Source organism: Arachis stenosperma, chromosome 9 (genome assembly GCF_014773155.1).
Source record: "Arachis stenosperma cultivar V10309 chromosome 9, arast.V10309.gnm1.PFL2, whole genome shotgun sequence".
In the NCBI taxonomy this organism is placed as follows: domain Eukaryota; kingdom Viridiplantae; phylum Streptophyta; class Magnoliopsida; order Fabales; family Fabaceae; genus Arachis; species Arachis stenosperma.
The window spans coordinates 205099-333626 of NC_080385.1; the positions used below are offsets into that span (position 1 = coordinate 205099).

Sequence of the window (128528 nt, forward strand, 5' to 3'; positions counted from 1 at the left end):
AATTTGAGAGTAAATTTAGATTTCCATGCCAGGAGAATAGTTTTAGTGATATTGATGGGTTTTCTGTTGGAGGTGTTACAAAGAGAAACAAAAAAAAAAAAAAACCTTTTTAATGGTAGCTAATGTAAGAATTCGATTTTTGGTATATAGACTTTTTTTTATTATTTTAAATTTTATCTTTTAAAATTTTAAATCACGACCCAATAAGAAATAGTGACGCTGGCCCAATGGTAAAAAAAATAAAAATTAAAGAAAAAATAAAAAATTAAATAGAAACAGATCATTAATAAGGTCAAAATTGACTTTATGAAGGTAATTAATCCCTCTAAGTCAAGTTTGACTTAGTAAATAATAAATATTAGTTTACCATTGATTTATTTTTCTCACTAGAAACTTTTTAGAAAATTCACTTTAGTGACGGTTTTGCATGTGCCGAAAAAAATCTTGTAACCGAAAACTTCGAAACCAGTGATAAAAATAATTTCTACCTTGGTAATTATATCCCAAGATTAATATTAGTCATCCATTCATGATTTATTTCTCTAAAAATAAATTTTAACCATTAATTATTTTACCACACGGTAAAATTTACTTCGAACCGAATTTCTGACTAGTATTCCACAAACAACTCTTAAAGATCCCAAAACTTCTTACTTGCTACCCAAGTAACTTGTCTCTCCTTCTCAGCTTTTGGGTCGAGACTATCTCATCCTTTCACCCCTCTTTGCTGTGTTTTTAACCTCGAGTAACTAACTACGGTTAATTGCGGATAAGCTCGACATGCAAGCGCTGACCAAGCTTCTTCGTTTTCACGTCCTTTATTCATTAAAGGCCAGACCTTGACCACGAAAAATTCAGCCATTTTTACCATCATAAGTTCATCAAGACTTGATTTTTTATTTAAAGAAGCATTAGCCACAAAATTCACAAAACACTTTACACATTTTTACACTCTTTGGACAGAATTCTTGAGAGAAAAAGAGAGAAAATTCTTGCACTTGTTTTCTATGTCCCAACCCTATTTCAACTCTTCTTCCATTGTTCTTCATGTGTTCTTCAAGAACTCAAATCATACAAGCACAAAATCTTGTCCGTTTTCGCTAATTCTTGCATTTATATCAAAATTTTGGCTAGGTAAACTCTTTTTCTTTCTCCTTTCATTTTTTATTTTTTTAAAACAGTATCCATGATGAATTTTTACTATCTTCCGTATATAGAAAACTCCTCTTGAAATACCCATGGAGCACGCCTAAAGAGTTAGAGAGATTTGAGTTCAAAGTGATTGAATTTCGACGTTTTGCGACATTTTAGGCAAAAAACGAAAGGTTTAATAAGTAAATTACATAAAAGGTAAGGATTAGGATTAATTAGAGTGTGTTTGTGTTTGTTTTTGGTGTTCAGATGAGCCACTTTGTGGTGATTTTGTACTTGATTCTTAATTCTGAAAATTCAGTGATGCTTCTCTATTTTTCGACTATTATTTGAGTGATATATAAAGCTTATTTGTCTCTAGAAATTGTTTGAAACCACTTAAATTATTTGGAGCACTTGGGGTTTAAGTTTCAAGCTATAAAAGTCACTAAAAATGGATAAAAATAAAAAGCTGCACCCCTGAAAATTCAGCCACTAAATGATCATGTAAGTCACGTGTATAGAAGTTAAAAAAATGTATAAAATTTATTTTAATCCTATAAAAAAAGGTGTAAAAGTAAAAAGGGTGTTATAGTCACTTTTGGATAAAAAAGAGGGTTAAAAATGTAATTTAATTGAAAGATAAGTAAAACTTTGAACTTAGTGTTATCAAGGATAAATTAGTAATTACATAAATTAACTGAGTCAAAATTATAATTACAATAAAGTTTCGAACCTAAATAAAAATATTAGTAAAAAAATAAAACGGTAAAAACAGTAACTAGAATAAGTAAATAAATTAATAAAGGATAAAATGATCTTTTAGGTCCCTAAAAGTAGAATTGGCATTAACTAAAATTATTATGGATAATTTGCTCATAGAAAAAGATTATGATTAATCCGGTAATATTTTGACGCTAAATCAAGTTAAACGGTAAAAGTAGAGTACTTAGAGGCATATTAGTAATTTTAGGCATAAAGTCAATTTAAAAATTATTAATTAACTTAATGAAGGTTAAGAAGGTTTTTTAGAAAAATGTATAAGGGTAAAATGGTGAAATACGAGTGGTAAAAGCGTCACTAAAAGCCTAAAGCAAATTAGAAACACGAAGTTATGTATAAAGAGGGTAAAATTGAAAATGTACAAAAATACCAAGAAAAAAATGGTAAAATATTTGACAAGGTTGAGATATTTTAAGAAGGGAACGGACACAAATTTTCAAAAAGAAGGACAGAAAAGTCCCTTAGAGATAGATTGAGATGTACTGCGGAAAAAGAACTATAAACCCCAAGGTGCTTGAGGTTGTTTGGAGGCGATTATTATCCACTGATTGCTAAAACTCCGTTTCCCCTTTGTGGGTATATTATGGCATCAAGCCTTGTGACGATTGTCTGTTGTCACGGACTGGTGGTATTCTTAACCACATCGACACGTATGCATAGACAGACACAAATCAGAAAATCGTATCTAGGACTAGTTCCTAGGTAACGTCGGGTTGCGGGTAATCAAGTGACGCATGAGCTCATTGTCTGCATAGGACCAGGCATGCATCATGTAAGACTCCAAATTTAAAAAAAATAAATAATGAATTATTTATGTTTATATATATGATTTTATTTTTAGAAAAGTCGCCTTTATTAAAAAGTAAATAAACCAAAGTTATGATATGAATTCGGTTTGTTAAGAAAAAGAAATAATGAGAAAAGAGAACATGGCACGTGTGATTATAAAATGTTTATAAGATCACGAGAGGGTGACGAAAAGTAAATGGTTATGGTACCGATGGAAAAATGTTAAGCCGTGGGCTTTATATGTGAATGATTGTGCGGGGACGCCCGTGTGTATGGAATGGCTTACAGGAGAAAGGGAAACATGCTTCAGCTGGAGAATCAGCGCCTGCAAGAAGTAAAAACTTGCAGAGGTTATGCCGCTGGAAGGCCTTATCTGACTTGCGAGTCGGATTGCGTCGGGTGCGGGTCGAAATCGACAAATGAGCTCATTACTTGCGCTAGGGATAGACATGCATCATATTGTTTGCGCATTTGTTTTGGTTGTGTTTGTTTGTTGTATTTTTCTGTGATTGTGTATGTGTTGTGTTTGTTTCTCTTTATGTGCTTTAGTTAGTATGTTTGTTGCGGGTTTCGGTTGCTACTGCTGATTGGGATTTTCTTAAATGATTTAACTTATTGAGAACTAATCAAAGTCTTTAAAGTGAGTTTTAAAGAATTCTAAAAGTAATTTTTTAAAGTTGAAAAGCGATTATTTGCAACTTAATTCTTTACTCTCATGCCATTCTCTGTCCCTACTGAGAACCTGCGAGGACGAAGTTCTCACCCCCCTACAGATTTCTTTTGTTCAGTGACAGGTTCAGGAATTCTCGACGCGAGGCCGCGACCAAACTATGAAGCTTAACATATACATGTATTCCTACTTTCTGTATTTAGTTTAGTCATAGATTTTATTTTTCCCTCGCCGTTAGTTGTTTTGAATTTTAGAGGGGTAGGACTTGTATTTGACAATTTTTGAATATATCTATATATATAAAGCTTATAGCTATGTGAATATTTATACTTCTGTGGTTAAGTGAATTAAAATAAAGTTTTATTTCGATTTCTTGTTTAAAACTTCGGTTCGTATTTGCGAAAGCTCAATATTAAATAAAGATAATATAAAATATAAAGATTTAGAGGTAAGTGACGCTTAAACTTTTAGTACGATCATGAGGTGCTAAAAGTTAGTTTAAATTAAAATATCTTTTAAATTATTTATCACTATGTGAAAAATATATTAGTTATTTTAGTAACACATTGTAATAAGCAAAAATAAAATATCTTTCAAATCTTTAGTTATATATTTTTGAATATATTAATTTTTAATTTTAGTTATATATTTTTAATTTTTAATTTTTAATTTTTGAAAAAAATGTTAAAACAATTAAAACAACATAACTTCTAGATATCAAAACTCAAAATATTTTCACAATTATTTTAACTCACTATAACTCATTAAGTTCTAGTATAAAAATTTAGATTTTTTAATTAAAAATCCTATTACATCTAAAAAAGAATTAAATTTTATTTTTATAAAACTCATCAAAATATATTTAAATTAATTAGTTTAAATAGCTCTTACCTAACATAACAGGTGTTACTTGGTTGATCTGTTATCTCTTGGAATATATGTATTAATTTGGTATTGGAAAAAAAATGTTAGAAAACCAATTTTTTTTTAATTAAGTCCAACTAAGTCAAATCTCATACGCACATTTTTTCTTTACATTTTTCTTCCTTCTCTTTATCCTCTTTTATTATCATCATATCTTCTTTTTCTTCCTTCTCTACCTTTTTCTACATCTTTTTCTCTTCTTTCTTCTTCTTTATTATTTTTTCTTTTTTTTTTCTTTCTCTCTAAAAAAAAACAAGAACAAGAGAAGAATAAACAAAAGAAAATACATGAAAAAAAAAGAAAAAAGAAATAAGAGTAACAAAAAAGAAGAATAAGAAGTAAAACAAACTTTAACATTCTATTTTGTGCGTTATGGTTAACAAAATTTTGGTATAAAAATTAAAAAATTTATGTGTTGTGGTTAAAAAATTTCGATACTATTTTTCTGTTTCGTATTTTTTCTAAATACTTCCTGCTCCTCTTCCACTTTTTTCTTGGTGTTATAATTCTTTTTGTTTCACACTCATTTTTTTTATTTCACCTTCTACAAAGAATAAAACAAATAAAAAAACAAAAAAAAACGAAATAATTATGCAATTTTATATTTTATTTTTTAGTTTATCCTTTTTGACAATAAAAGCACTTATGTACGAAGAAGAATAAGAAACATAAAAAAAACTACAGTATCAAGTTTAGAGCTTTAAAAACTTTCAATGTTAAAGTTAAGAAATTCTTGTTTCACGATAAAGAAATTCTTTTGCTATTTTTTACGGAAAGAAGAAGCATATAATTTAGACACATTTATGTTAAATTTAGACCAACTTAGTTAAATTTAATTGACATAAACGCTTAGATGTGTATCGAGGCTGAAGCGATAAATAGTTGTACCGTGGTTTATAAGTTGTAACTACAGTGTTTCTGTTTATTGCATGCTGATGTGAATAAAGGTGAATATGTAAGTACACTCCTAACAAAATCATTACATTTTGAATTTCAAATAAACAACTAATGTAACTACTTGTATTCATTTTTCAACCAGAATAATCAATGTCTATAAAGTACAAACTACCTTGAATCTGAATAAGGATATAAATACATTGCTATGATCGCACTGGCAGTCACTTCTCAATAAAGTTATCTTACCTCTGACACCATGCAATTCTCTTAACAAGCTATACACTCTGTTCCATCTCTAACTAAAACAGCAAATATTGGATGCAAGCTGTATAACAAATAATTCATTCAATGATCTCACAATGATCTATAATCCTTCACCATTAAAATTTCGCTGCATAATTTCCGTGGCACTTGCTCTATCTTTGTTCCCTCTTGCCATGCTTGACCTATACAAACCCCTGGACCTATATGACGGATATATATAACAAGTTGATCGTTGAAAGGGTAAGGATGTTTAACTGAAAATACCAGAGATAACTGAAATTAAATAAATTCGGCACGTGCCAGCACCTTAAGCGATGCATAGCCACCGTGTTTGTTATATGTTGTATAATCACATAACAGAATAAGAAACCTATGAAGTGGTAAAAGGGTCACCAAGAAAACAATGATACAGTAGTAGACCATGCTGAAATCTATCATAGAGATGTTTAGAGTAAAAATATGGCAAGTTTAGAATTCAGTTAATGGTATGAAGATGCAATATGAACGTACAGTCATAAACACATTGTATGAAAGAAACAAATGGTGCTTACCAGGTTTTGGAAAGCATTGTGGGAATTCTTTCACATCAAAAAGTCCATCCCCAAATTCATATGCTAAATCACAAGGCTGCTCAGTTGACATAACTTCCTTAATGTCTCTCGGTGCAAAATACAAAGGAGCGAAAGAGTCAGCAAATGGGGCCAAAATTGATCCACCTGGGTTGTTGTGAAATTCAGAAAAAGATGTTAATCAAGTATAACATTGTAACCATGATGCACCCACAACCCATAAGGGCACCCCCAAAGAACAAAATAATAAAAAAGGTCGATCAACTCAAATACATTCCTCAAAGATCAGCATATTTAAAGGAAGACTAACATTTGAAACCTTCAATCTCCAACTATAGTTCTATAGCCTTTAAAAGTAGCAGAGGAATCAACCAGAGCCTTCAAATAAATTTTACAAGAGCAAAGAGCAAAAAGGAATTGTGAGTTTACCTTTCTGTAGGAATTTATCCAGGAAAGTGGCATCGGTCCTATGACACAAATGTTCAAAATTGATAACCTTAGCTTTTAAAGATTAAGAGGGGCTAAATATGGAAGGAGAATTACACACACAAACACTCTCTCTCTCTTTCACGCACACACACAAATTTTTTTTTCTTTTCTTTTCAACCAAAAAAGATACATTCAAGTACAATAGTAGAAGAACTTTTGCAAGCCGAAGCTATTAAAAAGCAGAGAAAGAAACAGTTCCTAATTCAACTAGGAAAAAGAAAAAAGTCCATAGGCCTTTTCATGGGGACTGTATATTATAATTCATTTCCATTTTGCTCCTCTCCAAGAACAGCATGGAGTAATGGGGAACAGAATGCATTCGTTGCTCCTCTTCAAGCATCACATTATCTTTGTTGGAATTGGATGCACTTTTCTTTACAAGCTTGGAATCCTCATATCGCGAACCTGCTATCTGCCAAGCTATTGATACAAGTCTGCAAAAATCTCCCAAAGATGTACACTCTCATACTTAGTAAAGATCAATTTGGAATACAATTTTAAGTTACTGAATATAAGTATTTCCATAAAGGAGAGAGTCTTTTTCCTGAAAATGAAGGTGACATTATTGAACCAAAAATCTAGTTGCAATGTATTGCCTCACACCAGCACACTGACATTACATAATCAACTGTGATACAATAGAGTGATAAAGGTTCAGTACAGAAATTTCTATTATAATGCATAGTCTACATGAGTAACACCAAACAACATCAATCTCACATATGCATAAACTCCTAATTTTCACTTATTTCCATATATCACTATCATATGCATAAACTTCCTCTGCAGTAGTAGTCTCATTAATTTCGCACCAATTAAGCACTTGGAATCCGCTAAAAAGTGTCACACAAGGAATCCTCCCAGCTTCAGGGAATTGCCTTGTAAAATCGGGATCTTCCGATACATTCATAGCAAGAAACTGAACTTGACCGATCAGCTTCCTTGTTTCTGTCATGAGGGAGTAATCCCTGGCCTCAAGAGGAGTCCTTTTGAGTAACAAAAAGAAGCGAGCATGGTTCGTCATTTGGTTTGCAACATCAGGATTGCAACCTAATTCTCCAACTTATCCTTTTCTTCTTCTGAGGAGTCACCGGAAGACTTCCTTTTGGTGCCGCTCAGAGCCTTATTTCCCAGACCTAAGACATCGTCACCAGCCATCCTAGAACAAAAGGAGAGTAAAAATGTTATTAGAAGGATTTGAACTAGAGTTTTTTATATTATAATAATACCTTTATCTACTCAGTCATTTGTCTCTTTAATTATATATATGTATTTGTATCAATATTATTCATAAATTTATTATTTTATGTTTTATAATTTTAAAAATTAAATTATATCTTAAATTTAATTATTATTAAAAAAAACAGACCTATTGACAGGCTTCAGACCAGGCCAAATTTAACAACAGGCCAGTCTCAGTACTCATTAAAAAGCCTATACCAGACTACAGGCTAGGCTAAGGTCAATATACTCTATTACAGACCTGGCCTGTTAAGAGTAAAGCCTGGCCTGGCCTGGCCTGTTTCCACCCCTACTTAAAAACAAGGCACACATAATACTAAACTGTAACTAGTGTGAAACCCTAGCATAGAACGTGAAACCGAATTTTCCAAAACTAGAACAACACAATAGAAAAAAATGAATTAGAATTCAGGATTGAGCTGTTGCAATTGTAAATAATGTGATAATGATTTGAAGGAGAACTTAAATCGCGAAGAAAATCCAAATTCAGAGCACTAACAATAGAAAAAAACGAATTAGCATTCAGGATTGAGCTGTTGCAATTGTAAATAATGTGATAATGATTTGAAGGAAAACCTAAATCGCGAAGAAAATCCAAATTCAGAGCACTAAAAAGGAAGAGAAGAAGAGAAACTTACAAAGAAACAGAGATGGAGAAGAATTTCGCGCAAGTCTCTGCGATTTCAAATTTGAGTGTAATCCTTTAAGAGTGTTTAAATTTAAGTGTGGAAGAAACGAAATAAAAGCCCAATATATTACATAAAGGTCCAATAAATTCTATATGGGACAATGCTTTTCACTTTTTATGTTAAATCGTATAATATAAAGTTATATTTGTGTACTATTATTTTTCAATATTTATAATTTCTACTAATAAATAATGGATGCAACACAAAAATATTAAACATAATAAACTCAGATTTACCGTGAACCCTATCATTCTTTTGTTTAATTAAGTAGTATTACTATAGGAGTTAACAAATTTTTGGGCCTATGTGCTAAATTAAGTTTAAGCTTTATAATTTATACCACCTCTTTTTTATATAGTTAAACTTTTGGAAACCTAAACTTTATTACTTTATACCACTAGCTAGCTAGTAATTATTTGTACTTTGTAGGCTGTTAAACTAGGAAAAAAAAGTATACAGAAAAAGAACACTAACAAGTGTTTTTTAAACAAAAAATAAGAAAATAAAAAAATTATGAGAATAATAGTTTCAGTAATCATTTTAAGAGTTAATCTATATCATATTATGAGAGTAAAATAATAAGATGTTTAAGGCTAAAAAATAATTATAGAAATATTTGTAAATAAGTGCTTAAAAATAATAAAAAAAATTGCTATTTTTAAATGTGTGGCTATGGATATTGGAAATTGGAAATTTGGGATGAATGATTTATTTTTATCAACAGCTCTTATTCTCACCATGTTATCTAATTCTTTTTTATACAAAGACATGTTATCTAACCACCTTTTTTTATCTAGATACAGTAAAATTCGTTGTATTTTATAATAATTTAATGTATATAATATAAGAATAATAAAGTTAAGGCAATCTAAATAAAAACGTATAATACTTTTTCGGTCCGAAATAAAGTTTATTTGAACTAATTCATGCACTAAAATAATTAATATATTTATACATTTTAGTAACATATTATAACAGCAAAAATAAAATATCTTTCAAATTTTTCGTTATATATTTTTGAATATATTAATTTTTTATTTTTCAATAAGAAAGGTAAAACCATTAAAAATAACATAACTCATAGATATCTAAACTAAAAATATTTTCATAATTATTTTAACTCACTATAACTCATTAAGTTCTAGTATGAAAATTTTTTAATTTTTTAAATAAAAATCCTATTACATCTACAAAAAATTAAATTTTATTTTTATAAAACTTATCAAAATATATTTAAATTAATTAGTTTAAATAACTCTTACTTAACATAATAGGTGTTATTTGGTCGATCTGTTATCTCTTGGAGTATATGTATTTGATACGTAACCCTTATCCTCGGTTGCACAAAAAGCTCGGCACGTGAGCCAATAAACTCGGTCCCATACCAATCGTCTGATATACTCGGTAAATAAGCACGTAAGGTCGGCGCCACGTCAGAAGCCCGATAAGCTCGGAATGTGAGCATACGACCTCGACCTCACTCATCCGAAAAATAAGACACGTGCTCAACAAACTGAATCACATAAAAACAGAATATCATAACCAACCTACAAACTAGGACTTATCCACATGAAAACGGTAAAATAATCCCTATAAAGTCGAACTAATACTCTCGGCTAAGACCAGGTTCCACTATCAGTTTTCATATTCACTTATCTCACTCTCACTTAATTATTCTCTCTCTCTCTTTTCTGAGATCATTACTAACTTGAGCGTCGGAGTATCTTTTGCAAGTATTCCCGCCGCGGTGTTTGACCTTGGCCGACGTAAAGCTCTTCCTCTCGGTTGACGACTTGCTCGGAAGTGCTTAAGCTCGGCCTACACAGTGTTCGGACGAATCACTTGGCGCCCACCGTGGGGCCGGAGTACATCTAACCCCACTTTTTCCTTCGTTTAGTCTTCTACCCTATTTTGCAGGATTCCCGATCCTCGAACATGGCTGACAAGGAAAGTCCGCAACTCTCACAGGATGACCTCCTAGCTCGAATCGCCGAGCTTCAGGCGGAAGTACGAAGAATAGCTGAGCTGTCCACACAGAACAATGGAGAAAGCTCCAAAAGCTCGGCTCAAGGTGCTGTAGACCCTCTAAACATCGTCCCGCCAAAGGAGAAGCTCACCCTCGACAACCCCTTTTCTGAAGAGATCACAAATTACCAGATGCCAAAAAATTTTACTCTGCCCACCGCACTAGAGCCGTACAAGGGGTTCGGCGACCCCCGAGCCCACGTAAAGAAGTTTCAGTCAATGATGTTTTTCAACGGCCCTAAGAATGAGCCCGTTCTCTGCCGAGCATTCCCCACCTACCTCGACGGTGCTGCATTACTCTGGTTTTCTAAACTCCCTGAAGGTTCAATTTCCTTCTTTGAAGATCTCGCCAGATCGTTCATTGATTACTTTGCCGCATCAAGAATCTACGTACATGGATCGGACTACCTCGGCACCATTAAGCAAGGTCAGCACGAGAGCCTGAAGGACTACATGACCAGATTCGCTGACGCAACTATGGAGATCCAGGATTTAGATCCGGCCGTTCACCTGCACGCCCTCAAGGCCGGCCTTAGGCCCGGCAAATTCCGGGAGACCATTGCCATAACAAAGCCAAAGACGCTAGAGGAATTCCGAGAAAGGGCGGCAGGTCAAATGGAGATCGAAGAACTCCGAGAAGCCCAGAAATCGGACAAACAACCTCATCGGAGAGATGAAGAAAAAACTTTCAGATCCCCAGGTAGCAGAGACATTAAGAAGCCTTCCAACTCCGCATCAAAATACAATACGTACACCAGATTCAATACCAGAAGAGAAAACATCATCAGAGAAATCCTCAACGCCAAAATCATAAGGCCACCAGTTCGAGCAGGAAATTACCAGGATCAAAGGTTTGTAGATAGGACAAAGCATTGTGCTTTCCATCGGAAGTTCGGTCACACCACGGACGACTGCATAGTCGCGAATGACCTCCTGGAAAGGCTGGCACGCCAAGGGCTCTTGGACAAATATATCGAGAACCGGAGAGGCAAAGGAGGAAACTCGGACAAGATAGAGCACAAGCAAGCAACAACCAATGATAACAAAAAAGAGAGGACGACTCCCGATCTACCTTCTAAGACCTCGGCAAGGCTATTTTGACCTTGCCCTCTCTTCCACTTTTGCTTTTGCCCCAGGCCATGATGAATCAAAACAGCAGGACCTTTCCCAACATTAGATGAAACCTCCTTCTCTCCTTTCTTGCGCTGATTAAAGAAGAGCTTCAAACCTGCCGTGGTAATGGCAGGAGCTTTCTCACATGCAAATCAGAAAACAACCAAGATAAGGAACAACATATCAAAACATCAACACAGAACAAATGCAATAAAATAGATTACCTATGTGATCATACACAGCCTGCCTATCAGTATCCAATTTCAACATCTCGGCAATAGATAACAAACCTTTCGGACCCAAGGATTTAAACAGAAAATCCATCACAATATCATCATCAGGCAGCCTATCGTCTACGTCCAAAGCTTGATACGGCTCGGAACACCAAAACAACGGAAACCTCTCAATTAAATACTCATTTAAATAAAACGGGAAGTCTTTAGGAACACTCCTAACCTTAACAAACATGGATTTAAAATCCTTAAACGAGGACTTATACAGGCCAAACACAGCACGGCGAGGATAACTGCTAAGATTAACCCACAACCCCCTATTCACCCCCTTTGCCTGGAATAAAGAGAAAAACAGCCTCAAAGACGGCGGACACTCCAACAGTTCCATCAAGACCTCGAATGCACGAACAAAACCCCATGAATTAGGGTGAAGCTGGGTTGGAGCACAGTTAAACCAATACAACACCCCACACTCAAAATCGGTAAAGGGAAGCCTCACACCCAACTCAGTAAATAAACAACTGTACATAAAAAAGAAAGACCAATCGTCACGTCGGTGGCATACTCGATCATCTCTTTCACAAGGTAATAACTCTATTTTAATACCACTACCCACCCTGACCCAAGAATCCGAGCCCAACAGCCTCACTGACTCTTCATCATCAAACTGGGAAACATACCTCTTCACTCTAGGATCCACCCAACCGTACAGATCACCCACATTACAGTCCTCCATCACAAGAAACAAAGCAAGAAAGAGAGAAGAGCAAAGAGAAAGGAAAATAGAGGAGTAGTTAACACTGACCTTTTTTACTCATTCCCAGTCAAGCAAAAAACACAAACTTTTTTCCTTTCTCGAGACAGAGAGGTGTGAAGAAACGAAGCAATGAAAACTACGAATGACTCAAGGCACAAAACGGTTACAAACCCAGAGCATTTAAGTCAATGTTGTTAGAAATGAGAAGCATTAAACCCACTACAAAAACCAATGGACAGGGGTGCCTAGAAAAACAGAGCAGTTTCACATCAATTGTGTCACAATGGCGCGTAACACGAGGAAGCCAGAAACGTTTTACATTCTGAAGCAGAACCAAGCCGAGCTTGGGGGCTACAAGGGCCATAAGTGACAAACAAATTCGGCAACTGAGGATTACGGTCCTCTTTGTCCGAAAGCTCGCCTTAGTCCTGCCCACACCAAGGCAAGCTTGGGGGCTATGATACGTAACCCTTATCCTCGGTTGCACAAAAAGCTCGGCACGTGAGCCAATAAGCTCGGTCCCGTACCAATCGCCCGATATACTCGATAAGTAAGCACGTAAGGTCGGCGCCACGTCAGAAGCCCGATAAGCTCGGAATGTGAGCATACGACCTCGACCTCACTCATCCGAAAAATAAGACACGTGCTCAACAAACTGAATCACATAAAAACAGAATATCATAACCAACCTACAAACTAGGACTTATCCACATGAAAACGGTAAAATAATCCCTATAAAGTCGAACTAATACTCTCGGCTAAGACCAGGTTCCACTATCAGTTTTCATATTCACTTATCTCACTCTCACTTAATTATTCTCTCTCTCTTTTCTGAGATCATTACTAACTTGAGCGTCGGAGTATCTTTTGCAGGTATTCCCGCCGCGGTGTTTGACCTTGGCCGACGTAAAGCTCTTCCTCTCGGTTGACGACTTGCTCGGAAGTGCTTAAACTCGGCCTACACAGTGTTCGGACGAATCACTATGTATTCATTTGGTATTGGAAAAGAAATGCTAGATAATTAAATTTTCTTTTAACTAAGTTAAACCAAATCAAATTTACGTTAAGCACATTTTTTCTTTGCATTCTTCTTCTTTTTCCTCATATTTTTTCGTTATCATCATCATAGTATCTTTTTCTTCCTTCTCTTCCTTTTTTCTGCATCTTTTTTCTCTTTTTTCTTTTTCTTTTTTTAGAAAACAAAAAGAGAATAAAGAAAAGAAAATACATGACAAAAAACAAGAGTAACGAAAAAAAGAAAGAAGAATAAGCATTCTATTTTATGTGTTACGGTTAACAAAATTTTAGTGTAAAAATTAAAAAATTTTAGTGTTACAAAAAAAATTTTGTTGATATTTTTTTGTTTCGTATTTTTTCCAAACTCTTTTTCCTCTTCTCCTACCTTCTTTTTGGTATTATAATTTTTTTGTTTCACACTCATAATTTTTTTTATTTCACCTTTTAAAAAGAATAAAACAAATAAAAAAGAGAGAAAAATATCAAACAAAAAAAAGAATAAATAAAAAAAGTAATTATGCAAAATTTTATTTTATCATTTAGTTTACAATAAAAAACATAAATTATGTACGAAGAAGATTGAAAAAGAAAAAAAAACATTAAAAAACTGTAACATCAAATCCAAAAACCTTGAAAATTTTTGGTGTTAGAGTTAAGAAATTTATGTCTCACAGTTAAAAAATTTTTATACTATTTTTATGCGAAGAAAAAGCGTGTAATTCAGACTGTAGTTTATAAATTGTAACTACAGTAATTCTGTTTATTACATGCTAATATGAATTTATTATATATCTATTATATATTTCTAATTTTACAACCAAAATATGTCACATGTTATTTTCTCATTGTAATTGGAATTAAATCTTTTCCTCCAAAATTAAGAAATTCTTGTCTCCTCCAAACTAATTTTATAACCAAAATATGCCACATGTCACTCCCTCATTACAATTGAAATTAAATATTTTCTTCTAAAATTAAAGAGTTCTCCCCTTATCTATACTAATTTTACAACAAAAAATATGCTACATGTCACTCCCTCATTGCAATTGAAATCAAATCTTTCCCTCCAAAATTAAAGAGTTCTCCTCTGTTCTCTCTTCCTTTCTCTATATCTCTTATTCCTTCAACCACTCTATCTATTTTATATATTATTATTAATATCAATGATTAATTACTAATTTAACAATCAAAATATACAACATGACATTCTTTAATTGCATTAAAATTAAAATTAAAATTAAAATATTAAAATTAAAATTGAAATATACATATATTATATATCATATATTACTATCTAATTAAATAATCAAATATATCACATGACACTCTCTTATTAAAATTGAGCGAAAGTATTTTTTTTCGAAATCAATAAACTCCCTTCCTAAATTCTCTCATCTACCTCTCTCCATTTTTCTATTTTTCTTTACCATTTTTACTCTATATATAATTTATATTTTATATTAGTAATTTTGACAAATCAAAATATGTAATCCGATATTTTTTTATTACAATTAAAATAAATTTTTTTTTCAAAAATTAACAAACTCTCACTCTCACTCTCATTCTTCATCTTTATCTTTCTCTCTCTTTTATTTCGTTCTCTATTTTTTCTACCTTTCTGTTCTACAGAAAATAAAATTAACAAAATAATATAATTCAAATAAAAATTATTATTGTTATTATATAATTTTTTTTTAGTTTTAAATATTCACCACTTATCTTTCTAATCTATATTTTCATTTCTCTTCTTTCAAATATTTATTATATATAATATAATTTAAAGAGAATACTAATGTTATAATTAAAAATTAGAATCAAAATTCAATTGTTTTAAGAAAATTAATTTTGAATTAATTTTATAACGATCAATATAATTTTTTTATGCTAATATTATTTTTAAATAACAAGTATACAAATTAATTATTTCTATTTGTACAACAGACTTAACACCTAATTAAATATAAAAGTATACATGTTAAATTGTTTCAAATTTTAGATAACGAATATTAAAATTTATTTTACAAAATATCTTTTTTAGAATTATATTACAATTAGTATTTAATGAATAATGTATAATTATACTAATTTAAAAAATATTTTAATTATAATTATATAAAAAATTAAGCATAAATTTATAATTTCTAATTGCTATAAATATAATACTAACGTTCATAATGGTAAATTGATATTGCAATAATCAATTTATATAATTATTTTTGTACTACTAAAGACTATATATTGTTTCTTTGTGGTTAGTGAGTCTAAATCTAAGAATTAAAGTATTTTTTTTTAATCTGTTGTTCTTCTTTGATTGGACAATTATTTCTAAGGAGCTTTGTAGGTCAAGTTCAAGTCACATCCCCTCAACGTTTTCTATGTTTGTCTAAAAATATTTGAAGTGGAGCATATAATGAGATTGAATTTCTTCAATTTAGATTCAATTTTAAAAAATTCGTGCCAACCTTGAAGATGCAATTCAAATATTGGTACTATATTTAAATTTTATTCTCTTAAATTTTTTGTATTAAAATTAATTTTATAACATATTGTGATTTTCTTTTAGAAACTACTGGCCTTTTGGTGCATTAATGCAATGTCATTGAGGAGAATAAAAGTAAATTTAATTTGACAATTTTAATAAGAAAATAGTCTGAATTGTACGGATTCTAAGTGTTCGATCTTATGATGTTATTTCGGTTGGTTGTTACGAGAATGACTCTAATTTATACGTATCTAAGGATTAGAATAGATTAAATATTATTTAAATAATTTAGTTCTAATATTAGTAATTGATTAAATTAGTTTTAGAGAAATTTAAATTGTTGTCTCAATTTAAAATCCTTGTATTTTCAGTTTTTTTTTATTATGTTTAGTATTTGTGCTTTTAAGTATTTTGAAAAAAAAAAAGCTGTGAAGTACTAGTAGTTATGTAGTTAATTGGCCTGAGTCTAGTCTGTATCTTGCTATAGATTTTTTTTAAAGTACTAACTCTGACATGTTATTTAACCTGGCCTAGCCTTGAAACTTGTTAAAAGACCTGATAATTTTCTTTTACAAAAATAAAAATATTATTTAAAAAAATTATTTTTTAATAAAAATATTTATATGTAATATGTCATATTTAATATTTATAAAAAATTTAAAATTTTAAAGTATTTAAAATATACAAAATTATTTATGATAAAATATAATATATTTAATATAATTTTATTAATAATAAAAAAATTATTTATATATTTAATTATGTGTTAACAGGTTTAAGCAAGCCTGACAAGTTAATAAAGTTAATTAGTGAGTCTAGACTTGACCTGTTAACATGTTAAGACTTTTACAAAAACTTGAGTTTATATCTATTTTATAACAGAAGCCAGGCTAAATAAAGACCAGACTACAAATCTCTGACAGACTATCTACTATTTTTCCACCCCTAAACATATATACGTTTTTCATTTAGCAAAAAATTATTTGTATTCTCGACTATTTTTTGTAGAATTAAGTGTTTTCCGAGCAAAAATCAATTGCCTTCCAAACAGCAAAATTTTTCATTTTAATTTTAAAAATAATTAATACAAAGTAAAACTAAATAAAAAAAATCTTTCATAAAAAATATTACACGTTTAAATTCTTTTGTTAATTAAATTTAATTAAATTAGTTTAATTTAACAAAAATAGTTTATACTAATATTCTAAATTTTGTTGTTCAACTTGAATAGATTTGATTTATACAAAAATTTGGATGTATAATATTATTTTTACAGAAAAACTTTGTTTGAATGAGGTTTGAATGAAAGAAAAGAAGTAAAGAGAAGGGGAAGAGGGGGGAGAGGGAGATGGAAGTTGGATGAATTTTTAATTTCAGTATGAATGCAAGGAAAATAAGAGAGAAGGAAATAATAATGAATTAACGATGCTATCAAAAATAATTTTAAGATTTTTTTTAATGTATATTTAAATATTTAAATTAAATCAATTTAAATTTTAAAATACACCTTCTAGTTTCTAGTTCGGTGTTGTTGCACACTGTAAATTGTAACTTGTAACATTTGCAAATTGCAAGCTTGCGTCATTGACACGTGCCGCGAGCTCATTTGCTTTAATTTTGTACAGGTGCACGTGCTTCAATCCACACACTTAGATTTCATTGATGTCTAACAACAAGCGTCCGCCGGACCCCACTCCTCTCCCCGGCAGCGCCACCGCCAAGCGCCGCCATTTTCCGCCGGAAACTGTCTTCCGTGTCGTGTGTCCGCCCTCAAGGATTGCGGATCTGACGGCCCACACCGGCGACGGAGTTAAGATTCTTGTTGATGACTCTGCTCCTCCAATCTCCGATCACGAATGCATCCTAGTTGTCGTAACCGCTCCATCTGAGCAACCACCAGTTACTGCCGGTGAATGGGAGGGTGGAGTTGAGGCTTCACCGCCTCAGCAATCTCTTGTTAGGGTTTTGGAACGAATCGTGGAGCGTGAAGAACACGGTAGTAATCAGAACGCGAATTCGACGGTTTCGTTTAGACTGGTTGCTCCGAGCTACCAGGTTGGGTGCGTGGTTGGAAGAGGAGGGAAAATTGTGGAGAGGATTAGGCAAGAGAGTGGCGCCAGTGTTAGGGTTTTAGCAAAGGACCAAGTTCCCCTTCCTCCTCCTGGAGATGAGTTCATTCAGGTTTGAGCTCACTTTAATAAAAGATTAACATCTAAGGTTCTGATTAATACCTATTCTTCATGCACATACATAAAATTTTACAGATATGACTTATAAGGTATAAACTTTTGATCCAATCACAGGTTTTGAGAAAAATTACCCCGATACTTAATGGTGTGACAATTATTTTACAAATTAAGTAATTTTCACTTCTGTAACATGATCTTAATCTTATACTATATATGTGGCCTGTAATGCTTTTTTGAATGATTGAAAAAAATGATAACTATCTATAACTTGTGTATGTGTGATTTTGATTGTGACTCTCTCGCACAACATAGATGTATTGATTTATCGATAGAATAATGCTAATTTCTGTATTACAATTGCAAATTTGATGTTAATCAAGTCACATTACTTGTTCCAATATTTATTTGAGAAGGCTTGGTTATCGTTGTTGTGATGTATGTAGATAACAGGAAACTTTGGTGCAGTGAAGAAGGCGCTTCTCTCTGTTTCAGCTTGTATTTTGGAGAAGGAGGCATCCAATTCTGGCGCTTTTAAATCTTCTGGGCCTGGGGGACACCATGGAGCAGCACCACCTCACCATGTTGAACCTCATCGTGAAAGATATGGTCCTGATAGTCACACCAGGGGTTATGCTCCTTTTCCTGGGCCTGAAAATGCTGGGCATGGTCATAGGCCGTTTATTGAAGAGGATGTTATCTTCAAGCTATTGTGTCAGCACGATAAAGTTGGTAGTCTTATTGGGAAAGGGGGTTCTGTAGTTCGGGCCTTGCAAAATGATACTGGTGCATCCATACAAATTGTTGACACCGGACCTGATTCAGAGGAACGTGTGGTTGTGATAGCTGCACGAGAGGTTCGACAGCTTAACTGTCTTTCGTGCATAATACACTTGGTTATTGTCTCTGCTAAATTCACTATGTCTGTTTGTAAAGAAAATCTTTCGATTGCTCATACACTTATGATATATTGTTTTTGGTTTGCACACGCTCCAATACTGTTTTAGGTGAATTGTGGCAGAGAATTATAGAGCTGCAATTTCTATGATATTTGTCAAGGTTAACAGAACAAAGTTGATATAACCTTCTGCAGAATTCAGATTTAAAGCATTCTCCTGCGCAAGAAGCTGTTATCCGTGTTCATAATCGACTTACAGAGATTGGATTTGAACCTAGTGCTGCAGTTGTTGCTAGGCTGCTTGTGCGTTCCCCACAGGTAGGCTGCCTTTTGGGCAAAGGCGGTCTTGTTATATCTGAAATGCGAAGAGCCACGGGTGCCAGTATACGCATTTTTTCAAAAGAACAAATTAAATTCATATCCCAAAATGAAGAAGTTGTACAGGTAACGGAGTTTAGACATTAGCATGAGTTATATATACATCTTTAGTCTTGCATGAAATGGCAAAAGGAAGCTGTATATTTTTCCATGCTTAAAATAATTTATTAGAGAATCACATATTTATATCTTTCCATTGGGTTTTATTCCAAAAAAGAAAGGTAAAAGTCCCTTGGATCTTATATATATAATATAATTTGTATTTTGGTCACTTCCCTTGATGCATGTCATAAAGATTTGAGTAAGTTTAATTTGGCTTTTGATTGCTAATACCAAACCCCGCTTTTATTGATGCATGATTTCTTCAAATCTTGAACGGTAAAATGATGACTTTTAGATCATTTATGACTTGTGATGTTGAATAATGAGTTCTATTTCAGGTTATTGGGAACTTACAATCCGTACAAGATGCTTTGTTTCACATAACCAGTAGGATTAGGGAGACGATTTTCCCAATGAGGGCTCCTCCAAATTTTAGCGCACCGCCACACATGCCTCCGTTCCCAGACATGCCACCTTCATTTAGACCAAGAAATCACTTGATGTCCTCTGGCCACCCCGCTCATCCTGTTGGCCCTCCTCATGGAATTGACCATTCAGTTGTTCCACCACCGCCACCTGATCAACATGGATTTTCACATGGTATGGGTTGTGGTCCACCTAACATGGACCGAGCTCCATATCCTCGTGGTTATGAAGGACCTAATTCTCCAAGGTTGTGGAATCCTATGGTGAGTTTCACTTTCACGGATTAACACCTAGAGGCTTCCCTCTCCAACAAGAATGATCATATGATACCTTCGTCTTTCAGGCAGTTAACAGAGGAAATCCAGGTGGACCAGCTGATCCATCAAGTTTGGTTCCAAGAAATGGGACCCCTGGAAGGTGAGTGAGTTTTGATTCCGTTATTGGCTTTATATCACATTAGTTCATAACTGTGTGTGCTGTATGTACCTAAGATTCTATATTGCTGTGTTATTTGCAGGAATGGGAACTCATTACATAGTCCAAATAGCTCAAACGTTGAGGTCACCATCCCTCACATGTATTTAACCCATGTCTATGGGGAGAACAACAGCAACCTAGTCCAGATTCAACAGGTCTGTTTTAGCATCTTCGTTATTAATTCCTTCCTTATTGAATAGTGATAGCCTCAAGTGAGTATACTAATATGATGTTAGAAATTCGTGTTAGACTGTTACTATTGTTCTGACCTTTGGTTCGTTTCTCAGATCTCGGGGGCAAATGTGGTCGTTCATGATTCAAAACCTGGGGGAACTGAAGGCATTGTGACTCTGTCTGGAGCAGCAGATCAAACACAATTTGCTCAGAGTCTAATTCAAGCTTTCATTTTATGTGGGCAGACTGCAGCTTGAGACGACAAAGATAACATGAAATCTAGGAGGCTCTTTATTGTTTAGTAGTGTGTATACCAAGTTTTATATACAAATTTAGCATATTCTTCGTGAAGGGTTAGGAAAATATGATTGATTTCATATTCAACTAAAATTGCAAGAGGGTAATGCAATTGTGTTATTTTTTGCATCATTGCAAATCTTATTGAGTTTGCATTTTGCAAAATCAAAACTTGCTAGAGAAGGGATGATTTTTTCCCTTCCAAATTTGTATTCTTTTTTTTTTGAATTTGGAGTAAAGAACTAAACTTGTTCACCAATTAAAAAAAAAAACTTTACACGGTTTACCCAACAAAGAATTTTCTGTTCAAGTGTCTAGCTTATTTGATGGATAAATATCTAAATGCACTAATTAAAACAAAACGCAATCACATTTCTCATTCCTTTTTAACTTTGTTATCTCTGTATATTTGTTCGTTGTTTTTTTTTTTAATCTTTTGACCCTTTTCTTCACTCTTCTATTATATATATTTTCTTCTTATATCTTTCTCGCAACCTCTGATTTGTTATTATGTCAAAATTCACACATTTTGCAATTTGCACTATTCTTGGATTTTGAGGTGAATCTGAAAGAATCATATTTCCCCGCCCACCCGAAGAATTACTATTAGGTGGTCCGAGAGTAAAATAAAATGATTTACTCTTTTCAATCAATTTATACAACATATGCTAAAATAATTGTCATAAAAATTTATTAAGGACTTATTATTCAATTAATATATTAATGTAAGTTATAATTTAATCCAAAGTGCCTAATAATTTTTCTTATGCGAAATATGCTTAATTTGGCAAAAATATGTTTTACTCATTTCACAATAACAACGTTTAAAATATGTTTCATTTCAAACACATTCATGCAAAATACTATTTAATCACCAAGGCACTAAGACATTAGGAAATTGTACCACTTGCGTATTCAAGCAAGTATTTCCACTTTTGCCTAATATTAGAAATAATAAAAAATTTTATTTATTTAAATAAAAAAAAACATAAAACAAAAATTGCAAAACAGAACGCACGTCTAACAAAACACAATTACTACTCGTTAGTACAACACAGCATAAAGGGAGTGCATTGGTATTTGGTAATTGTTCAGCCCCCGGAATAAATCAAAATCCTAATCCTAAAATAAAAGGCCAAGAATACATGACAATTTAGCAATACATTGATAGAAAAACCACAAAAAAAAAAAAATACATGATGCTCCTATGAGCATTTTCCAACCAAAATAAAAAGGACTAATAATTCTCATCTTCTCATCTTAAAGCAAACACTCTTCTCACCCTTATTCCATGAAAATGGGACCAAAATATAGAAGGCCTGTCATGAAGAATCCTCAACATCAGCTGCCACTGTTTGTACCATCTGATTGGCCTCAAAATCTTTATTCTGAAAAAAATGTTTAAATAAAGGGAAAAGATTAAGTTTATGTAAGAAGAAGAGTATGAATCATTATAGTAAATATAGTGAGTGCATGGGTTCCACGTTCCAACCTCATTCTTGTTTAACTGAGAATTATGTCCAGCCATGGACGCGGCTCTCGATAGGTCCCTAAGAGTTCCCTATGGTTCAGAAAATGCATATCAACATATCAACAATGAAATCAAAATTAGTATATTGCAAAGAATATAATTGAAGGAAATCAACCACAGTTGTTTAACTTTCTAGTTTTAAGATATTAATGTTCACTTGTAGAATAGAATTGAGAAAATAAAAAGAAAGAAACAAACTTAAGGTATAAATATGAATGTCATTCACCTTATTTGCCCACATAAGTCCACAAGCATTGCAGAGTGTTCTTGGCCCTTCAGGTCCACGTCGCATCATCGGTGTGCACTTCTCACTAATACCGCAGTGCCGACAACTGACATATTTTCGAAAAATATGGAAAGATGGACTTAAAACTTCTCAAATGGACTGAACTCATGATTTTCATTTTGAGCCATAAAATCCACACCATATAATCATTATCATTACAACAAGAAAGCCATTTTCCACATGGTGGGGTTGGCAACATCTAGAATAGAAATTCAATTTCTTTTTTACCCTCTTGTTCTCAAATATACCGGTGGACTTACACGATATCTTGTTGAGATCCATTGTTATCTGATGACCAGCTTTCATTTGCCCCCCAGTTTGCTGCACCTGATGCAGATTCATCATGATTGGGCTTAGAAGATGTAAACTGACCTTTATTTCTTTGCATCCTACAAAAGCCACTTGTCTTGTAAGCTAACCACTGGTGCAAACATAACAAAATAATATTGCCAGTAGGGACATGGATTCGAGTATATGTTTAATTATATGATCAAGTAAGTAGACAGAAGGATATACAGAATCTTATATCCTATATTTACTATAATATTACATTTCACTAAGAAAGCTAGAGTTTTGGGTGAGTGTACATATCTATCAAGCTCCCATAAATGAGAAAATACTGAAAACAACAAAATAAAGCAAGCAGAATGGAATGTCGATTTGGGACAATTTAGAAACTCACTCGGAAAATAAAAATATAAGAGATCCTGCAAATGTATGATAATGATGACAAAGTTATTACATGAAATTTGAGATGAATGCAGGCTCTTGAAGGAACTTACCAATGTGTTCTGTTTCCACAGTTTAATGTTATTAACAACATAAAGCATGTAGAAACATAAATTGAGTATAATAATTATCAAGCTACATCTTGGTACAAATATTCCAAGCAAGGTTTATGATAGTAAGCATCATACCTTAATGCTACTTCTTTACGAACAGTATAGCGAATTTTTTTGTCAAAATTTCTCTCTTTCCTTTTTTCACGAAATCTTAGCAATGAGGCTAATCTTTGAGGGACGTTGAACTTTTGTGGAGTACCAGTAAATCCCTGCTGAAATACTTCATAAGCCATATATTTGACAACCAAAAGACTATCGATCAAAATTAACGACATAAAGGTAGTACCTGATTACTTTGGTGGGGCAATATTGGCATGGCAGGCATAGTTGGAGGTACTTCACGGCCTCCCAATAGTAGTAGTACAGCTTGAACCTAAGAATGCATCCTAAGATTATCAGAATTGTTTTCTTCTATGGATCAAACTACATACAGGCAGTAGTCCACAATTTTACCGAAAATAGATCACTATTTGCCATGGACAGAAAAGAAAGGAAAAACCAAAGTACAAAAACCTAGGCAAATATAATAAATTTGTACATATAGTGACCCAAAAAACTAAAAATTCTGTACACTGTGCTGCCCCTACTGAACTTCCTTAGAGCAATATTAGCCAAATAAACAGCTCAGGATCCACAAAGTAGGCACAAATTTTTCTACTTGATCATGACAAGAATTATACACCATGTATCTTAGGAACTAGTATTTGGTATTTACTAACAAAGAAAGCATGTCAAACAAAGCTCAAATCATGCATCCTAGACTAAACATTAGGAGTAGTGCCATGTCAATGCAGAATGTAAAAAGCAACTCGGATAAGTTCATGCACCTTTTCCGGCGACACAGAGTCAAATACATAAACTTGGCCCTGAAAAGACAATGTAAGTTGATCCCCAACATCACCCCCTTGATCGATCATCGCCGTGTGATTCTCAGGCAGGTTTCCATGATTAGAAGGGATTTCACCTTCAACACTCTCACTTCCACCGCAGTTAGTATCATCACCATTATTCTGATCATCTTCCATCCCATTCCCGTTACTCATATGATGCAATCCATGATGCTCGTGTTCTTGCACGTATGGCACATGCATAGGATGCTGTCCCTCACTCATGTGTATCCGAGAATCACCCCCATGAATACCATCCATGGCACAAAAAGCTAAAACCACCTTCAAAAATTGCAAAAGGATTACTTAGGCATAAAGGCAGGCAAAGAAAACAAAACCAATGGTAACAAAAAAGGGAACCAAAGTATGGACCATGGAGAGCTTGAAATTAGTCCTGCAAACCAAGCTACTCATACATACAATCAGGAAATTGTATTGACATAACTACAAAAGCATCATCATCATAGTGAAGGAAATTGTGTAAATCATAATATTTCTACCCAGTTAAAGTCAATTAAACTGTTGTAACTTCAGCTGAGTTTTTAGCTAAAAGTACAATCTTTTAACACCAAACAATAATCAGATAAACACCAAACACTATTTGACCACCTCACAAATTCAATCAAACAATCCATAAGAGATTTCCTTGAATTGAACAAAAGGGTATTATAAAAAACAAAACTTTTTCGGTATTAGGGGAAGGGACCAACAGTTGAGGCAGTTGGTAGAGAGTGAGTTGATCCGCACAAGAGCCCAGAATCAAAACAGAAACCTTCTTCAAGCTTCGAAATTTGAAGTAATGGAAAAAAAGGGGTCGGATTTGAGGTTCGGGACAAGGAAGGAAGTGAAGAAAGAAGATGATGATGATGAAGAGAGAGCAACTCTTGTATTATGAATTGGAAAGGTTATGTTTTGATGCTTTGGTTTGTGTGGGTTTGGAAGAGATGATGAGATCAGGAGAGGGACAAGGAGACAGTGCCTTGTTGCAAGTCAAAAAAATTTCACAAACCCAAAAAAAATTTCATCATTAATGTTATGTGAATGAGTGAATCTGTAACTTCATGTCCCCACACCACCCTGCTAATAATGCTCATTTTTTATTTTTAATTTAATTCACCTTTTCTTTGTGTATTTTTCAATTTAATCTTAACGTATGCTATGTATTTATCCTTGGTACCTTTTTTTCCTTGTTCTCACGTGGATCAGGCACTTATTTTCATGTATGGTACCATGTACGTGGTAAAATTAAAATTAAAATTTTAAATTATTTTTTATAATTAATTTGAATTAAGAAATTAAGAATTCCATTCACTAAAAATAATTACATTTGTTAGGTTAAGGATTCTTGCAAACTATAATTTTGAATTAAGAGTATATTTGAACCTGAGTTTAGGAATATAGAGCAAGAAATATGAAGCTGTTCATCCTCGTATTTTAGAGTAATTATTTTTGTTGGTGAAAGTGTAATTACATGAATTCCATGCTTAATTAATTTTGGATCTAAGGAAGGAGTTTAAAAAAGTTTTATACGATTATCTAATTATATTATCTTATACTGTGTTTAAAAATTAGTTATTTTTAGTGTGACTAATTATTTATATAAAATTATTTTATAAAAAAATCAAGGATCAGTATTTTTATTAAAATTTAATCAGTATTTAATTATTAGAAAAAGAACGTGTAATTTTACACTATTAAATATAATCTTATATAATTAAAATTATTATTAATATAATTAATAACTATAAATCATAAAATATATTGACTTTTTAACACTACTATTATTTTATATTAATAATGTATAAAAATTAAATTTAAAAAATAAATAACTTACATATATGTATGTATTATAAGTAGAATTTAGAGAGATATTTGAATTTGAATAAAATTAGAATTTATACACTTTGTAGAATGTAAATGTAATCATTTTAACAGATAAAAATGGTATATGAACTTGTTTAGAGTGAAAAAAATTGCTTACATATGTTGAGGGATTGCTTATGTCAAAAACTTCAATTTTGCTTTCTCTCTCTGAGTTTCATTCATCTGTCAAGGTTTTGTGAAGACCAAAAAAATTGTTTTCTTAACAAAAACTTTGGATATCTTACATCTTCAATTTCCTCCTATGTAGCAGAGACCCACTCTTTCTAAGTTAACTCCAAAACTGCCAACTAACTTAACGAAATTTCTTTATTTAGAAATTAGAAATCCTCTAGGAGCTTTAAGTTGGATCTTTTTTACTTGTTATTTCTAACAAATGTATGGCAACCCAACAAAATTATTCATTGTATGGTGTAGAAGTAAATTTAATTAATTCATTCCTTATGTACATAATTATTTATTTTCATTTTATGTTTTAATGTTATATGAAAATTAAGATGATTAGCTATATTTACATAATTCATATTAAATATGAACATTATAAGATTGATTTAAGTTAGTCGAATGATTAATTCACTTGATCAATAATAAACCTGCTTTAAATAAATTAATTTTTAATTTGTCAAGTTAAAAAATGCTTTAAAAAAATGAAAGCATTAAAAAGATCTTTTATGATTCAATGTTTTTTTACTAAATATTAGTAAATTACTCTTTGGATACTATTCCTGATGAGCAAGAAGTGTTTTGGTTATTTTTGTTTTAGAATAATAATCTACACTTATATTTACAGAAATTTATATATAAAATGTATAAAATTTGTATTTATATTTATCATAGCTTACACGAATTAATATAATTTACATTTATAATTTTTAGAATTTGTATACATAAATTAATAAAATATATTTGATAAAAATAATTTAATATTTATAATGTACTATTAGTAAAATAATGACCAAAATTGTTGGCATTTAAAAATTTTTCTTTATTAAAATAAGAATAAATTTTATGAATAGTTTAAAGGACAACCAAATGTTTGGTCCTTAAAAACGAATTTAGATTTTTTAAATTTTAAATTTTATTTTAAAAAATAAAATATAATTTTTTATCATTTATTTTATAAATAAGATAAAAAAATATAAAAAAAATATTTTATAATGAGAGAATACATTTTATTCTCCAAAAAATAAAAACTCAAAATTTAAATTTAAAGAAAAAACAGTTGTGAATGGTGAAAGTAGAATAGGGTTTTTGTGGGAAGAAAAATTGACTTGGAAGTTGGAAGAGAGTTTGATGGGACCCATATCCATATGGTTGATCAGCTTGACCAATGCCCCCATTCAATTCGAGTCTTCCCCTTTCCCCTCTTGACCTCTTCTCATCAGATTCTTCACACTTCACTTTGCAATTCCATTTTTTAGCTCAATTTTCGTTTTTTATTAATTAAATAAATTTGGGTAGCAGGCAGCGTCATCATCATCTTTGTTCTTATTCTTAGCTTCACCAATTACATTTTCAGTTACTGTATTTTATTATTAATTAATATATTATTACAAAGAAGAAGAAGAAGAATAGATAAACCCTTAAAGCTCCTTTCTTTTTTCTCTGCGATTCGCACTTCACAACCGCAAAGGACAACAACAAAAGCGTGAATTTCAAGGAAGAAAAGCTTTTGGAGTTAAAGACCAAAACTTTGTTTAGATCTTTGGTTGTTCGGGGTGGTTGGGAATGGCGAGAGCTAGCAGATCAGTTACGAGTAGCGGAAAGTGGAAGTATTGCAACCCTGCCTATTACCTGAAGCGACCAAAGCGTTTGGCTGTGCTCTTCATCGTTTTTGTTTGTGCCTCTTTGATTGTTTGGGATCGTCAAACTCTAGTCAGAGAGCACGAGGTACTCTACTTTTTTGGATTAGAAACATCCCTTATTTCCTTAATTTTGGCAACTAACTTGTTTTCGGATGAATGGATCTGATATGGATTATTTTTGGTAGCAGTTAGTTGTGGAAATTCAGTAGACTTCATTTATGACTTTATGCTATAATCCATGTTGGCTGAAAGGTTGGTGCCATAAAGGCTTGTTTGTTTGTTAATAATGGTGGTGTGGGATTCAGTAGACATGATTTAGGATCTGATGCTATGGGATTGTTTGATTCATGTATCCTATCTCAGACCCACTTTGTGGAAGTTGACTTGTTATTGTTTGGTGTGTTGGAATTCTGTGGAAGTTGACTAGTGTGAATGTTGATTGATTTATGAAGATAGGCAGTATAGTTGGGGCATTTCATATTTGGAAAAGTGGAAGGGTAGGTCTGTTATGGCAAAGTTCAGACATGGGTGAGAGAATAAGGCTTTTATTAGGTTATATATTCTCTTTCATTTATGTGGAACTACTGTTTTTCATTCCCGCTAAACAACCAAGTTTGCTACTAGGTTGAGACTCGAGAATGCTGTAATTAGAGGTGGGCACAACTAGGATGGTTCATTCATGTAGATGATTTTGAAGTGGAACTTTGTTTTCATTTCCTATTCAAATTTCTTTTTAAGGGAAGCTGAAATCCTTTTGGTTTTTGCATAAGTTCATTTTGCAGCCATTATTAATTGTTCTGTGAAATGCAGGTAGAAGTTGAGGAGTTACGGAAAGAAATTACTGATATGCAAAATCGGGTAAGAAGATGTAAAGTGCCTAACTTTTTGTACATTTGTTTTAGTCTTTAGTTCACTAAAAAGACTCATTGTATGTTGCAATTCACAAGAAACAAACACAAATAACAAAATGACCAGATATGTTTCGTGTTGTCCGCATCAATCCTGCATCAAACTGATTGAATCCATAGTTTAAATTCTCATTCTACATTCAATCTCATATAAAGCTAAATCTTCATCTTTTGATATTAATTACACTTTTTTTGGGTCTGTTTGTATACAGCACAGGTTTCTTATTCGGTTAATATATTATTTTGTCATGAGAAATATTTTTCAATTCTAATAATATGCTATTTCGAGGAGTAAGCAATTGGTCTTGTTTCAGTTGGAAGTGCTAAGTAATGCCCATGGTGGTAAAGTTGGGGAAGTTGCCTTAAGGAGGAAAACTACCAAGTCTAGTAAAGAGGTCGTAGATGATCCAGTTGACATGGAGAGAAGAGAAAAAGTAAAAGAAGCTATGCTTCATGCTTGGGGATCTTATGAGAAGTATGCATGGGGCCAAGATGAACTTCAGGTATTTTTTTTCCCAGATTAGAAGTATGTTAATTATGTATGAACAATCAACTTTAAAGCTTTTGGTCTAAAGTTAGTAGTTCAGCTTCTTTCTTTTGAATATGACACTATTTTGGTGTTTTTTGCAGTGCCTGATTTTGTTTACTATGTTTTACTGCAATGCAAAAAAGTTATTTTTTCTTTAAATTTGAATATTTTATAACTATTTCCCCCCTTGGTGATGCCAGCCTCAGTCAAAGAGTGGTATCAACAGTTTTGGAGGTCTTGGGGCAACTTTAATAGATTCACTTGATACACTATACATCATGGGTCTTGATCAACAGTTTCAAAAAGCCCGAGAGTGAGTGTAGCTTTACTCTGTACATGAGCATGTTATAGTTACCATAGCAATTCTTTTTTCCCTTGCTTTAATCACATCTCTATATTTGTTTGGAATTAATAGGGGCTAACTTGTATAACAAGTTATATATGGGGGAAAAAAAATAATCTGCATCTAGGGTAGAAATTTCTTTTATTTTATTTTCTGTTTTCCTCTCTTCAATTTGTTGCTCTCCTAGAGGCACATTCCATGGTGATGGTGTCTTAACTAGTAGTTTTTTATGTCGGTATATATATATATATATATATATATATATATATACATATAGTTCTTTTTAACTTTGCGCCGTAGTCCCCGTCAAAATAAAAAATTGTTCTTTTTAACTATATTCCTGAAATCTTCCTGAATTTATATGTGGAATTTCTTAGATTTGTTTCAATTGTTTGCTATGCTACTCTGTTTTATTTTTTATTTTTATGGTTTTGGTTATGCTTTATTGTATTCGTTGTCATATTAACTTATTCAGACATTATTCCGATAGTTGGGTTGCAAACACTTTGGACTTCAACAAGGACTATGAAGCAAGCGTTTTTGAGACAACCATAAGGTAGTTTCATATGTTTGGTTTACTTTGCAATTAAAAGTTCATTCCCCATTTCAAAAAACTCAGTTTCTGTAACTAAAAATTGTGTTCATTTTTTCCGGGGGGACTATTTCCACTAAAATCCAGAGTAGTAGGAGGCCTTCTTAGTGCATATGATCTTTCGGGGGACAAAGTTTTCCTCGACAAGGCTAAAGATATAGCTGACAGATTGCTTCCTGCTTGGGATACAGCTACCGGAATTCCTTATAACATCATCAACTTATCACACGGACGTGCACACAATCCTAGTTGGACCGGCGTAAGTACCACAATTCTACGTATGTCATTCTTAACGATATACAATTGGGGTATTACATTTGTGGATTGTATTCCTTCATTATAACTACCTTCCATTGTTTTAAATTTTATTACTAGATGGCTTCATGGGTCTATAGTCCTTGATCTTAACTTCTAAGGTTGGGTACTGAGGTTAAAAGCCATTTTCGAAGTTTCATAGTCATTTTTGGTGTTAAATTGACTGCTAGCCTGATGAAATTGGATATGCTATTTAGGATTAGGATCGTGTTAGATTAGGTTTCAACTTAAGCGAAGGCTTATTTATTTATTTATTTATTTATTTTGATATCCTTATGTAATTCTTCATAAAAAAAAAAGAAAAGAAAAAGACAAGTAAAATGTTTTAGACGCAATAAGGATTTGTAAACAAGTGCTCTAGTGCACTATTTGACTTTCGGGCCTGTGTTAGTTTTTAATTCCTAGCTGTTTTTTTACAAGTCAATATTATTAGTGTCTCCAATTGCCTTTTGTCTTCATTTTTCGCAGGGTGACAGTATTTTGGCAGATTCTGGCACCGAACAACTAGAATTCATTGCTCTATCTCAAAGGACTGGGGACTCAAAGTATCAGCAGAAGGTTTTTAACTGATTCTATGTTTCTTCATTTCCTTAATGTGAAACAAAAGGGTGGGTGTATCAACATTTTTGTTGGTAAAAATCAGATATATTCACCTACGTGATATTTGAGCATGGATAAAGGCCTCAGTAATATACTTAAGGCTGTGATTTGTATGTTACCTATTCTTCTGGCAATGCACTGATTGGTCGGCACCCTACTTTTTCAGGTTGAGAACGTAATAACACTACTTAATAAAACTTTTCCTGATGATGGGTTACTTCCTATCTACATCAATCCTCACAGTGGAAGGGCTGGATACTCTCCCGTCACGTTTGGTGCCATGGGTGATAGGTATTAACACTCTTTTGCATGAGATGAGCACAGAAAAATTCTGTGTATAGTTAACTTTTTTGACTCGTCTTGCTGTATATTTATTTATTTGGTGTGCATCATATCTCATTGCAGTTTTTATGAATACCTCCTCAAAGTTTGGATACAGGGGAATAAAACTTCAGCTGTAAAACTTTATAGGTGAGAATAATGCCCCTACTTTATTACATATTTTCATGTTTGGGCTGAACTGTTAATTGATATGGGTTCAGGCTGAAATCCATTTGTTATTGCAATGGTTGTTGAGATGGAATTTTGTTTGGATTTTTAATTCCTTGATTTATGAAAGAATCTTTCAGATGCCAATCTTTAAAGTTATATAGTTGAAGACATTTCAGATTTCATGTTTATATTAAGTTGGATTTTTTAGGGTTTAATGATTTAGAAGTTTAAATGTTTCGTAACTGATTATTTTTCCTCTCGAATTGGTAAAACAGAGAAATGTGGGAGAAATCAATGAAAGGTCTGTTAAGTTTGGTTAGGAGATCAACACCGTCTTCTTTTACTTATCTATGTGAGAAGAATGGAGGATATCTCTCAGACAAAGTATGATATTGAATCAAAATACTGGGATTGTCGCACTTAGTATTTTTTATAACATGATTTCATTCGCCCGAGTATATCTGCAGATGGATGAACTAGCATGCTTTGCTCCAGGGATGGTTGCTTTGGGATCATTTGGTTATGGCGCTGAAGACTCTCAGAAGTTCCTGTCCCTAGCAGAAGAGGTATATTTTATTTGCAACTTTTTAGTTTTTGGTTCTTTGCAAATGGATTTGTGATTTCCAGTGGGGTCTGATTACATCTTATTTTCTTTGCAGCTTGCTTGGACATGCTATAACTTCTATCAATCGACCCCAACAAAATTGGCTGGAGAGAACTATTTCTTTCATGATGGCCAGGTTAGTTGTTAATTATTCGTGCACTTATGACGTGCGATTTGAAAATTCGGAGTGATCTGAAATTTATGTTTGAATTTAAGGACATGAATGTGGGTACGTCATGGAATATACTGAGGCCGGAGACAGTCGAGTCACTGTTTTACCTCTGGCGTCTAACTGGCAATAAGACATACCAGGAATGGGGTTGGAATATATTTCAAGCTTTTGAGAAGAACTCGCGCATAGAGTCGGGCTACGTTGGACTGAAGGATGTAAGCACACCTCAAGTTCATGTTTGATCAAGTGTTTTGCATTCGCATTTTAGTGTTTGGTAATGCATATATCCATGGCAGCTACTCATATTCTACAGTTGTCACTTCTCAGGTGAATAGCGGCGTGAAAGACAACATGATGCAAAGCTTCTTCCTTGCGGAGACACTGAAGTATCTTTATCTTCTGTTTTCGCCTCCGACAGTGATCCCATTAGATCAATGGGTGTTCAATACGGAGGCGCACCCTCTGCGGATTGTGCAAAGGAACGAAGGGGGGTCTGTTGGGAACTCAAATGAGAAGCAAAAGTCTTCTTTTAGAATAGGTGGCAGGAAAGAAGGAAGGTCAGATTAGATCTCTCCATATTTGTCTCTACCATTGCCGGAGACCCCATTTTGCCGGGATTCGAGAAACGCAGTTTGATCCCTTTATAGAGAGAGCTTAGAAGATGCTGCTGGCATTTCCTCAATTGAGTCGGAAGGGGTTCATTCTGCTTAGCAGGTGGGATGTTATATTATATATAGGAAATCAAAACGTTTTATTCTTGAAAATTTATGAAGGAATAGGTTGTACCTTCATTTGTGTGGAGCCAAAAATATTCACAAGCATAAATTGCTGAGTTTTATGTATTTGAGGCATAACTTTTATACTCACATTTGCTAGTGTTAGACAGTTCCTTTCGCAGTTTTGCCAAATGCCAATGTCTTCTTCTTTGGTTGGACAGTGTTAAGACAATGAAATATTTTTAACATTTTACTTTCAAATCAGATAATTAAGTGAAATAATTATACAGTCAATGGAGGCTCAGAGTTACGGTAACAATAGCATGATCAAATTAACTTGAGGTTCAGAGTTTCAAACAAAAAAAAATATATATTTAAATTTTCTTGAATTGAAAAATTGAAAGCTGCCTTAGTGCTTGTTTGGACGTTATTATTTTGATAAAAAAAGATCTTTTTTCAATGAAAAAAGATCTTTTTTTATTTTTTAGCGTGTTTGGCAAATTTCTAGTAATAAAAGTAAAATTACTAGAAAAATCAAAAATTTTTTTTTTTGAGAAGTTGTAATTTACATCTTTTTTTAAAATATCTATTTTTCTTAAAAAAAATGTTTTTCATGTAATAAATAAATAAAAAAATATTTTTATATTATTATACCCAAATATAATTAATAAATAAAAAAATCTTTTCGTATGAGATATCTAAATATAAAATTACTTTTATTTTTTCATAAGATTTTTTAAAAAAATATAACTAAAAATTTTTTTTTTTTAAAAAAACTCATCCAAACGAGTCCTTAATAATGGGCTCGAATTGTCTTAGTTGACTTTTACTGAACATTATATAAATTTAGTTTAGCTTGACCGAAAAATAAAAAAATAATTTAGATAAAAGAAAATCATGTTGAGTGTATGATAATAGTGGAGAGTATATTCTCTTAATTCAATAAATCTATAAGCTTGAGAGTGTGAGCTGAGAAAACTGAAAAGTGGGATTGGTGCAAGTTGCAACAGTAACATTTTTCTCCGAATAATGGAGGAATATTCATTCATTTCGCACCATTCTTCGTAATCTTCTTCTTCACTCTTCACTTTCAGTCTTCAAACTTGTTCACCAGAAATCAAATCCCTAATATTCATCAATTGTATTGTATTAATGCGAATATCATATTACTACCTTGCTCGCTCTCGTCTTCTTCTTCGCCACTCTTCCATTCTCAACCAACAACCTCCTTCACTTCCTTCTTCGCACCCTCCAAACACCAAATCCTATTCTTCTAAGAACCTTCTAGAAGGCTTCTCTCCCGCACCACCTCTCACCTCCCGCCGCTTCTTCTTGCTCCTCTTCGATCCTCAACGCCACAACCGCCACTCCAATTATAACTATACCTCACACTGCAGTACGTTCCTTTTTCTCCCCCCTTCAATTCTCACTCTTTACTATTATTTCGTAAATATTGCTTCTTTTTTTTTTGAAGGTGTCTTCACAAGGGCAAAGCAAGCTAAGAATATTGAAATCAACGATCGACACAGGTTTTTTTTTTTTTCCTCTTTAATCGGAAATTTTGGTATTTTTGCTTTTGCTTTAGTTAGCAACTTAGCATTGTCATTATTGTTATTAATATTGTTTTTTCCTAAGTATATATATATCAGACCAATTTGGAAACTGACTTAGCATGGTGGAGTGTTGTGTGTGTTATCATGGATATCATTTCTCTCTGTTGCTACTTAATTTGATATCTCAAGATAGTGCTGCCATGACTTGTCCCATTTACCTTCACCTGATTCCTTTTTTTTTTTCCTCTTTATTATTCTAGTGTACGAGCTGTGACAACTGCACTGTGGTGTAACTTTCTTGTTTTCTCTCTCAAGTTTGGAGTGTATTTTGCTACCTCTAGCCATGTTATGTTGGCTGAAGTTGTGCATTCAGTCGCCGATTTTGCAAACCAGGTATATACATGTTTATGTTTGTCATTGATAGAGAAACTCTTGACTGCAGAGAACTAATAGAATTATTTTGTAGGCGCTGCTTGCTTATGGTCTATCTAGCTCAAGGCGAGCGCCAGATGCTATCCATCCGTGAGTTGAATACTATTGATTGCATTTATCAACCATCCTCTTACCTTTTTCTTGTCTACACTATAAGAAATGAATCCATGTGATTTATGATTTAATGACTATTATACATGTAATGGATGAAAGCATGGATAGCTATTGAATTGGACATCAATGAACTGTGCTCTATTACTAACTGCAAAATTTAAAACGACTCAGTATATCAAAATTAATTATCCTATCAATTTCGATTTTTGGGATGAATTGTGGCATGGCTCTTGTGATTGCTTGAGTTTGGAATTTTATCGTGTGAATGTGATAATGCTGTTCAATTCTGCAGTTATGGCTATTCCAAGGAAAGATTTGTTTGGTCTTTGATATCTGCTGTTGGTATCTTTTGTCTTGGTTCTGGTGCCACAGTTGTTCATGGTGTTCAGAACTTGTGGACTTCACAGGTATTTAACCAAAAAAGACTTTTGAAGTGACAATTTTTTACATCTGACGATCACAAATTGTTAATTTTTTTTTCCTATGTGAATTTTTCTCTTCATTTGCTTTATTAATTTAGCTGGCCCCACTTAGTGGAATAAGGCTTTTTTGTTGTATTTAATTTATTGACTATCGAGAGTTTCCTTTTCAGCCCCCTGAGAATATGCAATATGCAGTTTTGGTCATATGTGGTTCATTTATCATTGAAGGTATTGCTACCTCATTTTAATCTGGTGCTGTCTGTTATCCGTCATATATTCATCGCTTCCCTTCTTTTGATGGGCTTTTTATGTTAGGTGCCTCACTTATTGTTGCCATACAAGCTGTAAAGAAAGGTGCAGCCGCCGAGGGAATGAGACTAAGAGATTATGTGTGGCGTGGCCATGATCCTACATCTGTTGCAGTAATGACCGAGGTAGCTTATTGCACTAACTTATTTATTCCTGAAGCATGTTTTTTACTGGGTTTAAACAAGAATTGCTTATACATAAGTGAGTGAATCTAAAAAATTTACAAATAAGGGCTTTGAATAACATGTACTACTTATCACTCATTATGATTTTGGCTATGTTTTTCTTCAGCAACAGTTTTTCAAAGCTTTCCACATTCTTTTGCTATTTAAAGCTATGCACATTATTCAGTTGAATGGAACTTCAACATGTATGCTACTGTTGGTAAAAAAGATGTGTTGTAGTCGTTTTTAAGCATTACAACAAGAATGTAGAAAGATGAAAAGAAAACTTTTGTTAAGATTGTTTTAGCTATTCTTCCCTCCGGTAGGCTATGCAACTTGAATATATTCCTTAGTTCCTAAAACTCCTTTAGTAGTGAATTTATAAACGGTAGCAAAATATGCAGGATGGTGCTGCTGTGACAGGCCTTCTTATTGCTGGGGCATCATTGATTGCAGTGAATGTCACTGGAAATGCTATTTATGATCCCATAGGCTCAATCGTAGTTGGCAACTTACTTGGCATGGTAAAGAGGCTCAGTAGGCAGTAATTTCTCTGCCATCTGATGTAAGAGACACAGATCTGAAATCTATTTTCACATGATTTTATGCTGAATTGACCATGCAGGTAGCCATATTTCTTATCCAGAGAAATCGACATGCTTTAATTGGCAGAGCTATGGATGACCATGATATGGAGAAAGTGCTTCGATTTTTGAAAAATGATCCGGTACAAGCATTCTAGATTCTACTCAAATTGCATAATAAAAGCCTTTGTACAAATCATTTGACTTAGGTGGCTTTTGTGCATTAGGTTGTAGATGCTCTCTATGATTGCAAAAGCGAAGTTATTGGGCCAGGATTCTTCAGATTTAAGGCAGAAATAGGTTGCCCATCATATCATTGTTGTTCTTGGTTTCCATTCAGTTTATGAGTGCTGTTGGAACAATTAATCCTGATGATGGTTTTGAAACAGATTTTAATGGAGTTATGGTGGTGCAAAATTATCTGACAAGGACAGGACGTGAAGAGTGGGCTAAACAGGTTGATTCTCATCTACATAAAATGCTCATACAAATCTGATAATATGCTGTATTTTGTATTGTACTTCATATTATTATTATCATCATCTACAAGAAATCATGTGGTATGGCAGGGACCCATAAAGAAAAAAAAAAGTTACCTTACTCTGTTTCTATGACAGCTCAGAACCTTAGCTAACTTTCATAATGACCAAATTTATTTAATACTGCTTGCTGGTTTCAAGTTATCAACAACTATACTATATTTACAGTTTCGCGAAGCTGCAAAAAAGGCTGATGATGCCGCCCTAATGAAGATTATGTCAAATTATGGTATGCAGTAGTTAACTTGATCATTACAGATATATAAATGCTGATTGAGAAATAATAATTATCTTATATACTTATAAGTGAGAGTTGTGGCAGGTGAGGAAGTAGTTACAGCATTAGGAAGTGAAGTGGATAGGTTGGAGAAGGAGATCCAAAATCTTGTCCCCGGTATTCGGCATGTTGATATTGAGGCACACAATCCAACAGATGCGACCTTGTAGACTAAATATTCTCAGTAACACATAATTTTTTGTCACCATCCACTTCACATTCTTTTTATGTAATTGAAGCTTTTTTTATGAATGATTAGATTTGTCATTTTTCAGTATATGATTCATGAGCCCTTTCAGGCATTGTTTGCCAAATGAAATACCAAATATGCCCCAAGTTGAGCCGAGTTCTCTTTGTAGATTGATTAATGAAGCAACAGATACCTATGTTTTCGCATGTCCTTTCACTTATATAAAGATGTTTTTACATAAAGATAATAATTAAATAGTTTAATTAGATATATAAAAATATTTAATAATTTTTAATTATCATTTTTATATGAAGACATTTCCGCGTGATTCATTCTCTTTTAATATCAAATGAACATCTCATTAATATATATCCAACTTCCATTTTGTGCCCCACCAGTGTTCAACCCACGCATGCTGGATTCTCTGAAGTCTCAACTTTATTCTTTTTAATTAAAATGTCTCGTATAAAAGTTAAGTTGAATATACACTAATTAAATATATATGAAGTCAGTGAGACACCAATGGTCCCGAGTCAATGTTAAAACAAAGCATTAGGGATCAACACGTAGCTGGATACTTTTCATGTCCAGACAAAAAGCTTTTTGGTGAGACAAACGAAAGGCTAATCAGTGACTTTAACTGGAAAATTATGGATCACAAAGAAATGAGAGTGAAATGTTAAGGATCACTGAACTGATTTGGCTCATTCAAATGGTCAAAATCTATTCTATATATGGAAACTCACGTCAAGGGACCACATCACTAACTCAATAAATAGCACTATATTGCACCGTCCACGCACGTTTTATAACTCACTTGATTTTTTATCCAAAAGAAAAACACACAAGAACACCGTTTTTATAATCATTTTCTTTTAAGCATACTTTTTAACAACGAGAAACTCGAGGGCCACCCAATTCCGGTTGTTAGATTTCATAACGTGTGCCTATTTTGAACAGAAGTGACATATAATACAGGAAGAATTTCAAATGTATCGGAATATCGATATTTCAGTTGTTTTAATCGTTGATCTAAATTATAAAAAATTATATAATATATATTAATTAAAATTAACAGTTAAAATAATTAGAATACTGGTATTCTCAGTACACTTAAAATTTTTTTTATAATATAATACAAAATAAAACGGATGAAGTAATTAAATTATCCTGTTCTTATATCTATGCAAACAATAGTTTATAGACTTTGTAATTTGTATTGTTTGTCTTATTTGGAAGTTTTTTAAGAAACATGGGTTTATTGATTTTAAATACTAATTAATGATATTTATAAATTGTTATCTTGTATTGTATCTTTACAAATGTGGCCTAAAATAATATAAATAAAGTAGCAATTACATGGAAGACAATGTTTTTTGTAATTTCCATGAGGAAGTTTAGATAGAGCACGCTTTATGTAAGCTACGTAGAAAGATAGAATTGGTCGGTTGATAATGTACATTAACATGTGAAGCAAACTTGATCTTGTTTTCATTACTTCGGAAGATAAAATTATTCAATTCATAATAATTTTTATATATCTCATCAAACTTGATCTTGTTTATTTTCATTATATTTTGTTTTCACTTGAGCCTTAATTTATCTGGTTCGAGAGAAGCGATGAAAAGAAAATAGAGGCGAGAGAAGAATTTACTTCCCTCTAACAAAACAAAATTTTAAAGACAATGGTTTAATATAATATACTTTCTGTAATACCATAAAATTTAAATTATGTTCTTAATCTTTTGATTAAAATATTATATGATGAACCATCATTCCACATCCTTGATATATATTCATTATTCATGTTCGAATCACATTTTAAAGTCATAGCTAAATAAATTTTACACGTGGCCACTGATATAGTGCGATGTTTATGACTTGAAAAAGAAACTTAGTCACTATAAATAATAAAATCATCTATTAGGTGTATATTAAAATTCACCATCAAAATAAAATATATATTAGTATATAAAATATATATTAAAAATAAATTAAATTATATATATATATATATATATATTTGTGCGGTGATTAATTTTAGTAACTAATTTTAGCGTACAAATAAAATCTTTGTAAAACCATTATTTGTGTTTTTTATTTATCAGCCAAAATATGCGCCACTGATTGTTTGAGGGAAAAAGCTATTCAAAGTTCAAACCATTATAAAGTCCAATAGCTCTTTTTAAAATAATTATGGCTTATTTGTTTATACTTTTAAGACTAAATCTTTTTTTTATAAAAAAATTATTATATATTTTTTAAGGTATTTGCTTTTTTTTTTTTTTTTAAAAATAAGAAGTAGAAAATAAACAATGACGTTTTTTGAAAATAGGTAAGAACATGCTTTTGCAAAAACAACTCAACAGAAAGAAAATCTACAAAAATATTAAGACTATAAATTTATCTCATATTTTTTAAAAAGTTAAATATATAAATTTAGAAAATATAAATCCCAACTATTATACAAATTCTTGTGAGATTTTTCTATTGCACATTATTTGCACTATCCTAAAAATGAGATTAAATTATAGTGTGATTATTATTTATTAGATCTAAAAGTTTAATTTATTTTACAATAAAAATTTCACTAGTCATATACACACATGCATGTATCACGTATATATATATAACATACTATCATTAAAATATCATTAAAAATAATATAATTGTTATATTCTATTACAAATTTATATTTACAATTTTTAAATATTTTATTTTGTATTCTTAGCAGTTTTTTATTTAATCAATAAAACCTTTGTGTAAATAATTGTGCCTTAATAATGCCCCATTTTCTTGGTCATTGCAACGTGTTTTGGGTCGAAATGTCAGCAATGTCTGAAAACAATTAGACATAGAGAGATTCTTCAGTGTCTATAAAATTTTTGTTTAAATTATTTAAAAATAGAGATAGAGAATAATAAAATTTATTTTTTTAATTTTTAAATTATATATCTAAAATTTAAGTAATACAGAAAACACCTTAGACTTATTAGTCAATTATGTGACTATATACAGGAGCATTTCATAAAAATAAAATATATATACAAAGTAGGAATATTTATGGGTATAGATGGATAATTCAATCTGTTTAAAAACTGAATTGATCTGATTTGATCATATTAGTTTTAAATCTGATTGGTAATTAAGTATAATCAAATCAGATCTGACCAAATTTAATTTTAATTGGTTCGGGTATTGTTCTGTAATCGAAAAATCTAAACGAACTTGATTACTCAATTAATTTAATATTATATATATATATATATATATATATATATATATATAAATTTATCTCCTAACTCTTAAAATATTTTAAATTATGATGGTTATTTAAGTTTAAATCGATCATATTAATATTATTATTATTATTTAGATTATTTTTTATTTTTTAAAATTTTTAAAATTTTATTTTTAATTGAATATTTAATTATCTGAAGTGATCCAATATGAATTTCATTGATTTAAAATTGGTTTAAGTTCACTCACTAAAACCACAAATTCAAATCAATTAAAATTTATGTCTAATTCACATTGTTTTTTTAAACCAAATTAACTCGATCCGTAAACACTCATAATTAAAAAAAAATGACTAAAGTCTAAAAGCATACTTTTGAAATTACATGTAAATATGTAAATATCAACGGAACAAAAAAAGACTACATGTAATATCAACGTAAAAAATAGCATGTACAATGCAAGTATAACCTTTTTGGGTGACGATAAATAAGATAAGATAGAATTTGAATTCAATTCTAATTCTGTACGTGGTCAGTTGAGATTTTTATATAAATTTAATTTTATTTTATTTGCGATTTGAAAATATCTTAACTCTAATTCTACTTAATTTTTTGACCTTATTTACGAATTATAAAAAAATATAATATTATTATATAATTTGATGATAATCTAAAATAAAATTGATTTTTATATAAAAAATATATTAAATTATTAATTAATAATTTTTTTAATAACTAAAGATTTTTTATATTTAAGGAAAAGTCTTTGAATGTCTAATCTAATAATAGTCTAATCTTAATAATAAATAAACATTGAACTTAAATTATTAAAAAAAAATACTTATTTGCCGTAACAAAATATATACGTTTAATCAATTTAATAAAAAATTACTAAACAATTGACATACATAATTAAGTGAATTTTCCAACTAAAAAATTCCATCTACTTTATTTAGAGCAGTACGACAGTGAAAAACTAACTGCATGGGCACCTGCCAAAAGTCCAAATCAACAAAATAAAATATATATATATGGAAACTTTTAAAATAAATATACCAATATTTTAATAATTTTTAATTATTAATTTTAATTATAAAAAATATATAATATATATAATTAAAATCAATAATTAAAAATTATTGAAATATCGATGTATCGATATACTTAAAATTTTATAAATATATATATACATACATGCTTTGTTGGAATCACGACATGGGAAGTGGGAAATTTCCACGAAGTTTCCCATATTGTAATAGTAGGTGCGTACCCTTGGATTTCCATTGACACACACCAAGTTAAGGTCGTTGAAGTCAATCTTCTATAATCTCTATTACCTACATACAAAACCCAGAAAGTAAAAATAGGTTTTTCTCTTCCCACACACTTAAGAAAGAAGTAGTAAGAAGCTGCTAATAAGTGGTATTTGCAATGGGATCAGAGTCTCTTTCACTCAACACTCATCCACTTCTATTTCCAACTCCACACATCTTTTTCATACGGTATGTCGTATTATTATCATTATTTGGTTTTCTTATTTTAATTAGTTCCATTGCACATAAAATGATGATATTGATGAATATTAAAATGTATAGGAAGATGTGTCTTCTTCAATAATGTAAAGCTCCTTCAGATGATAGTTACACTACTTAGCATGGAAGTGGCAACTCGTCGATTTCATAGATATATTTTCTCATCATCTCATGCATCTTCAGGTAATCATTTTATATAAACTTTCTGAAATAATACAGGATCTGATCATAACATCGAAAATAGTAAGATTAAATCTATTTGTTCTTAAATAATTTAATATAAAAAGTTATTTTAAAAACAATATTTTTTTATTGTATAAATGAGTTAGAAAAAGTCTAGGACCAGTATTTTTATTAAAATTTGGCCAATACTTAACTTGTAAAAGACAAGTGAGTAATTTTACACCATTAAAAACACCAATACAAATCACAAAATTTGCAAGTTCCTAACACTTTTCAATGAGTTATATATATTTGTCACTGACTAGTACTCTTTTTTGTTATCCATATACAACATTGTCACTTTTTATGCAAATTTTATTATATTTTTAATAATTAAGAGTTTGATAATAATATACTATTATTTTCAAAATTAAACGTTAAATAACATTTCTTAAGGACCTTCTCTCCCTCCAAAAAATACTTACATTATTTACATTTTTTATATATCTTTTAAACATATATCAATTGAATGATAAATTGATAGATGAGTAGGTATCAGATGACTCTTTAGATAAATACGCAAGTAGTTAGCATAACAACTGTGTCTGCATTGATCTTAATTATTAATGGTTGGAATTATTGTATGCTTTATTTGTACTTGCACAAAGATCTCTACATTTAGAAGAGTTGAATTAATTAGATAATTTGTTTCCGATATAAACAGGCTAGTAATTAGTTATCAGTTATGAGTACTGGCACTTACCATAGTATATGTTGTATAATTCTATGTTTAGAAAGGAACGAGAGAAAAAGAATAGTAAAGCGATAATGAAAGTTTGTTGAGCGTCGACCAAAATATAACGTAACGCAGCGCCACTCTAGCATTGCCACCCAATAACAACTCATTTTCAGTCCTCATTTAATTATTAAATAATTGAAAATTTTATTACTAATTTTGCTGGTGAATTTTAATTTGTGAGCTCTGTGGTTTAGTGTTTGTTGCTAATAATAAAAATTAATTTATAATATTATTATTACAGTGTAATTGGCGTGTGTGCGTTTTGTGCGCGTGGGCCTTTTTTGTTTCCCACGCACGCGCAGTAATAAGCAGCATTTGAAAATTGAAAGAAAGCGTTGTTGCGGTTGTTGATGTTATCGGCTGGTTTTGGCATTCGCATTCGCATTCGCATTGGGATTTGCAAATATGACCAACGGCCACATAACCGTAACCGTCGACACCAGGCATTCTGACGCCACCGAACAGCGACGCATTCCTCCTCCTCCTCCTCCTGCTGCTGCTGCTTCCGCTGCCGTCAATCTCGACTATGACGACGACGACCACAACGACGACGACGATGTTGCAGATCCAAATGATCCTTTCGATATTCAACACACCAAGCATGCGCCCATCGAGACCCTCCGCCGTTGGAGAGTAAGCATCCTTTTCTCTTCTTCTCTTTTATTTTCTCTATTTTCTGTATATATTACGTAGCTCGTTAGTTCTGCAATGCGGCGTCCTTCTTGTTGTTGTGAGAGATCCATGCAATGCTCGAGATGTTTTGAGCTGAATGAGAGTTTCGTTCCGTTATTTTGCTGTTTGATTTGATATCTCTGTCATTTCGTTATAGCGATATGCAAAGCTGATGATGTATCGAAAGGGTTGAATAAAATAGTAACGAGATATTGTTTTTCTTGCTTCTAAGGAGAGGTTATAAATTAAGTGATTCCTAAAAGGTGAAGAAAAGCAATGTCTGACGTATCAGCTTTTTTATGTTGAAAAATTAAGATACAAATAAGGGAACGAAATAGATAATGATGCACGAACTTGAAGTATTATGTATTATATATATGTGCGAAGCAATATATGTACGGTGAAACTTATTTCGCATTTATTTCGATGAAGATGCGTTTTTCTTTTAGGAAAAGTCTAGGGGCCAGCAACTTTTGTATTTTCTGGCCAGCACTTAACCATCAAAACAAAAGTGATAGATTTCCCACCATTAGATATCATTAGATGTAATCTCACACCATTAAAAACACTATTGATGGCCAATTAATGGTTATAAAACACAAAAAATTGTTGGCCCCCTAGCATTCCTCTTTTCTTTTTCCCTTTTTTTTCCTCCCTTTAATATTTGATAAAAAGGATATATGAATGAATTATAATTGAATTTCTGGTTGGCAAGCAGCACTTAATACTCTAATGCAGTAGATTAAGTCATGGATTATTCACCAATTGAAGCCAGTTTAGACATTATTTTAATCACCGGATTGTGTTCAACTACTGTAATTTTATTAGAAATATTATTATAGTATAATGCTGTCTTTTGAGGAAGCTAATCTTGAGTTTCTCTCGTGCAGCAAGCAGCACTCGTGCTCAATGCATCAAGGCGCTTTAGATATACCTTGGACCTAAAAAAGGAAGAGGAGAGACAGCAAAAGAAAAGCTTGATTAGAGCCCATGCACAAGTCATAAGAGTAATGTTTTGAAATGGCAAAGATGTTTTCTATTGTTTCTAACCATATTTCACTTTTTTTAATCAATGGTTAATTGTTATATTAGGCAGCATTGCTTTTCAGATTGGCTGGTGAACGTGAATTAGGTATATTTTCTTTCAAACTTATGTACAGTTTCTTTTACTCTTTCACTCTTCAAAATTTAAAGATTTTGGTGACCATCTTTTGTTCCTCTATTAAGAAAGCAGTAATATGTTAACTGGCCACCATTGTACAGATTCAATTATTATCTGTTACAACCTTAAATACACATAACTGCATGTGATTTTTCCATCAGCTGTTTGAGTTACTTATTAGTTGTGACTAACCTTCAATTTATATTTTGAATTATCCAGTGGTAACAGCACCGACACCTGCACATCCAGTTGGTGACTTTGGAATTGGGCTCGAACAACTTTCTTCAGTTTCTAAGGAGCAGAACACTGCTGCTTTAGAAGAATATGGAGGGGCAAGTCTACAATATATTCTTTTGGCTATTTAAGTAATATCCTTTGCTAATATTATCCAGTGATATCTTGTTCAGGTCAAGGGCTTATCAAATTTATTAAGGTCAAATCTCGATAAAGGAATTAGTGGAGATGATGCTGATTTACTAAAAAGGAAAAATGCTTATGGAACTAACACATATCCTCGGAAAAAAGGAAGAAGCTTCTGGGTATAGTCTTTATGATTTTATCCTTCCTTTTTTTTTTTTTTTCCAAAGAAATTTCAGTTGATGAATTAATTGTGAATTTGATTGATTTACAGAGGTTTTTATGGGAAGCATGGCAAGATCTAACTCTTATAATATTGATTATAGCAGCAGTTGTCTCATTGGTGCTTGGAATAAAAACAGAGGTGTGATTAAACTCTCATATTTTCAGATCATAGTAGTAAATTGAGCATTGGTGACGAATGGTCTGTGCCTCTGTAGAAGGAAATGAAACTTAATTATGAGTCAGGAATTCCATATATCTTCTACACGAAGAAACTGATTCATCACCCTATGTTTTTGTCGAATGTGATGCAAAAATTGGGTTTATTAACGCATACAATTAATGCAACTTAAAAAGACGTGATGTTTCAATCAAATTAAAAAAATTAATAAAAGATGCGATTCTAGTTGTCTTTATGAAATCTATGTTCTGACATATTCTTGTCCTCAATCATTGAAGTATGCCACTAACCTGCCATACATTATAAAGTGAAGTGAATAATCTCTAGTTGATATTCGCTATATAAAAACAGTTTACTACATCCAGTTATCGTTCTTGTTGTATATAATGTTTCTTCCATTCCGTTGAAAGCATTATGACATTATCAGTATCTGAGGTTTATTCTTGCTTTCATTTATAACTGCTAGGGTTTGAGTGAAGGATGGTATGATGGGGGAAGCATTGCTTTTGCGGTTTTTCTGGTCATTGTAGTTACAGGTATTGTGTACAATCCTTATTTTCTTTTACAAGGTTGTTTTATTTTGTATTGGATGGAAAATCAAGAAAGCAATGAATTAAATCCAATCTAGAGTATGTCCACAAGAGAGTCACTTTGAGATTTGGATAAACTTTTGCTTTATGCTCTCTTTTCTTCCTTTCTTTTTGGTTTTTTGCCGATAGTAAAACAGGCTGTATATCGATTCAGTTCATTGCTGAATTTATGTGGTTGTATTTTCCTTTTTATCTGTCAGCTGTCAGTGATTATCGGCAATCTCTGCAGTTTAAGAATTTGAATGCAGAGAAACAAAATATACAGTTGGAGGTGTGTAACATTGTATTATTGTAACATAACTTCATTTGAAACCTTATCTATGATCACGTACTAATGAACTTGTTACAGGTCATGAGAGGTGGCAGAACAGTTAAATTGTCGATATTTGACATTGTTGTTGGTGATGTAGTACCGCTTAAAATAGGAGATCAGGTGAATTTGCATTCTATTTGAGTTTGTTGGGAAATTGAAGAGTTTCCTTTCTGCATTTCTTACTGTACTACTTTGCTCAGGTTCCTGCTGATGGAGTATTAATCACGGGTCATTCACTTGCCGTTGATGAATCCAGTATGACGGGTGAAAGCAAAATTGTATGTTTCTTGTACCTTCTAATCACGTAAATTATTGGTTTTTAGTTTATGACTTTTAAACAAATAGTGCTATGCAGGTTCACAAGGATCACAAATCACCCTTTTTGATGTCTGGTTGCAAAGTGGCTGATGGAGTTGGAGTTATGCTGGTATAATATATTATATCCTCTGATTGCTGGCATAAAAATAATTGAATTTTGGTGCAAAAAGTATCCGTCTTATTAAAATGTTTTTAATTGAATAACCCCCCCCCCCCCCCCCCCCCCCCCCCCCCCCCCCCCCCCGGGGGAAAGGTGTAACTTTGATTTTTCATTTGTTAAAAATCTCTCCTTTAAAATTTAACTTTAGTTACCGGTTGTTTAGATAAGTTTGGGTGTCATTCTAATTCAATGAATTAAATTTTTGTTTCGTGTAAGAATTATTATCTTTTTATTAAATTAAATTATGTCTCTGTTGTTTTTGGTTGTTCTATCTCTGTTAAAAAGTATGTAGTATAATAACTGCAGTGGATTCACATTTTATACTGCCATCTGTAGGTAACTGGTGTTGGTATAAATACAGAGTGGGGATTGTTGATGGCAAGTATCTCAGAGGATAATGGAGAAGAGACTCCATTGCAGGTTCCACTCTGCTCCACCATCCCATTAGATAGAAAGAGAGAAAAGCTGTTACTTTAGCAAAACCTTAAAGAAATACTTGTTGATGTGTCAAAACTTAAACTACATCTGTTTTGTTGGCATGCAATAGGTACGTTTGAATGGAGTAGCAACTTTTATTGGTGTAGTTGGGCTTTCTGTGGCTGTTTTAGTGCTAGCAGTCCTCTTGGGCAGGTAATCTTGATTATTATTTGTTTTATTATTATTTTTAAACATTTAATACTGATAGCTCACTAAATAGGCTCAATGCCATCCCTGACTTACAATGTCATGGCTTGAATTCTAGATACTTTTCTGGCCATTCTACTGATGATGATGGAAACGTGGAATTTGTTGCTGGAAAAACTAAAGCAAGTACTGCAGTTGATGGCGTCATCAAAATTTTCACCATTGCAGTAAGTGCGAGTTTGAACTATTTCGTCCATCTTCTTCTTCAAACTTTTAGTAGTTTGAAACTAAATACGGAGCCATGCATGCAGGTTACCATTGTGGTTGTCGCAGTGCCTGAAGGTCTACCTTTGGCTGTTACCTTAACGTAAGCACATGTTGGTAGGTTATTTCTACGACATAGGTGTGATATTATTGTCTTATTTTAATCGTAGTTTTCTTTGTTGCTTTCTATTATAGCCTGGCATACTCAATGCGGAAAATGATGAGAGACAAAGCCCTGGTTAGTATTGTCTAATACCGCCACTATGATATCTTACTGTGCCAATATTTGATGTTTTTTAGAACATCTTTATTCTTTTCTAACCACTAAAGGTTTGCAGGTTCGGAGGCTGTCAGCCTGCGAAACTATGGGATCTGCGACAACAATATGCAGTGATAAGACAGGAACATTGACCTTAAATCAGGCAAGATCCATATATAAATCCCTGAGTAAATTAAAAATTACATATTGCAAATGAATCAAATCTTCAGAAAAGTTATTTAATATATACAACCAATCTTCTATTTAGTTGAGGCGGTTTTGGTTTCAAAACACTTTTGTCATTACAGCTCTACCAAAATTTTCAGTCCACTTGTGGTGTCTGTACTGCTTTCCATCTTTCCATGCTTAATTTGATTTCATACTCTGATTTCCATTGTCCTTTACAAATTGCTGGCTGTTATATTTAAAAGGGAAGGATTTATTTATTAAGGATAATATGGAGAAATAGAAGAGAACTCATAACATATCAGTAATTCTACTAGTAGCTTCATCTGTCCTGTTGTTGTCTTGTTGAGATGTGTTCATGTTTTTGTAATAGACATTGTCTATCAAAGGTTTTACAATTTTCCCGTCGACAGGAAAAAAAAGGTTTAAACATATTTGTAACATGTCTACTATTTCATTCCTCCTAATTCCTATGTGTGTGTGTGTGTGTTAAAATCCATCAGTTATCCTTCTCAAAGAATAAAATAAATAGAAGAATCCTTGAGTTATTGTGGTTTGATAATAACTTATTTTGTTTCGTTACAGATGACTGTAGTTGAGGCATATGTTGGAAGGAACAAATTAAATCCACCAGATGACTCATCAAAGTTAAATCCGGAAGTTTTATCCTTGATAAACGAGGGCATTGCCCAGAATACTACTGGAAATGTTTTTGTGCCTAAGGTTTGCCTTCGAACATAATTTAATAAGTGTTTCTAGGATTCCATTTTATGTTGTATAGTTTGGTGCTAATTTATGTGCTCTGCTAATAACAGTATCTTGTGATTCTTCAAGTTGAAAACTTCTTACAGCTTAGACATAATTGTTGATGTCGAGTCATTTAATATTTATTAACCATTACATTTGTGACTGAATTTGGTTTGGTAGGAAGGAGGAGAGGCAGAGATTTCAGGATCTCCTACAGAGAAGGCAATTCTTTCATGGGCAGTAAAGGTACCTTTGCTGTTTTTCCTCTATTATTATTATTGCTCTTCCACGCCTTCCCTCTATTGATTGAAGCTCAACTCGTACATATTGCAGTTGGGTATGAATTTTAGTCTTCTCAGATCAAATACGACAGTTCTCCATGTCTTCCCCTTTAATTCCGAGAAAAAAAGAGGCGGTGTTGCTGTGAAGCTGGTGAGAATTTGATATATTTGTTTGCCATTCATTGTACTTTTGAACTAGTATCAGAGTATGCATCCCTTTAGCTTTTGATGATTAACTTTGCTCGTGAATGAAATGAAGTTATAAAAGTGAAAGTGTTTTCTTTGTTATTATGGTCATATCACGTGCCCGGGATACTTAATTCTTTTATTGATTCATTATATTAATTTTCATCCATCATTTCTTTGGTAATATCTTGATAGGAGGGCTCTGGAGTACATATACATTGGAAAGGAGCTGCAGAAATACTTCTTGGAGCATGTACGCAATATCTTGATTCAGATGGTCATTTGCAATCCATTGAGGGAGAGCAGGTTAGCAGCAATTTCAAGTACTGAGATGAAAATAACTGAAATGAACATTGGAGATAAGGAAAAAAAAAAAATCTTTTGATGGATCGGTATCAATATTTAAGAAACATGGAACGTGATTACCACTAAAATCACCTTATTCTTATCAATTCGATTAGAATGTTGTTTGAAGCAACTTACTCTATGCCAAAGTTTGCAAAATCAGCTAACGTAACAACTGATAATATTTCACAAAGTATAGCAATTGAAAGCAGTTGATAATTTTTCTTTTTCAGCATCTTCCAAGTTGATTAATTATTGTAAAACTTCTTTCAGGTAGCTTTCAAGGAGGCGATTGATAACATGGCTGCTCGCAGCTTGCGTTGTGTTGCCATTGCTTACAGATCATATGAATTAGACAAAGTTCCATCTAATGAAGATGATTTGGAGCAATGGTCGTTACCAGAAAATGATCTTGTTTTGCTTGCTATTGTTGGAATAAAGGTAAAATTCAAGGATAAGTTTTCCTGTCAGTGTTAAATACTTAAACTTGATTGTGTCCGATAAATTTAATATTCATAAGTATTGTTTTAAAAGCTCAAGGCTCTGGGGATGTGTATCTCGTAAATGTATTACGAGATTTGATTTATTTATTTATATTTTTCTGGATGCACTTCGAAATATTTTTTATTATTTGAATGTTGTACTTGGTCCTTATGATATCAAATTAACTCGGTCTATCCTTCATCTAAGCTAAAACTATTCTGTATCTTTAGGATCCTTGTCGCCCTGGTGTCAAAGAAGCAGTGGAACTATGCACTAAAGCTGGTGTCAAGGTAATATATCATTTTGAAGTTTGATGCGTATAGTTTTCATATTGATTAATCAAGGCTCAATTTAATATCTTCATGTTTAGATAGTAGCTAACATGAGAAATTAATTAGTGAGTCTGTTGGGACATGGTTTCAGACTTTATCCCAGCATTAGTGTTAGTTTTACTCCAAAATGTAATAAAAGGAAACACACATCTTACACAATGAAGTATGAATTCACAGGTACGCATGGTTACCGGAGACAACCTTCAAACAGCAAGGGCAATAGCTTTGGAGTGTGGGATACTTACTTCAAATGAGGAAGCTGTTGAACCAGTTATAATTGAAGGGAAGAAATTCCGTGCACTAAGCGAAAAAGAAAGGGAACAGATTGCTAAGAAAATAGCGGTATTCTTTGATACTTTATTCCTTTTCTCTTTTAAAAAATCGTGTACATTAGAGACAAATATTCAAGAAAGGAATTTCCACCACCAGCAACAACAATTAAAGTCTTATTCCACTAAATGAAATCGGTTACAAAGATCAGACAAAATCATAGTACTCTATCCTATTGTATGAAAGAATTTTATTCTTCCATTAATATTCTTAAATGAAGGAATGCTGTCCAAGTTCGTTATATATTTTCTGATTGTGATTATCATAATATATATACAGGTCATGGGGAGGTCTTCTCCTAATGACAAGCTTTTGCTTGTGCAAGCTCTACGTAAAGGAGGTGAAGTTGTTGCCGTCACAGGAGATGGAACCAATGATGCCCCTGCACTTCACGAGGTCTGTCTTATTCCTTAGTTTCATCCATATAACATTCTAGGATATAGATTCTTGCAATTATTATAGGTGTTCTGGCTAGTTGGTGTTCAAGTTTAACTTCTGTCTTTGGGCCATCATTATTTGATTACACAGTCATGGTCCATTTTCCATGAATTTAAATTAGTTTCCTTATAAATTTGTATAGTTGATCTTGTTTTTTATTATTTTGTATTTTAGGCAGATATTGGTCTTTCTATGGGCATCCAAGGAACTGAAGTTGCAAAAGAAAGCTCAGATATTATAATCCTGGATGATAACTTTGCGTCAGTAGTAAAGGTAAGTGTTTTATTTATTGGATTGAACATCTATTATATATAACATGTCCATTAGTATTGGTTTACCACAGTTTGCTTTTGGCCCTTTAGGCATAAATATAATTCACCATAAAGTTTTGCTTACCATGGCTAAGAAACATGGCAATTTTGCTGATGCACTGGGACAATTAGAATTTGACTTAACGGGAAATTTATTCCACTAAGACAGTAGGTGGATTGGTCCAATGCTAAGAACTCCTTTTCACTCTGTGTAGGTTGTCCGGTGGGGACGTTCTGTTTATGCAAATATTCAGAAATTCATCCAGTTCCAGCTTACTGTTAATGTTGCTGCTCTTGTAATTAATGTTGTTGCAGCAATATCCTCTGGTGATGTTCCTTTGAATGCAGTACAGGTAACCTACTCTATCTCTCTTATCTCTCTATGACTCTATCTCTCTTCTGTCGGGCGTAATATTATTTTGACTCAACAATTCAACATCTACTTTAGACTCTAAAGCAAGATAAACAGATGAATAATTGTTTGCGCATGCTGATGGGATAACTTCCTGAATCTTGAGTGTTGTGACATACATAAAAATATCAAATCATGTAAGACACTAGTTGCCAGTGTATGGGAGAAGATGCTGTCTAATTTGTTTACGCTAAAAAGCCACCAAAAGCAAAACTCTACATGATTTACGATCGTAGTTCAGATTTTTCTTTTGGTTGGCTACTTTTCTGGCTTCAACTTAAAAATTCACGTGTCAGCGTTTAGCATTAAAACCCACGAGCTGGTCAACTGGCTGTATTACATATACTGCATGCATCACGGCTGAATTAAAGATGTATGTGTTGGTTTTTGATGTACATTCTTTTTGGTACATACAGCTTCTGTGGGTCAACCTTATCATGGACACACTTGGGGCGCTTGCACTGGCCACTGAACCACCAACGGACAGCCTTATGCGCAGAGCACCTGTTGGGCGAAGGTTTGTATATGTTTTGATTGGTTGGTTTTCTCATGAAGAGTAGTCTAATACTCCATTTTATGTTTTTCACTTTTTTTGGCTTTTTTGCTACAATATTCAGATACATCATTTAAAAAATTGTACCAAAAAGTAATGCCAGATAAAAGGATATGAAGAGTATTTGTTTAACGTATTCTTGCGGCATAAGTAATGCACTGAGCGGGCGCTTAAGTGCATACATACATGTATATGCGCCTTCTATTTATTTTATTTTAGTTGTAATATATATCATGACGAATTCAAGGATGCTTTAGGGGGACAAAAAGAAAATCAATCTAGTGTTCTATATTATTTTATCATGGCCTTATGTTGTCTTTCAGGGAACCTCTTATAACGAATGTCATGTGGAGAAACTTGGTTGTACAGGTAATTGTTTTTCTCAATTTTTAATTTTTATTTATTTTTTGTTTGGTGTTGTAAGAGACTTCTTGTAGTTCCTAATCATATATCCTCTAATGGCATTACTTGTCATCACAGGCTGTCTATCAAGTTACTGTTCTTCTTGTTCTGAACTTCGCTGGTGAAAGTTTCATACCTAAGCAAGAAACTAAATCCCTTGACAGTCAAACCAAGAACACTTTAATATTCAATGCATTCGTCCTGTGCCAAGTAAGTAGATTTTAAAAGTGAGAATGGTGTGTATAACTTAATTTTGATGTACTCATTTAGTATCTAACTCCATTCGATAATAATGAGATCCAAATTAAATACACCAAATTCTATCACTATTTTTATAAAATCTAAATATAAAAATTTGTGTTGTTTCTTTTGTCAATGTGAAGGTTCAATTTTTTTAAATTTACTTATATGTTAAAATATATAATTGTTAATTGATCATAATAAATGTTGGTAAATATAACATAATATAAAATATAAGGAATTATTAAATCTTTTAACAAGCATAATAATTATAAGTCTCAACTATCTACTCTACTAGAAAGAAACATTAATTTAAAAACTTGAAGAAACCATATACTCCACTAGAAAAAGTCTACATAAGTGTCGTGTGCAGTATTTATCAAGTGTAAATAATTTCTAAAACCTTTTAGAAAGAAAAAAAAAAAAAGTAAAAGAAACTATGCTGGTGGTCGGTTAAAAATGACCGCACTGCATATAATGTAGACATAAGCATCCTTGCTGGTGACAAATTAAATGTTTTTCAACTTACAGATATTCAACGAGTTCAATGCTCGGAAACCAGAAGGAATGAATGTATTCCAAGGGGTGACTAAGAACCGTCTATTCATGGGAATTGTTGGAATGACCTTTATCCTTCAGGTTAACAGCCATCATTTTGTTATTTTAATGATTAATTTGTCAACACTTGCATGTTTTTCTCACATTATCGTACTTAAAACCGTAGATAATTATCATCGAGTTCCTTGGAAAGTTCACCAAAACAGTGAAACTTGATTGGAAGCTGTGGATTGCTTCTCTTGTTATTGGCATTGTCAGGTTAGTTTACTCATCCTGCAGTAATTTCTGATTATAATAGTTATGGAAACTTTGCAACACATTTTAGGACTCTTATGGAGACTGTTCATGACCCAGATTAGCCGAAAACTCGGTCTGGTCTAAAATTTTTGGAATCAATTATATTTAAGTAAACAATTTTTGCATGCAATATTTTGGTCGCGTCTGGGTTATAGTAATAGTTGGTTTAATCCTACCTCTGAAAACATTCAAGCTCAAAAAATTATGCATGTGCTAAAAAATATTAAAGTGGAGAATTCCCTTTGTGGGACAAAGTCATAACGAGTGCTTTTGCCAATCACACAGCTGGCCTCTTGCTGTTGCCGGAAAACTCATTCCGGTTCCCAAAACACCGTTGTCACGCTGCTTAGCCAAGCCACTTAGAAGATGGAGAAGGTCTCGCGCACAAAGTCAACTGAACACCCCCAGCACTAATTTTTCACGTTAAGCTAACTCCTGACAAGAAAAGCAACTATACTTCAGCATTACTACTAATTAATCCCTCCTTGTATTTTCAATGTGTTTAACTGTATATTAAATGTATCATTAGCCATCATCATTTCACAATGTCCCGAAGAGATTGAAACGCAAGTATGGCAACGATTTAAAGTGTTGTGCCTTTTCCTTTTCTAATACTTATGGGTGAAGATGTACATTATAACATTTCTAGATAATGTTAGAATTACTAGCTGCTAGTTCATGAATATTTTGTGCCGTCATGTCCATGAAGCGATCCGTTAGCCCAAGAAAGAAAAAGAAAACGGGTATTTGTACATCAGCCATTCACATTCATCCATCGTGCCCTCAATCGGTATTATAAAATTGAGATGTATAAAATTAAATTAAACCCAACTACAAAGTCTCTTTTTTGGTTTTTAGCATCACAATTCCTATAATTGCCTACCGAAATACAATCGCTTTAAAATACATGTAACTTAAACTTGCAAATATGAAATACAAACGCCGGGATGGAATTAATAAACCTATCGAATATTTATTGATAAATCCATCCAATTTACCGAATAAAACTACCTATTTCCTTATGGCGGGTTACTCACTTGCAAGTCCAAAAAATATTGGGATATTTGCCCAATAAGAAAGGAAAGGAAATTCTCATAACGTGCTGTTCATTTGTTCAATTCTGTTGGGCGAGGGAAGAAAAGAAAAATATGCTGCGACGCAGGTTTATTGAGGCAATGCGTCGAGCACCTTCTGCCCACCTCCGTTTCAGATTCCTTTGCACCCAATCACCGCGAGAGTTCTCCGAAAGCGATTCCGAGAGCCCTCAGAACTCAGAGAGCTTGTCTAGAAGGATCGAGAAGCTTCGGAAAGGGGAGGCTGTTGGGTCTGCCTTCCGCACTTGGATGGGCGATGGATTCCCCGTTCACAGAGGCCATGTCTTCCACGCCATCAACCGTCTTCGCAAGCTCAACATGAACAAACGCGCACTCGAGGTAACAACCAATCATTATTACTTCCAAAAACCTTCCCTTAAGTTGAACTCATGTTACAATTATTGTAGGTGATGGAATGGGTGATCCGAGAGAGGCCCTATAGGCCTAGGGAACTTGATTACTCTTATCTTGTGGAATTCACAATTAAGCTTCATGGGATTGAACATGGTGAGAAGCTCTTCCCTCGAATTCCACCTGAGTTTCAGAATGAGTTGCTATACAACAATCTGGTCATTGCAATGCTGGATAAAGGTGTCATAAGGCTTTCACTTGACTACATGAAGAAAATGAGGGAGCTGGCTTATCCCATCTCACATTTGGTCTTCAACCGCCTCATAATCCTGCATTCCTCTCCCTCCAGGAAGAAGTTGATACCCAAATTGCTCACGCAGATGAAGGCAGATAAGGTCACCCCCCACGTGTCCACCTACAATATTCTGATGAAAATAGAAGCCAATGAACATGATCTTGAAGCCTTGGTAAAGGTCTTTGCTCAGATGAAGAAGGCACAGGTTGAACCCAACGAGATCTCTTACTGCATTTTAGCTATTGCTCATGCAGTGGCAAGGTTGTATACTGCAACTGAAGCATATGTTCAAGCTCTGGAAAAGTCTATTACAGGGAACAATTGGTCAACATTCGATGTTCTTCTTATATTGTATGGATATTTGGGGAGCCCAAAGGAGCTAGAAAGAGTTTGGGGAATCATTCAGGAACTCCCCTTGGTTAGATCGAAAAGTTACATGTTAGCTATTGAAGCATTTGGTAGAATTGGACATCTGAACCGTGCTGAAGAACTTTGGTTAGAAATGGAAACTAGAAAAGGGTTGAAATCCGTAGAGCAATTCAATTCGATGATGTCTGTATATTGCAAGCATGGATTGGTTGATAAAGCAACTAGGTTGTATAGAAACATGAAGGCAAATGGGTGCAAACCAAATGCAATAACTTATCGTCAACTTGCTCTGGGTTGCTTGAAATCTGGTTTGACAGAGCAAGGCTTAAAGACATTAGACTTGGGCATGGGGATGAAAATTAGTAAGAGGGTTAGAAATTCAACCCCATGGTTGGAGACCACCCTTTCAATTGTTGAGATTTTTGCAGAGAAAGGTAATGTTGAAAATGCTGAGAGATTGTTTGAAGAATTTCACAAGGCTAAGTATTGTAGGTATACTTTTGTATATAATACCCTTATTAAGGCTTATGTAAAAGCCAAGATTTATGATCCAAATTTTTTAAGAAGGATGATCCTCGGAGGAGCTAGGCCAGATGCTGAAACTTATAGTCTCTTGAAAGTTGCTGAGCAGTTTAGGACCTGATTTTGATTATTAATTCTTGAAAAAGTAGAGTGTATCTTTTTGTTGTAATTGTTTATAAGTTACAAGTATATTGTATTGAGTACGGCACAAAAGTTAATAAGATGGAAGAGATATTATTAGAGAACATCTAGCATTGTTTGAGGAAGCTCCTTTTGTTTAATTCTCTAATTCTCTCTTTGTTATATATTTGATAAGTCATTTTCTTTTTAATATATTAACAAATGAATGTATCTAATTGTAACTTATATTCACATCCATTGATTTACAACTATACTGAAATTATCCATAAAAAATAGAGAATATAAGATAATCATGGTTTGATTGATTTGATATGTGCTAATATATAGGTAATAACCCGAAACAAAAATGTAAGAAAATATATCATACATATGCACTAAGATATCCATCCAAAAACATATTATCAACTTCGTCTCTATTTTGTAAACAAAAATTATTGCTTCAGTTTCACCAATTATGAAAAATAACTTATGAGGCAAGCATTATTTTACAGATACCATGAACTGAAAGCCCTGTGTACACATTAAATAAAAATAACTCCAGTCTTGTGAACACCTCTCTCCCATTTTTTGGTGAAAGCTCAAAACAATTTAGAAGCAAAAAAGAAAAGAAAAAGGAAAAAAAGAACCTTAAGCCCTTAACACTTAATACTCCCTAATGAGTAGTTTTGGAAAGCAACAAGACCTTTTGAAGGTTTCTGATATAACATTTTTGTTACCAGCTTCTTCAAATGTCTTCACTGGAAAACTAGCAGTAACAAGAATAGGCAAAATGGTTCTTCTTGGATACATATGGAGACAGGAAATTGGAGGCAGAAGCAGATGAATCTTGAATATCAGCTGGAACCAATATCTGAGTTTTACCAGCACCAATTCTCTTACCAGCTACATTTGCATACAATAGACCCGAGATCGCCGGTACGAAAACATCACTTTGAGAACTTATGTAGAAGTCGATCACCTTCTCCAATTCAGAATCTTGAGAATCTAAGAACTTTGTCTTCTTATCCGCGGGCATTATGGCTTCCTGCAACAGTTCAGAGAGAGCTTTTTAAATTACAAGTAAAAAATTCGAGCACTTCCGCAATTCAATCAAAGAAGAATTGTGTTTAGAGGAGTTTAAGGAAGAATGATAGTCACACCTTTGTATATGTTTTAGGAAACAAATCCTTCAGAGAATCAAGGCTGCTATCCCACCTTGATTCAGTCACATAAATTGTGGTATCCTTGTTGAAACCAATTTTCCTCAAGAACACCGCGATTTCTTGTGCATTGTAGCAGCTCTTTTCTCCATCATTATCAGGTCGGCAACCCTTCTTATCCAACATCTCAACCCTCAAATCTACAGCAATAAATTGGCCGTCTGTCTTCCGGCTTAAAGTTTTAAGTCTTTCAACCATTGAGTCAACAAGGTCACGAATTTCCGGCTGCAACTCTAAACTTCCAAACATTGCTAAGCAAGCAACAGAATCAGTGTCACCTTTTTTCCCTGCCTTTCTCATGTTTATTGAAGGGAAATAAGTTGCAAGCCTTATGTTTCCCTTTGACCTGTAAATTGGTTCAACATGTGTAGCTATATAGTCTTCTGTAACCCGGTTAGGGACCTTTACCACAGCAATGTTCTTTGTTGATATTTGATCAGGAAGATTCTTTACCACGGCGACAACTCCCTCCATGCTTCTCATGAATACATCAAGATCATAAATGTCCTCAAAGTTCCTGTGCCATATATTATATTAGCCTTGAATGAAAATCAGAAAATTGCAGCTCATTTAATCGATCATTTCTCAAATTTTAAACCATAAACTTGGCCAGCATGACTCAGAAAATTGGTAAACAATTTCCTCCCTGCTCATTTCTTATATCCTAATCTCTTAGAAAATGGAAGTCAGCACTAACTAACCTCTTGTCACCCGGTTGGCTTCCTCGGATGTCAGGGATCACTAGGGTTGCCCCAAGACTTCTGGCAACAATCACTGCATCTGCTATCTGAACAATGCAATACCACAAAATTACCAAATCATAATAACAGAACAGCAAAACCATCATTCATAGTATATGGTGTAATATTGTACATTATTTTACCATTTAATTGCTAAAATCATACACAAAAATGTCAATCTTTGTTTTGGTAGGGAAGAGAGTTCATTATAAAAGGGATAATATTGCTGACATTTAACAAATTCATGCACATGTTTACACATTACTGATACAAAATCGCCTCCTCAACAAGTTAAACAAAATGCTTGAACGATTGAAATGGTACCTGAGATATATGGTACTCCGGCCCATTTGTTAATGAAAAAGTAACATACCCCTCACTCTGCACCCCCATATCTGCCAACCATTTTCAAAACATGAATCAACAAGGACATAAAGATTGAGGCCATGTTTACATGCTAATTAATACTCATTTTGCTCCAGCTAAAATCGATTTACTAATATACAAAATCTCCAAAGTAACATATATTTTGCAGTAGAGCGAACCGAATACATGATAACTGATACAAGTTCCTAAATAATTTGCTAGTCTTTAGAATCAAACCTTACCAGACGGTTTAACCCAACATGCTTTTAGCTCATCGGCATCTCCCTTATAAAGACCTAAATTCTTTCTTACATGAGTTCCATCGAACTTTCCACTTTCGAAGCTGACTTCATCCGTTACTCCGGGAAGTTTGTCCTTGCAAATCAAATATAACATCAACAATAAATGAATAAATAGATTGTAGTTATGATTAAATCATTGTGTGCTACTTAACTTCAGAATCCAATAAATGATTAATCCACATCCCAAAAGCTACTTAGCTTTAAGTTCAGCTGATGTGAATTCAATTCACAATTTTATTGGAAACATTATCTCCCTTAATAGTCAAACATTGTCTCCTAGTTTTAAAACTAAGGATCTACCTTATCCACAAGCTAAGCAATGTTGTATATATACACAAATGTGTTCAAATTTCACTTAATCCCTTTTTCAGCTCAGATCCTCAGCTATTCATTTCACAGTAACTTAGTAGCAGATGGATTAGTATATATGGATTGCTAGCTCTACAATACAACCATAAAATCTGTGAATTCTTTGAGTAAAGATGAAAAGCGGAAAAGCAAAAAGATAAAGAGAAAACAAGTTCCCTTCAACTTCATGTTTCAGAATGAGTGTGCACATTAGATAAAAGGATAAAAAAGATGATAGCTTTAGCACACAAAGACCCCACACCCCCCCCCCCCCCCAAAAAAAAACAGAAAAAAAAAAGTTTTTTTTTTAACAATTTTTGGCAAAAGGTGAGAGATAAGAGATATTCTTACTTGAACAGCATCAAAATGGTCTCTTTTGATCATATGAATGAGCATAACAAACATAGCAAGGGTGAGAATACCAGCCACCACTTGCCTCAAATCCACACCAAACATGTCTGTGTTTTGGATCTTTGCAGTGGAAGATTTAGTTCAGAAGAGGAATGTGAGAATGAAGAAGATATTTGGCAGCAAAAATTGAAGCTTTAACAAGAAAGAGGAGTGAGAGAGAAACAGAAAGAAACCCACCCCCCAAGTTGGTGTGATTTGCAGTGCTGTCTTCTTACAACTTACACACCACCGACACTTCTCACAACATTATGTGCTTCCTAGATTTAACTAACATAATAAAAGTACAAAACCAAATTGTTTAGTTGGGTTTGAACTCATTTGTCCGCTTAACCAGTTACAAAATTTTAAATCAATTTTAAATCTTATATTTTATACGTAATAATTTATTGGTAAATAATAAATTTTTGAATTAAAAATGTTGATAAATTTAATTTTTCAATTTAACAGGCAGTTACAAAAATTTACAGGTTAACTTTTGAACTATACAAACAATTACTTCTTTTATATCTTCATTTTCTTTCTATTTAAAAACTAATTATATATCTTACAAAAATGTCTAAATACATTAATGATTTTAGTTCATGAATTTGTTCAAATGAACTTTATTTTGGACGGAAGGAAGCATTATACATTTTATTTTTCGCCCTTTAATTTAGATTGTCTTAATTTTATTATCTTTATAGAAAAAATGTTAAGTGTATCGAGAATACTAGTATTTTAGTTATTTTAACCGTTGATTTTAATTAATATATATTATATATATCTTTTATAATTTAGATCAACGATTAAAACAAACACTAGTATTTTCGGTACACTTAAAACTCTTTCTATATTATATACATTAGAATTTTACTGGATCTAGAAAAAGAAAAAGAAAAAGGTGGTTAGATAACATGTCTTTGTATAAAGAATAAAAAATTAAAAAAAAATTGGATAACATGTTGAGAATAAGAGCCGTTAATAAAAACAAATGGACAATTCTGGACAGTTATCATTCATCCCAATTTTCAAGCTCCAGATCCTAAACACGTAGCCACAAATTCAAAAACATCATTTTTTTTAATTGATTGAAAAATGGCATTTGAAATCTACAATTCATAATAAAAATCTTACTAACAAAAAATTACAGTAATACTCCTATGCTTCAATAATTCAAACATTGATACATATACGACCAAACATATAAAAAGGGAATAATATTCTTTCTTTTCCTTTTTGTTTATATTATTGTCATTTGTTGATATTACATTGTTATGTAGCATGTGGGTGTATAATTCCAATTTTAGATTGATTCATATTTTACTTATGATTCATAATTTATAATTTTTATGTAACATAATTCGAATTATACTATTAGTAATTTGAAATTAGCCAATTTAAATTACTGTAGATTACGTGTGTAATTCGAATCAACTTGATTCGAATTAGTGTTTGTGTGTAATTTGAATTAGCGTGATTCAAATTACATTAAATGTATAATTTGAATTACATAAAAATGTGTATCTGATTCATTTATGAATCATTTTTTTTGTTGATTTGTGAAATTTTGATGTTTTATTGGCTTATATGAAACATTTATCCTTTTTTTTGTATATTTTTTTTACTATTTTAACAGCCTACAAAGTACAAATAATTACTAGCTAGTTAGTGGTATAAAGTAGGGGTGTTCATGATCCAGACCGATTCGACCCGGCTCCAAATCTTTTAGGGACTAATTTAGTGTGATTTTATCGGGTTTAGGGTCGGATAAGGGTCTCAAAAATAGACCCGGTCATTATTTCGAGTCAGGTCCGGGCCATAGCTCAGGTCACTCGAACTCGACCCGGTGGCTCGGTTATCATACACAATTAATATTTTATGTTATTAGTGATGGATTATGGCTATTCTTATGTGAAATTTAAGTATTGTAAACCTTAATATTTTATGTTATTAGTCATTATAAGATTATAAGTTAATGTTTTATATTTAAAATGCATAAGACTTTAGACTAATGCATAATATTGTATTATTTGTATTGATTTAAATATTTGGTGCTATTAGACAATATTAGTATTGATTGTTGTTATGCTTTAATTTTAGAGAAGGGTTGGTTCTTATTATATTTTTCTAAGTGAATTTTACCATGTCAAATAATAGTTGGAGTCTTGAAAATTTAGATATTTTCACATGCTGGCTTACAAGGAGGTAATGTTAACGACCCGGTTTTCACCCGATTTTTTATTCGGTATAATCGTGGCTCGAAAGTGTGTAAGTTTCATCGAATCTACAGTCGAATTCGAGTCTAACAAATAGACCTGATATATATTTCGAATTTATGTCACATCAAATCCGATTTCACTCTGTCATAAACACCCCTAGTAAAAAGTAATAAAGTTTAAGTTTCCTAAACTTTAACTATACAAAAAAAAAGTGGTATAAAAGTTTAAACTTAATTAGCACATAGACTGAAAATTTTGTTAACTCCTATAGTAATACTACTTAATTAAACAAAAGAATGATAGGGTTCACGGTAAACCTGAGTTTATAGATAGTAACATTAAATTTGATTTTGGTAGAGGTGTGAGGGGTCAAGCAAAGTGATGATAAAAAATGTATCCATCAACAAAGACATCACAACCTTTTGTATAGTAGTCATAAAAAATGTCTTGTGTATATCTAGTTTTCAAGAAGATGAATAATTAGATATCCATCTAATCCGCCACAAAGAATGGCTTTTAAGTTTTAAGTCTACCGCTAAATCCTCGCTCTCAATTCTAATTTGTTTGTAGAAAATTATTTTGGTGTTATTATTCATAGGAAAATGTGATGTTGTTAATAATTTATTACTACTTGATACATGATTATTCTATAGTTGAAACTTGAAAGAAAACAAAGTAAACAATCCTTAATAGTAATTTAATTTGTGGCAGTTACGTGATTCGTTTTTATTTATTCATTTATCCTTATTAATATTAGACTATTAGTTTGTTTTATGCTACCATTATCAATACTTCTTAAATATATTTTTTTAAATAAACTCACATTTATATATACTAGTGTATCAATAGGCATTAATATGTCTAATGACAAGTAATTTATAATTTAATTAAAAAATTTTGGTTCAAATTTTAAAATAAAGCAGTATTTTTTAGGAATTGATTTAATATAATAAGTATATATAGATATATTATTTTTGAGAGATAGTATCTTCATATTATAATTTTTATTTAGATGTTTGATGAAATAGATATAATAAACTTAATTTTTTTTTTTCAATGGAGACAAATAGAAAAGCTATCACATTAAATAAAAAAAGTAAAAATAAATAACTATTTTAATTTCCACTTTATCGATAAATTAATGGGTGAAGTTATTGCATACACATGATCCATGATATTGATATTTATATCTTAAATAATTAATTTCTTAATATAAATAATATATAGTTGGGAATATGCATAAAGAGCTAAGTCTATAATTGAGAGCGGCCGTCAAATCCAAGCTAAGAGAGGAGCACATGAAAAATGTAAGTTTAGGGCCACAAAAATGTCCTATTGTCTCTTTTTTAATTTGGAAAAATATGGGGAGTCAATATAATCAATGTATAGTGAGAATATTTTTATAATTAAAATTAAATGATAATTAAATTAATTAATTAATATTTATTTTTAATTTTAAATTCAATCCAAATAAATAATTTATTATATATATTGTATAAATATTCTATTAGTTTTTTGGCAAAATTCTTTTAATTTTTATATCGGAGATAGACTGAAGTTTTTACTGAAATTGGAGCTAGATATGTTATTTTTGGACGTGAAAGGCAATAATAAATAAATCGAAAGGTCGTATTTAAAAATTGTAAATTAAATTTTTAGATTTGAATTTTAAATTTTTTTTTTACAAAATCTATTCACTGATTTGTTTTTTCTTTAAATAAAAGAATTTATCCTACATAAATTGAAGGCTCAGTTTTATTTTTTTCTAAATTTGAATTTACTTCCTCACAAATCAAATGCTCAATTTTTTTATGCCAACTAATTTGAGCTTCTGATTTATAATTTGAAATTAAAAAAATATATCAATATTAATAAAAAATACACTACTAATTTATAACTGAGCACAATACATGCTCATTCTCTATTACTAAAAAAATGAATTCCCATTGTCCATTTGTTCCTTCTTTTGCTTAAGGTTGCTATTTTTATTATTTGCCTTGTTTTGTTCATAGGAGGCCCCAAAACTTTTCTTTTAATTTCATATAATTAATGAGTCAATATTTGGCTATATATATATATTCAATTGTATAATTAGAACGTAGATATGGTTTATTTTAACAATGTGGAAATAATTTTGCACTTTGCGGATGTAGTTAAAAATGACAGTAGAAATTATTAGGTTAAAAATGATGTAAAAACTAAGATGCATTAATTAACTTGATGTGAAATTGATAGTTGTCGTTAAATAATTTGATTAAATTGTCATCTAATAACTTTTAACGGTTAATTTTATATAAAATTAACTGTACTGAATTTTTACCTAAAAATATTATAAATATGTGTTACAGATATTTTTTAGAGATAAATAGGAGGACAATTATATTAGTCATTATTTATCTTGCTCTGAACTATGATAGATTACACACGTGGTTATTGGTAATGATCATTATTATTAGAATATAATAATTATAATGACAATTTAGGACAATATATACGACATTACTGCATCATTTTTCCTAGAGCATGATATTATGAATTTATGATTGTTATTATGAAAATTATATTGGTCCATCTTTCATTCTTTCTATCTTATCTGCATCGTTCCTTTTGGATTTTCCAAAAATAAAAAGAAAGAAAGAAAGAAAAGAAACCGAATACTTTTGAAATACAATAATATAGTCATACCTAACGCAATAATGGAGTTTTCGAATTTCTTTAACATAATCGATGTATGTATATTATTGTCTCATACTTTAATTTATAACGGAGAATAGTGGATCTAGATTGAGATCTACATTTTTATTTTAGATACAAGTTTGAGATCTACTGTATTTTATATAATTCTATGGATAGTAACAAACAACATGTGTAGTTGCTAATTAGTTTTAGCGAAAAAAATCAAAATTATATAAAATAATATTTGAAAAAAAGAAGAGGTTGTAACCAATCAGTGAAGACAAGGATTTGGTCATGCCGTGGACTGCGGGTGAAGTGTCATATGCCGCTCATTTCATTAATTAATCAACTAATTAGTAAACATTAAACAAAGATTAACAAACATGATGTTAGGGTTAGTGTATGTATATATACTCCCAAAAATTAATGAAGGTTTGGTAGGGCAGGTACTCAGATTAGGACTTGCTACCTGAATCCTTCAACTGTGATTACTTTTATTATTATTTTTATGACGTGTGCTTTAAGAAAACCTATTCATATTCCCAATGCCACTCATTTCTCATTCATTACCTCCTTTTTTTTCTTCATTAGAAAATAATTCATGCTGATTAAGATTGCCAAGTTTCATGATCCGGTCAACTATATGTATAAAACAAGGAATTAAGTGCCGATACATAGTTTTCATGAAAACACTACTATAAAAGGAGTATTATATATCTTACCAAAATATGCAATTTTTGTGTCATCTTAATGTTATGATTCTATATTTATATATATAAGATAAGATATATACTTTATCGTCACTTAGACTAAATGTTGAGTGAAAGTTCGATTCTCTTTTAAAATGCGGATAAACTTTAAAGTTATGAATTAGTTATCATACTTGCAATTTTCAGAATTTTAAAACATATATGGATGCATGCTCTGTTGGATATTCTGACGTGGAAAATATATATAACATATATATTAACCTGATGGAGTAAAGATAAAGCAGCTGAAGTTATGTATCTGGTAGTGTAATCGATCTATGTCCCTATTTGTGGCTTACTCTACAAGAAAAAATGTAGTGCATGTATGAAAAAGTATGCATTTTAATCCAAAAGCTGTTAGGACCAAACTCAGAAGTAGCTTTTTAACTTTATCAAAAAGACAAAATAATTAACCAATTTGAGGTGGTTGAGTAGTTAGCTCACTCGTCCATTTAAGCAAGTGTTAGATGTTCGAATTCCGCCGTGTGCATGCAACAACTCATTGGTCAGTAGGAGACTTTTAAATGAACCAGACTTGCGACTATTGGTTTTTGGTGGCTTGTCAGATTAGGGGATACTATGGGGAAAAAAAAAAGGACAAAATAATTTATTATATGTTGTTTTATTGTTTTTATTATATCTAAATTTACCATACAAACTTATGATGTTTTCTTAATCAAAATAAGTACCTTTGTTTTTGGTACTTTTTTTGGTGACCGAAGGGGCCCTAAGGCCTTTTTGGTATTAACTCATTTTTTGGATCTGAATTAATTAGGCCCAAATAAGATACATAGAGGCCCAATAACGATGTGTGATGCAGAATGAATAATCGGCCCAATAAAGCTTCCACTTTAAGAGACCCAATGAGGCCCAAAATGGAACACTATGGGTACCCGAATGGCGTGTTTTTTGTTTCCTCTTTAGCTCACAGTTCCAAGCTCAAATCACACACTCAGATCTGCATCTGCTCCTCTTTCTCTTCTCTTGTCTCTCTTCTCTCTCTCTCTCTCTGATCCAAAATTCCATTTCCATTGTATCAGAATTGCAGCGTAGTAGTAATAGGAGTAGCACCACCGACCAGCATTGCTAACTTCCTCTGAATCTCAGATCTGAAAATCTGAGAGATCCGAATTGCGATCCCAAAGAGAGAAATCGAGAAATGGAGAAGTCATGCAGCTTATTGGTGCACTTCGACAAGGGAACGCCGGCGCTGGCCAACGAGATTAAGGAGGCTCTCGAAGGAAACGACGCCGGTGCCAAGATCGAGGCTCTCAAGAAAGCCATCATGCTCCTCCTCAACGGTGAAACCATTCCACAGCTCTTCATCACAATCATTCGCTACGTGCTTCCCTCCGAGGATCACACAGTTCAGAAGCTTCTATTGCTCTACCTCGAGATCATTGACAAGACCGATTCGCGCGGCAAGGTGCTCCCTGAGATGATCCTCATCTGCCAGAACCTCCGCAACAACCTTCAGCACCCTAACGAGTACATTCGTGGTGTTACGCTCCGATTCCTCTGCCGTCTCAACGAATCCGAGATAATTGAGCCATTGATCCCTTCGATCTTGTCCAATCTCGAGCACCGCCACCCTTTCGTTCGCCGCAATGCGGTTCTTGCTGTTATGTCCGTGTATAAGCTTCCTCAGGGGGAGCAGTTACTCGATTCGGCGCCGGAGATCGTGGAGAAGTTCCTCTCGTCGGAGCAGGATCCTTCTAGTAAGCGAAATGCTTTCCTTATGCTGTTTTCTTGTGCCCAGGATCGCGCAATTAATTACTTGTTTACCAACATCGATAGGATTAATGACTGGGGGGAACAGTTACAGATGATAGTTTTGGAGTTGATTAGGAAGGTTTGTAGGACTAACAAGGGGGAGAAGGGGAAGTACATCAAGATTATTATATCTCTGTTGACTGCGCCTTCAACGGCTGTTATTTATGAGTGTGCTAGTACCCTTGTGTCACTCTCGTCTGCGCCCACTGCCATCAGGGCCGCAGCGAGCACTTATTGTCAGTTGTTGCTCTCCCAGAGCGATAACAATGTGAAGCTTATTGTCTTGGATAGGCTCAACGAGCTCAAGAGTTCTAATAGGGAGATCATGGTGGAGATGGTCATGGATGTCCTCAGGGCACTTTCGAGCCCCAATCTTGACATCAGGAGGAAGACTATTGATATTGCTTTGGAGCTGATTACTCCTAGGAACATTGATGAGGTTGTTCTGATGCTTAAGAAGGAGGTCGTGAAGACTCAAAATGGGGAGCAAGAGAAGAATGGTGAGTATAGGCAGATGCTTGTACAGGCTATCCATTCCTGTGCTGTTAAGTTCCCAGAGGTGGCAAGCACTGTTGTGCACCTGTTGATGGACTTCTTGGGGGATACCAATGTGGCTTCCGCCATGGATGTGGTAATATTTGTGCGCGAGATCATCGAGACCAACCCAAAGTTGCGCATTTCTATAATCACCAGGCTTTTAGATACATTTTACCAGATCCGTGCTGCTAGGGTGTGCTCGTGTGCGCTGTGGATAATTGGTGAGTATTGCTTGTCACTCTCAGAGGTTGAGAGTGGGATTGCTACCATCAAGCAGTGTCTTGGTGATCTCCCGTTTTACACAGTTTCAGAGGAAGGAGAGGGTGGCCAGGACGCATCAAGAACCACTCAGCAGGTAAACTCAACGACTGTTTCATCTAGGAGGCCTGCAATTCTTGCTGACGGGACTTATGCCACGCAAAGTGCTGCTCTTGAAACTGCCATGTCACCACCTACCCTTGTTCAGGGTCCACTTTCTTCTGTTGGCAACTTGAGATCACTGATCCTTTCAGGTGATTTCTTCCTTGGTGCTGTAGTTGCTTGTACACTCACAAAACTTGTGTTGAGGTTGGAAGAGGTTCAGACTTCAAAAGTCGAAGTTAACAAAGCAACTTCACAGGCATTGTTGATCATGGTCTCGATGCTCCAGCTGGGTCAATCTTCAGTTCTCCCACATCCAATTGATAATGATTCTCATGACAGGATTGTCCTTTGCATTAGATTGCTGTGCAATACAGGTGATGAGATAAGGAAGATATGGCTGCAATCTTGCAGACAGAGCTTTGTGAAGATGCTTGCAGATAAGCAGCGCCGTGAGACTGAGGAAATTAAAGCAAAGGCTCAAATATCCAATGCACAACCTGATGATCTTATTGATTTTTACCATTTGAAGAGCAGGAAGGTACAATGGCAGTATTCATTTAGTCTCTTTCTGAGATGTTTATGTATACATAACTAGATTACTATTTGGTTATATTCCTGTAGATTTTCTATTTGCATGTTTTTAACCATTACTAATGATTGATGTTTGATGAATTTGTCTTTTGAACTGATATCAAACTGTTTTATGTTATGCATTGCTAGAATTCTTTAGTCACTATTCAATTGATTATGTAACAGCTTTGTTGTGTTCACCATACACTTTCTGTTCCATTATCTCATCAAATATTTGTTGTGTATCTCTTGTTCTACATTTTTCAGGGCATGAGTCAACTTGAACTGGAAGATGAGGTGCAAGATGATCTCAAACGTGCTACTGGAGAGTTTACAAAGGATGCAGATGATGCTAATAAGCTCAATCGTATTCTCCAGCTCACTGGATTTAGTGATCCTGTTTATGCTGAAGCGTATGTAACAGTGCATCACTATGATATTGTCCTTGATGTTACCGTCATCAACCGAACCAAGGAGACTCTTCAGAATTTGTGTTTGGAGTTAGCAACCATGGGTGATCTCAAACTTGTTGAGCGTCCACAAAACTATACCCTGGCTCCAGAATCAAGCAAACAGATTAAGGCAAATATTAAGGTTTCTTCAACTGAAACAGGAGTTATATTTGGTAACATAGTCTACGAGACATCATCAAATGTTCTAGAGAGAACTGTTATTGTTCTAAATGATATCCATATTGATATCATGGACTACATCTCTCCTGCATCTTGTGCTGATGTGGCCTTCAGAACTATGTGGGCTGAATTTGAATGGGAAAACAAGGTATATCTCTCTCATCTTTCTCTCATTTGGTATTACACTATTACTTTGTATAAAAAAGAATTACCTTTACCCACAACATTAACAACCACTAAAACTATCATTGCGGGAAAAAGCTAGATACTTTAGAGTGAGTGATGGTCTGTGCTTTTAATATGTCCTTGCTGTTTTATTATGTACTCTCAAAAGACAAAATTTGCAAATTTTTTTCTGGACATCATTCTGTCCATGATAATTACATTCATATGGCTATGTTTTGATGGTTTGGAAAAAGAAATTGCTATGTTGGCAGTGAGGTTAGTATTTAAATTCTTTTATACCGGTCATAATTAGTGACTCAGTTCTGTTATAGTTGTTTGAAGTTTGGTATTACTGTTTTCTATGCTGGTTTATGGCTTGGTAAAAAATTGAGGTATTTCCTGATTGTGAGCCGAATATATTGTATTTTATTTGATTTAGGCACTATATAGAAATCTTCTATTAGTTTGTTAGTTTTATATAACAGTTTTAACCTATGATGTCTACTGTTTGAGTTATCATCTCTGTTGAGTAGGTACATGTATGAGTAACGTGTCCCTATTAAGAGATATATTAGTTTCTATACTTAATTATGAATCATGTATAATATACCATTATGATGCAAACAAATTTGCTCTGATGTTATTATACCAAAAGTAATATTATAAAAAGTTATATCTGAAATGAACATAACATTACAAGAAAGTACTAAATAACCAAAATAGCTAAAAGAAGACAATAATACACATTAGCAAACTGCTCAGTTGTATTCTTTTAATCTGATTTTTTCTGTAAATAAATTTCTTTTACTGATTCTGTCAAAAAATGTAAAGTCTGTTGAGTTGCTGACTTTAGTGCAAGTACCAAACTAGTGGAGATGGAGAATATGAGAATAAGGAGAGAATTCACCTGCATAGGCTAGTACTAGCTATGTCTATGCAGGGCACTGGTTGAGACATACCCAAGAAAAAAGAACCAGAAGAAAAACACATAGGGACACACTGATGTAATACATGTTCCTCTTGTTGATAGGGATATGGGAATTCAGAGCAATGCATTTCCAGACTACCTGAAATATGCTTTCTGATTCTAGTTTATCTTGATGAATTCTTGTTTCTTAGGTTGCTGTAAATACAGTAATACAAGATGAGAGGGATTTCCTGAACCACATTATCAAGTCAACAAATATGAAGTGCCTGACACCACCGTAAGTTCTTTTCCTGGTGTCTTATTGTCAACTCTATCTTTTACACGAAGGAATATTTTAACACACCTAAGCATTCAAACACTGCTCGACATGTTCTTGAGTTAAAGGCAATTGTGGCAATCGGTTGTCCAACCAAATGCCTGAATAACCAATATCTGGAATTTTTTAACCCCCAAATGCTTTTAAGAAATCTATGTTCTCCTGATTGGTTTCTTATTTGCCAATCCATATCATACGGAAAACATTGATTTGTCACATATATGATCAGCTCACTGATGCATGGGCAATGTTATATATCTTTTGATTATTTGATGACCCATGCCTTGCCATTAACTGATCTTCCTTTATGCTGGTTTTGATCTACTGTTGCTTTGTTTAGATCTGCATTGGAAGGGGATTGTGGTTTCCTGGCAGCAAACCTCTATGCTAAGAGTGTTTTTGGGGAAGATGCTTTGGTGAATGTGAGCATCGAGAAGCAATCAGACGGTAAATTGAGTGGATATATCAGAATAAGAAGTAAAACTCAGGGAATTGCACTAAGTCTTGGGGATAAGATAACTTTGAAACAGAAGGGAGCAGCTTGATTTGTAGCAGATGCCGTTTCTTCTTCTCTTCCGCTTGTATGTCTAAAATGTCAACATATGTAGCTTTTGGTGGCAGCTGACTCCAAGCTTGGTTTTACCTGGTTCAAATTCTCGTGGCTTTTGGTAGCAGCCGACTCGTTAGTATTAAATTTTTACCCTTTTGGAGTTCGAAATTTTTGTCTGTAATTCTTTCCTTGGATGTTATTACTTGAGAGAAATCTTTATTACCCATCTTTCATTTTTCAACATATGGGGGTGGACATCATATATTTGATAATGAGAATCGATCAAATAACTATTTGTACTGGCTGGTTTTACATATTTGCTTTGCCTTTGGATATTGATATTGTAGTTATACTATATTAATGATTAATGATTAGTGATTTCGTCCCTGAGTCGCATCTATTTTAAAGCTTTGTTATCATGCTAGCCTAGATATCTTTGGTTATTTAATCAAACCATTACTCTGAAGTGGTTCTTTCTTTCTCTAGGTTCTATTGTCGGTGAATGTTGGTCTAGATGGAGCTCAATGCTTATCGCTTATCGTGGAACATGTTTACAGTGGCTAATCCTTGTACTATTCGTCCTCTTTATGTTTTGTTTCATTTATTGAGAGCAAAGGGAAAGAAAATAGGATACATGAAAGCTAGCTGTTCATTAATTTGGGACTTGAGGTATGATTAAATCAAAAGGAACAAAAGTGGGAAGAAAGAGATACTTTTGTAGTTTAGAAACAACGAAAAAAATAAGATTACAATTAATGGAGGAAGTTACAAATAAACAATAAAAGTACCTAAATGGACCCCATTAGTCAAATGAGTGGGTGTGAAATAAAAAGTTAAACTAACCAATTTTCTTCCCAAAATCACTTATTGTATTTTGTGATTTTTTATTTTCCTCGTATCGCTCCCAGAAGCACCCATTCTAACATAATAATTGTTTGCATGACATTTATTACTCGGTAAAGGATAATATCAATGCATTTGGTTGAGAACGTGTTGACGTAGTTGAAACAAGAGTTGCATGTTTTGGTCTTCAAACTCAACAAGAAAGAAAGTTAGTTGTGCTAATATTACCCGAATTCAAGGAAGTTCTACCGCCTGGTTGGTGAGGTTTCCGGGAATGTTTTAATTGCTTTGCAAGTGAAGTTTTGTTGCTTTTCACTTTCTTTGTTGAGTTTGGTGAAAGAAAGTGAATGGGGCAATTCAGAAGAAACCAACAAAGATCATCTTTTTCCAGAGACCAAACTTCATTTGCAAAACGTTAAATCATTAATGCAATCTAAATAGCCAAAGTTAGCAATCATTTTGAGATTAAAACACTTGATTGCCAACATCTTTTTGAGATGGAAGAAAAGCAGAACCTTGATGCTGCAAGAAAGTGCTTGCTAGCTAGCTTGGAAACATCAAGTGCTATTGGTTCTGCATTAGATGAATCTGGATCAAGATTGCAGCTTCTTCGCCAGCGATGTCAATCCCTGCAAACTTCATTCAGACCAATCTCCATGCAGAAATGCTCGTTCATCGACGTTGGCAATGGTATAGATAGTGTTCTATGTTCTGCTGCTGCTGTCCTCAAGGTGTTTGAATTTGTGCAGCATTTGGAGAATTCTCTATTGACAGACGCTGGTTCCGATCTATGCTCTTACGTCTCAGACGCCAAGAAGCTTGAAGAAGCCTTGAAGCTTCTCACTGATAATTGTACGTTAGCAATTGGCTGGTTGCAGGGTGTTCTTGACTTCTTACAAGACAAAGCGATCACCAATGAGTTTTACCTCTTTCAGGTGAAGAAATCCTTGAGGATACTGCGAGAATTGCAAGCCGTGGAAGAGGGAGCTCGCGTCAATGGAGGTTTTCTCAGCGCAGCCTTAGACAATCTAGAGACTGAGTTCCAAAGACTTCTGATGGCAAACTCAATGCCCATTCCTTTGGTTTCGTTAGGATCACACATCACAACACAAGCATTGCCAGGTTCTGTTATGGGGAAGTTGCAGGCCATCATTGAGAGGTTAAATGCAAACAGAAGGCTAGACAAGTGTAAGTCTATATATGTTGAAGTTCGAGGGACGAATGCTCAAAGAACTTTGAACACTTTAGACTTGAGCTACCTTGAGATTCCAACAGCTAAATTTGAGGATGTCAGGGAAATAGCGAGTTACATAGACCAATGGGGCATTGATTTGGAGTTGGTTGTCAAGAACGTGCTTGATACTGAGTACATGCTATCTTGCCGTGTCTTTGAGAAGATTGGTCGAGAAGCATCGACCGAGTGTTTTGCCAGGATCGCCATCAGATCAGGAATTCTTTCTTTCATTCTATTTGGAAGGAATGTTTCGGAGAGTAGAAACGATCCCTACAAGTTGTTGAACCTGCTGGACATATTCAGTGTGTTAGATGATCTTAGACTAAAATTCAACCAACTTTTTGGGGGGAAGGCCTGTGAAGAAATTAGAATCGCGACAAAGGATCTTGTCAACAAAGTTGTTAATGGTGCCTGTGAGATATTCTGGCAACTTCCGGCGCAAGTGAAGCTGCAAAGGCCAAGTTCTCCTCCTCGAGATGGCGGTGTCCCTAGGCTGGTAAGCTTTGTAACTGATTACTGCAATCAGCTGCTTAATGATACATATCTACCACATTTGAAAAAGGTCCTAGAAATTCATCTTAGTTGGAGAAATGAAACATATGAAGAGGGTATTGTTTTCACACAAATATATGACACAATCAAGGAAGTTGCAGTTAATCTTGATTCTTGGTCAAAGGCCTATGAAGATATCACATTGTCCTACATTTTCATGATGAATAATCATTGTCATTTCTACAATTTGAGGGGTACCATGCTTGGGGATATGATGGGAGATACTTGGTTAGGAGCACATGAACAATACAAGGACTATTATGCAGCACTTTATTTGAGGAATAGCTGGGGAAAGCTTCTATCAATTATTGTTCAAAAAGACTTACTTTCATCCTCATTGAGTAGCCAAGATTTGGGAAAGAGATTGCATGCTTTCAATGTAGCTTTTGATGAGAGGTACAAGAAGGAATCTAGTTGGACAATTTGTGATGAAGCCTTGAGGAAAAACATTTGCAAGCATTTGGTGGAATGTATTGTACCAATCTATAAGGCCTATGTGAAGAATTACAACTTGTCAATCGAGAATGAAGGTATGGTTGCAAAGCATATCAAATATACAGCAGAGAGTTTGGAGAATAAGATTTGGTCTATGTTTCAGCCAAAGCTGAAGAAGAATGGGAGTGTCAAGCATGCAGATTGGACTAGTAAAATAAAACAAGTTAGCAAAAGTTTTCGCTTCACTCTAGCTGCTAAGTAGTTAATGTATGTCATTTCCTTGTTATTTTGGCAAAAATCAAGGTAAATGAATGTACTCTAAATCTACATATTATGTTTGGAAATAAACAGGTAGAAGCATTTGAAAACAGAATGAAGTATAATGTATATTATAGTATGTATCATAGTTGCAATAGTCAAGTTTTATTTAAATTTGTCAATATAATTTATTGCCAAGTAGTAAATCTATACTAAAAGTATAATAATTTCATTGTTTTATTATATATATATATATATATATATATATATATATATATATATATATATATATATTCATTATATATATATATAGTTTTGGTTCCTTTTTGCATGTTAGGTCTTATAATGCACACTCTTAATATCTTGCGTTCTAGTACATTACTGATTGTAGTGTTATAACGACTATTTTACTTATAACCAAGTGAAATATGGAAACAAAATAAAAAATTTGTATCATGTATATAATTTTCCTTTTAAGAAAAATCGTATTATTAATCCTCTTATGTTACACTATTCTTATGCTCCTTATACATAATATATGCTACACGCATTGGATGATTTCTGATCTTTCCACAAACCAAACCTCAAATACTGCTCCAATAGGCTTCATTAAACTCAAAACTACGTCAAAATCCCAACAAGAATCCTCACAAATCATGAATTAAATAAAAAGAATTACATAGCTTCACCGATGATTAGTATTTGTTGACAAACCAGTAAGTGGTTACACCAACTACAACTCAAGACTTTATGTGCTTCAATTGTTTAACCTTCTCAAAGTCTAGAGGCTGGAAATTTCTTTCAACCTCCCAAGCTAGTTGTGACATACAATTAAATGTTGACTTGGCACCCTTTTCGTCCGTGACTTCTCGAGGGAAAGGAATGCGGACCTCGAATATGCCTTTTTGAGTCGACAATAAGCGCATATCAAACCCCAAGCGATCAACCCATATCATCTTTGCTTCTAAGACCTTCAATGAGAAATCCAAGTCATTGCATAAGGTTTGAACTAACTTAGTTAAGCAATGTTCTATAGGAGCAAATTGCAGCGCGAAAGTAAAACAAATATAGTTTAGGTGCAAACCTGGAAATCCAAATCAACATACACATTGCAAAAACGAATAATGTCTTCCATATTGTTGGTGTTAATCTCACTGACTAACTTTTCTGCAAACTGTCGTAGAGGATCAGGTTGAGCGCTTTTGTAATCTAAAGAGCTGATCCATTCCCCATCCTAGAACACATGGGAACAGGTTACTTCCAAGATTGATTTCAAATGTTAACTGTTGGAAAATGGAAACTAAGCCAGCAGCATTAACAAGAAAACATCACACCTCTTGAAAGTCTTCCAACTGAAGAACCCTATCTACAGCAACAATATACATAAGATCTTGATCCACTTCTTCTCCGAACCTCTTCCCCCACAATGAAACAAGGCGCTGCACAATGGCAGGGGATGTCAAACAATGAGGACTAAGATCTCATCAAAACACAAGCACGGTAGAACACTACATGTTCCTATAACCATGCCACCAAAACCATAACAAAATACAAAAGCTTCCTTCTAGTAGAGTCATAGGCGAAATTGGTCATAGATGGTGAACTGAATCTAAATATGATTTAACAAGTGAGAAGAAAGAACAGACCTTGGTTGCACTCGTATCTTGTGGTTTGGTGAGGGTGCCTTGAAGTGTACACTGAGGAGTGCGCAACCCAGACTGGTTCAACTGATGAACACAAAGTTCAAATCAATCTCTTCAATACAAATTCCTCCAACTAACATGCCTCTAACTAAACTAACTAATACATATCAAATGAGTAAATGAGAAATTTATATTGATCAACTTAATTTCCAGAACATACTAACATATTCTTCGATCTCATCTAGAGTATAATATGCTATAACAGAATAGAACTAGTAACTGAAAGTATAACTAACTTACAACTACCTTAACTAACTAACTGTCTATCTATCTATATGTAATAAAACATTTTCTTTTATTTTTTTGGAATCATTCATAGTAATTACAACTTAATTGGTTATAAGAAGCATAATTTGAAATGATGAGAAGGAGGCAGAGAAGCTTTAGCATTAGCAATGGCACCTGAACATGGAGGGAAGAAGGGGTTTGAGGAGAGAAGGGAAAAGTGGGATTCAAGAAGAAGAAAGGGGTGCCTTCATGAGGGTCAACGGTGAACCTGACGCCAATGGCCAAAGGGGAAGAAGAACCCTCATGACCCTCTTTGGTCAAAGCAGAGAGGGTTCCCACAGTGGCAAGCTCCATGATGGTTCTAGAAACCTCTGCGGGGAAGGGCTTCTTGTTGCTGTGAGTGCTCAATTCGAAATGGGGTGCTTCTGAAACCGCGGAAAGGGAGCATTTTGGAGGCCTAAAGGAAGAGAAGTTGCTGAAATGGAAGTGGGTTCTGTTGGTCTTCGAATTTGGTGTGAAGGGAGGTGCAGCTACGTGGCGAGCGGGAATGGAGCTATGAAGAAGCATTGGATTTGAGGTTTGAATGGGATCACAGTGCAGATGCAAAGGAAGAAGATGAAGAAGAAGGAGGAGGAGGATGATAACGTTGATGCGTTTGGAATTGGCCAATAATGGAACCACAACAAAAGTTAAAAACTATTGTATGATAAATATACCTTTATTATTTTCAAACAAGCATTAATTAATATAATCTAAATTGTAATGTATATTTATCTGAAACGACATTGCGTTTAGTGAGTGCATATTCATTACGCAGCGTTTGACTCACCAACCTCTCTACCTGCGAGGTTGCGACCTTCTCCCATGGAGGTAGCAGCATCAACAACTCCAACTCGGTGCTGGTGGGGGCGCCACTCAACTCCTCCCTCCTTTCCCCGAAAAACCAGCTTCCTCCGTCTCCATCCACGCTTTCCGAACTTCGCAGGTCAGTCACATAGCAACAGTAACACTACTACTTCCTCATGCTGCTGCTTCTTCAATTTGATATATTGGTATGTATCAGCCAAACAAACCTCAAAGGACAAAGTTGGATTCTTTTTTGGTTGTTGGTAACAGGTTTGGGAGCTGCGTGTGGAAGCAGAAGAAGCAGTGAAGTGAACGTGTCCCCTTGGGATGATAAGCCCTTTGAGATGCTTCCAAATGGGAAAAGGGTTTACTTTGATGAACAGGATGTGGTCACGTTTCTTGATCCTCCTAATGAATTAGTGCCTTTAGACCCTTCTTCTTATAACCCTGCTGCTTATCTTTGGTTAGTCATTCTCTCTCTCTGCTTCACACTTCACACTTATGAATTATGATGATGGAACTTTTTGTCGATTCTTGATCAATTATAGGAAATGCTCCATTTGTCTTACTTATCATTATGAGTTAACTGACAATGTTTCGAAGCTTTCCATTTCTTTAGTAGTTGGTGGAATCTTAGTTGATTGTTGATGTCATCAATTATAGGAAATAGTTTCATTTGTCTCTGTTACTATTATTATTATTAAGACAAAATATGAAAGTTTGTGACTTTTGTACTAATTTTATATGCTACCATGTCCTATTGTATCACATTTGTGCTTCATAGCTTCATAGTCTATCCCATGATTATCATTTGTGATTATGTAATGTCGGTGTGCTGCTGTGAGGGAATACATTGCAACTAGATTTTTGGTTCAATAATGTCACCTTCATTTTCAGGAAAAAGATTGAAGATATTCCTGAGGAAAGACGTCATCGGCTGCTGCTTCTGTTAAAACCTAGGTATGTTCCTCTCTCCTTTATGGAAATACTTATATTCGGTAACTTAAATTTGTATTCCAAATTGATCTTTACTAAGTATGAGAGTGTATATCTTTGGGAGAATTTTGCAGACTTGTATCAATCGCTTGGCAGATAGCAGGTTCGCGATATGAGGATTCCAAACTTGTAAAGAAAAGTGCATCGCAGTTGTTCGCCAACTCCAACAAAGATGATGTTATGCTTGAATATTATAACTGCCGAACAACCGGAGGTTAGTCAGGTGAATCGGTTCATTGTTATTGTAGGTACTGGTCATACATTAATATAATGAATGCATTCTGTTCCCCATTACTCCATGCTGTTCTTGGAGAGGAGCAAAATGGAAATGAATTAAAAAATACAGTCCCCATGAAAAGGCCTATGGACTTGTTTCTTTTTCTTAGTTTCATGTAAACATATATCAGAGTGATTAAAAAATGTCTTTCCCTATTTAGCTCCTGAACTATGATACCAAAAATTTTCTAATTTGAATAATTATTTTAGAATCCCTTAAGTTGAATTAGGAACTGTTTCTTTCTCTGCGATTTCATCCTGCTCTTTTTAATAGCTTCTGCTTGCAAAATTCTTCTACTATTGTACTTGAATGTATCTTTTTTGGTTGAAAAGAAAAGAAAAAAAAAAAAAGAAATTTTCTGTATGTGTGAAAGAGAGAGAGTGTATGTGTGTATAATTCTCCTTCCATATTTAGCCCGTCTTAATCTTTAAAAGCTAAGGTTGATTTTGAACATTTGTGTCATAGGACCGATGCCACTTTCCTGGATAAATTCCTACAGAAAGGTAAACTCACAATTCCTTTTTGCTCTTTGCTCTTGTAAAATTTATTTGAAGACTCTGGTTGATTCCTCTGCTACTTTTAAAGGCTATATTTTCTTGCACTGATGGGAAGGCCTATGGACGTCTCATTGGTAAGTTTATTACTTTTTGACTGAGAAATGCATGGATGCCTTTGCTCAGTTACTGATTCAAGTGACATATGGCGATGAACTTACGTACCATTTCTTTTTCTTATATATCTCTAGTTTGCAGTGTTCCAACTGTGTATATCACTTTTATCTCAAATCACTTGCAGCAGCAAGTAGGCTAAACAAAAGAAAGAAAAAAAAAGTAACATTATAGTATTTTTAATTGATTTATACCTTGAATCTTTGTATATTCATGCAATATTGTAATTGATGAGATGAACATTCAATTTTACTTGTCAATTTTCTCTGCTAGAGAGGAAGTAAAAAAGAAATGGTGACAAGTGACAACTTTTATGAGGAACTTTTATGATTGATTTGGTGTGTTTGATTGTTCATATTGATCAAATAAAATAGCTATTATTAGAACAGATCAACAGAATATGTGCCCATACACAGAAGGAAAAATTAAAAGAAAATAAGAAACATCTAAATTTTCTAATTACAATATTTGAAATCTCTCCATAATGATGTCAACCTTGTATAGTATCACTCTTCACTTTTTTAGATTGTGATTTCTTAATGTCGAGCATAGAACTATAGTTGGAGATTGAAGAGGTTTCAAATGTTAGTCTTCCTTTAAATATGCTGATGTCATTGTGGTTTAATGAAGGATCTTTGAGGAATGCATTCGAGTTGATCAACCTTTTTTCATTATTTTGTTCTTTGGGGTGCCCTTATGGGTTGTGGGTGCATCATGGTTACAAGGTTATACTTGATTGTCCTTGCTATTAACATCTTTTTCTGAATTTCACAACCACCCAGGTGGATCAATTTTGGCCCCATTTGCTGACTCTTTCGCTCCTTTGTATTTTGCACTGAGAGACATTAAGGAAGTTATGCCAACTGAGCAGCCTTGTGATTTAGCATATGAATTTGGGGATGGGCTTTTCGATGTGAAAGAATTCCCACAAGGCTTTCCAAAACCTGGTAAGCACCATTTGTTTCCTTCATACAATGTGTTTATGACTGTACGTTCATATTGCATCTTCATAGTATTATCATACCATTATCTGAATTCTAAACTCGCCATAATTTTACTCTAAACTTCTCTATGATAGATTTCAGCATGGTCTATTACTGTGTCATTGTTTTCTTGGTGACCCTTTTACCACTTCATATACAATGGGCTGTTTATTTGGCCCAATATGAGTTAAAAAATGAACATCCAGGATAAAATACTACTAATTTCTCAAACACAATACACCCATACTATCCAGAATAACCATCCGGATACCAGAGATAATAAACATCTGATATCCTACTGAATCGAACATCTCTAAACCCCCATTGTACACATTGTACATATACTTTATTGGCTCCCTATACTTCCTCATACCACATATAACAAACAGGGTGGCTATGCATCGTTTAAGGTGCTGGCACGTGCCGAATTTATTTAATTTCAGTTGTCTTTGGTATTTGCAGTCGTACCCTTTCAACGATCAACTTGTTATATATATCCGTCATATAGGTCCAGGGGTTTGTATAGGGCAAGCATGGCAAGAGGGAACAAAGATAGAGCAAGTGCCGAGAAAATTATGCAGCGAAATTTTAATGGTGAAGGATTACAGATCATTGTGAGATCATTGAATGAATTATTTGTTATACAGTTTGTGTATTTGCCAAGTGATAGTAACGTGCGAATGTCTCAAAGGCATGCATGAAGGAAATATGATTGCATTGCATCTAATGTTTTCTGTTTTAGTTAGAGATGGAATAGAGTGTATAGCTTGTCAAGAGAATAGCATGCTGTTAGAGGTTACTTTATTGAGAAGTGACTGCCAGTGTTTCGATCATAGCTTTGTAGACATTGATTATTCTGGTTGAAAAATGAATACTAGTAGTTGTATTAGTCGTTTATTTCAAATTCAAAATGTAATGATTTTATTAGGAGTGTACTTACCTATTCACTTTAACTAGTATTTTTGTCTTTAATAACATTACCGAAATATACATTTTTAAAAATTACAATCTACTTTGTTCTGACAGTATAGATTATGCATGGCACAAAAGATTTATAAAATCAAACTACTTTTACAAAAAATATTGTAGATTGACAAAAGTCTCTGACTAAAAAGACCAAGGTTTCTATAGATAAAAAATCAAATAATAAGATTTTTAGTTATTATTTTTATATGAAAATGTCTAATTTTTTATTAATAATTAATTTTAATATTCGTTATCTAAAATTTGAAACAATTTAACGTGTATACTTTTATATTTAATTAGGTGTTAAGTCTGTTGCACAAATTGAAATAATTAATTTTTATATTTGTTATTTAAAAATAATATTTTTTCTCTCTATGTATATAAAAATATAATTAAATATTAGCATAAAAAATTTATATTGATAGTTATAAAATTAATTTAAATTAATTTTTTTAAAACAATTAAATTTTTATTCTAATTTTTAATTATAACATTAGTATTATCTTCAAATTATATATAATAAATATTTGAAAGAAGAGAAATAAAAATATAGATTAGAAAGATAAGTGGTGAATATTTAAAACTAAAAAAATGTATATAATAATAATAATAATAAATTTTTATTTGAATTATATTATTTTGTTAATTTTGTTTTCTGTAGAACAGAAAGGTAGAAAAAATAGAGAATGAAAGAAAAGAGAGAGAAAGATAAAGATGAAGAATGACAGTGATAGTTTGTTAGTTTTGGAAGAAATAATTTTATTTTAATTATAATAAAAAAATATCGGATTACATATTTTGATTTGTCAAAATTACTAATATAAAATATAAATTATATATAGAGTAAAAATGGTAGAGAAAAATAGAAAAATGGAGAGAGGTAGATAAGAGAATTTAGGAAGGGAGTTTATTGATTTTGGAAAAAAATATTTTCGCTCAATTTTAATAAGAGAGTGTCATGTGAGATATTTGATTATTAAATTAAATAGTAATATATGATACATAATATAGGTATATTTCAGTTTTAATATTTTAATTTAAATTTTAATATAATTAAAGAATGTCATGTTGCATATTTTGATTGTCAAATTAGTAATTAGTCATTGATATTAATAATGATATATAAAATAGATAGAGTGGTTGAAGGAATAAGAGATATAAAGAAAGGAAGAGGGAGGAGGGGAGAACTCTTTAATTTTGGAGGGAAAGATTTGATTTCAATTGCAATGAGAGAGTGACATGTGGCACATTTTGGTTGTAAAATTAGTATGAAAAAGGGGAGAACTCTTTAATTTTGAAAGGAAAGATTTAATTTCAACTGCAATAAGAGAGTGACATGTGGCACATTTTTGTTGTAAAATTAGTTTGGAGGAGGCAAGAATTTCTTAATTTTGAAAAAAAAGATTCAATTCTAATTACAATGAAAAAGTAACATGTGACACATTTTGTTTGTAAAATTAAAAATATATAATAGATCCATATCAGCATGCAATAAACAAAATTACTGTAGTTACAATTTATAAACCAGAGTCTGAATTACACACTTTTTCTTCACATGAAAAATAGTACAAAAATTTTTAACTGTGAAACATAAATTTCTTAACTTTAACATAAAAAATTTTCAAGGTTTTTGGACTTGATGTTACAGTTTTTTTAATGTTTTTTATTCTTTTTCAATCTTCTTCGTATATAATTTCTATGCATAGTTGTCAGAATCGAACCGGTGATCGAACCGGTCAGGCTACTGGGTCACTGGGTCACTGGTTCAACCGGTGGGTCACTGGTTGAACCGGTTAACCCGGTCCCACATAAATAAAATGTATAAAATAGCTAAAAACTTAAAAATTAAAAGTTAAAAAACATATCTCCAATAATATTTTAATAAACATTAAATCTCAAATCCTAAAAATAAGTAGTAATACGAGAATAAACATAAAATTTAGTACTATTAGTCTATTACATGAACAACTCAATTTAACATAATGAAAACAACAATTCATGGATTATATCCAAGGAGTAACTTCAAAGTCTGGAAATCTTTCTTCATCTAACAAATCTGGAGCTACATCCTTATTGGTTTCATTCTGATTTGCATTTTCCACAGAAGTATTATTAGCTTCACCATCATCTCGATCATCTTCCAGATTCAATTCATCTAGCATTTCAATAATGTTTCACAAATCATAATCAATAATACGGCAAAACATTTGGTTAAAGCATTACAAAATCATCCCTAACAACAACATACCCAAATCATCTAAAGCTGATTGAAGAGACATATTTGCAAGATCATTCCGTAAAGCATCAACTTCTTCAGGAGTTAAAAATGGTGGTGAATCTTCCATTATCCATTCCGAATGATCCTCAAATGCATCAAGACAAATTGGATCATAACTTTGCTTTCTCATTCGGTTCCTATATTATCAATTAACTTGATTATTCTTATTATGACTAAAAATTTTAAATAATGCCTTCAAGAAAGAATAATAAAAAAGTACCTTTGTTGTAGCCTTAAGTTGTAATGAACATAAACAAGATCATTAAGCTTTTGATGCTCTAACCGATTCCTTTTCTTTGAGTGAATGTGTTCGAAAATGCTCCAGTTACGCTCACAACCTGAAGAACTGCAAGTTTGACTCAAAACACGAATTGCTAACTTTTGCAGGTTTGGTGCTCCACATCCATAAGATTCCCACCATTGATCTTAACATAAAAAGAAAACAATCACAATCATAAAAATCAAATCTTAAACATATCACAATCATAAAAAACTAATTTTAATACAAAATTTACCAGGCATCACAGTGCTTCGCTCACGTATTGCAGACTGTCTCCCAAAGTCTCCTTCAGCATTCTTAAATATTCTCTTCTCATTTGTCAATTTAGTAATCAAATCAGCATCACCGTAAGCATACCTCTCAATCACATCTAGTAGGCCAAAAATTGTGTCTTTGTGCTTGTCAAATTCTGCAGAATTAAATCGAAAAGCTGGATTTAACCAATAACCAGCAGCATGAAGGTTTCTTTTAAGTTGTAAATCCCAACGTGAATCTAAAATCTTCAAATAAGATTCAACAACCCTCTTTCTTTTTTGAAACCTCTTCACCATGTCTTCCCTAGCCTTATACATAGCTTGATAAAGGAAACCCATTGCAGCTCTATCTTCACTATCCACAATACGCAATACATGAACAAGTGGCTCCGTAAGCTTAACAATATCAGTGCATTGATTCCAAAATTTAGAATCTAAGACTTGATCCACAAACTTTTTTGCTTTGGCTTCTTTAGAGTAAGCTGAACTTGTCCATTCTCTAGATGTCACCATAGCTCTCAATGCATCCTTTTGAGCCAAAATACTTTGCAAAGCAATGAAATTAGTGGCGAATCGAGTTGGAGCTGGACGAAGTATTTCTCGGCCGCCTGTGAACTGCCTCATCAAGTACAAAGGATGGCAGTGATTATAGATATATTTCGTAATCATTGAAGCTTGTGACACAGTTTCAGTCACTTCCACAAACTTCCCAATATCCTGCAACATCAGATTAATACAATGTGCCGCACAAGGAGACCAATACAATCTAGGAAACTCCGATTCCAACAACCTTCCAGCAGCAACGTAATTTGCAGCATTATCCGTCACTACATGTACAACATTCTCAGGACCAACAAATAACACAACATCCCTAAGCAACTTAAACAAAGCCTCAGCAGTTTTCGAGATATGAGAAGCATCAACTGACTTTAGGAAAACAGTTCCTTTAGGGCAATAAACTAAGAAATTAATTAAAGTACGTCTACAACGATCAGTTCATCCATCAGCCATGATAGTACATCCAGTTTGTTTCCAAATCACACAATAACCTTCAATCATCTTCTTTACATCTTCAACCAATTTACTCAACAAATATCCACGAACTCTTTGGTAATTTGGCCCTTTATACCCTGCACCCATGTTTGCAATAGCATCAATCATCGGCTGATAATAAGCTGAATTAACCGCATTGAATGGCACAGAGGCATCCATCATCCATCTTGCAATAGCAATATCACACTTCTCCACAATTTCTTTGCTTTGGAGAACACTTTTAATACTTGGTTGAGCTCCAGGTGTTGCTGCCGGTGGAAAAAAGGATTGTAATCCCTTGACTTGTTTTCCAACTCCCTTTCTAGAGCTAGGTGCTGGAATTCTTGATGCTTGTGCCATTTGCTGTATTTCACAACAACCCAGGTGGATCAATTTTGGCCCCATTTGCTGACTCTTTCGCTCCTTTGTATTTTGCAGTGAGAGACATTAAGCAAGTTATGTCAACTGAGCAGCCTTGTGATTTAGCATATGAATTTGGGGATGGACTTTTTTATGTGAAAGGATTCCCACAAGGCTTTCCAAAACCTGGTAAGCACCATTTGTTTCTTTCATACAATGTGTTTATGACTGTAAGTTCATATTGCATCTTCATACCATTAACTGAATTCTAAACTTGCCATATTTTTACTCTAAACATCTCTATGATAGATTTCAGCATGGTCTACTACTGTATTATTGTTTTCTTCTTGACCCTTTTACCACTTCATAGGTTTCTTATTCTGTTATGTGATTATACAACATATAACAAACAGGGTGGCTATGCATCGCTTAAGGTGCTGGCACGTGCCGAATTTATTTAATTTCGGTTTTCTCTGGTATTTTCAGTTAAACATCCTTACCCTTTCAACGATCAACTTGTTATATATATATCCGTCATATAGGTCCATGGGGTTTGTATCGGTCAAGCATGGCAAGAGGGAACAAAGATAGAGCAAGTGCCACGAAAATTATGGAGCGAAATTTTAATGGTGAAGGATTATAGATCATTGTGAGATCATTGAATGAATTATTTGTTATACAGCTTGCATCCAATGTTTGCTGTTTTAGTTAGAGATGGAACAGAGTGTATAGCTTGTTAAGAGAATTGCATGCTGTTAGAGGTTACTTTATTGAGAAGTGACTGCCACAGTGTATTTATATCCTTATTCAGACTCAAGGTAGTTTGTACTTTATAGACATTGATTATTCTGGTTGAAAAATGAATACAAGTAGTTACATTAGTTGTTTATTTGAAATTCAAAATGTAATGATTTTGTTAGGAGTGTACTTACATATTCACCTTTATTCACATCAGCATGCAATAAACAGAAAGTATTTACAATCTCTTCTAGGATTTAAACCTGTTTTCATTCTAAATGTCTCTCAAAACACTTCAGAGCACAGCATACACACGAACTAAAACGCTTAATAAAAAAAGGTCATATGAATAGGGTTTTGTTTTCACCAGCTTAGGAAGGCCAAGATTGGCATACAAGATTATTATTGATTGAATCGTTCTTATATTCTAATTAATGATAACGAAAAGGTTTATTTGATAAACTAATCTCTATGGTTGACATATTTCCATGTTAAATATGGTGTTACGTAGCAGTTGCACGTTGCACCTAAACCTTTGCAGCTGTTGCACTCGCAATTTTGTCAAATCGAACCGATACAAAACATAAATTATATAGCATTTCATGATAAATACATATTCTAACTAAACCAAACGAATATCGATATTCATAAGGAACCTAATTAAAAAACATTAAACATGAAGACAGTTAGACAGAGCCTATAAAAATAAAACACAAAAAAAAAAAAAAACAAGGCACTACATTAATGATAATAAAGTTATGGATTCAAGAGATAGTGTAGGAAATCCTTCTCCAAAAAAGTACCCAAAATACAAACCATCTTTAAGTGATTATAGGCTTGGCTTAATTAACCGCATTTCAGATGAGCAACTTGGAAGACCAAAGTGGAACGGTGAAACTAAGCTTTCATGATAGAGTTGAAACATCCTTCCAGATGAGTTCCGAGTTAAAGGACAAAGTTTGGGCATGCCATCAGTGGAGCTGTCAATATTAGGAATATCTATGCTGCCATCATTTAAATTACATAAAACAAACTTGCCACTCGGAGCAATAGCAAGAACATCTTTCAACATGTATATAGGCTGTAGGCTTAAAGGACGACGACCGAGTAGCGGGTGGTGGGGGATTATGGCCAATTTAGTCCAAGACTGAGGAACTCCATACTCCTTCATCAACCAGACAGTCCAATGAGTTTTCTTAGTCTCATAACAAACAGCAAGACAATCCCTCAAGATACCCAATTGGGGAGTCACCCTGTGATCATCATCTGAATCCCTGTTGGGAAGGGAAAACTGATTAAAAGTCTCTTTGACCAAGTCAAGGGAAAGAACCCACACAAAACTAAGATAGCGGTGAAAAAGCCAATTAAGAGTGCCAGTGCCACTTACAAAAAGCCCTACACGATCCACCAGATAACCCCTGTAATTGCAACGGGGGAAATCCTGGATTGTTCTCCAGGTAGATTTTGGGCCGAATGTAAACATGCGTGATTTGTTATCCAGAATCGCGAAAAGCTTATACTTGTCATTCACATGATCATAACCGAATCCGCAAGTGGAGAGGAGACCTCCAATTTCAAGCGGCTGAGAGGTGAATCCAGTGCAGGGGTTCCACAGCATGGCACGATGGCTTATTATGAATCCATCCTGGCGCTCTTCATCGTGCAAGCACAGCAATCCATTGCAAGAGCCAATGATGAGGCGGAAGCGTCGTCCCTCATAGGGAACTACTTTGGTGGGTTCATGTGGAGGGTTCTCCATCACAGATCGTACGGAGAACACTCCGATTATGGGGTATGAGTAGGTTTGGCTATAATAGGCCATGAGTGGGTGGGTCAAGCCTGGATCCACCTCCATTGAACGCCGAAGGTGGTCCTTGGCAAATTGGGAACTGGAAATTAGGGTTCTCCATGAACTGCAGACGCTGTTCCTTAATGGAACGAGAGACCTCGCCGGTATCCTCAGCAGGATTTCCGCTATGAGCTCGTCCAGAAGGATAGGGTGTGGTTTTGTCGTCGTACAGCGGAGCAGTTCCGGCCATCCCCCGGTGGTTGTGACAACCTTCCCCTTCGTCGGAACAGCATCATCATCATCAGGAATGGGACCCCTCCTCATACGTACGAGGAAACTCCACAATATAGGAGGAATAAGAAATCAAAAACAATATAATTACTAAAATTCAAATCTCAGCGGTATTGCCATTTAATTTACAAAAGAAAACATACATGGAGATTCTATAAGAAGTAAAACAGAGGTTTACCTAAAGGAAGACGGCGCCGGCGATGGTGAGAGGAAGTGAATGATCTGCGCTTGAGTTGGAGCTCCAGATCTATCCAATGTTCCACAAGAGGGTTTCGAATCCTCCGCATCAGGAATTAGATTCTTAATCTAATCTGTCTGGCCCCACATCTAATTCAAATCTCAGCAGTTAACTAGTTTATCTTGCGTTTGTTTCTGGAACAACATAAAACAAGATAAGATACCAATAACAAGAGTTGGACATAAAAAATAGAGATATAATATTTTATTTAATAATAAATTAAAATAAATTATAAAAATTTAATTTATTTTTATTTTTAAATTTAAAAAATTTGAAACGAAAATATAATAATAAAAAATATAATTATAAAAAATTAATAAATTATATTTTTTGTTAATATTTTTTTATTTTTTCTATCAGAATAAATATAAAATATATTAATTTAGTGTTTTTGGATATAATTTGTCTCTATATATTTGTCTCAATATTTTGTATCTATAAATAAATGCGTCTTTATTTACTTATTTTAAATATAATATATTCAAATTCGATTTAGTTTAAAATTACTAATCTCGTTATATATTTAAATATTTTTATCAATTAAATCTAATTAAATTGATTTAAATTTAATAAAAATTACTCAAATATATGTATGTCAATCACTTTTTTTATAAAAAAATAATATTAAAATTTTTTTACAATAACATAAAAAATATTTTTTTTAACACCAAAATACTTAATTTTTTATATTAATTTTTTTTCATACATAATTTGTGTGTCTTAATTCAAACACAATCATTACTAAATATCTAAGCACTTTCCAGAACGATTATTTGAGAATAAAAAATTCTACCTGGCATAATTGTGAGTAAACAATTAATTTATTCTGACTTGAGCGTCGGAGTGTCTTTGCAGGTACCTCCCCCCATTGCCTCAGTCAAGTGATCCGGCATCAGCCTCAACCCACAAGTTCTCGATCCATCTCTCAACTCATACCAAAGACATCCTGTATAAGTTCTAGTTTTAAAAAAAATCCTTTGAATTCATGTTTTTCAAAATATTTGGATAAGAAAAATGAACCAATTCATGAAACGTCTAGTTCAAAAAAGGAATAACAATATCTTCTGAAAGACATATCCCATGTAACTTGGCCTGAGAGTTGTGGTTGAGGTGCATTAAAAGACGGCAAATTGCGTAGTCATGGCCAGGAGATGTCAGATTCTGTTTCAACTCATGACTGGAGGCTCCTAGTGTTAGAAGAGAAAAGAAGGTTAAGGTTATGACGATCTTAACAACTATCTAGTATATTTAGGGTGTGTTTGGCAAACTCGTTTGAGAAGAAAAAGTACGTTTAAGCTCCTTGAAAGCTTCACATTTTTGTTTGGCTAATTTTTAGTTTGGCAAACGCAGAAGTGATTTTGTATTTAAAACCACGTTTACCAGAAGCAACAATTTCTAGCTTCTGCGTTTTGCCAACGGGCTTTTAGCCATTTACCCTCAACATCTATTTTTTCTTTACCAATTTTATCCTATAGACATGTTATTGTATTATTTATGAAATTCTTATTTGGTGAATTGGCCTTCTTTTCTTATTATTTCTCTTTATATGAGCTCTTTTTTCTATTATTTATTATTTTTATTTTTTGTTAAATTTTTATTTGACATTATACATTTTTTATAATTATAATTTTTGTATATTATATTATTATTATCTTTTTATAATATGATTTATTGATTCCATTAGGTAAAGTAAATTAAACAAAAAATTAACCATAAATAATAATAATAATAATAATAATAATAATAATAATAGTAAAAAATTATAAGGTACTAAAAAAGAGTACTAAGAGAACTAAAAATATACTATATAAAATACATTATCAAAAACTTTTCGATTTGTTTCCATCACTGTCAAGATAAATATTTAATTTTATTATTTTTAATATTCTTTTTTATAATTATAATTCTGGTATATATAATTTTTTATTGTAATTTTTTTATAATATAGATTATGATCCTATTAAAAAAGACAATTAAATAAAAAATTAATCATAGATATTAATAAAATCATACACGTTAGATTCTAAAATAATATTAAGAATAAAATTATTAAGAGTATTAAACCAAAAATACGATATAAAAAAATACTAAATTAACATTTTTACGTTAATACTTAAAATTTTTAAAAAATATAACAGATTAAATACTCTTATATATATAGTCACAAAAAAAACTCTTATATATATAATTTTATTTTGCTAATTTTTAATTTTTTATATGTTATTTTTATTTAAAATAATATATATTAATTTTATTATAAAATTAATTAATAAGATTATTCAAATATCTAAATTAAAATGATAGGATAATATAAAAAATTATTTAAGTTGATGTCTATTTTAGTAATTTTTCATCTAAAAGTGATTTTGAGTAGTGTATTCCAAACCATATTTATTTTACTATAATCCATTTTGATATAAAGATGCCAAACATAAATCACTTCAATACAAACTTACTTTTCATCAAAATCAAGTTTGCAAAATCAATTCTATTCAAACTCCCGTTTGCAAACTGAAATCCAAACACACACTTAGAAGGTGAGAAATGAAAAAGTCTTCAATGGAAAGAATTTGAATCTAAATGCAATAGAATGAGAGATAGAGCGTTAGTGTAGAACATGGATGAAGGGTCAAGTCATGTGTGCAACAGAATGAGATACGGATAATATATGAGAAACCTGAACTAAGAGTCTTACATATCGATTCGGACTCATATTGATGCTTGATTGAGTATTGATTAATTATGTTATTTGGTCATTTTGTGGGTTGTTGTTTTTCTTTGCTTGTCTTGTATGCTCTTATATATGTTGGTTCGAACTTTATCCCATTGTGGGATCTTACTGGAACTATTAAAAAATGAAAATCTCAGATTCACCATCTATATTGTCACCTATTATATCATTACCAATTTTCAATAACCACCCATCAAATTGCTTTGCCTCATCTTAATCTAAAGTAGTTGTCCCTATAGAGAGTTTATGCTTTTTGTTAGTTTGAGCACCAGACAAAACTTTCAAAAGTAAGACGAATTTACAGTTGAATGAATAGTATCTTGTCTCAACCCTTATGGAATGACAGGAAGAATTTGTCTAAAGACTCCACCTAGTACAACCATTTTTTTTCAAAGGACAAATTTTTATTATATGTTAGAGAAAATCTCATAATATCACTCAAGCATTTATCAAGTACTTCGTAGCAATACCTACTAACCATTGGAGTCTCATCCCAAATTATAAGTTTAGTTTTTAGCAACAACATTGTTTGAGAGAAATCAGGTTTAATGTTGCATGTAGAATCCTCAGTTATATTCAGTGGTATTTTAAATTTTTAGTACAAACTCATTGAATACAATTATTAATTTATTGATATGTGCAAACATCCCCAAGTTGCAATTTGTAGGTTGCAATAAAATCCGAGTAAACACCCAATCCGGTTTTCGTCCATTTTCACAAAGAACAAAGCGATCTCTGTCCCAAAAAAAGGAACACTTCGACCCTCAACCTTTTTATTATGGGACAATACGGTCCCTCTGTTAAAAAATTTATTAAATAATAATAAAAATTAATTTTGTCGAGGGTTTTATTTGTATTTTGTGGGGGTTTTAAACCTTCACAAACTATTAATAACTTTGTTTTTAAAAAATTCCTTCATCAATGATGGTTAAGTGAAGAAAAACCATTGATAGAAAAGATGCCACAAAATAAAAGTAATTATAGTATAATACCTTTTAAAGGAAAAAAAATAACATGGAATAAGAAATGAAAGAAGAGAACTTTAATGTTGATAATATTAGTATTGGTGATGATGACGGTAGAGGAGATAATGATGATGATAAAATATGGTTACACAATAAAAATAATAGAAGTAAGAATGATAATAATGAGGATGAAAAAGATAATGGTAGTAGTGGTAGTAATTAGTTATATTGTTGAAAAGATTTTTGTGGGGGTTTTAAAACCCCCACAAAATACAAATAAAACTCCCCACAAAATTAATTTTTATTATTATTTAATGAATTTTTTAACAGAGGGACCGTATTGTCCCAAAATAAAAAGGTTGAGGGTCGAAATGTCCCTTTTTTTTTAACAGAGATCGCTTTGTTCTTCGTAAAAATGGACAAGGACCGAATTGGGTCTTTACTCATAAAATCCCTCCATCTAAAACAAACTTAAACTTAGTTTGCCTACCAAAACTATTGAAATACTTAAAGTAAAATCTTCTATCAGTAGAAGAGTTGAGACCAATTATAATACAAAAATGCTAAATATAAACATACATGTTATATGATTACATAACCCCTACTTAATTGAATGACTTAATATGAACAATTTCGTATATTTAATTAGGCCACAATTATAAAAACCACAAAAAAACTATCACAAAATAGATCTAATAAAATGTGTGAGATTTGGATAAATTAAATTAATTTATTGATATATTTATTTTATTTGTAATTGATTTGATTTAATGAGTTAAAGTAAATATATCAGAAAACACTTTTAGAAGCATGTCACGTTAGCTCCATTATTAAGTGAAAAAATTCGATTTTTATATAATAGAATAGATTATGAAAACGTGTACTAATATATGCCAACAAAGTATTATCCAGATCACCTTGTAATTTTGAAATGATATTTTTTCTCCTGTTTAATTCAAAGGTGTTAGGCGTATTTTTCTATTGTATAAGTAGTAAAAATAATTTAAGAATAATTCATGATATAACATGTTTTGTTTGCGTTAGTGACCAACAACTTAATTTAACCAATTTGATTTAGTCTAGTGGTTAGTTTATTATGTTGAAAATTTTTTAACCCTTTAATTCTAAGATCATCTATATTAAATTATTAAAAAAGAGAGTTAAAAATATAAAAGCATATCTAAATTCGTGATTACCATCTTAATTTATTGTTTGTGATTCTAATGTGTGATTCTTTGATATTTTTCAACCAAAATCTATCAAATTTTTATTTTAGGCTGAATAGTAATTTTTTTTATAAAGTTCATAATCCTAATGTACGCTTCTTTAATCTTCTTCAACCAAACTCTATTAAATCCTTATTTTAGACTGAATATTATTTTTTTGATAAGACAAGAATTGCATAGTAATTTTGGTGTATTGAAAAACTAAAACCCTAGAGTTTTTTTTTTTTGATAGTTTTCATGCTAACACAACCTTTAGAAAAAAAAAAGCTACGCACAAATAAATAAAAACCAAGTCTAACCAAGGCTAGTCAACCCTCCCTAAACTAGGAAAGACAAAACTCAAACCAGACATTACACAAGAAAATAAGGAATAAACTCTAGCCACACATGCAGCAAGAGAAACAAGACACCAATAAGTTGTTAGATATCTCAATTCTTAGCACCTGTTCTTCGAAACCTTCTGTCTCTTGCCCAAGCTAGCACCAAACACGATACATCTTGTTCCAATAGAGAGATATTCACCTTTTCCTTCTTGAAGACAACATCATTTCTATGTTTTCACAGAGACCAAATTACAGCAAAAAAGGTTGTCATCCAATCCTCTTTTTCACTCTTCCTATTTGCTCCATATATCCACGACTCAAAACATTGTCTAGGATCTCCTGCCCAAACCCAAAGTATATTCCAAAACCTAAGAGCCGAATCCCACAGCTTCCATGCATATTCGCATGTGAAAAACAGATGATGAACAGATTCTGGTGCCTTGCCACAAATAACACAGATAATTTCTGATGTTGGTAAGATTCTACACCTAACTAATCTGTCTTTGGTGTTCACTCTTTCTAAGATTACAAACCAAACAAAAATCTCCACACGGGGGAGCCAAACTCCTCCACAAATTGTTATAAAAATTGAACATATTCGGCTCTTGTCCTAGATTTTTATTCTTATATACCACATTCAAAAAAGATTTTACAGAGAAAGTACCTTCCTTGTCATGTTTCCATATCAGCTTATCCACTTCGCTTTGTCGAATCCCCACCTTCGCTAGGCCTGTTTGTAGCTCACTCAGCTCTTGCTCTTCCCACGACCACAAAGCTCTCCTCCATTGCAACCCCACTCCATACATACCCATCCCAAAAGCCACAATCACTGATGGTGCACGCGCCTTATCAACAGCTACCCTGTAGAGATTTGAAAATCTGTCTCTAAGCCTCCCGTCTTTCATCCAAACATCGTCCCAAAATAGCGTTCTAGTTCCATCTCCCAATTGTCGCTGCATACCTTCATAGTAAATGTTAAAAAGCTCAGCTTCACTAGATCTCAAGTTTCCAATAGTATTCCAAAGACTCCCTGTATTTTTTATTTGTTGTTTTTCCAGCCCATTTTAAGAATCTAATTTATTACATGAACACACCACTCTCTTTCAAAGTGGGCACTCCTCTTTGTCAAAATGCCACCACCACTTGAATAAGAGTGCTGCATTCTTTAATACTAGATCTCCCACACCCAGCCCTCCTTGGCTCTTTGGCTTTTGAATTAGGCTCCAGTTCACTGTTGCCATCCCCTTCTTTCCATTATTTTTTTCCCAGAAAAAACTTGACTGAAGAGACGTTATCTTTGCCGCCATTGCTTTAGGCATCTTAAACAAGTTCAAATAATACATAGGCAGATTATTCAAGACTGCCTTAATTAGAACCAATTTTCCGGCTTTAGACAAGTGCCTACTTTTCCATCCCTTAAGCCTATCTTCCACCTTTCTAATCACTGGCTTCCATGTTTCTATTCTTCTTGGATTGGCGCCTAACGGAATGCCCAAGTAATTCATAGGTAACGAACCTTTTCTACAATCCAACGTCTTGCAAGCTAGCTCCACCTCCTCATTGTTACAATTTACTCCGATCAAGACAGATTTGTTGTAGTTTATCTTTAATCCCGTTATTAGCTCGAACCCTCCTAACAGTCTTTTATAGCTCATTAGGGGCTTGTGATCACACGGGCAAAACAGGATAGTATCATCTGCAAACTGAAGATGCGTAATACTAACCCTATTATGACCAATGTCAAGAGATCTAATCCGACCCTTCTCACATAATCTTCCCAACATACTATTTAGGAAGGCCATGATTGGCATATAAGATTATTATTGATTGAATCGATCTTATATTCTAATTAATGATAACGAAAAGGTTTATTTGATAAACTAATCTCTATAGTTGACATATTCTCATGTTAAATATGGTGTTACGTAGCACTTGCACGCTGCACCTGAACCTTTGCAGATGTTGCACTCGCAATTTTGTCAAATCGAACCGATACAAAACATAAATTATACAGCATTTCATGATAAACACATATCTAACTAAAGCAAACGAATACATTCATAAGGAACCTAATTAAAAAACATTTAAACATAAAGACAGTTAGACAGAGTCTATAAAACACAAAAAAACAAGGCACTACATTAATGATAATAAAGTTATGGATTCAAGAGATAGTGTAGGAAATCCTTCTCCAAAAAAGTACCCAAAATGCAAACCGTCTTTAAGTGATTATAGGCTTGGCTTAATTAACCGCATTTCAGATGAGCAACTTGGAAGACCAAAGTGGAACGGTGAAACTAAGCTTTCATGATAGAGTTGAAACTTCCTTGCAGATACGTTCCGAGTTAAAGGACAAAGTTTGGGCATGCCATCAGTGGAGCTGTCAATATTAGGAATATCTATGCTGCCATCATTTAAATTACATAAAACAAACTTGCCACTCGGAGCAATAGCAAGAAGAACATCTTTCAACATGTATATAGGCCGTAGGCTTAAAGGACGACGACCGAGTAGCGGGTGGTGGGGGATTATGGCCAATTTAGTCCAAGACTGAGGAACTCCATACTCCTTCATCAACCAGACAGTCCAATGAGTTTTCTTAGTCTCATAACAAACAGCAAGACAATCCCTCAAGATACCCAATTGGGGAGTCACCCTGTGATCATCATCTGAATCCCTGTTGGGAAGGGAAAACTGATTAAAAGTCTCTTTGACCAAGTCAAGGGAAAGAACCCACACAAAACTAAGATAGCGGTGAAAAAGCCAATTCAGAGTGCCAGTGCCACTTACAAAAAGCCCTACATGATTCACCAGACAACCCCTGTAATTGCCGTCACGAAAATTACGGGAGAAATCCTGGATTGTTCTCCAGGTAGATTTTGGGCCGAATGTAAACATGCGTGATTTGTTATCCAGAATCGCGAAAAGCTTATACTTGTCATTCACATGATCATAACCGAATCCGCAAATGCAGAGGAGACCTTCAATTTCAAGCGGCTGGGAGGTGAATCCAGTGCAGGGGTTCCACAGCATGGCACGATGGCTTATTATGAATCCATCCTGGCGCTCTTCATCGTGCAAGCACAGCAATCCATTGCAAGAGCCAATGATGAGGCGGAAGCGTCGTCCCTCATAGGGAACTACTTTAGTGGGTTCATGGGGAGCGTTCTCCATCACAGATCGTACGGAGAACACTCCGATTATGGGGTATCTGTAGGTTTGGCTATAATAGGCCATGAGTGGGTGGCTCAAGCCTGGATCCACCGCCATTGAACGCCGAAGGTGGTCCTTGGCAAATTGGGAACTGGAAATTAGGGTTCTCCATGAACTGCAGACGCTGTTCCTTAATGGAATGAGAGACCTCGCCGGTATCCTCAGCAGGATTTCCGCTATGAGCTCGTCCAGAAGGATAGGCGGTGGTTTTGTCGTGGTACAGCGGAGCAGTTCCGGCCACCCCCCGGTGGTTGTGACAACCTTCCCCTTCCTCGGAACACCATCATCATCAACATCAACATCATCAGGAATGGGACCCCTCCTCATACGTACGAGGAAACTCCACAATATAATTACTAAAATTCAAATCTCAGCGGTATTGCCATTTAATTTACAAAAGAAAACATACATGGAGATTCTATAAGAAGTAAAACAGAGGTTTACCTAAAGGAAGACGGCGCCGTCGATGGTGAGAGGAAGTGAATGATCTGCGCTTGAGTTGGAGCTCCAGATCTATCCAATGTTCCACAAGAGGGTTTCGAATCCTCCGCATCAGAATTAGATTCTTAATCTAATCTGTCTGGGCCCACATCCAATTCAAATCTCAGCAGTTAACTAGTTTATCTTGCGTTTGTTTCCGGAACAACATAAAACAAGATAAGATACATAAAAAATAGAGCCATAATATTTTATGTATTTATATTTTATTTAATAATAAATTAAAATAAATTATAAAAATTTAATTTATTTTTTTATTTAAAAAATTTGAGATAAAAAATATAATAATAAAAAATATAATTATAAAAAATTAATAAGTTATATTTTTTATTAGTATTTCTATGTCTTTTCTGTCGGAATGAATATTAAATTTACTAATTCAGTATTTTGGGATACAATATCGTTCTATATCTTCTGTATCAAACACGATATTGTGTCTGTATATCCTTGTTTTAATATCCTGTCTCTCTAAACAAATGCATCCTTATATACTCATTTTAAATATAGTATATTCAAATTCGATTTAGTTTAAAATTACCAATCTTGTTATATATTTAAATATTTTTATCAACTAATTTTAATTAAATTAATTTAAATTTAATAAAAATTACTCACACATACATGTATGTTAATTAATTTTTTTTATAAAAAAATAATATTATAATTTTTTTACAATAACTTAATTTTTTATATTAATTTTTTTGTTTTTTTAGGTCTTTTTCATACATAATTTGTGTGTCTTAATTCAAACACAATCATTACTAAATATCTAACCATTTTCTAGAACAACGATTATTTTAGAATAAAAAATTTTATCTGGCATAATTATGAATAAATAATTAATCGTTAATTAGTCATTAAAAAATAATTATTAATTAGATATTTTTTTAATATTTAACTCCTTTTTTTATATTAATTAGTGTGTGTATCTATGCACAAAAAAATTCATAAAAGTACAAAAAATATTTATATGCGAGATAGGTAAACCTTATTTTCCAGAAATATGCGAGATCTCAGGTGCGAGGGATTCGATAGTGTCATTGGTAAGTAGAGATCGAGCGACTGAGTTGGTGATAGCAGTGCTAAGAAAGGAAGATGGTGGAAAGGATAATTTAGTAATTACAAAAAATATATTGAATGAATGGAGTAATGATAAATCAGTTCAAACTCAAATCCCAATGAAAACGGAAGGCATTAATGCAGTAGGAATCGCTAAACTGAAGGGATGTTGTGATCTGGTCAACGATATAGAATCAGAAAGAGCGGTCAATTGGGGGTACGGTGATGGGCTGAACAAAGGATGCTGTTATAGAAAAAAATATGTCCAAAAACAGTTTAATGGTTGGACCAAAAATAAGGAGAGATACACCTGTGTGGAAGGAAAGAATATGGGCTGTTCATTTGTCAACGAAGGTCCAGTCCAGGCTGAGCAAAAATAAAGGAGGGATACACCTGTGTGGTTGTGATTAGGGGTGGAAATAGGCCAGACGGCCTATCAGGGGTCTGCAGGCTGACCTGTGTTTGGTCTGACCTAGTAAAATAGGTCCAGGCTCAAGCTATTAAAAAAGTCTATATTCTTTAAAAGGCCAAGCCTAGACTTTTGAAATAGTCTGTTGGGCCTGTCAGGCCGGTCTGAACCTGCAAATATATATAGAGAGTTTTATTATACTAGTAAAAATGCTATTAGAATGATTTAAATTTGAGTCTTCTATCTTATAATAATACCTTTATCCACTTAGCCATTTGTCTTTTTAATTATATATGTATATTTTGTATCAATATTATTCATAAATTTATTATTTTATATTTTATAATTTTAAAAATTAAATTATATCTTAAATTTAATTATTATTAAAAAAATAGACCTTTTGACAGAACTTTAGGCCAGGTCAAATTTAACAACAGGTCAAACTCAATACTTATTAAAAAGCCTATACTAAATTACATGTCAAATTAAGCTTGTTAAGAGTAAAACCTGGTCTGACTTAGCCTATTTCCACCCCTAGTTGTGACAACCTTCCCCTTCCTCGGAACAGCATCATCATTATCCCTCCTCATATCCTTCTCTACAACAAAGCAGGAATAAGAAATAAAAAATAATTTAATTACTCTCAGCGGTATTGCCATTTTAATTACGAAATAAAACATACATTGAGAGGCTCAACTACAGGAAGACGGCGCCGCCGAATGATCTGTGCTGGCGTTGGAGCTCCAGACCTATCCAAGTTTTTCGATGGTCACTAGGACACAACTGGCATAAACAAGTGTGTATGTTGTGGATGAGAAGGCAGGGAATGTTAATATTTATCAACAAATATTATACTCTACTATTACTATATCAATTCATCACATAATCTTATTACTAAAATGTGATGTCACTTGGATATGTTCCTAGCTAAATTATTTAGTTAGATCATTTCTGCGCAGAATTAAGTAAGCACAATAATTTTATTCAGAAAAATATTAAATGGTTAATAGTTTTGTGACATGACATAATATAGTTTCCGAGATAAATTTGAATTCTTTCAGCCATGAGGGGACCAAATAATTAAGTAAGTCATGATGATTGAACCACGTGACGAAGCTAAGAGTTAGTATACTACGGTTTTACTTGAAAAGAAATACATGCCTGATTTCACTAAATTTGTTTAATTTGGTAATATTGCTTATAATAAATTACATCAATTATAACATTATATTTAAATTTTGGGTATGTCTACCAAAATTTAAGTTATAATTTTAATTATAGTGCTCGCTTCTTCACTTGTTTTTTTTTTTTTTGAATAAATATCAATCATTTAAGGATAACAGATAAATTTTTACTCTCTCTCTATATATATTTTTATTAAAAGTCTAATATGCTAATATGCTATACGTTCTTAAAAAACAACAATATAGTTAGGAAAAGAGATAGACTTTTAATTAAGATATGAGATGATATAAATCCTTTTCTATTATTAATATTCAAACTCAGAATGAATATTTTTTTTGGGTGTCTAACCTCCGAATGTATGTTTGGTTTATATTCTTATTTTGAGTTTTTTTTTTTTAAGATTGAGTACAGTAAAAAATGACAATAAGATAGAGGTAAATATAAAAAACTAGAATTTTATTATTTCACGGTTTTTTTTCCAAAAAAAAAAATAAAAGCAAAAATACTAAACATATAATAAAGAAAAACTGAAAATACAAACTAAATTAAAAATGGAAAATTGTAATTAGTTTATGGGAATATGATGAAAGGGAAGAAGTACTAGAGAAATTTCCTTTTCCAATCTGCATCTCCATCATATATAATCATAACTCATCTTCTGAGCAAGGCGGGTGAATCAAAAGGAGAAGTAAACCAAAAACTTAATTATATATGGTTTTAATTTGTGAATCCAAATGATCTGCCTCTAAATATGAGGCCACATATATTATAATTAGTAGCATATCGCATTATAGAATTTAATTGTCCCCACCTATGACTACTGTTATGTTGCACTTCACCCCCAAGGTCCAAGGTCCACCTCAAAAATCATTCACTCGTTCATACATTTTTATATAATAGAGTAAACTATTATTTCTATCCACAAATATTTTAAACGTTGATAAATTTATTTACAAAAAAAAAATAAAATTATAATTATATCTATGAAAGATAGATTTCATAACAAAAAATTATTCAAATGTTAAAAAATCATTTTAAAACTTTAAATTATTCTTTTTCTAACTCTAATTTCAATCATCTTTTTCTAAATCCCATCCCTTCTTTTATTTTTTTTAGAAATTTCACCACCTCCTTCACCAATACTACCACCATCTCCATCGTCATCAACCGTCAGCCTCACCATTCTCTTTTTCCACAATCATAAACAACAACGACAATGATGATTTTTTGTTAATTTCTTGCAATTTTTGCTTCCTGCAACTGCTCCTCTGCTCTACGCCTTGTGTTCTTTTCCTTTATTAGCTCCGATGTGAGACGACACACCTCTTTGCAACTTATTTCAATCTTCAATTCCTTGAAATCAGCTTCTGTCCCAATTCGAAAGGCGTTAACCTTCACAAACTGGGCAATGGAGGAGTTGCCGGCGCACGAAGCTGGTTCTGGTCACTGTAAAAGAGTAAGTGTTGCCGCAGATCGATCATCCCACAGTGAAGTAACTGTTTTTCTATCTTAAAAACTCTCTTTTATTCTCCTCCTAGGTCCAAATAGTGCTCCCTTCTTTAGTTTCATCTTTTCAAAAGAAGATACCTGGTCTTTTTCTTCTTCCTCTGAATAGTGCTCTCTTCTTCTTCCTCCTCCTCGTCCTCCACATCTGCAAATCTAATATGCGGAATCAGAACCAAAAAGAATAAGGACAGTGTGGACAGCAGTGGCGCAACTTAGTTGGATTAGAGTTTCTCTCGCAATGGTTCTCTTCGCTTCCATAACTCTTCTTTTTTTAAAAAAAAAAGAAAGAAAATCTGAATATTTTTGTAGTTTAATTATTTGTAGTTGTTGTTGTTTATGGTTGTGACAATAAAAAAGGAAGAAGACGAGGCTGACGGTGATAGAGATAATGGTGTTGGTGAAAAATGTGGTAAAATTGATAAAAAGAATAAAGAGAGAATTAAAATTTTAAAAAAGGGTATTGGGATTAGAGTTAAGAAAAGAGTAATTTGAGATTTTTAGGTTATTTTTTAACGTTTGGATAATTTTATCATATAAAATCCATCTTTTATGAATACAATTATAATTTTTTTTTTTTGGATAAATTTATCAACATATAAAACTTTTGTGTGTAAAAACAGTAATTTACTCTTATATAATATATGGTTGTATTGGATAAGAGTATGATAATATATATTTTTAATGTCATGACCTCAAATTCAAATTTTAGATATAATTTTTTAGTAATTTAATTAACTTGTGCCATAAAAACACATATGTTAAAATTATTATTAGTAAAAATTTAAAATTTATTCTTTTAATAAATATAAAATAAATGAATTAAAAAGTTAAATTTTTGTATTTTCAATAACAAAAAGGTTATATTACGTGTACATTAAAATTAGCCATAAAAGTCAATTATCACTAGTATAAAATATATGCTAGAATATAAATACACATTGAAAATAAATTAAATCACACATATATTATTCATATAAAAATACACTGATAACTGATTTTGGTGTATAAATAGCATTTCTCACAACAAAAATATTAAATATATACTAAAATTAATTATTAATATATTTGTGTATAAATATATATAAAATTTAATTTATTTTTAATGTATATTTATATTAATAACTAATTTTAATATATATTTAATATAATTGTTCCAATAAAAACTTAAATATGTTATAGTCTTGACATATAATTTAAGATACAAATGAACTAAATCCATAATGTTTTAATACCTACTGGAATGAAGTTTATCTATAAACAAAAACAAAATGTTGTTCCACCAAAAATGAGTCATTTATTGAATCAACCACCGCAAAATGGTTTTGATGAGTGACACATGCATGGCTTAAATTTCATTGAAGAATCAACACCTTCCAATCTTACACCACTTTATTTATTGTGTGGTTAATTACCGCTCTATTTCATTCTGTGGTTCCTCGTAGCTCACTTATTTATTACGGTCCTTTAAGATCGTGACACGTCACTGATATTATTTGGTGCCACTTCCATATCTTCTTGCTTCCTAACGCAGCCTCCATTCTCATTTTCTTGGTTTCAAATTCTAAAACCTTTAATTTGATTTTGTAGAAAGACGTAGCTTTGGACAATACCTTACTATCTACGTTTTTTGACATTTTTGTTATTTTGCTTCAACATTACCATAAATAGATTTAACTTTGCTATGTTTCAAAAATGTTTGAAAAGTCACAAAAAAAAAAAGGTTTAAAGTAATTTAACTTTTTTTTTTTGTATTTTAACTATTACTTATTTTATTTTCTATTTTTAATAACTATTAGAATAATTAAATAATATTAAATGTAATGAATATATAATAATATATAGTAACAGCTACATGAATTGAAAGGTATGTTTTGACTTAAAGAAAAATAAAGGTCTGCACGATCTGCTTTTATTACATTATTAGAATGAAGAAAATAATAATAACAAGCTATCTTATTGCAACTTTTAATATTAAAAGTAAAATATAAAAAAAATGGTATTCTAGTTTGAATTATAACTAGTTAATCAATGGTTTCATTTTTTAATTAATTAATTTATTTTTTGGTACGTACATGAACCAAAATTGAATTATAACTAGTTAATCGAGGAAATTGAATGGTTCCACGTGGAGAAGTGCCCTATGATCCATTCAGCTCAACCAGATATTTTTCCCACTTTCAACCAAAACCAACCACTTCTAATATTCAATCTAAGGATAATTTCGGTATTCACTGCAATTTGAACATGTGAAATATTTGACGGTGCGAAAACAAAAGCGGTATTAAAAGAAATAAATAATCAAAATATATTTTTGGAACAAAAATTATTTTTAATATAAAAATAAAGTTAGTATTTTAATTAAATATTAATATTTAAGATATAATATTGTATTATAGATATACGTAAAATATGTATTGACCAGAATATTAAAACGATTAATTGATTCTCTTGGTAATTATTATTTATTTGATTAATGATATATTATTTATCTTTACTAAAATTCTTTTGATTCTTATTCCTTTATATAAGTCGAAGCATCTCACATTCTTTTGATTTTTATTCTTTTTTTTTTTATACATATATACATGTTTATTTAAGTATCTATTTATTTTTGTAGTAGATTTTTTTTTTAGTTTTAGTAATAAATTTATTTGTATTTTTTTTGTATAGATCAAGAGGTCTTTTTATTCAAGAATGTACTAATTTTTCATGGGTCAATATCCAATCATGAAGGTATATATATATATACCAATGAGTAATAACTCAAATGGCATAGTCTTTCCATACTTAATTAAGAGATTGTGGGTTCGAGTCTCCTATATATATATATATATATAGAAAAGGTTTATTTGAGCTATAATTTCTATTTGTAAAAGTGATTGTCAAGATGGGATTGAAACTGATTAGTTGACAACTGAATTTTTGAATTAGATTACATGTTTAGGATACCAAATCATGTTCTTAAATTGAAAAAAGATGCTCCTATTATTTTGCTAAGGAACATAAATCAGGCAAATGAATTGTGTAATGGAACTCGACTTATTGTTCAAGATCTGGAAATAACATCGGTCACAAAGTTTTTATTCCTTTGATGAATTTAGTTATGATATTCTTTTTAAATTTTAGTGCAGGCAGTTTTCAATTAGTCTTTGCTTTGGGATGACTATTAATAAGAGTTAAGGACAAACTTTATCTTTAGTTGGTATTTATCTTCAACGAGCAATTTTTTTCATTGGCAGTTATATGTTGTGATATCTAGAGTGACAATAAGATCAAAATTGAAGATATTATTGTCTAATAAAGATGATAACTATTGGAACTCCACATCTAATGTTGTGTATAAGAAAGTATTTAAATATAATTTGGTAAGTGGATTATTTAACAGAATTCTTTGTTTAGTATATTTTTTTCCATATCCTATAGATTCTATTTTTCCCTAATTCTTATTGTCTTTTGCGTTTGGAGTTCGTTTTGTTCCATATACCCTAAATTCTATATTTGGCTATCGTTCAAAAGAAGCGTCGTGGATCTATTAGCTGAGTGTACTTTGTTGATATGCAGGTCTAACATTGCTGACAATGGATTTGGATTAGGGTTTGAATTAGAGTGTTGTTGATGATGATCACCACCTTATTAGAGGGAAACAAAATATATATTTAAAAAGTTCTACTATTATTGTTTTAGTTCAGTTGTATTTGTTTGATGTCTATTTTAAAACATAAAATTTTTTATACTAATGTAAAAATTAATAATACAAGAAAATAAAAAAATGAACTTATGTCGTGAATAAAATTTTTTTATCCGTGCGTTGCATGGGTCTTCTGCTAGTAATAAAAAAGAAAAAGAAAGAAAAAAAAGATGCAGAAAAAGGGAGAGAACAAGAAAAAGATACTATGATGATGATAATGAAAAAAGATGAGAAGAAGAAAGAAGAACGCAAAAAAAGAAATACGCATAAATAAACTTGACTTGATTTAACTTAGTTAAAAAAGCCTTAGTTATCTAGCATTTTTTTTTTTGATATCAAATGAATACATATATTTCAAGAGATAATAGATTGACTAAGTAATACCTGTTATGTTAGGTATGAGTTATTTAAACTAATTAATTTAAATATATTTTGATAAGTTTTATAAAAATAAAATTTAATTCTTTTGTAGATGTAATAGGATTTTTAATTGAAAAATTTAAAAATTTTCATACTAGAACTTAATAAGTTATATAGTGAGTTAAAATAATTGTGAAAATATTTTTAGTTTTGATATCTATCAGTTATGTTATTTTTAATTGTTTTATCTTTTTTTATTGAAAAATTAAAAATTAATATATTCAAAAATATATAACGAAAAATTTGAAAGATATTTTATTTTTGCTGTTATAATGTGTTAACAAAATGTCTAAATATATTAATTATTTTAGTACATGAATTAGTTCAAATGAACTTTATTTCGGACCGAGGGAAGGATTATACGTTTTTATTCTTCGTCCTTTGATTTAGATTGCCTTAACTTTATTATCCTTATATTATATACATTAAATTATCATGAAATACAACGAATTTTACTGTATCTTGAAAAAAAAAACGTGATTATAGAATATAAATAACATGTCTTTGTATAAAACATAACATAATGAGAATAAGAGTGTTGATAAAAATAAATGGACAATTCGGAACAGTTATCATTCATCCCAAATTCTCAATTTCTAAAATTCAAATCCAAAATACGTAACCACACGTTTAAAAATAGCAATTTTTTTTCATTATTTTTAAGTACTTATTTACAAATATCTTTATCATTATTTTTTAATTTTTAATATCTTATTATTTTACTCTCATAATACGATATAGATTAGTCTTTAAAATGATTATTGAAACTATTATTCTTACAATTTTTTTGTTGTTGTTTAAAAAACACTTGTTAGTGTTTTTTTTTTCTATATATATTTTTTCTAGTTTAACAGCCTACAAAGTATAAATAATTACTAGCTAGCTAGTGGTATAAAGTAATAAAGTTTAGGTTTCTAAAAGTTTAACACTATAAAAAAAAGGTGGTATAAACTATAAAGCTTAAACTTAATTTAGCACATAGGCCGAAAAATTTGTTAACTCCTATAGTAATACTACTTAATTAAACAAAAGAATGATAGGGATCACGGTAAACCTGAGTTTATTATGTTTAATATTTTTGTGTTGCATCCATTCTTTATTAGTAGGAATTATAAATATTGTATTAATAGTGAGTAAATATAACTTTATATTATATATGATTTAACATAAAAAACTAAAAAAGTGAAAAGCATTCTCTCATATAGGATTGATTGGGCCTTTATGGGCTTTTATCTCGTTTCATCTAACAGGATTACACTTAAATTTAAACACACGCGCATATATAATTTACACTCAAATTTGAATTTGCACACAATCGCGCGAAATTCTTCTCGATCCTTGTTTCTTTCGTAAGTTTCTCTTCTTCCATCTTCGCAAATTCAATTAAACCGTAAGTTTTACTTTTCTTCATTGCTCTCACTGTTCTACAAGTATAATCACGCAAATCCATCAGCGGAGAAAAAGAAAATTCAATTTATCGTTGCTATTTAGTTTCTTCTCTTCTGTGATATATCTTTTGAGTAAATGATGTTTGCAATTCGATCAATCATTACGTTTTTAGTGCTCTGGATTTGGATTTTCTTTGTGATTTACGTTCTCCTTCAAATCATTATCACATTATTTACTAACGATTACACTCAAATTTGAAATCGCAGAGACTCGCGCGAAATTCTTCTCCATCTCTGTTTCTTCGTAAGTTTCTCTTCTTCTCTTCGTTTTTAGTGCTCTGAATTGGATTTTCTTCGCGATTTAGGTTCTCCTTCAAATCATTATCACATTATTTACAATTGCAACACCTCAATCCTGAATGCTAATTCGTTTTTTTCTATTGTTAGTGCTCTGGATTTGGATTTTCTTTGTGATTTACGTTCTCCTTCAAATCATTATCACATTATTTACAATTGCAACAGCTGAATCCTGAATTCTAATTCGTTTTTTTTTCTATTGTGTAGTTCTAGTTTTGGAAAACTCGGTTTCACGTTCTAGGCTAGGGTTTCACACTAGTTAAAGTTCAGTATTATGTGTGCCTTGTTTTTAAGGAAAGAAAGATTATTAGATGAATTTTTAATTTTCTAATGTTTTTGGTTCATATTTATAAAGTTGGATCTAGATTTAGAACGAAAATATCTTTTATGTGTAAATTTTGGGTTGGATGCTTGTTGATTTTGAAGAGTTCTGGTTTTGTTCTAGGATGGCTCATAGCGATGACGATGTCCTAGGTCTGGGAAATAAGGCTCTGAGCGGCAACAAAAGGAAGTCTCGTGATGACTCCTCAGAAGAAGAAAATGAGAAGGAGGATAAGGGATTCCAAGTGGAATCTCCAGATAACAATAACAAAAAACCAAGGACAGATGAGGAGGAGCAGAATCAGAATCCAGTTGAAGAATTTGGTTGCAGTCCTGATGTTGCATCTCAAATTATGAACCATGCTCGCTTCTATGTGTTACTCAAAAGGGCTCCTCTTGTGGCCAGGGATTACTCCCTCATGAATGAAGCAAGGAATCTGATTGGTCAAGCTCAGATTCTTGCTATGAATCTAGATGAATATCCTGATTTTCTGACGGAATTCCCTGAATTGGCGGTGGGGGTTCCTTGTGTGGCACTTTTTCACGGATTCCAAGTGCTTGATTGGTGTGTATTGAATGCGGGTACTACTGCAGAGAATGTTGCTGCCCTGGGAGCTCCAAACAATTGAGGCCAATGCTTTTGTGCAGAGTATGTCCAATGATAGTGATATATAGAAATAAGTGAAAATTAGGAGTTTATGCATGAATGTGTCACAGATACAGTGGGTATGTGTCACAGATTCGTGATTCATGATATAACATGTTTAGTTTGTGTTAGAGACCAACAATGTGTTAGGTCATCGTTTCTATGACCCTACTTAATTTTGTACGGTATCCCTTTAACTCGTGCATTTATTAGAGCTTCAGCCTTGCAATATGCAAATAATTAGTTGAATAATTCACGGCTTTAACTAATATATATCATGTTGCATATATATCATGTAAGTGAAATTTGGAACAACAAACGTATAAATCTTCAAATGCGCTTGTAACATATCAATGTCATTCATTTCATCAGTAATTAGTTACATTACATATGAAGTTTCAAATGTTAGTCTTCCTTTAAATATGTTGATGACATTGTGGTTTAATGAAGGATATTTGAGGAATGCATTTGAGTTGATCGACCTCTTTTTATTATTTTGTTCTTTGGGGGTGGCCCTTATGGCCATGGGTTGTGGGTGCATCATGGTTACAAGGTTACACTTGATTGTGCTTACTATTTCACAACCACCCAGGTGGATCAATTTTGGCACCGTTTGCCGACTCTTTCGCTCCTTTGTATTTTGCACTGAGAGACTTTAAGGAAGTTATGCCAACTGAGCAGCCTTGTGATTTAGCATACCAATTTGGGGATGGGCTTTTCGATGTGAAAGAATTCCCACAAGGCTTTCCAAAAACTGGTCAGCACCATTTGTTTCTTTCATACAATGTGTTTATGAAGTGGGAATTCTGTTACCCCCGCCTCTGAAGTGGTATCAATGGCTATCACAATGAAACTTTGGTGTTTTGGTGGGGAATCCCTTCCTTTTCAGTTACTGCTGACTATACATGCTTCACCACGTAATTTCTTTCCCTTGGAACGAATAATAAAATAAAGAGTAGTACTCTTTAAACTGAAAAACTGTGATCTGATAGTGATTTGTAGAATCTTCTGCTGGGGGCTAATTCCTCTTTATGTTGTGAAGAAACGTGGCTATGTTAAAATCAAGCAAGGATACAAGATATGCCATTGACTCGGTTGTGACACATGAATGAAAAATATGGTCATGATGCTTATCGAAAGGTAGTCTCGATATTTCATTATGTTACGGTTGACTATTGCTTATTTGAATTTGTGGTGCTATAGTTGCATAGTTGATATAGTAATTTAGTTCTCTTATAGAGGAGTAAAGCGATACCCTTAGCTAGATGTAATGTTGGCTGAATGTTAGTAGTATTTTGGATGCAGTTGGATGTGATTGGTATAGATGAGTTCTGCTGCAAGGCTGCTGATGAAGATGGTAAAATTGTGATTGTTGCTGGCCTGGATGGTGATTACTTGAGGTACTTTATGCAGATATGCTAATCGTTGTTGTGTTCAATACATTTGTTTTACTGCGCTGGAAATGTTACCAATCTGGATGCTTTTCAAACTTTTTTTCTGCTATCTATGTTCTTTAGGAAAAGCTTTGGTTCTGTGCTTCACATAATACCGCTTGCTGATACTGAATTATGCTGCAAGCGTGCTTTCTTCACTCTCAGGAAGACACAAGAGACACAAACTGAACTGATTGCTGGTTCTGATGTCTACATGCCAGTGTGCCGATATCACTATATTAACAGTGAAGTTGTCACTGAAACTTCAAAGAATGTGTTGGAATCTGTCAAACTTCTTGATGTAGCCACAAGGTTTTAGTGTGGAGATACTTAAAACTTTCCCTAAAATGATTTTTGGAGCATATTGTCTACTGCTATTGGTTAATTCAACAAGTTATCTTGGAATTTTGGTTGTCATAGGGTCTATGTAGTTGTATATAGATATAGTTATAAATATACTGCTATTCATAGTGGTTTTTAATTATTGTTGTGTTATCATATTTAAATGAAAGAAGTATTGCGTATCCTACGACATGAAATTTTGGTATTTAGACGTTTTTTCTTTTTGGACGTTAACCTTTTTTCTTTTTGGACGTTAACCTTTTGTAAAAGCATCTGTTTACTTTAGCCAAAATTGTCAACATACAATTCTATTTTGTAAATTACGTAGCATCTGTCATTTTATTTTGCAAATTACCTTTCATATTCTTCGTTTTCAAACTGGAGGTTCTTCCCGATGAGAATTCAATGTACACCAAAGATACTAAATAACTATAAGGTGTAAATGGTCCATGACTAGAGCTAGAGCAAAAATAGTAAGACTAAAAAGCAGCTTTTTTGCAAGACTAAACTAGCCACGGAGGAAAAGACCAAGAGTAATCAGATTGAATGTGAATTGCGAAAATGGACCACCCTTCTTTAGCTTTAAGAGTAGCCAAATGCAGCATGAATAAGTGACTTGGAGACCTAAGATGAAGCCAAATTTAAGTGATTCAAAATGATAACAGAAATGGTTGGAATTACTGTCCTTTTTCTTGTGATTTTTGTGTAGTTTCCAATAACTTCAATTTCAAGAGCATTTTGATTTTCTATTCAGATTTGCATATACAAGGGCCTAGACCATTATGATAGATAATGGTACTCTTTTAAGAAACTGTGCTGGCAGGATGTTTTTCTTAGTTGGATTATTCTTAGTAGTGATAGATAAAAGTCATTAGCACCAATATCGAATGTACGTATTTATCCAAAAAGAGTTTTCTGAAAATGATCACTTTTCAAATATATGCAACTGCAGCTATTATCATGTACATCCTTGCATTCTTCCCAACATTTCAATAACAATTGCATTTAACGATTTTCATTCTTACCAGAAAATAAGTGCGATGCAACTATGGCTCAGTCAACAGATGACAACTAAATAGTAGTTAAACTCTTGAAGAAAAACATTACAATAGTTTTTACAGGATAGCAGCGCATCATATACAGAAGAGGATTTGAAGATAAGTCCAGTCCATCAACATGATGCTGACTGAACACTGCTATACGAACCTGCAGACAGACAGGCAGAAAGCATAACTAATGACCCAAATTTCAAAACAAGACAAAACAATGATGATGAAAAGAGAGCATAAAGGAGAGACATCGCCATTCTTATAATAGGTAGTCCTTGCATGTCAAAGTCTATTTATCTTTCCAACATTAGCTTTGCAAATCATGCGTAAGCTAGTTTAAATTTGTATCTAATTGGTAAAATAAAGAAGCATACTTTTCAGCAGCTGACATTCAAAATTATCATGGATGAATAAATATATAGTGCACTAACACAAAACATCAATTAGAAGGGTCACATAGTAAAGCAAAAGATAGCATGACATGAAGGTGAGAGACAATTGACTTGCAATGATGAAAGTGTTGGCAGATTTAGTAGTTACCTTAGCGGATCGGAAAACTGTCACAGAACTAGGATTTAGTTCCCCAGCAATTAATTCGAGTATAGTCGATTTGCCAATACCATTTGGTCCAACCACTGTAAAAACAAAGGATACAATTTATATTTTATAACATGAGACAAACAATGTGGCAGTCCTTTACTAGTTTCAACAACATTATCTCACACACAGCCGTAGGGCACATGTATTCAAGACAAGTTTGAAGAAAAGATGCAACCAGGCTGGCATATCTACCATGCATTGGCATCATAAAAGTCACTACAATCATCAATATGTAATAGGTAGGACTTCAAGATCGGTGAAAGAAAAGAGAGAGTTCAAAGAGAAGCAATAGTGGTTTGAATTGTGTATTGTACGTCCTTAATGAGCTAAGCACAGATTAGTGCTGATATACAATGAGGAGATAAGATAAGAAAAATCTGAACAGTCATTTCATAGTTCATACTTTAGTTATGGAAACTGTAACTAACAGCTGTCCTATCCTAGCTGGCTCTATTATACTAACTAACTACTACTCTAGACTTCAATAGCTTACTCTATTAGTGATTACAATAGAACATTTGGATTTTTTGTACATAAGCTAGGAGACGAAATGATGACTAATGGTTTCTATGTAATATGGATGTGTATAGGAATATGAGTGTGATAAGTATGAATATAACTAAGAAGAATAGAATTATTGATAAAAAATTAGAATAGAGAAAAGAGAATCCAGAGAGACGAGAGCCTTCAATAAATTCAACATATTCCATTACAATTTATATCACAGTAGAATAGCAGAACCAAATAGATAATATGGAGAAAATAGAAGATAGAAACAGAGAGTAGAAGAACAGAGTATGATCACAGATAAGGGAATATCAATGTTATAATTCCTCAGTGAGGATTGTATTAAATAACTGTGTGATAAAAAAAGGAATACAGAAATGATAATTTGGCTTTCAAGAGGCCAATTCTATCCCCAATTCCACTCCACTCTTTTTCATCTCCCCACAATTGCTAATTACGTCTATTTATATTTCTCTCCCTTCTAACTAACTCCTAAAAGCACAGTGATCTCCATCACTCATTCATTTAGTTTTCTTGCCTCTCCTCCTATATGTAATATGTGTATTTGAAAGGGGTAGTTTTTCCTTTCTGCCCCTGAACTTCTTGGCTGCTGTGGTGTGTCACACAATACTATTTATACTATTTCTACTAATATCTAATTCTACTTCTACAAAGTAGACTTCTACTTATTAGGCTAACTCAATTATACTCATCACATAACTCAAGCCCATTTACACTCATTACAAAATATGAATAGTAAACTATGTTAATATAGGCTGATAATATAGTGAATTACAATGATTTTTACCAAGGATTCAAAAGAAAGGGGAGAAAAGTCATGCACAGGGATGGAGAAGCTTCTTACTTGCAATACGGCTGTCAAGGTCAATGCCGAAATTCAAATTCTTAAATAGAATGGGTCCCCCAGGATAACCAAATGATGCATCACTGCAGTAAAATTTTGCAGAAAAGATAATAAAATAAGGTTAGAGATAGGCCAATCATGTGTCACAGATTCATTTATGTATAGATGTCTTTTGTCAACAATGTGAGTTAAAGAAGGGTTAATGCTCTTCTACCTGAAGCTTATGATGGGTGGGCCTGGTCTATCATCTGGGGTGGGGAACTCAAATTTGTAACTATATTGAACCAGATAAAACATAATTAATGACAGCTTGAAAGAGAATTATTTAATGAGGAAAAAAAGGAAAAAAAAAATAGCAGTTCATACTCAGGATCGTTAATAATTTCATCCACATGGCCCATTCGTTCCAAAGCCTGAAATATTGTTCAGAGAAGATATAAATTTCAATTTTAGTGATTTAATTAGAAGCTTCAAATAACCAACCATACAAGATCTTTCTCTCTCTCCGTGTGTGCGCGCGCGTGTGTGTGATGAAGCTTTTGAGCATTTGATTGGTAATTAAAAAACAGATGCTATCAAGTACCTTGATTCTGGATTGAACAAGGGATGCTCTCTTGGCATTATAGCGGAACTTGTCAATGAAGGACTGGTAGAAAAAAAAAGAAACCAACACAGCTCAAATATCAAATACAATCAATAAAAAGTTACATTGAGAAGTCAAATAATCAAAATTTGGTTCAACTAAAAAAATTATAAGTTTAAACTGATATAAGAAACCACATTGAGGAATGGAATTTCCATACAGCATTGCAAACATACAGTAAGCTATAGTTTTCCGTCATAGTTTGCTATTCAAATTCCTCATAACGGTTAACATAAAAATTAAAATATGAAAGAAAGAACTAAAAATAATAAAAGAAAAATTAAAATCTTTACCTTGGCAGTGATGGAAACAAATCTGAAAGAGTAATTAATCTTCTCAACGCTGAACGTAGAAGCTAGAAATTTAACATTCACGTGAACGAATGAAAGCACTTCTGGGTTAGGGGTTCCAAAAAATTGCCAAACGTAACAGTGGGACGTTCAAGACGCTTTTTTATTCCCCAACGTGAATGACAAACACACCCTTAATCAAATTGTCATATGAACAGGGTTTTGTTTTCAGCATCTTAGGAAGGCCATGATTGGCATATAAGATTATTATTGATTGAATCGATCTTATATTCTAATTAATGATAACGAAAAGGTTTATTTGATAAACTAATCTCTATAGTTGACATATTCTCATGTTAAATATGGTGTTACGTAGCACTTGCACGCTGCACCTGAACCTTTGCAGATGTTGCACTCGCAATTTTGTCAAATCGAACCGATACAAAACATAAATTATACAGCATTTCATGATAAACACATATCTAACTAAAGCAAACGAATACATTCATAAGGAACCTAATTAAAAAACATTTAAACATAAAGACAGTTAGACAGAGTCTATAAAACACAAAAAAACAAGGCACTACATTAATGATAATAAAGTTATGGATTCAAGAGATAGTGTAGGAAATCCTTCTCCAAAAAAGTACCCAAAATGCAAACCGTCTTTAAGTGATTATAGGCTTGGCTTAATTAACTGCATTTCAGATGAGCAACTTGGAAGACCAAAGTGGAACGGTGAAACTAAGCTTTCATGATAGAGTTGAAACTTCCTTGCAGATACGTTCCGAGTTAAAGGACCAAGTTTGGGCATGCCATCAGTGGAGCTGTCAATATTAGGAATATCTATGCTGCCATCATTTAAATTACATAAAACAAACTTGCCACTCGGAGCAATAGCAAGAAGAACATCTTTCAACATGTATATAGGCTGTAGGCTTAAAGGACGACGACCGAGTAGCGGGTGGTGGGGGATTATGGCCAATTTAGTCCAAGACTGAGGAACTCCATACTCCTTCATCAACCAGACAGTCCAATGAGTTTTCTTAGTCTCATAACAAACAGCAAGACAATCCCTCAAGATACCCAATTGGGGAGTCACCCTGTGATCATCATCTGAATCCCTGTTGGGAAGGGAAAACTGATTAAAAGTCTCTTTGACCAAGTCAAGGGAAAGAACCCACACAAAACTAAGATAGCGGTGAAAAAGCCAATTCAGAGTGCCAGTGCCACTTACAAAAAGCCCTACAAGATTCACCTGACAACCCCTGTAATTGCCGTCACGAAAATTACGGGAGAAATCCTGGATTGTTCTCCAGGTAGATTTTGGGCCGAATGTAAACATGCGTGATTTGTTATCCAGAATCGCGAAAAGCTTATACTTGTCATTCACATGATCATAACCGAATCCGCAAGTGCAGAGGAGACCTTCAATTTCAAGCGGCTGGGAGGTGAATCCAGTGCAGGGGTTCCACAGCATGGCACGATGGCTTATTATGAATCCATCCTGGCGCTCTTCATCGTGCAAGCACAGCAATCCATTGCAAGAGCCAATGATGAGGCGGAAGCGTCGTCCCTCATAGGGAACTACTTTAGTGGGTTCATGGGGAGCGTTCTCCATCACAGATCGTACGGAGAACACTCCGATTATGGGGTATCTGTAGGTTTGGCTATAATAGGCCATGAGTGGGTGGCTCAAGCCTGGATCCACCGCCATTGAACGCCGAAGGTGGTCCTTGGCAAATTGGGAACTGGAAATTAGGGTTCTCCATGAACTGCAGACGCTGTTCCTTAATGGAACGAGAGACCTCGCCGGTATCCTCAGCAGGATTTCCGCTATGAGCTCGTCCAGAAGGATAGGGTGTGGTTTTGTCGTCGTACAGCGGAGCAGTTCCGGCCATCCCCCGGTGGTTGTGACAACCTTCCCCTTCGTCGGAACAGCATCATCATCATCAGGAATGGGACCCCTCCTCATACGTACGAGGAAACTCCACAATATAGGAGGAATAAGAAATCAAAAACAATATAATTACTAAAATTCAAATCTCAGCGGTATTGCCATTTAATTTACAAAAGAAAACATACATGGAGATTCTATAAGAAGTAAAACAGAGGTTTACCTAAAGGAAGACGGCGCCGTCGATGGTGAGAGGAAGTGAATGATCTGCGCTTGAGTTGGAGCTCCAGATCTATCCAATGTTCCACAAGAGGGTTTCGAATCCTCCGCATCAGGAATTAGATTCTTAATCTAATCTGTCTGGCCCCACATCTAATTCAAATCTCAGCAGTTAACTAGTTTATCTTGCGTTTGTTTCTGGAACAACATAAAACAAGATAAGATACATAAAAAATAGAGACATAATATTTTATGTATTTATATTTTATTTAATAATAAATTATAATAAATTATACAAATTTAATTTATTTTTATTTTTTTATTTAAAAATTTTGAGATGAAAAATATAATAATAAAACATATAATTATAAAAAATTAATAAATTATATCTTTATTATTGTTTCTATGTCTTTTCTATCGGAATGAATATTAAATTTACTAATTCAGTATTTTGGGATACAATATCTTTCTATATCTTCTATATCAAATACGATCTTGTGTCTGTATATCCTTATCTTAATGTCCTGTCTCTCTAAATAAATGCATCCTTATATACTCATTTTAAATATAATATATTCAAATTCGATTTAGTTTAAAATTACCAATCTCATTATATATTTAAATATTTTTATCAACTACGTCTAATTAAATTAATTTAAATTTAATAAAAATTACTCACATATATGTATGTTAATCAATTTTTTTTATAAAAAAATAATATTATAATTTTTTTACAATAACTTAATTTTTTATATTAATTTTTTTGTTTTTTTAGATCTTTTTCATACATAATTTGTGTGTCTTAATTCAAACACAATCATTACTAAATATCTAACCACTTTCTAGAACAACGATTATTTTAGAAATAAAAAATTTTACCCAGCATAATTATGAATAAATAATTAATCGTTAATTAGTCATTAAAAAATAATTATTAATTAAATATTTTTGTTAATATTTAACTTTTTTTATATTAATTAGTGTGTGTATCTATGCACGAAAAAATTCATAAAAGTACAAAAAATATTTATATGCGAGATAGGTAAACCTTATTTTCCAGAAATATGCGAGATCTCAGGTGCGAGGGATTCGATAGTGTCATTGGTAAGCAGAGATCGAGCGACTGAGTTGGTGATAGCAGTGCTAAGAAAGGAAGATGGTGGAAAGGGTAATTTAGTAATTGCTGAAAATATATTGAATGAATGGAGTAATGATAAATCAGTTCAAATTCAAATCCCAATTGAAACGGAAGGCATTAATGCAGTAGGAATCGCTAAACTGAAGGGATGTTGTGATCTGGTCAACGATACAGAATCAAAAAGAACGGTCAGTTGGGGGTACGGTGATGGGCTGAACAAAGGATGCTGTTATAGAAAAATGATGTCCAAAAACGGTTTAATGGTTGGGCCAAAAATAAGGAGGGATACACCTGTTTGGAAAGAAGGAATATGGGCTGTTCATTTGTCAACGAAGGCCCAGTCCAAGCTGAGCAAAAATAATATAATTACTCTACAACAAAGCAGGAATAAGAAATAAAAAACAATTTAATTACTCTCATCGGTATTGCCATTTAATTTACGAAATAAAACATACATTGAGAGGCTCAACTACAGGAAGACGGCGCCGCCGAATGATCTGTGCTGGCGTTGGAGCTCCATACCTATCCAAGTTTTTCGATAGTCACTAGGATACAACTGGCATAAACAAGGGTGTATGTTGTGGATGAGAAGGCAGGAAATGTTAATATTTATCAACAAATATTATACTATATTATTACTATATCAATTCATCATATAATCTTATTACTAAAATGTGATGTCACTTGGATATGTTCCTAGCTAAATTATTTAGTTAGATCATTTCTGCGCAGAATTAAGTAAGCACAATAATTTTATTCAAAAAAATATTAAATGGTTAATAGTTTTGTGACATGACATAATATAGTTCCCGAGATAAATTTGAATTCTTTCAGCCATGAGGGGACCAAGTAATTAAGTAAGTCATGATGATTGAACCACGTGACGAAGCTAAGAGTTAGTATATTACGCTTTTACTTGAAAAGAAATATAGATGCCTGATTTCACTAAATTTGTTTAATTTGGTAATATTGCTTATAATAAATTATATCAATTATAACATTATATTTAAATTTTGGGTATCTCTACCAAAATTTAAGCTATAATTTTAATTATATTGCTCGCTTCTTCACTTGTTTTTTTTTTTGGAATAAATATCAATCATTTAAGGATAACAGATAAATTTTTACTCTCTCTCTATATATTTTTTTATTAAAAGTCTAATATGCTAATATGCTATACGTTCTTAAAAAACAACAATATAGTTAGGAAAAGAGATAGACTTTTAATTAAGATATGAGATGATATAAATCCTTTTCTATTATTAATATTCAAACTCAGAATGAATATTTTTTTTGGGTGTCTAACCTCCGAATGTATGTTTGGTTTATATTCTTATTTTGAGTTTTTATTTTTTAAGATTGGGTACAATAAACAATGACAATAAGATAGAGGTAAATATAAAAAAACTAGAATTTTATTATTTCACAGTTTTTTTTCCAAAAAAAAAAATTAAAAGCAAAAATACTAAACATATAATAAAAAAAAACTGAAAATACAAACTAAATTAAAAATGGAAAATTGTAATGAGTTCACGGGAATATGATGAAAGGGAAGAAGTACTAGAGAAATTTCCTTCTCCAATCTGCTTCTCCATCATATATAATCATAACTCATCTTTTGAGTAAGGCGGGTGAATCAAAAGGAGAAGTAAACCAAAAACTTAATTATATATGGTTTTAATTTATGAATCCAATTGATCTGCCTCTAAATATGAGGCCACATATATTATAATTAGTAGCATATCGCATTATAGAATTTAATTGTCCCCACCTATGACTACTGTTATGTTGCACTTCACCCCCAAGGTCCAAGGTCCACCTCAAAAATCATTCACTCGTTCGTACATTTTTATATAACAGAGTAAACTATTATTTCTACCCACAAATATTTTAAACGTTGATAAATTTATTCACAAAAAAATAAAATTATAATTATATCTATGAAAGATAGATTTTATAAAAAAAAATTATTTAAATGTTAAAAAATCATTTTAAAATTTTAAATTATTCTTTTTCTAACTCTAATTTTAACCTTCTTTTTCTAAATCTCATCCCTTTCTTTATTTTTTTTAAAAATTTCACCACCTCCTTCACCAATATTACCACTATCTCCATCACCATCAATCGTCATCTTCACCATTTTCTTTTTCCACAGCCATAAACAACAACGACAATGATGATCCTTTGTTTTTTGCAACCTTTGCTTTCTACAACTGCTCCTCTGCTCTACGTCTTGTGTTCTTCTCTTCTGTTAGCTTTGATGTAAGACGACACACCTCTTTGCAACTTATTTCAATCTTCAATTCCTTGAAATAAGCTTCTGCCCTAATTCGAAAGGCATTAACCTTCACAAACTGGGAAATGGAGGAGTTGCCCACACGAAGCTGGTTCTGGTCACTGTAAAAGAGTAAGTGTTGGCGCAGGAGACTGTCGAAATTGAATCGATCATCCCACAGTGAAGTAACTGTTTCCCTACCTTAAAAACTCTCTTTTGTTCTCCTTCTAGGTCCAAATAGTGCTCCCTTCATCAGTTTCATCTTTTCAAAAGAAGATACCTGGTCTTTTTCTTCTTCCTCCGAATAGTGCTCTCTTCTTCTTCCTCCTCCTCGTCCTCCACATATGCAAATCTAATATGCAGAATCAGAAAAAAAATAAGGACAGTGTGAACAGCAGTAGCGCAACTTAGTTAGATTGGAGTCCCTCTCGTAATGCTTCTCTTCGCTTCCATAACTCTTCTTTTTTTTTTTCAAAAAAAAAAGAAAGAAAATCTGAATATTTTTGTAATTTAATTACTTGTAGTTGTTGTTGTTTATGGTTGTGACAATAGAGAAGGAAGAAGATGAGGCTGACGGTGACAAAGATAATGATGTTGGTGAAAAAGGTGGTAAAACTGATAAAAAGAATAAAGAGAGAATTGAAATTTGGGAGAAGAGTATTGAGATTAGGGTTAAGAAAAGAGTAATTTAAGGTTTTTAGGTTATTTTTTAACGTTTGGATAATTTTATCATATAAAATTCATCTTTTATGAGTACAATTGTAATTTTTTTTTTTTTTGTGGATAAATTTATCAGCATATAAAACTTTCGTGGGTAAAAATAATAATTTACTCTTATATAATATATGGTTGTATTGGATAAGAGTATGATAATATATATTTTTAATGTCATGACCTCAAATTCAAATTTTAGATATAATTTTTTGGTAATTTAATTAACTTGTGCCATAAAAACACATATGTTAAAATTATTATTAGTAAAAATTTAAAATTTATTCTTTTAACAAATATAAAATAAATGAATTAAAAAGTTAAATTTTTGTATTTTTAATAACAAAAAGGTTATACTACGTGTATTTTAAAATTAGCCACAAAAATCAATCATCACTAGTATAAAATATATACTGGAATATAAATACACATTAAAAATAAATTAAACCACACATACATTATACATACAAAATACACTGATAGCTGATTTTAGTGTATAAATAACATTTCTCACAACAAAAATATTAAATATACACTAAAATTAATCATTAATATATTTGTATATAAATATATATATAATTTAATTTATTTTTAATGTATATTTATATTAATAACTAATTTTAATATATATTTAATATAATTGTTCCAATAAAAACTTAAATATGTTATAGTCTTGACATATAATTTAAGATACAAATGAACTAAATCCATAATGTTTTAATACCTACTGGAATGAAGTTTATCTATAAACAAAAACAAAATGTTGTTCCACCAAAAATGAGTCATTTATTGAATCAACCACCGCAAAATGGTTTTGATGAGTGACACATGCATGGCTTAAATTTCATTGAAGAATCAACACCTTCCAATCTTACACCACTTTATTTATTGTGTGGTTAATTACCGCTCTATTTCATTCTGTGGTTCCTCGTAGCTCACTTATTTATTACGGTCCTTTAAGATCGTGACACGTCACTGATATTATTTGGTGCCACTTCCATATCTTCTTGCTTCCTAACGCAGCCTCCATTCTCATTTTCTTGGTTTCAAATTCTAAAACCTTTAATTTGATTTTGTAGAAAGACGTAGCTTTGGACAATACCTTATTATCTACGTTTTTGGACATTTTTGTTATTTTGCCTCAACATCACCATAAATGAATTTAACTTTGCTATGTTTCAAAAAAGTTTGAAAAGACAAAAAAAAAAATTAAAGTAATTTATCTCAGCTCATTCGTCCATTTAAACAAGTGTTAGTTGGGATTTGAATCCTACCTTATGCATGCAGCAATTTATTTACCAGTAGCAGACCAGTTCAGATTCATGACGAATTAATCCTTAATCTGTCGGGTTGAGAGATACCATGAAAAATAAAAAAAAGTAATTTAACTTTTTTTATATTTTAAAATTTTAACTATTACTTATTTTATTTTCTATTTTTAATAACTATTAGAATAATTAAATAATATTAAATGTAATGAATATATAATAATATATAGTAACAGCTACATGAATTGAAAGGTATGTTCTGACTTAAAAGAAAAATAAAGGTCTACACGATCTGCTTTTATTACATTATTAGAATGAAGAAAATAATAAGAAGCTATCTTATTGCAACTTTTAATATTAAAAGTAAAATATAAAAAAATGGTATTCTATGGCTTCATTTTTTAATTAAATTTATTTTTTGGTACGTACATGGACCAAAATTGAAGGAAAAAGAGGGAGAATATACTAACATATATATAAGAATATGTTTTAAAGGCATTCGAACCTTTTCTTTTTTGTTGTTTATTACTTTTTTTAAATGTTTGGTGAAGGATCTTTTTAATAAGTCCCCTAAAATTATTGAATATATACATATATGCCAAAAAATGAAGAAGAAGAGAGAAATCAAGCTTAAAAAAAAAATATTCACAGAACAAAATCATTATACCTTTACTTTTTGTAAATTGAATTATCAAGTTATGATGATTACTTGTGACACTACTAGACAAAACCATCATTTTATAAAAAGATAATATGGGATAAATTATTAAATAATATCTATACATCACATTACACATATTTTAATAACTTATGGTCTATTATTGGCTTAAGGATATTATAAATAAAAAGAGGTCAAAAACATTTTCTTAAAAAATATCCTAAGAATATATATGTAATATGTGTGTGCATAAGTAAAAAAATATCAGCAACATAAGTCATTTTCATTTTGAAAGAAAGATGTGTTTGATTTATGGGAATGGTGACGTGATTGAAATGATGACGAGGAAATTGAATGGTTCCACGTGGAGAAGTGCCCTATGATCCATTCAGCTCAACCAGATATTTTTCCCACTTTCAACCAAAACCAACCACTTCTAATATTCTACTATAATTATTCTAGAATAAAAATCTTCAATTTTGAAATTTTATGTATTTCTCTTTTACCATCAATAATGTAAACGTTTAAATTGTATTTTAAATTTACATATATGCCATTATTAATCTTATCATCTCATTAACCACATCAAGATTTTACTATTAAAATAACATTAATAAAAAAAATGAGGCAAGTTATAAAATAATTTTAAGGAAAAAAATATAAATAAAGTAAGAGAAATAAAAAAAATTATATGTATATTAAAAATAAATTAGTAAATTATCATTATATATTGATATATATTTTATGTAGGTCATTTTAGTATAAATGTTGATTATATTATGATGATTATATTGAATATAGTATTTTAAAAAATATTATTAATATTAAAGTAATATTTTTTATTTTTAAATAATACTATTCAAAAAGTATTGGTTAAAAAATATTACGAAAATATAAAAAAATAATTTTAATTTTGATAATATTTAAATATTTATTATAATTATTGTAATATATTATACTAAAATCCACTATTATATATATTATTTTATATATTTCTAACTATATTTTATATGAATAATTATTTTTTTTTGCACATATATCGTTGAAAGAAAAAATATACACTTGAAAAAAAATTTCAATGTAAGGATAATTTCGATATTTACCGCAGTTTGAACATGTGAAATAATATTTGACGGTGTGAAAATAAAAACAGTATTAAAAGAAATATATAATCAAAATATATTTTTAGAATAAAAAATTTTTTAATATAGAGATAAAATTAATATTTTAATTAAATATTAATATTTAATATTTAATATTGTATTATAGATATACATAAAATATATATTGATTAAAATATTAACACGTATATAATATATATTTTGTGTATTATTAGAATGATGATACGTATCTAATACATATTTTATATATTATGTTAATTTTTTATTTACAAAATTTATTTATTTATAATTACATCAAATAATATCATTTTCAATAAAAAAAACACTAATATATTTTTTGTATAAAAAAAATTTAGTCCTTTTGAGAATGAAAAAATAAAAATAAAAAGGAAAAGGTTCGAGAGAGACGAGGTTTATAGAATGAGAACAAAAGGCACGAGAAAGAGAAAGTAGCATGTGAGAATTAAGTAAGAGAGATCAACCCCTTATATCACATCATCACCATAATTTCAATCAATTCGTTTTCTTATCCTATTTTTTTTATACACAACCTAAATTTGATCCACCTCTCCAATTATTTTTTCTTAATCTTAGTCATCTACGCTATAAGGAAGAATGAGCCTCACAAGTAGCAAGGATTTTGCATAATTAAATATATTAATATAGTAAAATGATAATTGTAAACTTACTTCATATACGTGTCTCATTTTCATGTTTGTAATTTAACGTTAACCACGTGTCCACGTTTTATGTTTATATAAATACAGAAAAAAATAAATTAGGAGGTTCACATTTTTTTTAGTGTCAAGAGAAAAAGAGAGTTGACTAATGATGATTTGAATATAAAATTTAAATAAAAAAAAGTAATTATTGTCGATCTAAAATTTCTTAAAATTAATTATTAAAAAATTATTTCTAATACAAATATATAATTAAAATAGGGTGAGATGTGTGTCTATTATTTTGCTTAGATAATTAAAATAGAATTATATAATAATGACCGAACATGTGGAAAAGAAGCATTAAGAGATATTTTGCAATTTGCATGCAAGTTAGCAATAGAATAAGCCAAGTGGTGGTTTAATTTGTGTTCATATTCCATTTCAATTCTATGGTGTTCAATTTTGCATCTCAATTTCCATGCCTAGCTCACCACCACATATTACTAGCCACAAATAAAACAAATGGAAATAAAAATAACGACCCTTCAAAAAAAAAAAGTGTGACATACATAAGGTTATTTAATTTAAAATATGTGAGCTTATGTGGATATTAATACAAGTTCATTCCTTTATATAATAAACACCATATTCATTCATTCTCATTGTTAACCCATTCATCTCTCACCGACTTTCTCTGCAATTTCTTTCTTTCTTGTCTTTTTGATTTCTCTGACGAAGATGAAGGAGAGGCTTTGTGAGCTCTGTAAGGAAAAAGCTTCTCTCTACTGCGCCTCTGACTCCGCCTTCCTCTGCTGGAAATGCGACGCCACCGTTCATAATGCCAACTTCCTCGTCGCTCGCCACCGCCGCCGCCTCCTCTGTTTCAACTGCAATTCCTTCGCCGGAGTCCACATCTCCGGCGCCTCATCTCGCCGCACCGACGCCACCTGCCGATCCTGCTCCCCGACGGAGATTCATTCCTCCGACGAGGAGGAGGAGGAGGAAGATGACAATTCCCTCTCTTCTTCACCTCCTTCTTCCTCCTCCTCCTCCTCTGCATGTGTTTCCAGCTCGGAGCCACGCGCCGGGAACAAGATCAGAACAAAACACTTGCCGGAAAAGAGAATCAGAACGGTAACCTCTTCCGGTTCGGCGGTTACGACGGACGACGATGATTTTTCAACGGCGAAGCAAAAGCGGCAGAGGAATAACAAGAAGAAGAATAGTAATGGCGGTGGATCTGGTTCAGATGAGGTGAGAACGGCGTCGGCGAAGGAGTATTCAGTGTTCGCGAAATGGAGCGAGGAATTAGGGTTGGGAATAAACGAGGGGAAACGCGTGTCGTGCGTGGCGTGCAGAGCGTTGAGAGTATGGGTGAGAAAATGGAAGGGAGTTGGTATTCCGTATAAGGTGGGTGCTGCGACGTCGTTTTGGTTGGGTTTGAGATTTTGTGGGATGACGTTTGAGAATCTGCGGAGATTGGAAGAGATCTCAGGTGTGCCAGCTAAGCTCATTCTCCAAGCATATGCCATGCTCTCACGTGTCTTCTTCTTCTCCCAACAACAACAAACCACTTCTACTCCCTTCTTCCATTTGCAAGAAGGCTCTGATGAGTCTTAGAATTATGGAATATATTCTATTCTATATATTCTTCAAGCTCAATTGTTGTTGTTGTTGTTTAGGAGAAGAAGGAGAACAACATTTTAGTCTTAGCAAGGAAATAGATTTCATTTCAGCACCTTAGTTTAGTTTATTGGTGATGGTGATGTAAAACAATGCACAAAAGAAAAAAAAAAATCATCCTCTTGATGTAGTTTGTTTAGTCTAGAGAAAACAGAAAATGTATACGGAAGAATTTCAAATGTTTCTATTTTCTAAGATTTTATTTTTACCAAAAGATAGGAAGGTTCGAATTGGTAACTTTAATGGGTTATCTGAATTATAAAAAATATATATAATATATATTAACTAAAATTAACTATTAAAATACTGATGAAGTTGATATCTGAGAGCGTTAGATGAAAATTTAGTTAAAATAGTCGAATCATCTAACAGTTCTCAGATATCAATTTCATGTGAAGTGGACAGATATCAATTTCATGTGAAGTGGACTGCAAATGAGTTTTCACCATTTTAAAAACATTTAAAAAAAATTATACGCTGTTTGGATTGCTGCCAATGCCATGGTGGTTGATTAATCTATTTTACCCAACGTGTAACAATTGGATCCACAATTTCATGGGTTCGATCAATACTTAATTGATATTTAGAGTTGTATTTAATTCGATAGATTATTAATATGTAATAATATTATATGCATGATTTTACAATATTTTTTTACGTAATTTGTATCAATTGTAACATGCATATTGATCAAGTTTTATTGATGCATGTTTATGAAATGAAAGAAATTGAGCGAAAGTGGGGTAATAATTCAAATAAATGATAAGGACAACATAATGTCTGGGAAATTCTGCTTCATTTGAAATGTTGGGGTTTAAAGATAAAAAGAATCATTGGAGGCATGGTGGTGGATCTAATCATATGCTATTATTCATCACTGTGTCGTCTATTTAAACCATATATTTTTATCAGGCTTTAAATAAATCCAATCGTTGCGAACCAGTGATAATGTTGCTTCTGCCTGCACGTCTCTCAATTCCAATTTAAAAAACCAAACAAAGAAAATGAGGCATCGGTAGGTGCTACTTCATATCCAAGGAACCAACAATATCTCAACTCTACAAAACAAACTTTATATCTTTGTTTTTGCTGAGGTACATTTCAGAATTATGTCAGATTATTTGTGCAGAGTATTTTACAAACAAGAATGTCAAATGGTTAGTAGAATTTATTTTTTTAGCGAGTAGTTTGTTAGTATTGTTTAAAAGTATAAATTAAAAATATATTGTTAGTTTAAAGGAATTAGACTAATAACTAAAGTGATGTCTAAAAATATTAAATTTTGTTAGTTTTTTAATTTTTTTTTTTACAAAACTATGTTAAAATTAGGAATA

The 128528-nt window shown here is 32.5% G+C and overlaps 18 protein-coding genes and 1 pseudogene across 26 annotated transcripts; 11 read left to right on the forward strand and 8 right to left on the reverse strand.

The window, feature by feature from the left end:
- Positions 1-10382: 10382 nt before the first annotated feature.
- Positions 10383-11573, forward strand: LOC130948158 (uncharacterized). The gene has a single exon (XM_057876876.1). It carries the CDS (start codon positions 10383-10385, stop codon positions 11571-11573), a length of 1191 nt encoding a protein of 396 aa, XP_057732859.1.
- A 6132-nt stretch (positions 11574-17705) lies between these two features.
- LOC130951959 (KH domain-containing protein HEN4) lies at positions 17706-21297 on the forward strand. The gene is made up of 7 exons (XM_057880721.1): positions 17706-18255; positions 18707-19117; positions 19354-19602; positions 19977-20327; positions 20408-20481; positions 20582-20696; positions 20829-21297. The coding sequence occupies exons 1-7, from the start codon at positions 17737-17739 to the stop codon at positions 20970-20972; spliced, it is 1863 nt and encodes a 620-aa protein (XP_057736704.1). The 5' UTR covers positions 17706-17736; the 3' UTR covers positions 20973-21297.
- A 728-nt stretch (positions 21298-22025) lies between these two features.
- LOC130947435 (GATA transcription factor 28) lies at positions 22026-25603 on the reverse strand. 3 transcript variants are annotated; one of them, XM_057876134.1, is made up of 8 exons: positions 25269-25603; positions 24499-24830; positions 23958-24044; positions 23747-23883; positions 23090-23218; positions 22770-22875; positions 22505-22573; positions 22026-22400 (listed from the first exon to the last, which is right to left on the reverse strand). In XM_057876134.1, exons 2-8 carry the CDS (start codon positions 24817-24819, stop codon positions 22335-22337), a joined length of 915 nt encoding a protein of 304 aa, XP_057732117.1. In that variant the 5' UTR covers positions 24820-24830; positions 25269-25603; the 3' UTR covers positions 22026-22334. The 3 variants fall into 3 exon arrangements, with proteins under 3 accessions (XP_057732117.1, XP_057732118.1, XP_057732116.1); XM_057876135.1 differs by having other exon boundaries at positions 23747-23880; positions 24499-24840; XM_057876133.1 differs by having other exon boundaries at positions 24499-24840.
- Positions 25604-27788: 2185 nt separating this feature from the next.
- Positions 27789-33665, forward strand: LOC130950695 (mannosyl-oligosaccharide 1,2-alpha-mannosidase MNS1-like). The gene is made up of 14 exons (XM_057879254.1): positions 27789-28329; positions 29055-29102; positions 29467-29655; positions 29882-29994; positions 30515-30580; positions 30704-30875; positions 31400-31489; positions 31698-31822; positions 31937-32002; positions 32299-32407; positions 32491-32589; positions 32683-32763; positions 32844-33014; positions 33127-33665. Exons 1-14 carry the CDS (start codon positions 28168-28170, stop codon positions 33364-33366), a joined length of 1731 nt encoding a protein of 576 aa, XP_057735237.1. The 5' UTR covers positions 27789-28167; the 3' UTR covers positions 33367-33665.
- An 820-nt stretch (positions 33666-34485) lies between these two features.
- On the forward strand, positions 34486-38186 carry LOC130947704 (metal tolerance protein C4). Its single transcript, XM_057876405.1, has 13 exons — positions 34486-34911; positions 34990-35044; positions 35329-35461; positions 35535-35590; positions 35907-36021; positions 36207-36264; positions 36352-36470; positions 36914-37033; positions 37135-37236; positions 37321-37393; positions 37483-37550; positions 37801-37861; positions 37955-38186. The coding sequence occupies exons 1-13, from the start codon at positions 34668-34670 to the stop codon at positions 38077-38079; spliced, it is 1329 nt and encodes a 442-aa protein (XP_057732388.1). The 5' UTR covers positions 34486-34667; the 3' UTR covers positions 38080-38186.
- A 4428-nt stretch (positions 38187-42614) lies between these two features.
- On the forward strand, positions 42615-55666 carry LOC130951797 (calcium-transporting ATPase 9, plasma membrane-type-like). Of its 3 annotated transcripts, XM_057880535.1 has the most exons (35): positions 42616-42840; positions 42934-43053; positions 44073-44464; positions 45394-45510; positions 45596-45635; positions 45885-45997; positions 46073-46204; positions 46297-46386; positions 46892-46961; positions 47216-47286; positions 47365-47448; positions 47529-47606; positions 47684-47755; positions 48143-48226; positions 48354-48436; positions 48549-48657; positions 48742-48797; positions 48890-48932; positions 49033-49116; positions 49725-49862; positions 50067-50132; positions 50220-50318; positions 50549-50659; positions 50972-51139; positions 51412-51471; positions 51691-51855; positions 52123-52239; positions 52456-52554; positions 52808-52945; positions 53421-53521; positions 53881-53926; positions 54038-54169; positions 54731-54838; positions 54924-55015; positions 55340-55666. In XM_057880535.1, exons 3-35 carry the CDS (start codon positions 44237-44239, stop codon positions 55479-55481), a joined length of 3336 nt encoding a protein of 1111 aa, XP_057736518.1. In that variant the 5' UTR covers positions 42616-42840; positions 42934-43053; positions 44073-44236; the 3' UTR covers positions 55482-55666. The 3 variants fall into 3 exon arrangements, with proteins under 3 accessions (XP_057736516.1, XP_057736517.1, XP_057736518.1); XM_057880533.1 differs by having other exon boundaries at positions 42615-42840; positions 48549-48797; XM_057880534.1 differs by having other exon boundaries at positions 42615-42840; positions 44134-44464; positions 48549-48797.
- Positions 55667-55840: 174 nt separating this feature from the next.
- LOC130951799 (pentatricopeptide repeat-containing protein At1g07590, mitochondrial-like) lies at positions 55841-57930 on the forward strand. The gene is made up of 2 exons (XM_057880536.1): positions 55841-56487; positions 56556-57930. The coding sequence occupies exons 1-2, from the start codon at positions 56203-56205 to the stop codon at positions 57804-57806; spliced, it is 1536 nt and encodes a 511-aa protein (XP_057736519.1). The 5' UTR covers positions 55841-56202; the 3' UTR covers positions 57807-57930.
- Positions 57931-58169: 239 nt separating this feature from the next.
- On the reverse strand, positions 58170-61453 carry LOC130950813 (protein MANNAN SYNTHESIS-RELATED 1-like). Its single transcript, XM_057879402.1, has 6 exons — positions 61133-61453; positions 60374-60506; positions 60090-60160; positions 59727-59812; positions 58966-59542; positions 58170-58850 (listed from the first exon to the last, which is right to left on the reverse strand). Exons 1-6 carry the CDS (start codon positions 61235-61237, stop codon positions 58572-58574), a joined length of 1251 nt encoding a protein of 416 aa, XP_057735385.1. The 5' UTR covers positions 61238-61453; the 3' UTR covers positions 58170-58571.
- A 6294-nt stretch (positions 61454-67747) lies between these two features.
- Positions 67748-73034, forward strand: LOC130947579 (coatomer subunit beta-1-like). The gene is made up of 4 exons (XM_057876280.1): positions 67748-70026; positions 70326-70838; positions 71975-72060; positions 72440-73034. Exons 1-4 carry the CDS (start codon positions 67975-67977, stop codon positions 72642-72644), a joined length of 2856 nt encoding a protein of 951 aa, XP_057732263.1. The 5' UTR covers positions 67748-67974; the 3' UTR covers positions 72645-73034.
- Positions 73035-73989: 955 nt separating this feature from the next.
- On the forward strand, positions 73990-75975 carry LOC130948161 (exocyst complex component EXO70A1-like). Its single transcript, XM_057876879.1, has one exon. The coding sequence runs from the start codon at positions 73990-73992 to the stop codon at positions 75973-75975; it is 1986 nt and encodes a 661-aa protein (XP_057732862.1).
- A 585-nt stretch (positions 75976-76560) lies between these two features.
- Positions 76561-78577, reverse strand: LOC130950832 (glutamyl-tRNA reductase-binding protein, chloroplastic-like). Its single transcript, XM_057879428.1, has 5 exons — positions 78077-78577; positions 77618-77698; positions 77306-77410; positions 77056-77205; positions 76561-76942 (listed from the first exon to the last, which is right to left on the reverse strand). The coding sequence occupies exons 1-5, from the start codon at positions 78467-78469 to the stop codon at positions 76712-76714; spliced, it is 960 nt and encodes a 319-aa protein (XP_057735411.1). The 5' UTR covers positions 78470-78577; the 3' UTR covers positions 76561-76711.
- A 103-nt stretch (positions 78578-78680) lies between these two features.
- On the forward strand, positions 78681-82622 carry LOC130947605 (uncharacterized). Of its 2 annotated transcripts, none has more exons than XM_057876307.1 (8): positions 78681-78887; positions 79019-79211; positions 79646-79708; positions 79819-79958; positions 80487-80524; positions 80607-80652; positions 81472-81636; positions 82181-82622. In XM_057876307.1, exons 1-8 carry the CDS (start codon positions 78767-78769, stop codon positions 82288-82290), a joined length of 876 nt encoding a protein of 291 aa, XP_057732290.1. In that variant the 5' UTR covers positions 78681-78766; the 3' UTR covers positions 82291-82622. The 2 variants fall into 2 exon arrangements, with proteins under 2 accessions (XP_057732290.1, XP_057732289.1); XM_057876306.1 differs by having other exon boundaries at positions 82135-82620.
- A 1887-nt stretch (positions 82623-84509) lies between these two features.
- On the reverse strand, positions 84510-86842 carry LOC130948163 (uncharacterized). Its single transcript, XM_057876881.1, has 5 exons — positions 86500-86842; positions 85432-86409; positions 85137-85341; positions 84887-85053; positions 84510-84793 (listed from the first exon to the last, which is right to left on the reverse strand). The coding sequence occupies exons 1-5, from the start codon at positions 86840-86842 to the stop codon at positions 84642-84644; spliced, it is 1845 nt and encodes a 614-aa protein (XP_057732864.1). The 3' UTR covers positions 84510-84641.
- A 1458-nt stretch (positions 86843-88300) lies between these two features.
- On the reverse strand, positions 88301-90045 carry LOC130950509 (F-box/kelch-repeat protein At3g23880-like). 2 transcript variants are annotated; one of them, XM_057879031.1, is made up of 3 exons: positions 89839-90045; positions 88968-89706; positions 88301-88854 (listed from the first exon to the last, which is right to left on the reverse strand). In XM_057879031.1, the coding sequence occupies exons 2-3, from the start codon at positions 89691-89693 to the stop codon at positions 88843-88845; spliced, it is 738 nt and encodes a 245-aa protein (XP_057735014.1). In that variant the 5' UTR covers positions 89694-89706; positions 89839-90045; the 3' UTR covers positions 88301-88842. The 2 variants fall into 2 exon arrangements, with proteins under 2 accessions (XP_057735014.1, XP_057735013.1); XM_057879030.1 differs by having other exon boundaries at positions 88301-89706; positions 89839-90044.
- A 5204-nt stretch (positions 90046-95249) lies between these two features.
- Positions 95250-96102, reverse strand: LOC130948168 (uncharacterized). The gene is made up of 3 exons (XM_057876886.1): positions 95808-96102; positions 95512-95662; positions 95250-95370 (listed from the first exon to the last, which is right to left on the reverse strand). Exons 1-3 carry the CDS (start codon positions 96100-96102, stop codon positions 95250-95252), a joined length of 567 nt encoding a protein of 188 aa, XP_057732869.1.
- A 950-nt stretch (positions 96103-97052) lies between these two features.
- LOC130948833 (F-box/kelch-repeat protein At3g23880-like) lies at positions 97053-98975 on the reverse strand. Of its 2 annotated transcripts, none has more exons than XM_057877706.1 (2): positions 98801-98975; positions 97053-98696 (listed from the first exon to the last, which is right to left on the reverse strand). In XM_057877706.1, exon 2 carries the CDS (start codon positions 98681-98683, stop codon positions 97373-97375), a length of 1311 nt encoding a protein of 436 aa, XP_057733689.1. In that variant the 5' UTR covers positions 98684-98696; positions 98801-98975; the 3' UTR covers positions 97053-97372. The 2 variants fall into 2 exon arrangements, with proteins under 2 accessions (XP_057733689.1, XP_057733688.1); XM_057877705.1 differs by having other exon boundaries at positions 97053-98712.
- A 9471-nt stretch (positions 98976-108446) lies between these two features.
- On the forward strand, positions 108447-110047 carry LOC130951991 (uncharacterized). The gene is made up of 3 exons (XM_057880753.1): positions 108447-108470; positions 108777-108813; positions 109312-110047. Exon 3 carries the CDS (start codon positions 109313-109315, stop codon positions 109814-109816), a length of 504 nt encoding a protein of 167 aa, XP_057736736.1. The 5' UTR covers positions 108447-108470; positions 108777-108813; position 109312; the 3' UTR covers positions 109817-110047.
- A 310-nt stretch (positions 110048-110357) lies between these two features.
- On the forward strand, positions 110358-111676 carry LOC130948173 (thymidine kinase a-like; annotated as a pseudogene).
- A 258-nt stretch (positions 111677-111934) lies between these two features.
- LOC130948454 (ABC transporter F family member 3-like) lies at positions 111935-117867 on the reverse strand. 2 transcript variants are annotated; one of them, XM_057877195.1, is made up of 8 exons: positions 117683-117867; positions 115566-115627; positions 115213-115275; positions 114996-115042; positions 114844-114903; positions 114630-114712; positions 113198-113292; positions 111935-112814 (listed from the first exon to the last, which is right to left on the reverse strand). In XM_057877195.1, exons 1-8 carry the CDS (start codon positions 117789-117791, stop codon positions 112680-112682), a joined length of 654 nt encoding a protein of 217 aa, XP_057733178.1. In that variant the 5' UTR covers positions 117792-117867; the 3' UTR covers positions 111935-112679. The 2 variants fall into 2 exon arrangements, with proteins under 2 accessions (XP_057733178.1, XP_057733177.1); XM_057877194.1 differs by lacking the exons at positions 111935-112814; positions 113198-113292; positions 114630-114712; ... (2 more) ...; positions 115213-115275; positions 115566-115627 and adding an exon at positions 115859-117550 and having other exon boundaries at positions 117683-117865.
- Between the last annotated feature and the right edge of the window lie 10661 nt (positions 117868-128528).

What these genes read in the sequence shown, in the direction of transcription:
- LOC130951991 (XM_057880753.1), top strand. Translation starts at nt 109,313, where the DNA reads ATGGCTCATAGCGATGACGATGTCCTAGGTCTGGGAAATAAGGCTCTG.
- LOC130948158 (XM_057876876.1), top strand. Translation starts at nt 10,383, where the DNA reads ATGGCTGACAAGGAAAGTCCGCAACTCTCACAGGATGACCTCCTAGCT.
- LOC130951959 (XM_057880721.1), top strand. Translation starts at nt 17,737, where the DNA reads ATGTCTAACAACAAGCGTCCGCCGGACCCCACTCCTCTCCCCGGCAGC. An exon ending in CAAGGTTGTGGAATCCTATG is followed by an intron (nt 20,328 to 20,407) that starts GTGAGTTTCACT and finishes TTCGTCTTTCAG; the next exon opens with GCAGTTAACAGAGGAAATCC. An exon ending in ACCTAGTCCAGATTCAACAG is followed by an intron (nt 20,697 to 20,828) that starts GTCTGTTTTAGC and finishes TTCGTTTCTCAG; the next exon opens with ATCTCGGGGGCAAATGTGGT.
- LOC130947435 (XM_057876134.1), bottom strand. Translation starts at nt 24,819, where the DNA reads ATGGATGGTATTCATGGGGGTGATTCTCGGATACACATGAGTGAGGGA. An exon ending in TGCCCCACCAAAGTAATCAG is followed by an intron (nt 23,884 to 23,957) that starts GTACTACCTTTA and finishes GAAGTATTTCAG; the next exon opens with CAGGGATTTACTGGTACTCC. An exon ending in GACTTATGTGGGCAAATAAG is followed by an intron (nt 22,574 to 22,769) that starts GTGAATGACATT and finishes TCTGAACCATAG; the next exon opens with GGAACTCTTAGGGACCTATC.
- LOC130950509 (XM_057879030.1), bottom strand. Translation starts at nt 89,693, where the DNA reads ATGAGGAGGGGTCCCATTCCTGATGATGATGATGCTGTTCCGACGAAG.
- LOC130948163 (XM_057876881.1), bottom strand. Translation starts at nt 86,842, where the DNA reads ATGGCACAAGCATCAAGAATTCCAGCACCTAGCTCTAGAAAGGGAGTT. An exon ending in TGTAAAGAAGATGATTGAAG is followed by an intron (nt 86,410 to 86,499) that starts GTTATTGTGTGA and finishes TTAATTTCTTAG; the next exon opens with TTTATTGCCCTAAAGGAACT. An exon ending in GCGAAGCACTGTGATGCCTG is followed by an intron (nt 85,342 to 85,431) that starts GTAAATTTTGTA and finishes TTTTATGTTAAG; the next exon opens with ATCAATGGTGGGAATCTTAT.
- LOC130947605 (XM_057876306.1), top strand. Translation starts at nt 78,767, where the DNA reads ATGGAGGTAGCAGCATCAACAACTCCAACTCGGTGCTGGTGGGGGCGC. An exon ending in TAACTGCCGAACAACCGGAG is followed by an intron (nt 79,959 to 80,486) that starts GTTAGTCAGGTG and finishes TTTGTGTCATAG; the next exon opens with GACCGATGCCACTTTCCTGG. An exon ending in GGATAAATTCCTACAGAAAG is followed by an intron (nt 80,525 to 80,606) that starts GTAAACTCACAA and finishes CTACTTTTAAAG; the next exon opens with GCTATATTTTCTTGCACTGA.
- LOC130948161 (XM_057876879.1), top strand. Translation starts at nt 73,990, where the DNA reads ATGGAAGAAAAGCAGAACCTTGATGCTGCAAGAAAGTGCTTGCTAGCT.
- LOC130951799 (XM_057880536.1), top strand. Translation starts at nt 56,203, where the DNA reads ATGCTGCGACGCAGGTTTATTGAGGCAATGCGTCGAGCACCTTCTGCC. An exon ending in TGAACAAACGCGCACTCGAG is followed by an intron (nt 56,488 to 56,555) that starts GTAACAACCAAT and finishes CAATTATTGTAG; the next exon opens with GTGATGGAATGGGTGATCCG.
- LOC130951797 (XM_057880533.1), top strand. Translation starts at nt 44,237, where the DNA reads ATGACCAACGGCCACATAACCGTAACCGTCGACACCAGGCATTCTGAC. An exon ending in GGCTGGTGAACGTGAATTAG is followed by an intron (nt 45,636 to 45,884) that starts GTATATTTTCTT and finishes TGAATTATCCAG; the next exon opens with TGGTAACAGCACCGACACCT. An exon ending in AATCCATTGAGGGAGAGCAG is followed by an intron (nt 50,660 to 50,971) that starts GTTAGCAGCAAT and finishes AACTTCTTTCAG; the next exon opens with GTAGCTTTCAAGGAGGCGAT.
- LOC130947579 (XM_057876280.1), top strand. Translation starts at nt 67,975, where the DNA reads ATGGAGAAGTCATGCAGCTTATTGGTGCACTTCGACAAGGGAACGCCG. An exon ending in ACCATTTGAAGAGCAGGAAG is followed by an intron (nt 70,027 to 70,325) that starts GTACAATGGCAG and finishes TACATTTTTCAG; the next exon opens with GGCATGAGTCAACTTGAACT. An exon ending in ATGAAGTGCCTGACACCACC is followed by an intron (nt 72,061 to 72,439) that starts GTAAGTTCTTTT and finishes TGCTTTGTTTAG; the next exon opens with ATCTGCATTGGAAGGGGATT.
- LOC130948168 (XM_057876886.1), bottom strand. Translation starts at nt 96,102, where the DNA reads ATGCAGCGACAATTGGGAGATGGAACTAGAACGCTATTTTGGGACGAT. An exon ending in ATGGAAACATGACAAGGAAG is followed by an intron (nt 95,663 to 95,807) that starts GTACTTTCTCTG and finishes TTGTAATCTTAG; the next exon opens with AAAGAGTGAACACCAAAGAC. An exon ending in CTGTGGGATTCGGCTCTTAG is followed by an intron (nt 95,371 to 95,511) that starts GTTTTGGAATAT and finishes GTGAAAACATAG; the next exon opens with AAATGATGTTGTCTTCAAGA.
- LOC130950695 (XM_057879254.1), top strand. Translation starts at nt 28,168, where the DNA reads ATGGCGAGAGCTAGCAGATCAGTTACGAGTAGCGGAAAGTGGAAGTAT. An exon ending in TTACTGATATGCAAAATCGG is followed by an intron (nt 29,103 to 29,466) that starts GTAAGAAGATGT and finishes GTCTTGTTTCAG; the next exon opens with TTGGAAGTGCTAAGTAATGC. An exon ending in ACTCAAAGTATCAGCAGAAG is followed by an intron (nt 31,490 to 31,697) that starts GTTTTTAACTGA and finishes CTACTTTTTCAG; the next exon opens with GTTGAGAACGTAATAACACT.
- LOC130948833 (XM_057877705.1), bottom strand. Translation starts at nt 98,909, where the DNA reads ATGCGGAGGATTCGAAACCCTCTTGTGGAACATTGGATAGATCTGGAG. An exon ending in ACGGCGCCGTCTTCCTTTAG is followed by an intron (nt 98,713 to 98,800) that starts GTAAACCTCTGT and finishes TTTGAATTTTAG; the next exon opens with TAATTATATTGTGGAGTTTC.
- LOC130950832 (XM_057879428.1), bottom strand. Translation starts at nt 78,469, where the DNA reads ATGCTTCTTCATAGCTCCATTCCCGCTCGCCACGTAGCTGCACCTCCC. An exon ending in CTTCTTCCCTCCATGTTCAG is followed by an intron (nt 77,699 to 78,076) that starts GTGCCATTGCTA and finishes TGTGTTCATCAG; the next exon opens with TTGAACCAGTCTGGGTTGCG. An exon ending in ATGTTGATTTGGATTTCCAG is followed by an intron (nt 76,943 to 77,055) that starts GTTTGCACCTAA and finishes TTCTCATTGAAG; the next exon opens with GTCTTAGAAGCAAAGATGAT.
- LOC130948454 (XM_057877194.1), bottom strand. Translation starts at nt 117,537, where the DNA reads ATGAGGAGGGGTCCCATTCCTGATGATGATGATGCTGTTCCGACGAAG.
- LOC130947704 (XM_057876405.1), top strand. Translation starts at nt 34,668, where the DNA reads ATGCGAATATCATATTACTACCTTGCTCGCTCTCGTCTTCTTCTTCGC. An exon ending in AGAACTTGTGGACTTCACAG is followed by an intron (nt 36,022 to 36,206) that starts GTATTTAACCAA and finishes TTTCCTTTTCAG; the next exon opens with CCCCCTGAGAATATGCAATA. An exon ending in TGGTTCATTTATCATTGAAG is followed by an intron (nt 36,265 to 36,351) that starts GTATTGCTACCT and finishes TTTTTATGTTAG; the next exon opens with GTGCCTCACTTATTGTTGCC.
- LOC130950813 (XM_057879402.1), bottom strand. Translation starts at nt 61,237, where the DNA reads ATGTTTGGTGTGGATTTGAGGCAAGTGGTGGCTGGTATTCTCACCCTT. An exon ending in ACCATTTTGATGCTGTTCAA is followed by an intron (nt 60,507 to 61,132) that starts GTAAGAATATCT and finishes TTGATTTGCAAG; the next exon opens with GACAAACTTCCCGGAGTAAC. An exon ending in CGGAGTACCATATATCTCAG is followed by an intron (nt 59,813 to 60,089) that starts GTACCATTTCAA and finishes TGCATTGTTCAG; the next exon opens with ATAGCAGATGCAGTGATTGT.